Source organism: Vitis riparia, chromosome 14, assembly GCF_004353265.1.
Source record: "Vitis riparia cultivar Riparia Gloire de Montpellier isolate 1030 chromosome 14, EGFV_Vit.rip_1.0, whole genome shotgun sequence".
Taxonomy (NCBI): Eukaryota; Viridiplantae; Streptophyta; class Magnoliopsida; order Vitales; family Vitaceae; genus Vitis; species Vitis riparia.
The window spans coordinates 19,927,350-20,068,565 of record NC_048444.1 but is presented as its reverse complement, the minus strand read 5'-3'; the positions used below and the strand labels follow the sequence as shown (position 1 = coordinate 20,068,565).

Genomic DNA, 141,216 nt, shown 5'->3' with positions numbered 1-141,216 from the left:
GTAAGTAGATAAATTGTCCTCAATCAATTCATAGATTTGGGAAATCTAGTAGAAATTATAGTGCAGTGCCTCACAATTTGAGGGATGACTTATCTTGGTCATCAGAATAGGTTTTCCATAATGAGTGCACTAGTGTGTATGGTTACGCATTGGATAGTACCTATGGTGAATCATGACACAAGGCTATCACCTATCATGATTCACCAAGCTACTATACTGCATGGACTCTAAACCTTAAGAGGATATTGAACATGTGTCCAATTTAATAAGAGACTTTAACATATGGGTGAGATCCCAAGATGGTCATATATCCTTATGGATTTGGTCACTGCTAATAGATGTCGATGGAAATAGGTATTCTCAAAATAGGCACCCTGATATATCATAAGTTTGAGACTGTTTGTCCCCTTGGGTGATCTAAAGGACATGTGATTTAGAAGACTATGGTCATAGCATTTCCTTTAGTAGAAATTTGACATATACTCTTTGTAGGTGGAGTATGTCAATTCACCACATAATAAGTGAGGTATATAATTCAAAGATTGGAGAATTAATCTTGATAGGTAATAGCACTACCTTGTTAGATTATGATACCAATTCATAGAAGGTCTGCATGTAGTGGATAAGTAGGTTATAGACTCAAACTTCGTCTCATTGTTATTTACATATGGTATTGGTGTATAGTTGATTCTCTATAGTGGAATGTTGAATTAATTTCCAAATTGGATTCTAAGAAAGTTAATACTCTTATGGGTTCAGTGGTCCTAATTCAAGCTCATATAGATTGATGGCATAGTTTACAAGGGTAGGATTGACACTAGGTTCACTTTTATGCAAAATAGTGTTTTGGTAATTATGTGAATTTGCATAAAGGATAGTGAACAAGGTCTTTGGATTGATTTAATTGAATAATTAGATCATCCTATGAGGTTAATTAATCAATTAGAAAAATAAAAATATTTCATGGTAGGTAGGAGGAGGAAAGGGTAATTTTAGAATTTTGACGAATATAACTATTTTAAGTGTAAATTTATAGGATTAGTTTTTGTAAGTGAGAAGTCAAGTCAAACATCTCAAAAAAAAAAAAAATTTAATGTGCACATGATTATATGATTCTTCCTATCTCAAGGCTGGGGCCCATGCTGAAATAATATGTCAACAACCCTCCTTAACGCAGAGTTGTAAAAGCTACTTCCCTTCTATGTCTCTGATATTTCAGTCTAGTGTGGCTGCTTTTAACGCTTCATCTACCTCATCCTTTTACGTTGAGCGTGGAGGAGAAATGGTAGAATCCACCGTCATCTCTAGCCTCAGCATATGATTTGAACTTAGGAGTACCCACACTGACTTTTCAAGTTTTGTCCAGTTGAGGAAACGTTGAAAATTATTAGTAGAAGACTGATAATGCAACCTTCTTCATATGATGGGTGATTTTTGAACACTACTCTACTCTAACCAAATACCATTTGTGCTTATATACGTACGTGTAAGTTATAACAAGACCAATCAAGCAAAATTATCATTTTGGTGGATAAGGGTGTTTTGAGCAGCATAAGTACAAAAGAATCAATTCTTTTCCCAAAGAACAGACGAAGCTCTTGTCCAAAAGTGGGGTGGAGGCAGACTGGAAGAGCGGTCTTTGTTAAAAGCCGATAGCCTTTTCTCTCATTCCAAAGCATATGATGGACCCTCTATGTCCCCTCATAGGTTATTAAAAACATACAAAATGGGAGGGCCATCTTGTTGGAGCACCACATATTTGACCAAATATCTAAAGACCTTCACTGAATAATCCGAATCTGGATTTGGCTGCCTCCTTATCAGTCTTTCTTTATAGCCCCAATTATTTCCACGTTATGGGAAAGTGGTAGTGAGTAGATAAGATGGCTGTCAAGATGGGATTCACACTATTGGTGGAGTGGTAGTTGTTGAACGTCTGGTAAAAGGAGCCATCTCCACTGTGATAGAGTGGATGGAATATCTTCTCTCCTTGATTACACAAATACTTGTTTAATTAGTTCTTATTCTCCTGCGAGTAACTTACGGTTGATTGTTTGAACAGGTATGAGGGGAAAAAAAAAAAAAAAAAAAAAAGACAGCTGGAATTACAAAATAAAAGAAATAAAATAAAATAAAAATAATGATGGCTTCGAATGAGATCACACCTTTCATCACCGACCCAACGCATGCAGAGGAGTCAGAGGCGTAGACAACGCCACATGGAGGCAGTGGAGACATGGTCAGTAGGATAATTAATATCCATGTGGGGATAACAGAGTGGGTCAAAACAACGCCATTCCCATCATGAATGAACACTCGTGTTAACTTCTGCGTTTACTTGACTTTTGGGAGATTTGCAAAACATGTACAGAGATATCACTGGAAGAATTCTCTTCTCATTAATCATGTTATAAAACTGATGATTGAGATAAGGCTGGTCTATAATTTCCAGCAGTGGTAATAAAATAACAAGTAGCACAAGTATGCAGCTGTTTAGAAAGAAAGATGACCATGGGTGGTTGCAACGCGCGACAAAAGGTCTCATCAGACTTCTCATCCCTGGGAATCTTGCACTCGCTAGGTAGACTAATCAAATCAGGACCACTCAGTACTTAAGGAATCACTTCCTAGCCACTACAATCATAAACTAATCAAAGCCCAACCTGGTACAGGCTGCTTTTTCAAATACTCAGGGAATCACTTCCTAGTCACTAAGAACATAAACTAATCAAACCCAACCTGGCACAGGCTACTTTGTCGACTAGTTAGTACTCCAGGGATCACTTCCTACTCACCAAGATCGCTAATTTAGAAAATCTTCACTGAAAAATGACCTATTCATCTGCATGAGCACATGCCTTTCAGATCCCACTGAATATAATCTTAACATCTGTTTCATTAGTATGATTCTCTTAAGCTATTGACTTCAATATTTACTTGGAAACGATATCAAATGGAAAAAGATTACCGATTCAGAAAAATGTAAAGCAAGGTACAAAATACTAGATGGAGATATCTCAAAGAAAGAAGTTCTGTTCCTATAGCTAAACTAATGCACACGATCAAATCTAACACTGACATTTGTTCTTGGAGCCAGACAGAAAGCCAAGTACAGATACAGAGTGTTTTCAAGATGGGATTATTTGGTGTTTTTAACTATTTAAGTTGAATGATGAAAACACATGACTTCAACAATGACAAACCAAATTGGTAAGTATCCTGCTTAATAACCATAGTTTGCTCCATACACCGGACCATAGCCTCCAGTGTGGCTTGCATGTGCTGGGTTGGATGCAGGAGATGCATACATCGAACCATGAGCTGCATAAGAATTATAGCCTTGGTCAGCAGATCCACCAGCTTGGGCCTGTGCTGGTGCAGCAGCTTCAGCCATAAAATTCTGCAACACAAACAATCATTATAAGCAGACAAGTCCAATTTGATTAGATGTGCATAATGAAGCATTGACAAAGAACAAACAAAATTTTAATGGAAAAATCAATATTTTTGGTTGAGTAAGATCCCAATAAAACAATAATTAAACAATTCTATATTATCAGTAATAATCAATGATGAAGCTAAATGGAAAAGAATGAAGCCCAACTGTCTGAATTGCTGACCACACTTAACATTTCAATAATATATATCCTATTAAAAAAAAATCTTTAATTCTTTAATTCTAGTACTAAAGTCGGTCCCACCATACCTACCCCCACACGCACCCAAACACCACATACAAGGAGACATCAGAAACAATGATCTAATGTTAAGCAATGTCATTATGCAAATGGAAATTGCAATATTAGCAAAGACAAACCAACAACTTGGTATCAAAAACAGGGAGGAAGAGTGCCTGTATCAGTTGCTGAGCTGCTTGGACTTGGGAAGCAGTTCCATTGATCTCAACAGTCATTTCCCCAGGAACACCCCTTGTTTCCTGTATGGTAACAGTTGCCCCACTAGCACGCCTAATGTAACTTATACTTGCACCAGCTGTTCCAATAACGGCATCAGCATAAGACAGAGGAATCTGCATTTGTTGTGTTACCTGCAAAAAATGAGATTATTTCAGAGTTCAAACACTTTTTAGAAGGAACAGGACTCAGGAAGTGAGAGTGAGCAAAAACTGCTTGTTCAACCAAAATTCGCACAACAAATCTGGGGCTATTCAGACTGGCTGAGATGAACTCAAGTTTCAAGCTCAATAGAAAGTTTAGGCCAATCACGGACTGGTAGCTCAATGTCTCAACTATACTCTCATGCAACCCCTCAGGAAATTGGGGGAGCAAGTAAACTCAATCCAGCTTGAGATCTATTCATGAATCACACCAACTCTACTATGCTCAAGGCAGAAAGAGAACAGAACATAATGCAGTAGTTCTCTGACAGCTATCTACACCCTTCCAATAACTAGCTAAAGGAAAATACCCAAAGTATTCCTTAATGTTGTGTAGGATCACTCCCTCTTGGCGCCTCAGTCCACCACATAACCCCAGGATATAATCAGCAAACCAATGCCGTTGGGCTTCACATAACATGACAACATCATGAGCTGAGCACTACTCCAGCCCAAGGGCACCATAAGACAATTGCAACCAAGAGTATCTCAAATAAAACATGAAGAAGACCAGAGTACACAAGTTCTATCAACACCATATTGTCATGACCTACTCAAATGACCCTCCCCATAAGCTTATATAGAGGGCAGAAAGCTTCTGAAGACTCCTAGAACCACCTACACTTAACCATTGGTGGGAAGAGTGTGGAAGGTTCTAGAAAAGGCTAGAGATACCCACACTTCTCTACATCAAGGGTGGAAGACAAGGGAAACCTATGGGATGTTCTAGAGACTTCTAGACATGCTTTGTAAATACTTGCACATAACTTTTGTATAGAGTCTACTAGAGAATTCTAGAATAGGGGCGAAACTTTTGTGGGTTTCAGAGAGTTCCATTGGTGCCTATAAATAGGTGAGGACTTCATTTGACCAAGGCACCGCCCTAAGAACCTAACCAACCAAGCAAGTGAGCTTCCAAGCACTTGTAAGCATCCTTTGAGAGCAATAAAGCTTCCTATTCTTTAAGTATTGCCTACGGTTCTCTTAGCTTCCAAATCGTGTCTAACTTAGCTTGGCTAACTAAGTACGAGGGAAAGGCTAACTTAGCAACTTCAAGCGAGATGAGTTGCCTAAGTGCCACACGTGAGCTTAGGAAAGGACTAAGTCCATGACAATATGCTCAGATAATTTCATAACTTAAAAACTTCAGAATCATTCACAGCAAATATATCATTGTTTGAATTATAGATTGGCCCATACAATATTGACATTTATAAAGCACATCAATTTATGTTTCCTTATTTCCAATTTTCTAATTACTAATGCCACATGACATCTTTAATTACTGCAAATTTTGAACTGTTTCATCAACCATCAATCAGATATCGTAGTCTCCATTTCCAATTACATTTTTTCCCTAGTACTCTAAATGATTTAATAAATAAAAAATTAAAAAGTAAACAAAAAATTAAAATAAACCACCAAAAACGAAACAGGAAAATGACCTGTGTGATCATTGATGGTGCAGGTTGGGCGCTTGATGGTGCATGACCACCCATTGGCACTTCTCTGCCGTATGCAGATATACCCTGATGAGGCTGTTTTTCCACTGGAGGGGGTAATTCAGGAGGGGGATAATAACTGTCAAGTTGCCTTGGAGGGGGCATGTATGGAGGATTAGGTCCAAAACCAGGGCCTCCACTAGCATTTGGAGGAAGACCTTGAGGTGGACCCCAGGGCTGGTGGGGAGGCATGTGCTCAATCGGAGGATTCGACATTTGCATCTGAGAGAAAAGTTATAAAAATTTAGTACAAAGATATTGTTTATTTAAATGTTAAACGTAGGTTCTAATGATTCACTTCAACATTAAGAAAAGAGCAGACTTACTTGCATTTCAAATAATGGAATTACACTGCGGTCAACTAAAAATTTCCTGAGGTGAGATGCAATTAGCTCCACTGCTTTATGCACTCCAATGGGTTCCCCTACTACTTCAACAACCCTATCATCTTGGAGAGCAAAAATGGGTAGGTCTTCTGCAACAATTCATTTTAAAATTGGAGTTAAGACCTATGCAAATTATACTGCAGCTACAAGCAGAATTAACAAAAGCACAAGATTTAAGAAATGAATCTATTCTGGCAAAATGATTGTACAAGTTTGTTAAAGCAAGATTTTTTAGCTTAAAATGATACGAAAATTAAGACTCTTCTACAGATTCTGGATTTAAAAAAAAAAAAAAAGGTATTAATGATAAAGAATTGTTAAGACAGGAATATTTCAATAGAATTCAGAAAGTTACCAAAGGGGTAAATGGTACATTGGTTTTCAATCAAACTTAAGGTAAACAGTGCATTGGTTATGTGGAACTACGATATGCTTATTCAAAAGCAACTCTCAATTTCTAATTTTAGCAAGGTTAAATCAAATGTCAGGAAAAAAATGCTTGAATTCAGAGACAAGCAATTTTTAATTGTGAAAAAATGAACAAGTTTTTAAGAGCGCCGCATACAAGAACAATCAGATTTGAATGAATATGCACCTCAATAAACACAATGTGAGTTTTTCAAAAACCATATTACATTAAAGGTTAAATGCTTAAGTAAATTTTTCATTACGTCTTTATTAGTAATAGTCACAACGGTGCAAAATTAGAGCTAAAATTTCAACTCAAAGAAAGCACCAATGAGAAAGATGACAATAGAATGTTTACTCAACTAGCAAAATGGAACAATAGCATAAGAAATAAAATGTAATGAACAACACCTGCTCCAAGAACTCTGACAATACAATTAGATGCCTCTTGAATGGATTTTACTGTTCCTCCTTGTTTACCGATTAGGCTTCCTGCTTGTGAAGCTGCCACGAGCAGACGCGTTGAAACCTTCCCTCCTGGGGGCATGTGAGAAGAATCACCTTCTAACCCATCAACAATTCGTTTATGAACCTTCAGAAGGCCATCCATGGCCGGTGGAAGAGAAGAATCAGGCTCCTCCTTTGCAGATACCATTACCTGTTCAAAAAGAAACAAACCACAATATCAGCAGTCAGCACAGGCATTGGATGAATAAATCCTTTCATTCAGATTCATGGGCACCTATATATCATGTAGTACAACAAGTAGATACAAATCTTCTCTTGCAAATATGAGGCAACAACACAGCTTTGAAGTTCATGGAAGTTGGCCACAAATCATTTGACAAGTCTTGTCAATCAAAAATCAGAACCATATTGAACACTAAATATTCAGTAAAAAAGATAGGACTTCCAAATCAAATTTACAGCCACCAAACTGAAACAATATATCCCAGCTACACAGACTTGGCTACAGAAAATCCATTTCCGTGTTCAAGAAATCCAAATAGCAAAGTGTGATATTGATGAGCGATGACTCCACATAAAGTATCCTTATGAGTGTTGATTCTAAAACTTGATACCTCACCAATGACAATTGGTATAAATTTGAGATCATACGACTTGTCTTCCTTAGTGGAGGAGAAAAAGACAGTATTGACCCACAAACTAGGATGGGAAAACCTAGTATAGCCTTACTTCAGAACCTTCCACTATGCTTGAAAAGCGTCTGGACTTATGATCATTCTACTAAAGGATATCCACTGTCACCACCATGAACAGCAAAGAGGGCGAAGAATCTCCTATGTCCTCTTGAAGCATTTACAACTCCTCAGCTTTCCTATTAAGCAAAACTGAATAGCTTGCCAAGGATAGGTGACTCTGGTCACTGATACCTCAAAACACAAAGATTCCCTACTCAGGAAATGATCTAGGACATCAAAGTCAACATGCTTGTCAGCTTTCTTAGAACCCACTTCACAAAGCAACCACTCTTCCCTTAAACCACACATTTAAAGGAAGCCCCTTAATCTAGAGATATCATTTGTCTAAGAAACTCAAGTCATCCAAAAGGACCTTGATAATAACCTTTGTGAAGGTAGTAACCAGGCAAATAGGTATAAAAAAACTTAACCAAATAGGATCTCTTAGGGAAGAAAGCCAATGAAGGTAAACTTAATCACCCCCATCAGCACGAAATCCAATGAAGACTTTTAAAATATCTTTCCTTAAAGCTTACCTGACAGCTTTGAAAAATAGATCATGGAAAATGACCGGGGCCATGAAGCCATTTCACAAAAGGCCTTTCTGATCACCTAGCACTACTCTCCTTAGAGATCTGGAAACCGATCCAAAACCAAAGCCTAAATTAACACCCTTGTTACAACGAGAGAAAAACTTCTTAATTTCCCTAACAATCAAGACCTAATCATCTATAGAACAACCTTCATTTGGTTGGATAGACAAACTCTTTCCACATTTTGCCAATCAAAAATGACGTTTCCCATATTCTACCATTTATGACTCTATATCATTTCACCCTAGACTTTCGTAGCCAAACGATTTTTCCTGTGGCAAAATATCCTCAAATTCTACTCTGCGCCGAATTTTAAGGGATATCACATCCTCTATCATTTGACCCAAATCTTCAATACCAATTTCTCTATGACCAACAAGGATTTTAAGGAACTTTTTCCTTTTCTTCAATGAAAGAAATTCAAAAGAATAAGGCATGAAGAAGTTTGAGGCTATGGAAGTAGCATTAGTAGTTGTTAAATAATTCCAAAGGCAATTAATCCAAAACATACGCTAAAATCCCACTTAAACAATTTGCAACCATAAAATAAGAATTCAACTAAATCTTAGGATAAAGCATGAGTAATGCGACTGAATTGAGAGTTGACAAATTCATCATCTACAAGCAAAGAACAAGGCATACATTTCCTCTTTCGTCTTTCAAAATTTTCCAAAGATAATTTTTTTATTTTAAGTTATGACATCTCTCAAGGGATTAAGGATTTTCTATTTTCTCTAAACTAGAAATAGAACAGAATTTTACTTTTCCAATATTATATGTTTCGCATTCAAGAGGGATCATTTTCTTGTAACAAATGATGTTAGTTATAATACTACTGATTTAATGTTGCTCTTAACAAATGAGATTCTTTTATGTTCTTCATAATGCGCGGCAAGACATCAATCATCTAAGTTCTGAAGTTACCCGATAGAACGCAGAGCTTCTTGATACGGATGATCGTACAAGATGTGTCTGTGTTTATTCAGAACAACTTTTCAGCACTTCTAATGCTCAATGATGATCCCTGCAATCTGGATCTTTGATTCTTCAAATTTTGGATCATAAAGATGATTGATTTGGGCCTTAAAATTTGCGGACAGAACCTGCACAGATTCATTCTTGTTATTTCAATAAAAGGGACCTTTACTCATTTTATGTGTTGCTTGTATTGGCGTTCCTTTTCTTTTTGTTTTTTTTTTTTTTTCTTATTGAATATTCTTAAGCATAATACATGTCGGGTATTAATCATGTCTTAATACATGTTTGTACCCAATCCCATCTCTTCTTATTTCTCTTCGACTATTTTCATGCTCAACAATCATAGACTTTAAACTTTACAAAGTAGTAACGGAAACCAAGTGACAACATGTGCCTATATAAGGAATTACTTAAGCTTGGCATAGAAGGGTTTCCGTCCTCTTCGTGTTTAACAGATATATCATGCCTCCTCTCCAAGTATGTATAAATGAATTCCTAGAATTTCAGACAGAAAAAGGAGCTAAAATTCTGTCAATTGAAAAGATTGTTTGGTTGGACAAATCAACACTTTTGAGTTTGTTGATGTAACCTCTGTTTATTATAACTAACCTATGATCCCTTTCCTCCATTCTTTGGCTATAGCAAATGAGTAAAGGGTAATAAAGAAATATGACCTGATTATAGAACCTCATAAACCCAACCATGCAAGACACACTTGTTCATATCAGGCCTCAGTTTTGCTATGCAATGGACTACTATTGTTTACTTCGGTTATAATGCCTATGAGTTTACTTGTAAATGATATTTCTTTAATTCCTCTTTTATCAAGCTTTCAAGTAAATTTATAATTAAGGACATTCTAGTTAAAGTTTAAGAAGCTTCCTAGCTCATCATGAACACAGTTATCTTTACATCCTGACATCACCATGAAGCTGAAATTATCAATCAATAAAGAAATAAGGATCACATGGGGATCTAGAGAAAGTGAGTGTTACAAAATTTCAAAAATTAACAAACAATGAAATCCAATCGAAGTTAATATCTTATTTGCTTTCTTATGTAAATTTTGGTTAAGAAAGTAGCAAAGTAAGAAGAAATTGAAATGATCTTCCCAGAAATTGCACTATCTGGCCTAAACTGTAATTTGAAGACAGTAAAAAAGGAGAAGCACCATGTAAACACTTGGTAAAGTAGCGATCTGATGTACAAAAAGACCCATCATGGTGGCTCAACCAAATAACCAATGAAAAGTGAAAATTAACCAGTACTGCCCTTTCAGTGCATCCATAGTGTAGAAGCTGAAGTGAGAGTAAAAAACTAACTTACAGCTCTTTCTGCTGTCCCTGGAGGACCATCAAGTATCTTAATGCGAGCTCTAGTCTCCTCAACAATTTTCTTAATGAACTCTCCTTTGCGTCCTATGATACTGCCAACCTTTTGTGCAGGAACCAACATCCGGAAAACACTCTCTCCAGGCCATCCAGGCCACCTCTTCTCACCACCTCCAATTGCTGAATCATCATCACGTCCTCGTTTTTGTTGAGGCTGCGAATCCTCAGGCAGTTGATCCATGTCAGGTTCACCAAAATTTTCCTCAACTTCAGCCATAACCGCCGTACTGGATGATATGAAGCAATTGAAACTATTAGTCATATCAACTAAAAAGCACATGCAATACTAGTCAATACAAAAAAAAATTAATATTATTATTTTAACTAAAATCATACTATTGTTATGATTTATGACAAGAGGCCATCAGTTTTTTCATCAGATAGAAATGATGCCATGATATCCCAACAGAAAATCACTTAGGGAAAGACAACCAGAAAACCAGTCCTTGGCTGAGCCAAGAAAAACTATCTATGCACTATCACATGGCTTGCTAACCATCAGAGGCAATGATTGAAAGCAATTATGACATCAATGCTATTCACATTTCAAGAAAATATCAATCGCAACAAGAAACAAGCAAAGACAAGGAAATTTTTAGAAATCTCTTTTCATTTGTTGAATGAGGAAAGCAAAGAACAAAAGTGAGTGCACAACAGAAATAAGATTCCGCCGCAGAATGGAGACATTTGGAGAGAACTTCAGTTGGATGTTTGTCGACAAGAAGGAAGAAGCAACTTTACTAAGAGCATGCATATTTTCCCATCTTAATTTTTTCACCACTATTTATGTATAGACAGAAAAGAAAATGAACTAATTTTCTTGCTTCCCTTTTTGTTTTCCCTTGTCTTATCATTTCTACAATCAAGTAAACAAGATCACTGTCAAGGAAACTGATGGATCAATAGGCGGCTTGAATTACTTCAATTTCTAAAAAAGTCTTCATTGTTAACCCATCAAAAAAGTATACATTGACTTAGGACTTCTATGATTTAAGTGAATAGCAGAATTAACAACCAAGTTGAGAATCCATATGATGTGAACCAGCAGACAAATCCAAAATATAAATAAAAAGGGAAACAAAATAATAAAAATAATAATAAATTAAAAAAACCTTGACTGCATTCAATACCAAGTTAATCTTTTTCCCATCAACCCAGAGCATATTGTAGAAGCAAAGGTCAGTATGATACAGAACTATATTCTCATCAAAAGTGACAATTATTTTTTATAAGAAAATAATAAATTTTATAAACAAGTGCCAAAAAAGAAAAAAAAGTGCACCAAGGCACACAAGACGTATACAAGCACTAAAGGCACAGCCTAAAGAGAGAACACAAAAAGCTATTCCCTCCCTTAACAAGAACCCAACCAATCAACAAAATCAATTAAAAGCATTAAGACTTGCACCATGTACAAAAAACTTTTCAAAACATGGTCAGATTGCCCCTCATTTTCAAAGACCTTCAATTCCTTCGTTTCCAAATTGTCCAAAAAGTGTACAAAGGAGCAGCTCTCTAAACCTTGTTATGTCTACTTCCTACAAATCGTAGATAGCACCTAAGGAACTGCAAACAACAAAAAGAGCAACTGCCAACCCTTGTCCTGGCATAGTGAAAAAGAATGTGATCAATGGATTTTTCTTGACTTCACATAAAAAGCTTCTACTAGTCAAAAGTTGATCTAACGTCAATGCTTTTTTCCCTAGCAAGCTTCTCACACAAAGAAACTTGCTTTAGATGAATGGTATGTCAACATTTTAGTCAAATGGTCACATCAGTGTCCTTGGCAGGCCATTGCATAAGTTTTCCAAGATTTTTCTCCACATATCTGTTTTGTGGTGGGCGATGAGGAAAGAATTCGCTTTTGGGAATTTGTGGTGGGGAAACCAACCTTTATGTTCACAATTTGCAGATCTTTATAGAGTTATCACTTCAAGAACCTCACCATCTCAACAATCATGGGCAACTCTTCTTCTTTATCTTGGAACATGAACTTTCACCGCAACCTCACATATTTGGAAATTGAGAGCCTTGAAAGACTTATGTCTTCACTCATCCTAGTGCACTTGTCTCCTTCTGTCCTAGATACAAGGGCTTGGTCTCTTTCCTCTTTAGTTTTACTCTCGATAATCTTTTTAGTGTTGTCCAATTTATCAATTCCAAGTCCTTTGTCTTTTAACCGGATTTGTATGGAAATCGGAAGTCTCATTAAAGGTCAAGGCTTTTGCATGGTTAGTGGCTCACAAAAAGGCAAACACCAATGACATGCTATAGTTGAGAAGACCTTACAAATCCTTTAGCCTTGATTTATGCATCTTATGTATAGGGTGTGAAGAGTCGATTGATCATCTTTTTCTACGTTGCCTAGTAAATTTGGGGATATGGCACAAGTTATTAAGTCTAGCCAATATGGACTAGGTTCCACCCAAGAGCATTTGTGACATGTTGTCCACCTCTTTTAGAGGATTAGGGAGCTCCATTAGAAGCAAGACCCTTTGGCAAATCGCTTGCCTCACTTTGCCTTGGATAGTATGGTAAGGGAGAAATACTAGGATTTTTTAGGAAAAGTAGAAGACGTTAGAGACATTGTGAGATTTACATCACTTATATTCCTCCTTATGGGTTCTTCTACTACTACATTTAAAGGCATTCCTCTCAATTTTATTCAACTTAATTGGTCTTTGGTTTGCAATTCAAAAAGGGTGAATAACAATGAGAAGAGCTTTGTTCAGTCTTGATATATACCCATAATTAGACTAATTTTTTTAATAGGTTTCCTTGTATAGTAGAGGAGTTTTAAGTCATATTCTGATCAGATCTTGTATTTTGTGGGGAGGATCCCTCATCATTCTCTTGATTTATTTATCAATATATAAAAATAAATAAAATAAAATAAATTAACACCTATCGGAAAAGGAATTGAACTCCCCAACTCTAAGGCAGCATATAGAGACTTACAAAAAAAGTATCATTCTCAAAAGTAACAGAATTATAATATGACCAACAACTGGATAGCAAGGACAAAACACTGAACAAAACTCCACAAAACTAAAACACTTTGAACCAACTGTCAGATTCTGCAGAAACAGAATGCAACCTGATAACATACAAATTTAAACCAACAAGCACATTTTCAGTCCTATCCAAAGTATCTGATCTCCATGGGACACTATATAAGTTTTTCTCTTCTAACAGGATTCAAGCTAAAGAACTACATTGAGCAGCTTGAAACCATATGTCAGTGCACAGAATATTATAGACAGTTCTCTACCAATAAAGAGAGACCTTATGTTACAAAAGACCAAATATGCAACAGCTCATACCAAAGGAAAACACTTCTTTATCCTTTCTACCATTTTTTTCCCATTGGATGGGCTATATTTCTTATAATCTATTCCACCAGATTAGAGTATACACATCAAACGCCAAAGGTTTTGCGATTTTGCATCCCCAAAGAAACCAAATATCACAAAGTAAAAAAATTAAGGAAAAAAATGTCATTTCCACCACATCATATAATCTAAATCTTGATTGGCTCTCTTTCATACCATTTTAGCAGATAATAATGATAACAACAACAAAAACAATAAGCTATCAACACCAAATGGGGCAATTCTCAAAATGAACCTTGTACAGAGGGCTCAAGGTAATGGTTTGGCATGGCACTGTTCTTAGAGCTGAATTATACATCTATTTAAAAGAACATATCTAACTGAAAGCTAACATACTACACATAACTGTCTGCTAAGTGTACACATACAACAACACTAAAGCACAATAGGTTTGATTCATTAAGCAGCCAGTATCAACCTTAGTCTTGTGACCTATAAATGTCTTAATAGTTTCACATGCCCCTAGACTTATCAAGAGTCTTTTGATAGGCCCACAAAAGATATTATAAACAGCACCTAATGAAGATGTTCCAAAAATAAATCCAGTTTCAAAGTATTAAAGTAATCCAAAGACAATATTTGATTTCAGATTCCCAAGGACTTAACCCATTGGCAGAGTAACCAAAGCTCCAACCAAGTTTAAAATTTTATTTTGTGAGAAATAGGAAAAACTAAAAAAGTCTTTTATGATAAAATTAGGGGTGGCAAAAGGTTTTGCTCATGTTGAATTCACCTCATACTAAGAGTATTTTAAAATATGCTCAATCTAAACACAACACACTTAATAGTCAGGTCAGAATCCTTTCACATGAATTTGAAAATGGCATTTCACTCAACTCCGAATAACATTTTTAATAGCCTACACATATAGAGTGCAATTTAAACTTTTTGTCAATGAATTTATTCAAACCATAGAAAAATCAATGTAATTTAGTAATAACAATGGTTGATTTTTCAAATTCTAAAAATATACAAGGTCATATTAGTTAAACAAATTGCATCTAAGTACAGCCATAATCATGTAAACAAGACAAGACAATAAATGGGTCATATAAAGGTTTACTTTATCATGCCAATACAACATGATTAATTAAACAGGTCAAAACAATTGAACCCCCAAACCTAAACATGACCCATTTAATAAATGGGTATTATAATTGACATGATTATGACATAAACAAATATATTTTAACAAAAACAAGCTAACTTTGTGTCATTTTCAACTCATGCCATTCAATCATGTCAAGAATTGTTAAGCCTAGATAAAATAAAAGATCAAAGGAAAATGTAAAGCAGCATATGTAGCCATCCTTATATATTCTCTTTTTTTTCTTTTTTCTTTTCTTATAGGTAAACAAGGCAAATATATTAAAAGCGCTTGAAAAAGGCGCACAAAGTACACACAGAGTATGCAAGTAGCAACCAAATACAAGCAAAGGGAAAGAGAGACAACAAACCAACATCTGTGACTACTTATATAATCTTTTTTTTTTTTTTTTTTTTTTTTTGATAGGTAAACAAGGCAAATATATCAAAAGCGCTTGAAAAAAGCACATAAAGTATGCAAGTAGCAACTGAATACAAGCAAAGGGAAAGAGAGACAACAAACCAACATCCAAAACAAAAGACATCACCCCAAAGCCCTAGAACTACGAAGAAACCAGACTTAAGAAACGCTTGCATGAGTCCTACCTGAAAACACCCCACTACTGCCTGAAACACTCTTCCTTACCAGGAAATGAACATCTACCCTCTAAGACAACCATCAACAACCCCAAAACCAGAACCTAAAGGTCACTTATATAGTCACTAAATTCATTTAGAAATATCAAACCTAAGTAGCAAAAGACACACAAATCCAATTTTTAATCAAATTCTCCACTAACACAAGCTAGAGAAAATTAATCCTGACATATAGTCAGCAATTCTAACAAAGGAACAATGGATACATAGGTCACTAAGAAACTCCTGCTCACCTAATAAAGACAACTTTTATTTTTGGAAATAGAGGATATCAAAAAGGGGGGCACACTCCATGCACATAAGAGATATACAAAGGGTGCAACAATAATAACAAGAAAAAAGGAAGATGTAGATGAAAACACACATCCAACCTAGGCCCTCCCCATGCAATCAACAAAACCAAACAAGGAAATATCCTCAAACCTACTCCTTAATTAAGATATACTTTGTTGTTTCTTATCAAAAATAAATAAATAAACCTCAAACCCACACAACATCAACCAAACAACAAATTCAAAAAAGGCTTTTCCAATGACTGATTAAAGCTTTCAAGGTCTTCAAAATTCTTCTATTGCACCCTTCTAAATGCACCTTAACAAGCAAAGCAGAGCTAGCCTCCAAACTTTAGATGGTTTTTGGTACAAACATTAACAATAAGAACCTTGTATGACCATATGCTAGCTAGAAGGGAAGAAGACATTACACCATGTTGCTTTAGTGCACCCTTTTGTTAGGCGCTGTTAATATAATGAATACTTGCCTATTAAACAAACAAACAAACAAATAGGAAGACACTATAGAAGGAAAATGCCATCTTCATATTTTACATTTATCGGTTATAGACCATTTTTTTAAAGCCTAAAGGCAATTTTGAGGCATTTTGCTCAAGGAAGCAACACATAAGCCTCAAGGCAGGAGAAGGCATAAGCATCAACTTAAAAATAATAAAAAATCTCAAAAAAACATAAAAGTGCCAATAAAATTACATGAAAATTTACTAATAAAAAAACCATACAATTCATAATAACCAAAATAATTATTCGGCATTGTTAAAACTTTCTAAGTCAGTTCCTCTTTCTCATGTTAACCTCCAACTCCCTTATGATTTCATCAAATAATCTTCATGACTATCATCAGTATCACCGATAGGATCCTTCGAAGAATGATAATCATATCCAATTGCTTCATTATCCCCCCAATAGGGATTAATGTCAACTCATTTATCTTCTTCATCCACCAATTATAGTGCTATTCTTCCTTATCCATCAATCATATGAAATTAATTAGATATTAGTTTTAGCCAATACAGTGGGTAGCAACTCATTATTTCTTACTCCTTTTTTTCCTTCTTCATTTAAAGGGTTAATTAGTAATCAACTAAGTCCTTGCCTTGGAAAAGGTTTAACCCTAATATTGATCCCAAGAGAAAACTTACAAATCAATACCGTTGAATATTGAGGCTTAAACCTCCTATAAAATAAATACATATATAAAAAAAAAGCCCATTAAGGCCTTCAACCCATAAAAACCTTTTGAATATTTGAGGCTTAATCCCCAATAACCTTGAGGCTATAGCTTCAAGGTTATGAGCCTCAATTACCCTATATTGAGGCTATAACCTCACAAGTAATTTGCATAGCCTCACCCTGAGACGTGCCTCGAGGTGTAAGCCTCAATAACCTTTTAAAACATTGGATATATAAACGGAACTGAACTGAACTTAAAGATATACTTGAGAATAACTTCAATGTAAAACAGCCTTTCGATTCCTAATTCCATATTCTTGCACTCTTCATAACCCAATATGCCCAAAAATTCCATCTCTGAGTCATAACATCTCAATATGATCGACCAGGATCAACCATAACTTAGAATTACAACCAGAGATGAAGTTCAAACAACAATGATGAAATATGAGTTAAAGAATAATCTATTTATAAAGGCCTATACATGTATAACACACACAAAAAAAATGTACTTAATCAGAATTACACGTATACAACATCAAAAAGCTAATGTTCTTCACATTTCCCATCTCAATATAACTCTTTTGAGAAATTTAACAATCTGCAGGTATATGTAAAAGTTAAAAGCATGGGTATTAACAAAAATAAGTAACGGAATGCCAAAAATTATTGTTTTTGGAAAAATTATTATCTCAACTAAATCTTGACAAAACCACCAAACCATAGCATAAACCGTTTGTCAGAAACTAAGTACCAAAAAAGGATACTAAACTAAATTGAAAAAACGTAACTAAGATAATGAACATGCATGCAAACCAAAAAAAATAAAAAATCATACATCTAGAAAGTATATATATATATAAAAGCAGAAAAAAAAATGATAAAGCATTCAACACTAAATCTTCAATTAAAACAAAAACAAAAAAAAAACCCCCAAAACCCTAGTTACCAATTTCACCGAACCCATTCGATCATGCCACAACCCCCCCTTGGGGACAAAAATCCACACAACAGCCAAAGCAGGTAAAACCCAGTTCTAGGTCACCAAGAGAGATCGAAAGAGAATCAAAAAGAACGGGGGGAAATGCAGAGAGTGATTGAAGCACCAAAATCAACAAAACCCTAAACAATTAACAGTACCCACACAGTAAGAAGAAACGAACTTACTCAAGTATTGATGAGAAGAAGCAATACCAGAAGAGCAAGGCTGCAAAAGGGAGAATCAGAGAAGGGGAGTGAGCTAGGTTTTCAGGACACAGCTCTAAGGCAGACCAACGATTTTGCTTGTGTTTGTGGTTATATATATCTCTATCGTTTTCAATTTTGCTGATTTTTCCTTATATTTGCTGTGAGGTCCCTATAAAGTCTTGGAATTGTAGATTAGTCTGGTTGCTTTTTTATGACGAAACTACCCTTTTGAGTGAAAGATCGTACTACAAACTACCAAACAGTATTTCTTTAGCTATCATCTTCCAATCAAACTTTTGGTTCAATTGAGTAGAAAGTTGTTCTATTGAAATATAAAAATTAAAAAAAAAAAAAAAAACTAATGTTACGTTTGATTATTAGATAATTTGATTGAAAATAAAAGGTAAAGAAAATGGAGGGAATATAAAAATAAATAAATAAAAAATTTAAAAACAAATTTAAAGTTAATAAATTCTTTTTATTTTTCTAAAGATTAAAAAAATTAAAGTATATGGATTTTTTTATTAATTTTAATTATATTTAATTTTGTTTGTAGATTTTCTATTACATTTTTATAATAAATCAAATGAGAGAGAATTATTTTTATTTAGATATTTCTTTGTTTAATATCTTTATAGAAACAAACATCATATTTTTTATTATTAGAACGCTCTTATAATTAAAAGTGTTTTGGGGTCTATTTAGGAATACTTTCTTTAATGGTTCTTAAAAGATAGTTTTTTTTACGATAATTTAATGTTTTTTTACAGCAAAAATCTATTTAAAATTTTGGAATGTTCTCAACCTATATTTTTAAATATTTTTTAAAATAATTTTATTCATAATAACTTATTTTAATCAATCTTTATTTTTATACAATTTTTTTTTAACATGCCCCAAAAAACACCTAGAAAATACCTTATTTTCATAACAATTCTTAAAAACCTATTTTGTGAACAATTAATAATGAAACATATTTTTCTACTTTTTTGTTCTTATAAACAAAAAACCATTTTTGAAAATGGTTCCAAACATAACATCTATCATTCATATATTTTCTAACCTATGAAGCTTCTTGAGCGCTTAAAGGTAGTTATTTCAAATATCTGTATGGATGAAATGAGAAGTGGTTTTATTGAGAGGGACAAAGGATTACGATACCTAAAATTGAAGATAGTTATTTAAAATGTTTTGACACTTATATAACCTTTTGAAGGTGGTTATTTAGTTGGTTATAGTAAGTTATTTGAGCATGTTTACCATTGAAAAGCAACTTGGACACCTACATTAATATAGTTTATATAAATTATTGAAAATAAAACGATACTATACAAAAGTGTGATCAATCGTATCGTATCATGTCTCATGTGCATTAAGGTATCATTGATTGGTGCTAGTTATTTTATAGTTTAGTATCATTTATTTATATTTTAGTTTCATTCTTTATCCAATGACCTAAATTTTGCTGGTACTTTCAACTATAAAGATTAGGAGTTTGATAGGTAGGTACTTCAACATTTTGATAAAAGCATTTACAAACACTTTTCACTTATACTTTATTTTGATCTTTATCATTCTATTGTAACAAGCTATCTGTACCTTTCAAGATAATAATAATAATAAATAAATCCCAAGTTAACTTCATTGAGGAGTTCTAATGTAATCAAAATAATTCCTTTTTTGTCATATATATTTTTTTAAAAAAAGATAAAAGTATATTATATTAGGTAGATTGTTTTTCAACTTTTTTTAACCTTCAAACCTCTTTTTTTCTTCTTTTTTAGACAAATAAGATATCTAAAATTAGTCTAAAGTTTGAACAATGGATTAATCCAAAGCGTTTCAATGAGCCACTCCAATGCTGCATAAGGGCCACTTGAGCATTGCATGCAATTTCCTTGCATACTACCATGGTTTTTTGCTTCGAGTTTTGATGAAAAATTGTTCCTCCTTTCTACACCATGAACATGTTTGAATGATCAACAACTGATGGATCTTGTAGAGCTTCCTCAAAACTTTATTTTTCTTACGTTAGGTTATCATAGATGAATGACAACAAGAAGATTTTTTTTACAAGTGAAAAATTGTGCTCCTTTAAGGGAGCTTACAACCATATGTGAAACAAAAAAAATAAACAAAATTACATGGAAAACCAAAAAATCCTATGCTCTTTAAGTAGAGCTCACAACCCAATCTAAGAGGAAAATAAATATTCATTCATGGAAATAAAAATCATACATCCATCCCTTTAGTCATGAGATAATTTAAAGCTTTGCAAAATAAAGTTAGCATACCCTAGAAAATGGTCTAATATAATTTTTCTAACCTAGCTTTGTTACCAATTGTTAGTATCATGATTCAATAAGGAACATGCATTTAAGATCCCTAGGCACACTCGAATATGTCTCTTTAAAAAAATTATATTGTTCTAGGTTGTTCATAATATACATACCTAGATTTGGATTTCCCAAATCCTTTCCAAATTGATGTAGAAACGTTATTGATAACCTATCGCCTTATGCTCATGGGCTTTGTCTATGGATCGAGGCATAAGAAAAATATGTTTTTTCCAATATTTTTAGAACCAGATCGGCCATTGAACCAGAAAAAGTTACTGGTTCACTGGTCAGACCGATAGTCAAACCGATGACATCATAAATATATATTTTATATATTATTAGAATTAAAAAATTAAAAATAATAAATTATATCTAAATTTTGACAATATCTATTTTGTTTGTTAAGTTTTTTCACAAAAATTTTTACCTGTAGAAATCATCAATCATCATATATCATATCTATAACACAATATAAGATGTTATACATTCATAATGTCTATAAACCCAATATTTATCAAATAATCAAACCATTATTATCTTGAATCCAAATATAAGCAATAAACCAATAATGACCAAATTATCAAAGAGTTGTTAACTTAACACATTATCCATAATAGATAATACAAATGTCAACCACAACACTTAAATAGTTACTCAAAATATAACATGTCAATGTTTAAGTATCTATGAAGATTTTTTCATACTAATAAATATAAAATTCATGTCTTCATTCATTTTGGAAATTGGAATATGGAGATTGAAAATGAGCATTTGGAAAACCAAAATTCTCCACATCAAGCCCTTCTACAACCACGCCACCACCATCCTCATCATCTACAAAAATATTGAATACACTACAAAAAAAAAAGTGTTTTAATGACGAACCTTTAGTCACGACCACAAATATTGTGACCAAAGGTATTATTTTGTCACGACCACGATAAAATTGTGACTACATGTGTTAATAAATTTAGGGTGGGAAAAAAAACATGTTTAATCACAGTTATTTTACCAACTGTCACCAAAAGCATTGATGAGAGGGTATTTTAGTGACGGATTTGTTTGAAACCGTGACTATTTGTAAATTTAGGAAAGGAAATTTTGGCGCCAATAATTTTAGTCACGGTAATTTTATCATTCGTGACAAAAAGTGTAACAAATGATGTTTTAGTCACAGTTTTTTGTGAAACCGTCACTAAATATATATATATATATATATATATATATTGTGACTTTTAGTCACGTCATTGATTGACCGTGACTGTATGAAAACTTATGGTCACAAATTTCACATTGACCGTGAGCAAATGCATAGAGGTTTATTTTAAATATTTTGAACCTATGGTCACCGGGTTCACACAATCGGGACCAAAGTCTATTATTTATTTTAAACCTTTTTGGGTACCTATTATAATTTTTTAGAAAATATTGTATATCATAGAAATTATCATTAATAGTTAATAATAGTTCTTATTAATTATAAAAAGTTTAAAGTTATATTATTATTAGTATTATTATTATTTTAAGTTAAGAAATAAATTAGTATGTTACCTATTTTTCTTTAGTTAAAATTATTTAATTTCCTTGTTATGATTAATGTTTTGATAAGAAGTAAAATAAAATTTAATATATTAGTTTAAAAATATGATGGTTCAATTTGATATTATTTGATAAAAAGTTTAAATGCAAGTGAGTTAGCAAATTCAAAAATAATTTTGATTTTATATATGATAAAAAAAATTTATTGTATTTAAAGTATCAATAAAAGTGATAACTAAATTTTACTATTAACAATTAAGATCAATAGATAAGTGAAAGAAAATGTAATCAGTTAATCAATATAAGGTAAATATATAAGTAAATAAAGAGTTGAAGGGAATTTGAAAAGTCAACCCATGACAATCACGATTGAATGCTGATTATTATATTAGGAAACCAATGTAATATAAAATTTTAAAATATAAAACTTGATAAATTTCTCATATATAATTATAAAATTTAAAAATTTAAAACTTGATAAAAAAATTTAAAATAAAAATTTTAAAATATAAAACTTGATAAATTTCTAATATAAAATTTTTAAATTTTAAACTTGATAATTTTAAAACTTCAAAAACTTAATAAAATTTAAATTTTAAAACTTCAAAAACTTGATAAAACTTAATAAATTTTTTAAAATAACGCTTTGAGTAAAACATTGAACTTTCAAAATTAATTTTAAATTTTAAATAAATGAGTTAAATAATTTTTAAATAATTAAATGAGCTTAAATAATTTTTATATTTTTAACAATTAGATTTTTTTTGTTAACTTTTATGTCATCAATTATCTTTGTAATTTAAAAATAATTAATTAAATTTTATATGGTATAATCATGAGCTTAAATTTTATGTATTTATTCTCCCACTAATTGATGGGTTATACAGACGACAAATTTGCCTTGAATGGTGCACTAGATATCAACGTATATTTTTATTTTAAAATTAAATATAATTATTTTTACATTTAATAAATATAATTAAAATTAAATAAATTATTTAATTAATATAACCCAAAATGATAGTTAATAAATATAATTAAAATTAAATAAATTATTTTTACAAATAATTATTTTAAATAAATAAATAGACAATTCATAATAATTTTTACAAATTTTTATTCTTTCTTTATTTCCGTCACGATTTGTTCCTCAAATTTCCCAATTACGAACTTTTTAGTAACTTGAAATCGCCCTCTCTTCCTCTTAAAAAAACCCTAGTTTTCTGAAACCCTAAATCCAACCATAAAATCAAGGGGCCTCTATATTTCTTACGCTGCATCTTCCACAAATAAAGAATTGGTAAGTTCCTCTCATATTAAATCCTAGTTTTTATTTTTAACATTTTTAATAGTGGTGGTTACATTTAAAATAAACATAATTCATAAGGAATATATACATATATACATACATACATACATACATACATACATACACACACACACACACACACACACACACACACACACACACACATATATATATATATATATATATTATAAATTTTTATAATTTATTTTTTAAAATACAAATTAAATTTATATATATATGGGAAATGGTAAGAGGAGAAGATACCCTAATTTTTTAAAATCCTAATCTTTTGTCTTCTTTTCCTTAACAAACAAGCCAACAAAAGAGAGAGAAAAAAAAAAGAAAAAAATCCAATTAAAAAACAAACCAAAAGGAAAAAAAGAAACAAAAATCTCCCTCATCTTTTGTCCGCTATTTGAAGCTTCCATTGTCAGACCACCTCTTCGAGAACCTCATTGCCACTGTCGCCGTCGTTGTCGCCGTCGACTATAGCTGCCACTGTAGTCAACACTGTGTCTGCGACACTTGAGACTCGACCCTAAGGTAATGACTCTCACCGACCTAAGTATGATCCGGATCTGAACCCTAATCGATCTGGTTTTTTTATCTGCTTATTATTTATTGGTCCATGTTGTTTCTCTTTTGTGATTTCTGGTTCGGTGAAGGTTGTGTTGAAGTAGTGTTGATCTTATTGAATTGATTTACTGTCGTGTTGTTTTTTGGGCAATCAAATATGGAAACGATTGTGAATTTAGGTGATTATTAAGTTGTACTCAAATTGAGTTCGAGTAGAGGTGGTAGCTAATTTAAAGAGAATTCAAATGGTTGTTTCAGTATTTGATGTTTTGAAATTCAAGTGATTGATTTCAGAGTGTGGTGTTTTGCTAATATGTTGTTGGCTCATCAAATATGAAAAAAATGGTAGATTTAGGTAATTAATGAGTTGAGGGTTGAATTGAGTTCAGAGGAAATTCGGACCATTATTTCGTATTGTCATTATCTTTTATGAAAGCATAGCAACTTTAGATTGATTTTGATTGTTTCAAGGTGAAATTTTAGAAACTTTATGTGTTTTAGGGTTTTTTTTTCTTAGTTTCAGTCATGTTGTTCAATTACAATTTCCATTTGGGGTTTTGATTTTTGTTGTTTTGTTTTTGAAATATTTTCCTCCTGTTGTTTCAGGGTGGAGGTTCTTTTCATTTGGCATTGAGGATTGGAAAAATCTGGTCTTTTGCTATTATAACTTGATTAACAGAGCAGTGAAGTATCTGGTAATTTTTTATACTTTCTAATGGATTAAGGTTTTGATGTCCTTTTTACTTGTTTTGATGCATTGTTATTAGTCAACTGCATCCATTAAAATATTTGATACATTTGAGTGATCAACATGGTTGAATGGTTGAATAATAATATACTATGATATTGATTTTCTAAATTGGAAAAATAAATCATTTTCTAAATCCATGTATTGCAGCCGGTTTGAGAATTTTTAGTTATATTATATCATGGATCATTACTATAAATAAAAAATGTTAAGAAAAATGATTTTCTCATTTTTAATTTCATTATAGAAAATAAAAAATAAATAAATCAAATATAATTAAAATTCATTTCAAATTTATATATTTGAAGAAACGTATAAAAATACTTTATTAAATTTAAATTTAATTTTTATTTTTTTAATTTTATTTTTCCTCTCCATTTTCTTTCCTTCACATTCTCTTTCAAATTTTCTAGGTACCAAACATAACCTAACCTTATTTTTGTTTTTCTTTCTAATTTATCATTCTTTTTTTTTTTTTTTTTTTTTTAGAAAAAAATATTTGTGTAATTTTTTTTAAAGAAATTATTAAATAAAATAAAATAAAATAAAACACATTTCTTGCTCCAAAAGAGTGGAGATTTTTTTTTTTCCAAATATGAGATTATTTGGTGAAATCCAGCTTTTTTTCTTGAGACTTTCTTAAAAATAATTTTGGTAAGAATTTTTTTGGCATCTAGAGTTTTTGAGATAATATTTCTACTAGAAACATATATTACCAAAAATAAATTAATATTTAACTATAAATAACTTTGGATAGTGTTTTTATCCACAAAAAAAAAATCATTTTTGATCAAAATATTAATCTAGCATCATCTAATTTTTTTAATTTTTAAAATTTTACCATATAAATTTAAATGCATTATTTTCTAGAAAGTGGAAAATATAGGTAAAAATTTATTTTTTCCGATTTAAAAATTTTAACTGCATAAGGTAAATTAATTTATATTGCTTAATAAGAGTTCATACATTCCATATAGAAGTTTCTATATTTTAAAAATAAAATATATTTAACTGTTTGGTAATTATTGTATGCGTGCAGCTATATTATGGACCATTAATGATTTTCCTGCATATGCAAATCTTTCAGGTTGGAGTACTAAAGGGAAATTTGTTTGTCCTATTTGTAATAAGGATTGTTCTTCATTTCGATTACAAAACAGATGGAAATGATGTTACATGGGTCATCGTCGATTTTTGCCGATTGATCATAGATTTCGACGTGATAAAAAATCCTTTGATGGAAATGAAAAGCATAGAGCAGCACCTAAACAATTGTCTGGGGAAGATGTTCTACATCAATTAGATGGAATGAAACATATTACTTTAGGGAAGACATAACAAAATAAGATGTCAGCAAAAAGAAAAAGAGAACATGTTGAACTTGAGCACAATTAGAAAAAAAAAAAAACATTTTTTTCCAATTGCCATATTGGAAAACCCTCATTTTGCGTCACAATTTGGATGTAATGCATATTGAAAAGAATATACGTGATAGTATAGTTGGCACCTTGTTGAGTATCGATGGTAAATTGAAGGATAACTTCAATAGTCGTCTTGACTTGCAAGCTATGGGTATCAGAGATCAACTTCATCCCATACAAAGAGGGAATAGGGTTATATTGCATGCTGCATGCTATTCACTAATTTCAAATGAAAAAAAGGAATTCTGTAAATTTTTTAAATAAGTAAACGTTTCAGATGGTTATGCTTCTAACATCTCTCGGTGTGTACAAGTGAATGAAAGAAAGATATTTGGGTTGAAGTCTCATGATTGCCATGTTCTCATGCAACAACTTCTTCCGCTTGCAATTCGAGGAGTTCTATATAAGAATGTTTGTGATGTTATAGTTGAACTATGTAGTTTCTTCAAATAGTTGTGTTCTAAAGTGTTAAAGACTGATCAATTAGAGCACCTTGAGAATGACATAATAGTCACACTTTGCAAATTAGAAAGAATATTTCCTCTATCATTCTTTGATGTTATGGTGCATTTACCTATTCATCTTGCAAGTGAGGCAAAGGTCGCTGGACCAGTGCAATATTGATGGATGTATCCTATCGAGCGGTATGTTCTCATTCAATTAATCTTATGTATATGAGGTTTCGTATAGTTCATGAAACAAATCTATCATGTTGTGGAATGACATGTATTTACGTATAGTATAGTCTTATGTTCGTAATAAGAGTCGTCCAGAAGGTTCTATTGTAGAGAGGTACATAGTAGAAGAATGTACAACCTTTTGTTCAAGATATTTGCATGATGTTGAAACGAAGCATAACCGTAAAGAAAGAAATTATGTCATTGAAAATAACATAACAAATGGTGGATGGTTAACCATTTTCAAATGCATGGGACGTACAATAGGAAAATTGGCACACCGTTGTAGAGATACAAACTCGAGGGGTTTATGATATGAATCAGAAAGTATCTACTAATGATCCAGAGCCATATCAACAACTTATAACACGTCATAATCAACGTGATGTGCATGAGTTGGTTGAGAATGATTTAATCAATTGGGATAGAAATGATATTGCATGAGAAACTATCCAAACAGATGTTCTATTATCACGACAAGAAAACATTGTTGAAAGAGATAATGAATTCATTCATGATGATGATATAGATGATGTGTAGCTAATAATATTGGTAAGTACATAAATATATACTTACCAGATATACAAATTGTAATTTATTTCATATTATTTATGTAACTTATTTTGTATTACTTTTTCTAATTTACTTTATTATGTAGGAAATGTCATATCGAAGAGGAAGAGTACATGAACAGTTCTTTCAAAAAATGCATATATCTTATTCAAGAAAATGAGTTGGACAATCTACAACAACTCTCAGACATACAATCTGCTGCAATTACTACTCCTAGTAATACTGATCCTTCTGATTCTTCAGATCCTTCTGTTGTTGGTATGATTAAGAAGATTATGTTTAACTTTACATATGATAAATGTGTTTACATATGTTTAATTTCTTGAATGATAGGTTTTTAATGTTTAATTTTATATAAGATAAATAAATTATGTTTCTTTTAATTTCATTATTACTCTTAATAGGTTCATCCTCTAGCAAAAAGAGGACACGTGGCTCAACACGTAACTTAGATTTACTTAGTATGAAACCTGGGGGAAAAAAAACTACACGATTGAATACTAGAGGGCAAGTTGTTTATGATGGAAAATAGGAAAGATTGTCAAGCTATATGGGAACATTGGTGCGATCTCAACACAATGTACCCATCCAAGTTCAAGATTGGAATCATGTTAGTGAAGATGTGAAGGAAAAAATTTGGGCCTTAGTATTGGTATATGCTAGTTACTATTCAATCTAAATTGTAATGTTATTGTTTAAAAATGATACCTCTTATTTATACATGACATTTTAATGCAATATAGGAAAAATATGAACTAGAAGAAACATATAAGAGCTACATTCTTCAATGTTGTGGAAATTTGTTTAGAAACTATAGAAATAAAATGAAGGCCAAGTATTATAACCCTTATAATACAGATGAGGAGAGATTGTGCCATCGACTTCCACACTTATCGGATGATGATTGGAGGTGGCTCATCCACTTTTGGGGTACACCTGAGGCCAAGGTAAAGATAATGATCTTTTCTTGATAATGTATCTTATGATACTCATATTCACATAAAATGATATTTATTAGTTATCTAACCTAATACTTCATGTATATAACTTTTATTATGTTTCTATTACCTATATAGGTGACTTGCTATTTTTTAATTGATGTAGGATATCTCAGAAAAAAAACAAGGCAAATAGGGCAAAGCAAGTGATAAAGCATACACCGGGATCAAAAAGTTATGCTCAAATTTGATATGAATAGGTTGGAAATTTATTATTAATATGATTTGTTTGTACATAAATAATTCATCATAAATAATTCAATTGTCTTATTTGTAAGAATAGGCACAAAATAAGGAGGATCGAAGTGAGCCCAATAGAATTGAGATGTTTGCCCTGACACACACAAGAAAATATGGGACGCCTGTTGATGATCATTCTAAGGAGATTATGGTAATGAAGTAAATAAATTTTATATACTTGTATTTCAATCATAGCCTCATACTAAATTATTTTAAAAGTCTAACAATTTTTTTTTTTTTTTGGTTTTTTATAATTCTAAGATCAATTTCAGCAATTACTATCCCAACCTGAGGGGACATCTTCTTCTACTTCTGCAACATCTGGAGCATCTACATATGTAGATGAGATATATACTCAAGTCATGGGTCCAGAGAGGCATGGTCGTGTTCGAGGGTATGGATTTGGTCCTACTCCTACCTCAGTCTTTGGTTCTACTAGTAGAAGGCGATAAGGAGCTATTCTTTCAACACAACTTGAAAACGACCAAGAGAGGCTAATAGCTGCAAAACAAAAGTTTACAACTGCAACTGAAGAACTCTCAAATGTGAAATATGAACTCTCACATGTGAAAGAAACATTTGAAGAGAGGTTGATAGAAGTTCAAAGGAAGACACGAGAAGAAGTGAAAGAAGAGTTTGAAGAAAAAAAATGATGGAAATGCAAAGAAAAATGCAAGCACAAATTCAAGAACAGATGATGCAAATGATGCAACAATTTCAACAAAAGTATTAGAAATTTGAAGATTTTGCTACATCTTTATATGATAGATTCTCTTAACTTTTTTGAAGATTATGCTACTTATTTATATGATAGATTCTCCTAACTTTTTTTTTTTTTTGTTTTCTATGACTATTATGTGATGTTTGGTTGGTTGATTTGTTATATTATGTTAGAATGTGAAACTAATTTTGAATCTCTTTGTTCTTTGTTTGTTTGGGTTTTTTTTTTCGTTATATTATATTTTTTTATTTAATGACTTATTTTGATATATAAGTTTTTAACTAGCTTGGAATAATTGATTATAATATATTGAAATTGTTTTAATTGCTTAATTGCATATACAGGGCTAAAATGGGTTTGTTTGGGTTTATAACAGGTTTGGGAAATTTAAATTTATAAAAAACCAATGTCTAAATATAACAAATTTTAGTCACAACCACTAAAATATAGTGACCATAAGTGTACTTTTAGTCATGATCAATAATGAACCGTCACCAAAATTTGGGGATAGGGTGGCCATCATATGATTAATTTAATCACAATCATTAATAGTCGTGACCATAAGCATACATTTTGTCATAATAGACCTAATGATTAGTCACGGTCACTTAATTACCGTGACCATACGATCCATTTAGTCACGGTTAGGGCATTGACCATGACCATAAGATTACATTTAGTCACAATCATTTTATTAACCTTGACTATAGACATACATTTAGTCATGGTTAGGGCATGGATCGTGACCATAAGATTACATTTAGTCACAGTCATTTTATTAACCGTGACTATAGACATACATTTAGTCACGGTTAGGGCATTGACCGTGACCATAAGATTACATTTAGTCACAGTCATTTTATTAACTATGACTATAGACATACATTTTGTCACAGTTAGGGCATTGACCGTGACCATAAGTTTACATTTAGTCACGATAACTTACTTGACCATAAGCTTACATATAGTCACGATTGATAACTTTACCCGTGACTATAAGTGTACATTTAATCACGATTTATTATTTGACCATGACTACAGGTTAAACATATAGTCACGGTTTATTACCTAATAGTGACTAAATCAACTTAATAAATAGCAAAGTATTCTTAACTTTTTTGTCATAGTTTTTGTATGGCCATCACAAAAAAAGAAATCATATGGTCACGATCACTTAGGAAACCGTGACCAATACCTTTAGCTACTCCTCATACTGTGACGTTTGGTCACTGTTTCAAAAGACCGCGACAATAGGTTTTGGTCACGGATATATAAGATTTGGTGACGGTTGGGGACCATCACCAAAAATCCTATTTCTTGTTGTGATATATATCAATAAGAAATCATTTTTGAAGAAAAAAATTATAATTATTGAACTTTTATAAGTTTAAATATTGCTACTAACCAATGTGAGAACTTGAACCTTCCATTTCCTTTGTTGGAATTGACAATTCTTTATATAGAAGATTTTCCAATTCTTCAACATCTAGCTTTGCTGGTTGATCCTCATTAACTATCCAAAAATCGGTCTCATCAATGTATGTATAGTCAATGGGATCATATGTTCTTTTCTTGTTATAGAACCTCAAAAAAAGAAAAGAAAATAATTATTCATAATTGTGAATGAAATAATTTAAATTCAAAACAACTAAGAAAACATTTACATATATCGATTTTTTAGCTGCAAATTGTAATGAACGTATACAAGATCATTAAGCCTTTGACGTTCCAATCTATTCCTTCTTTTGGTATGTATACGTTCAAAGACACTCCAATTCCTCTCACATCCAGAAGACGATGCAGTTTGGTTCAATATTTGAAATGTGGTGCACTATATTCATGTAGCCTCCACCATTCATCTACTTACCATTTTCACATTAAAAATAAGAAAAAAAAAACATTAGCAAGTTTAAATTATTAAATAGTAAGTAGGTAACTAATGAAAAAGAACAAACACACTTATAAATTAAAATTATCTTGTACCAAGTTGAAGTACTTCACGTGAAGAATAAGTAAAGTCTCTTCCAAAACTTCCCAGTCAATCACAAAACAACTTCATTTCATTCATTGTATCAAGCTTGCCTTTCAAAACTTTTTGATCAATAACATCCATGACACCTCCAATAATAGTTGGCTTATTACAAAAAATTTCTTGATCATATTGGAACTATGGATTCAACCAATAAGCTGCTGAATGAATGCTTTTTTTTTAGTTGTTGATGCCAAAGTTGCTTTATGATCTTTGTATAAGGCTTGCATAGTCTTTTATTGTGGTTAAATAATTTTTTGATGCCCAAACAAGCCCTATACATGCCTTCATACACATATCCCATCGAAGGCCTCTCATCACAATCAACAATACATAATAAGCGCATTATTGAAGACATAAGATTCACAACTATCAAACAATCATTCCAAAATCTATTATCCAAGATGATAGAAACTGCAACTCTACTTTTATTATCCCTTGAATATCTAGAGTCCACAAAGAACTTGCTAGTCACCAAAGCTTGCAAGTCATGTTTATGATCATGAAAACTCTTGAATGTAATGAATGTAGTAGCAAAGTGAGTTGTATCAGGTCGGAGAATCCTTGCCCATCATTCTCTTTTTCTCAACCAACTTAACAAAGAAACATGATTATACACAAAAATTGTCACATTTGATGCACGTCTTATAAGTTCAACAACATGGTCCATCTTACCAATATCCTTAAAGATCAAATTAAGACAATGAGCTGCACAAGGTGACCAATTGATGTGTTTATTCTTCTGAGAAATCAATCTCCTTACAACCACATAATTTGTTGCATTATCAGTCACTACATGAACTACATTGAGTAGACCTACCCATTCAATCACCGCATCAAATAACTGAAACAAATTAGTTGCATCTTTGACAATTTCTGAAGCATAAATAGATTTCACAAACGATATTCCTTCAGGACAATATACAAGGAAGCTGATGAGTTGTAGACCCTCAATTTTGTCATCTTAGCACATGTTCTATTAGGTGTTCATTCGGTACTTTACAACAATTCCCTCGTGGCCCATTACCACTCATACAACCTATCTTTTCTAAGCCATCTTGGAGACTTTAGTTAAGGAATTTATTTAGCCCCTCATTGTGACCTTAGCTGCCCTTCGAGTTTAGGTTAGGCTTCACTTAGGTGTACTTTAGGTTAGATACCACTTATTTCACCCTAGGTCACTTAGACACTTTTAGATTCACTTTTTTTTTTGCATGGTTTGCATTGTTGCATGGCTTGTATGACTTGTGGCTTACATGACTTACTTTTTATTTTTTTTATTTTATTTTATGTTATTATATTATAAGGTTTCTCCCTCATATTTCTTTGATTTTTTGCATGAGGAAACGTGTTGTCGTCTATTTGAAAAGATGATCACTATAATTTTTGAGAAAGGAAAGTGACAAATGCATTTTATTTTATAAAGATACCTCCAACATGCATATAAGGAAAGGACACTAAGCTGTCAATTCTGGAGATGGTAGAATACCGAGGATAATAAGAAAAGGACAGGGAAAGAAAGACGGTGGTATGAAAAATAAAGAAGCGTTTTGGTAAGTAAGGATTCAACATGGTGGGTTTTGGAAAAAACTGAAGATTCAGTCCACGTTTTGAAAAGGAATATCTGAATAGAGGCAACAGAAAAAGGAAAAAGTGGAGATTTTGTCTTGGCTCCTGGGGGGAATTTCGGATGGGAGAGAAGAGGTTTTTAAAGCAATAACGGAGGAGAATAGAGATAAGGGCCTTTTGATTGTTTCTTTTAAGAGATGAAGGTTTTTATTGTCTTCGTGGGAAGGAAAACAGGTGATCACTGGTCCTTTTGAAAGGTTTGAGAGAAAACACAACTGACGGAAGACCAAACGATATTTCTTGAGAAGAGGTCATTCCTAGAACAATCACATGAAACTTATATATTCTCATATTTTTATGATTTTGCATCATTTTTTCTGCAAATCTCTCTGTTAATCTATTGTTTGTTGTGGACATCTAGGGTTGTTTGTTCATGTTACTGAATATGTTTATATATATGCATGTCATATTTTTGGTTTCACTTCGGTCCTTTTAATCTCTTTTGTAAATGGTTGATGCATGGGTTCGTATTTGATATTGGTGTTTGAGAATCATGCTTTTGTTCTCTGATATCCCCACCTGCTCCAAGCCAATGGAGAATGCATGAAATGAGGCTTCGTATACTTAATTTTTTGTTTGATTCTCTGTTGTTTTCCCTCTTGTTTTTTACTTTATTTTTATATTTATCCCTTTTTATACTTTCTCGTGAGTCTTCTGTTGAAGTAACGCGAGGTTTGAGATGAAAGAATATGTGGGGTTGTTAAATGTCCCCGTGAAGCTGCCTTTGAATTGAGTAGGTGATATCATCATATCTCTGAGATACTTGTGGGGAAAGGCTTAAAGAAGATGCATGATTGGGTCCAATAGGATGATGAGCAGTGGCGAGCCTACAGTTTAGAAATATTGATATCAAGGTCTGAGTTATGGCAGATGCTCAAGGATCTGACGACTATGTACCCTAACTTTTCATCCTAATGATTTAATCCTAGGATCGGAAACAAAAGGAACGAGAATACAGGAAATGCAATATAATATTTTGGTATATAGCTAGTCAAGGGCTCTATACCTCAGTAGCGTTCGATGCTTTGAAGTTTGTGAATGCTCAGACAGGAACCCATCTCATTAAGGAATGCTTGCTGAGTCTCTTGGGTTCAAATACAATGATTTATATTATGCATCAAGTGGAGCTCTTACCCGCTGTAAATCCAATACTAGCCATGTACAAGCTTAGATCACAGAAATGTTTGCATTTATCTAGGTTTTGGATTAAAAAAAAACACTTTTGTCACGGTTGGATTTGAAGCTACATACTGATAAAAATAGACCCATCTTTGATGTACCTCGCCCAGACACGGTTGAGGTTGTTCCATGTTCCCTTGGATCCTGATCTAACATCTTGCTGCAAAATTCCTTTGATATTTGCTGAACTAGAATGAATTTCCTAATTTGATAAAGTTGAGTATCTTTCCCAGCATCTTATTAACAAGGGTTTTGCTAATTTGGGACTCATAAACCGTATTAACTATGAACAAGACCCTCATCTTGTGGAGGAAATCTGAAGCACTTTCTTGTGGTCATAATAAGCTCGCAGGCTGCTGCTTTGATAAAGAGTTAACGCAACTTTCTAACTGTTCTGTATATTGGTTTCATTGCTGCTTACACATACTTGAAATGTCAGAATCAACTCATGCATTGTTTGATTCCGATGAGTCACGACAAGATGCATTGGGGCCTTCTTCATCCAACTTTAAATTGAATCTCAAGTTGCTTTTCTTTATTATCAGTAGAGTTTCGAGACTTTCGAATCACCTACTATCATTGTCTAGAATTAGGTGGATCAAGGGTTTGTGATGTTATTGATGAGAATGAGCAGTTCAAGGAAGACAAATTTTTTGAAATTCAAGACTACATAATTTTGAAGGGAGATGCAATCCTCTTGTTTTCCCAAGAATGCATTCGACTACGATTTGGTTATTATTTGAGTTGGCATTAACAACCATTGAGCTACTCTGCATGCTGTGTGGAAAGGTGTATTGGTTGGTACTAGCGACTCTTACAAAAGAGCAGCAAGCAATCCACTAGAAAAGGAAGTCATAAGTGTATCAATGGAGAAAACCAACCATGTTTCTTAAAGGAAGGAGATTAGACCCGCATCAAAACTAGAGTCAAAACCTACCTCAGTTTTGGATACAAGAAAGAGAAACTAATGATATGGATAGGAAGGTCCCTGCATCTATGGCAATCAATAACCTAGATTCTAATCTTCATGATTTTGATATAAACTGATTTGAAGGTTTCCTTAGAGGCAATCTGGCTTGGTCCGCACATGATGATGATGATGGGAATAACACAATTAAATGAAGAAAATCATTATGATACCACATTCATTCTTATCAAATACCGAAAGAGGACCCTCTCTAGGTAAGAATTCTACTGGTATGGAGAAAATGGAAAGCCATGATGTAAAGCTGCCCCATTACTCACGTCAATGACATGCATGACGGCTTGAGATTAATACCTGATTTTCAAATGAAGACGTCATTGCAATCTCGTTGGGTCAACCATTTACTTATCGTCCAGGTCAATACTGAATTGGATCTCACTCTAATTGCCCACCCAAACACCAACAGAGCATATGCAACCTGAAATTTTAACTGCATACATGGGTCTTTTCTTTGGTTTATTAAGGGGGAGAAGGCCTCAATGATCACAACATTGTTCACAATCTTGCCTCTCATTTCCCTTGGTTGTGTAAAGGATTTCAGCTTGAAGAGCATGCCATGAATGTAGTTCGAGCTGTCCCGTTCACGTGATGGCAAGTCAGTGACACACCCAATGATTTTCTATGAAAGTGGCCAAGCTTTAGCTTCTCACCATTCGATTTCTGTATCTAAGACTGGTTCAACAAGTGTACAAGATTCAGTTGTTGTTTCAATTAGTTTACAATGTTTTGTAGGACTTTTTGAAGAAATCTTTGTTGATTTCTGAAATTCCCCCACTACTACTAGGCGCTCAATTTATGATACATCTTATGAATTGATGGGATTACTAGATCCAATTCTAGCCAAAGTATAACATGTAATCAACCTCTGATAATCATCAACCTAAAGATCTGGTATATCTACAAGGGGCGAGTCTCCACACATGGTTTGGGCATTTACGAAGTTACTCTAATTAGCTCTAAAGTATACGCATGGATGCTTTCAAGTCTAGAAAAGAGCTTTTCAAGGCAGAGTAAATATTGGAAAGAAATAATGGATGGATATCATCATGCATCGAAATGGAAGAAGTTCAACTTAAGAAACACGTTGAATATGAGATAGAATCAGTTGGAATTGTGGGCCATCTGGTGCAGTCCATGGCATTGTTGAAACACGGAGTTTAGGTCCTTTAGCAGTAGTAGCAACAACAGAATGGTCGTGCTTTCAGTTTATAGGTGATGTATCGGGCCTTGTCATCTAAGTTGCATCATATGTTAGCAACTCTCAGCCTAACGAAAAACTCTTACAGCTTGGTTTCTCCAGTAGGACAATTTAATGGTTGATATGGGCAAAGAAATACTCTGAGATCCGCATGGCTATGACTTCTATGAGCACATATGTGGACGGTATGCCTAAGATGAATGCATGTCCTCATCTGCGAGGACGCTAATGGGAGTAGTAGATCTAGAAAGAGAGGAATTCCCACAAGCTCTAGAAAATGAGAAGCTGATTCTCATAATGATACAACAATAGAAAATGAGTTTAGTATGGAACTCACCATAGATAGGGGAGTACAAGAGTTGGGATGCAAGAATCCAAAGATGAATTATGAGAAAATGGATGATCTAGTTATAGTTTTAAAGGCCAGAAGCTGGAGAATGAGTAATAACATAGTTAATATGGGCTCTAAAATGAATATGGTCAGTTCTTTCCCGGTGATGCCAACAATCTATAGAGGTCATCTCATGCAAGCACCAACAACTGCAATCATCAACACCTTTGCACTCCTGGACTCTACTTCCGACATGGCCACCTTGGTGCACACTACCCTCCTCCTGTTGTCTTTTTCTTTTCTTTTTGATCTTACATGTCTTAAATCAAGTCTTTAAAATCTTTTTCACTGAAATAATCCTCAGTTTTTTTTTTTTTTTATTTAAAAAACTTCATCCTTAGACTTGTTAGGCATTAAAATCCTTATTTTCAACATACCATTTGCTACCATTTTCAAATAATTTTCTTGATTTTCTTGTTTTTTTAAATAAGCATGAATAAACTTCATGGCTCCAAACAATGGAATTCATAGAGTCAACTCATGCAAAATTAACTTGGGCCTTGGTAGGAACCCAACATCCTTGATTTCTTTTTTGATTTCGATTCAAATGAGGTGTTTGTTTGATATTTGATTGATATTGATCCTCTTTGTGATACATGAGAATTGTTTTACACTTGTTATTAAGCTAACCTTGTTTCTAAGGAAGTGTTGATGTTTGCTACTTAGGTGCGCTCTCTATCACTCACTTTCCACAATCCATGAATATGTAGAGTATTTTGAGTTATGCTCTTGTTTGATGTCATGCTTGATGCCTTTACATTTGATTGTTTGATTATCATTGATATAAATGCATATTGCGTGCCATATTTTTGAACTAACTTTGATGTCTTGTGATAACACTTAAGATGCAGCCTAGGTACACACCCTAACTCTCATTTACAATTGTGATTTGATTTCTAATTTGGCATGCTAGTATTAATAGAATCTCGAAATCACCTTAGTCATCTAGGTATCTTCAATTAATTGATTAATTACCACATTTCCCTCGACTTAGCCAGTAGAGACCTCTTTAGGGCTTAAAAGGGTGCTACCTCTTTGAGGTACCTTCCCAATAAGTATAAACTCGGGTTTTTCAAAGACACACTTTTCCAAAACTATGGAGTCACTTCTTTAGGGTTTTCTTTCTTTTTTTATTTTTCCTTTTAAAATAAAATAAAATAAAAGGCGTCTCCGACTTCTCCAAAAATAATTTTTCACCAATAAAAAGTGAGTCTTGCCGACAAGTGGGGACGCATGTGAGAAATTTTAGTCAAAATGAGTGTTCTTTGTCTATTGTCTATCCAACCATCACCCATTATTGTACAACCAACTTTTGCCCAAATTGTATGATAAGAGTCCACAAGTAACTGAACTTTCTTCTTGGCACCCTTTAAAAGATTAACTTGCAATTGATGGTAATTTGGACCTTTATATCTAGGACCAATTGCAGATATAATATCCAACATTGGCTTGAAATAGAAGGAATTCACAACATTAGTAGGACTGCATGCATCATAAAAGAATCTTCCAACTGCCATATCTGCTCTCCAAACAACTTCTTTCCCAATTAATAGACTCCTCTTTGAAGGTTGAGCTCCTTGAGAATTTCTTGGTGCAAAATACTTATCCACTGTTGATTTTTTTTCTTTTTCCACTACTAGTTGCCATAGGATTTTGCATTTCTTGAACCTCATCTTCACCTTCTACTATATCCCTTTCAAATTGTGACACATTAGAACCATAAGGATTTCTATATTCATATGCTTCTTAGGTTGCTTTCTTGGAATTCACAAACTCCTGCAAAGAATTTTCCATTTGAAATCTAACAACAGGAGGAACCAATTTACATGAACCAATATCCTTATTCACTCCAACAAGGTGTTGCTTCATTCTATGAATACCCCCACCTTTTACAACATTTTTACAATACAAATAAACAAGAGTTTTCCTTCCATTTGTATACCTTTTTTCAGAAACATGCTCCCATACAGGATCGATATTGCTTTTAGTTGTTTGTGAATTGGCAGTTGAATCTTAACCAAATGATGGGGTCAAGTTTGATTCCATTTTTTATTTCTCTATCAAATTGAAAACAAAAATAACAATTTTAATCATAAAATTAAATAATCAAGTAATCAACAAAAAAAATTTTAAACATAGAAATTAAATTAAAAACCTAAAAAATAGAACCATACCTTCTAGAGCTCCGGCTACCGCCGGTGGAGACATCAGGGAAAAATAGGGTTGGCTTTGCTAGCTGTCGATGAGGAAGTGACGACTGATCGACCAATGGCTAGTGATAGTAGCTCAATGTCGACGATAGGGAGGTAGTAGTTAGGGTAGCCGCACGAGGGGTTGCTAGGGGGGGGGGAGAGAGAGAGAGAGAGAGAGAGAGAGAGAAAGAGAGAGAGAGAGAGAGAGAGAGAGAGAGAGAGAGAGAGAGAAAGAGAGAGAGAGGGAGAGAGAAAGAAAGAAAGAAAGAAAGAGAGAAAGAAAGAAAAAAGCCTTTATACTCATCAAAACGACATCTTTGATGCTAAAAAAAATTGGTTGAACTGGACGGTTTGTCTAGTTCGTCGATCAGTTCATCCGGTTCGCCAATTGGACCACTGGTTCAACTGATCCAATTCCAGTTCAATCACTTTCTGACCCAATTCACCTAATTGGTTGGTAGTTAGACCGGTTGGACTGGCCGATCCAGTCCAGTTTTTAAAACCATGGTTTTTTCTTCCTTGAAGGATAAAGGTGCCTAGGATTTCTTACCAAAAAATGGAAGATCATGGAATTTTCTAAGCTAAACCATAAGAGGGTTTAACCATAAGAGGGTTTAACCCTAAAAGGGTTTACATGGACTGCTAACTAGAGTTAAGTCCATCTCAAAGGATTAGGTCACTGAATCTAACCCTAATGAGTCTTATTTAATTACCTAGCCCAATAGGATCTAATAACTAAATAGCATAAATAAAAACCATAAATGTTTAGTATAAGCTCTTCTACAACTTTGTGCTTATGCAAAAGCCCTCATTTGCTTATCTTTATGCATCATTATGTATTATAATCAAATAGAAATTTTCCTCAAACCATATGCAAACAAATAATGTGAACTTGATTGAAGACCATTAGAATCCATAAGTAAATACTAGCTTCCTCAAAATCAATTCCAAAATTGACTTAACTTTTCATTAAAAAAAAAGTAAATTAATGTTTATAATTGTACAATGTAGTAACTATTGACCTCTCAAATCATTAAGTGTTCAATCTACCTGTATCATGATCAACCGATGTACTTTTTCCACAAAGAATGTATGTCAAACCCCACATAAGCAATTACTATGACCATAGATTCCTAATCACAAATGCTTAGGATCTCCCAAGAGGGCATATTGTCATGAAATATCATGGTGCCTTTATTGAAAATATTTATTGTCACATGCCTAAACTAGTAATGACCCAATCCATAAGGAATATATGATCATTCTAGGATCACCTGTTCGTCAAAGTCATTGATGACCTCAATGCTAACATAATTTTTTCTTAAGGTTGAGAATTCATGCAACATAGCAACTTTGAGTAATCATTACAACCTAGAAACCATTCAGTCATGGCTCTTTCAAATCTTATTTAATGTATAACATGCATACTAGTATACTCACCTCAGGAAAACCACCCCGATGACCAAGATGAGTCATCCTACCAATTAAGAGGTAGCGCACTACTACTTCTAATGGATTGGTTAAGTCCATAAACCAATCATGAAGAAACTTATCAACTTGTAAGGAATTTATGACTTGAATCTTCCATGAAATTCTTAATACATTCAAGTCATGTACAATATAAATGATCTTGCATGAATAAACAAATATACTGTAACGCAAATAGGATAGAAGAAAGAAAAATTATATCATATACATAATGAAATCGACTGTTACATCATATCACTATTTTATGGGCTTTATCCTAACAATTAGTTCTATAATTTATAGCTATAAGCATATACTAGAAAAGCTCCTAGATTTCTCCTTTGTGTTATATCATACAACCATTAGGCTGATTACTACTCAAAAAGTGCTCTTTTGTAGCTTCTTATAAACTCTTTTAAATACTTTTGAGTAGTATTTATTACTTTTTAACTCAATTGGCACATTAAGGACCCTTGCAAGTGTTACTAATAAGTTTTTGGCAAATTTTGATGTTTTTGATAGCTTTTTGATCATTAAAACAAGCCAAGAATGAGAGAGAACTTGGTATAATCCATGGCAAAGCAAGAATGAAGCTAAATTACATGAAGAATCCAAGTTTGGAGAGCTTTGAAGCCTTTGCCAAATCAATCAAGTATGCAAGGAAGAGAATCAGAGAAGGAATCTAACACTGAAGAATTTTGCAACCTCTTGCAAAATTTTCGCAAGCCAGAAGAAATTTTCACAACTCCTTTTCAGCCTTGCAAAATTTTCGCAACCCCATATCTGACTTGCGAAATCTTCCTTTAATCTTTAGATATTTTTGCACTGACTCCGTTAGATTTTTACCTCAAGATATTTTGTGTAATTATCTATTCTCTCCTTGTAATCAGTTAAAGATCTTTTTAGATATTTAGGATATCTAATTGAGAGGTTAAAAATATCTCTCTATATATGTCTTAACATATCTTAGAAGAAATTCTTGGTGATCACTTGTACATTTTTAGTAAGAAATATACAGAGCTTTGGTTTGCGTTACCTACTCACTTTGATTGTATTTTTCTTTCTAGCCAAACAATCTCTGAGGATATTTTCTCAGAGGATGAGTGGCTAGACTTTTTGTTTTTTGGACTAAAGGAAGCTAGGTAAAGGACCCAGATACAAAAGTGGGAGTTTTCCTTGTTTCAGTTTTTAATGAAGAGGAAGTTGTGACCAGGTAATGGTTTGTATATTTTTAGTTAACTTAAAATCCCTTATAATCACCTGGGCCAACACTTGGTAAGCTTTTCGGACTCAATCCATAGAGATCCATTAGTTATCTCTTGCGAGCCTCTGGGAGGTGGATTAAAGGTAGGATTACCTAGGATAGCCAACACTTGGTAAGCTTTTGGACTCCTTGGAGACATCCATTAATTATCTTCTGCGAGCTTTTGAAGGGTAATCCAAGGTTAAGAATCACCTTGAATGGAAAATGCTAGGTGAGAGGTACGAGGGATTTAGCGTTGAAACCATTAATGAGAAGCAACTATAACACACCGGTTGGGAGGATAACTATAGGTTAAATCCCCAATGCGAGGAAAAGATTCGGAATCTCCCTTTTTGTATAAGGAATCTGAGCCTAGTGACTTGAAACTCCAAGAAACCTTTTCTTTATAATTAAAATCAGTTACTATTTTTGGTTAGCTTAAAACCAAACCTTTTTCAGCCATCATTATGTTTTCTTTTAAAGCTTACTTATAAAAAAAAACACCAATTCCATTCTTTAAACTAATATCATGTGTGAAATGAAAACTCATCCCTATGGACGATCCTAGAACCACTATGCCATGTTAGCTATGCTACCCTAGTATACGGTGAATTAGGTTTATAAATTTTGTTGATAACTTCCGTTTGAGGACTAAATCAAAGGTACACCAATTGGGGACGAATCATAGGCCCATTGAATCATATGTTGCTATGAACTAGAAGTTTATTAACCCAAAGATTTTTATGCTTGACATAACATGCTTGGTCACTCAAGGTCCTTAATGATACCTCGAATAATAAAACACTTATACAAGTATCCATTAAAGAACTAAAAGATTTTTTTGCCTAATGGATATTGATGTGTTCATTACTATTGGGATACCCTTGTATAATAGGCGCATGCTTTCTAGCAACCTAAGGATACTAGATCCAAGTGTAGAAAAAGACAAGAAATAAATAATTTATCTAGGTGCTTAAAATTTTACCTTTGATCTAGATGTTCTTAGATCAAAATCTACTTGATGAAGAATATCTCAACCACCTCACATTCTTTCATTTGATTACTCATTTTTTGAACCTTAGCACTAACGTAAAGTGGCTATTCAACTTTCTTGAGAGAGAGAGAGGGAGAGAGAAATAGAGGCTCTCTAGAAGATAATTATAAAGTGAATCTAACCTTGAACCCTTAAGAGGGTTAATATAGAATTCTTATGAGCTCAAGTGATTTTGAATCAATTTTGGCTTGGGCCACGTAATTTAGTCTACTAAGTCTTAATTAATTAATTAGCTCAATCCAAAAAAAACTTTGCGCTTTTACAAAAACTCTCTTATGCACATAAATGATTTATTCTCCAAAAAATCCTCAAGACTTTATGTTAACAAAGAATATGAGCTTGAACAAGGACTACTGAGACTCATAGGAAAATAGTGGCTCCCTTATAATCAAATTCTGAAGTTGACTTAACTCTCCACTAAAGTGAGTCAACTACACTCTAATATCTTATGAAATTAAATAATGATGAAAATTGATTGAATCTAATTTAATCAATTTCTCGGGTCTATGACCTACTATTTGCTCCATGCAAACTCCTTATGAACTAGTATCTATAATGAGGCAAATGTTATAAACTTCTCAAGATTGCATCTACGACCTTTGAGCCTTAAATCCTCCTATTTTGTGATCAACTAACATACTATAATCCACAAAGGATATATATCAAATTTCAATCAAGGAACTACTACAACACAAATTATATTATCACAAGTCCTTAGGATCACCTAAAAGGACTCATTTCTCAATCCCATAAGATATCTTATGGGAAAAACTTGGATCTTTTTGTTTCCTAAGCCCGGATCAGGTTAAGAACATGCTTGATTATCTTAGGCTTTTTCTAAATCTTGTGCACAACAAAAAAAAATTTGCATTTTTAAACTTAAAACAGATTCAGAAAGTGCTAAATAAAAACATACCTTAGATTCAAACGTTCCTAAATTAAATCCACACAGTGAAGATGAAAAATAAAGTCATAGAAGTCTTGTAAATCCAGAGACTTCTGCCTATTAACTCGAACTGTAATCTTGACACACTTTTGGTGATAATGAAAGAAATGGTAGTGGCTATGACTTTCTCTTTCTCTAGAGGTGGAATATGGCTCTTTAGAAAAAGTTATGGAAATCTTAATCCCTAAAGGGGTGTTTATAAGGTTCTCATGGGCTTAAGTGATTTGAGTCCATTAAGGGCTTGAGTCACTTAATCTATCCCAAAATGGGTCCTAATTGATTAATTAACCTAATAAAACCTACTAATTAATAAATTAGCTCAATCCAAATACCTTTCACTTACCCTTATGCAACCTTGTGTAATTACCAAAATGTTCTCATGCACAAATCATAACCCATGCGAACAAGGTATATCAGCTTAGAGTAGGGACTACTAGAACGCGCAGGAGTATTAGTTCCCTCATAATCCAATTATGAAGTTGATTCAATATCTCACTACAGAGAATCAACTAAACTATAGTATCCTATGTAAATAACAACAAGACACTATGTGTTTGGGTTCTTAACTTGCTATCCATTACATTGAGTCTCCCCATGAACTAGTGTCCATAGTCTAACAAAGTGAAAGCTATCGACCTTTTAAGACTACCTTTACTATCCTTGAGTCACAAATCCTCTTATTATATGTTCAATTGATATGTCTTAACTCTCTTTGTCAAGTTCCACTTAAGGAACTACTATGATCATAGTTTTCATGAACACACCTCCTTAGGATCATCCAAGGGGACACTCTGTCTCAATTCCATGAGATATCGCGGTATCTCTATTGAAAATACCTATTACTACCGGTTTTCATCAATAGTGACTCAATCCACACGGAATATATGATCTGCTTATGATCTCACCCATAAGTCAAAATCACTGCTATCTTTAGCACAAGTTCAATATTTTCTCAATGTTAAGAGATAACACAATGAAGCAGCTTGATGAAATAATGACTACTTGATAACCTTAAGTCATGATTCACTATAGGTTCTATTGAATGTGTAACCATACACACTAGTGCACTCACCATGAGAAACTGATCCCGATAGCCAAGACCAATATTCCCTCTAATTATGAGGTAATGCACTATAACCTCTAATGGATTGTCTAAGTCCATGAACCGATTGTAAACAAGTCATCTATTTACAAGGAACCTATGACTTGGATCTTCCGTGTAACTCCTAATGCACCCAAGTCACGTACAATGCAAAAAAATGTAGGTTAGAGTGCTTATAAGATATAATGCATGGAAATAGGATAGATAAAAGTGAACTAGAACCAATGATTAAAATATCGTGTATTGACGGGCCTCAAAATGATATATCCCATGGATATATCGGCGGTCAATGGTTGGTCAACGTGGGTGGTCAACACGGTCAAAGCTCAAAATTGAGCTATTATCCTGCTACCATTGGGGGGATTCAAACCCCCAACAAAAGGTTCATCCTATATCATAGGCACCACTAGGGCAAGTTTGCCCTTTATTAAATAATATGCACCAAACATATCTATATATATATATATATATATAAAGTTAAGATATAAACAAAATATTAAAAAAAATACTTTAGAGAACAAATTAATTATAACTATTTTATAATTAAATGAAAAATTTTCATTTAATTGATTAGCAAAAATATAAAAATGATCATGATAATTTTCTTCATAGTGCTTTTAATATTATTAATACATTAATTAAATATTAAAAAAATTGTGCTTTATCATCATTTATTTTATATTGTATCATAATTTTAATATTAAATATATTTTAAAATTAAATATATTATAATCAAATATCACAATATTATCATAAAATAATACTTGATATAATTTAATAATCACTGTACACTTATCAAATTTATATTTTTTATTGACACTTACAATATTATATATATGTATATATCAATTTATTCAACAAAACAACTTTAAAATGTCTATTATATTTCTAATTTCATTTCTAAGAGTTTTATTTTATATTTTTATAAGTTTTGATCATTTTAAGTCTACTAATATTTTGTGTCAAAATATCCGCCAATACATCTCCAATATATCCGATATATGCATAAAATCAAAATACCGATATATCTGTGTTTACCGATATTTTCATCATTGACTGGAACTTTATTAAATAAATAATCAAAATCCACATGTTTATTATATCATGTCATGTTTTTAAGGGCTTTATCATAACAATATTATGGTGTCTATCTTGAAAATACCTATTGTTACTTATTTTAATCAATAGTAACTCAATATGTGATGAATATATGACCACCTTAGGGTCTTACCCATAGGTTAAAGACATTGAAAACTTTAGCACTAGCTCAATAATCTCTCAAGGTTGAAAGCTCACATAACATATCCATGTGTTTTTATTAAGAATTCAAAAATATGATTTACAATTATTACATTATATGTTAATGACTTACATCTTGTTAGGACTCTTGAAAGAGATAAAAAGAAGAATAAATTATTTGAAAAACAAACTTGAGATGAAAGATCAAAGAAAAACAAAATTTTATCTTGGTTTGTAAATTGAGCATGTTCTGAATAGAGTTTTAGTACATCAATTAATAGATATTAAGAAAATATTGAAGTGTTTTCATATGAATCATTTAATCTATCTAATGGTTGTTAGATCTCTTGAATTGAAAAAGGGTTCATTTCATCGTTGCAAAAATGATGAAGAATTACTTGGTCCCAATGTACCATATCTTAGTGTTATAGACTCACTTGTGTATTTTATCAATTGTACATGCTCAAATATTGTTTTTTCTATCAATCTATTAGCAAGATGTAGTTCTGTACACCTAAAGATTTGGAACAATATTAAACATATTTTATGTTATTTTCCCAAAACAACTTATATAGATTTATTTTATTAAAGAAAAAAAATTAAAGCAACAATTGCTTGGGTATTTGAATACAAGACACCTTTTTTAACCTTGTAAAACTCGATCACAAATGGGGTATATGTTTACCTATAATGGTACTATTATTTCATGGCAATCTATCAAGCAAACAATGGTTCAAAGTTGAGTAAAGCCAAAAAGGACAAGGCATGGACATAAGAGTTGAGAGACAAAGTTTATGGACATGTTGGGAGAGAATGAAATCATGTGGCAAATGAGTTGAAGCAAAAATCAATTGAAGATGCAAGATGGATGAAGCTGAAAAAACTTAGTTCTAACTTGCTCATGGGAATTATGAGGTAAATTATATTGGTTTTGAAGCTCGACAAGTCAGGAATTCAATGCTTCAAATGGTTTATGAATTGGAGTTGAAACAAACAAGATATACCCAAATAAGATAAGTTATGTAGGAAGTTTAATAACAGTCATTTCAAAAATATGCAAAATTTCAAAATGGTCTACTGCACCTTTTGGGAACCACTTTTCGATTTCAAAATCCCATTGTGAAAATGTGCCTAAATTTGAAATAGGCTACTAGACATTTGGAAACATATCTTATTATTGCAAATTTGTTTTGAAATGGACCACTGTCATTTCAAAATCAAGCTTCTCCACTTCGAATTTTGCAATTTCAGCATCCTTTCACTCTAATATGGGCCTTTATCATTTGAAAATCATATTTTTTTTTTATTCTTTTAAATATTTTTATGTAATTTTTAGGAATAAGTGATCAATAGAAGTATGTCATGTGTTAGGGATTTATTTTACCATAAAAACTCAATGTTTTTAGGGTTAGGGTGCAAAGATTCTAAAGAAAGAATACAACATTGAAGATTTTTTCATCTATTTTCCCTATGTTACTAAATTAATCAAGTGTTTCCAATTTATTTTTATTCAAGAATGGTTCTTTCATCTTCTTTTATGATACTAAAAAGCCATCTTGGGGAGTGAAACATGAAAATATAAAGTTAGAGATTAGGAAAAGTAATGGGTAAAGACAAGACTTAAAATGGATTTAATGATAGGGCTAAGGCATAAAGATTTTATATCAAGATACTTTCCAAGGTTAGTTCAAATTATGAGATGATACAGTAGCATATTACCTAATACTAGTGATTCTTAGTAAATCTTAATCACTAATTATCTTGGTTCTTGCTATTGTTATCTATCCTTAGACAAATCCATAAAGAGTAATAAAGACCTAAAGCCTAGAACTAAACCCTGATTAAAATCCATTCATCAGATGTTAAATAAAATAAGAAAATTAAAGATCAAGCAACTTTGAGTTATGGACATCCGATTGATCTCAATTGACCTAAGACTTTAAAAAACCTAAGATCTTCCCAAATTGAATACCTTTGTTTTGTCCAAAGCTTTATACATAAAGTTGAATTGTGGAACCCTAATCTTGAAAAAAATGAATTAGAAATCAATAACTTTTTTTGCAAATAATTGAGTTTATTATAGTATTCTCATATTCATTCAAGTCAATTGTTAACATTCTCATTTTAGGAAATTAGGTAGAAGTCAATCACTTTAATTTAGTTGGACAAATTTCTACATGTCAATCCTTGAGGACTATACTTAAAGTACTACAAAAGACATAGTTATTCTTTCTCTAGTTCTTGACTAGGGTTGCTACATATTTAGTAGTATTTTGGTGTAACAAAGAACTAGGGTCAATTATACTAAAGAGACAAAATTAAACATATTTCCCCCTTTTTTTTTATACACAAACTCTAGAGAGTGTAATGAAATTGATGCCCAACAAATACGTTTAAGTGATAATCTAACATATTTAGCTACAAAGACATTGTCAACTTGAACCTTCAAGAAGCTAATACGCAAAATTGGAATGCGCTAGCTCAAGGATCTTTCATGACAAATTAGTGGGAAACTCATGTTCATATTAGTATGAGGAGGAACATGTTTATTAAAGGATGTTATTAGATTGTACTCTTTATCCTTTTTGCCAGGTTTTATCTAATTTGGTTTTATTAGTAAGGTTTTTAACAAAGCAATCCAAACAATTTAAGATTATTGTAAAGAATTCCAAGAATATTGTATAATTTTTTTAGTTAGATTTTAACGAGGTATATTCTTTTACTATGACAAATATCCAAAAAGGTGTGTTGTAAATGTAAAAGATGGATGTCACCGCATTAAGTCCTCTGATATTAAGTCTTGTAAATGCAAGTCTAACATTTCATCTTTCATTAATACTCACCATTATGATGAATAAGCAAAGGTATTTAGTTCCAACCTTTGTAAGCCTATAAAAGGCTTTGGGAATAAAAAGAGAACACATATATAAGGAAGAAAAAGTTCTCTAAAGTTCCTTTTTTGTTTCTCTCAATTCTCTTTTATATACTTCATTTTATTTTTAATTATTTCTCTCCTTTTTTCTAATTTTATAACATACCTAACTATATAAATTGAAATAAAAAAATAAAAAATTAACTGGATTTAACGCTCTAAGTTTAATACAATATTTACTTTGTCAACATACAACATTGATATTACATTGTATTAGAATATTATTTTAATAATATAGACCTTTAATTTTCTAAAATAAAATAATTAACACCATATATAAAAGAAATAATGCATTTTTAATATTATATAAAATAATATTTCTATATGGTTTTTTTAAACTCCTAAAATAGAAAAAATTCAGGAAAAATAGTCACTATGTATTGTTTGTTTGTTGTTGTTTTCCTTTTCTTTCTTTTTTTTCTTTTTTGTATTAAATCTGAATAGACCTAAGTTTAACTTAAATTTGAAAAAAATTGAATATCTAATTGTTTAGACAATTTTCCTTTTTATTTTAATTAAAAAAAATAGTAATTTAATATAATTCCAAATATCCCTACATGTTATATTTTATTAAGATAATAAATATTTTATAATAATTAATTATGTAATTGTTAGGAAATTGATAATTGAATAAGCTAGTGTTTATGTTTGATTGTTAAGAAAATGTTGGAAAGGTTTTTAAGATAACATTTGTTTCTTAGGAAAGAGTATCTACTCTCAACTTTTTATTTTTAAAAGTTGGTTGGAATTTTTTATTCAATTTAGATAACGTGAATTATATTTTTGAGTTTTGATAAAAACATTTCATTAAAATTGACGATATTTTTATTTAAGTTTTATTGTACATAAAGAGGTAGCATTTTGAAAATTTGTAGTAAATTTATTTCTTATCCAAATTTTATGGTTTTAATGCTGACATTTTCATTTTTGAAGGATGAATCTATATAAATTTCTAGAATTTAATTTTGTTAAGAATTTAATGAATTATGAGGCATAAAGAGCAACATATAAGAAAATTTTATATTTATGTATTTATTTATTTTATTTTTTTTTTGAGAAACAAGAGGGAAAATGAACAAAAACAAATCATTAGATTTTTTGTTAAGAATAACTTTGCCCATATATAGAAATTCATTTCTCATCCAAATTGCATGAAATTGGGGTATTTTTGAAACAAGAGTTATCTACAATTTGCAAAAGAGGAATTGATTTTATTTTATATGAAAAGTTGGGCTTAAATCTCATAATAAAGAGAAGAAAAAAGTAACTTTTTTTATTAAGATAAAAGTTAAAAATTTTCACCCTTTCTATTAAAGTAAAATTATTATTATTATTTTTTAAAAAGTGATAACTTCATAAACAAATGGCTCTAAAATGATCTTTTCTAAGTCTTAAAACAAACAACTAGGAACCTCCTAGATAACTATTCTATGGAAACAAACAACTAAGAACATGTTTTGATTACTATTGAAACCATTAATTTTTTTTTAATAAATATCTTCAAAAAAACCTATTTTTAAATTTTTAAAAAACAGTTACTACGCGCACCTAATCCTCCCCTCAATTTTTTTTATTGTTATCTTCACATTTTTCAAAAAGTGTGAACCCCAAATGATGAGTTTGATATTGGTATGTTTTTTCCAATGTTTTAAAAACCGGACCGAACCAATCGATCCAACCGGTTCAACCATCGACCGGTTGCATTTCCGGTCCGATTTGCTCTATTAAAATGTTTGGGTATTGGACCGGTATCGAACCGCCTAAACCAGCGGTCAGACCAGTGATCCGGTGGAACCGGATGGTTCTAAAGGAACCTAACAGTTCAAATTAACCCCCTTATTTTGCAAACATGGAAGGGTTCCATTGGGTTTAAATGTTTTGGGCTAAGGCCCATGCTGGGCCTTATCTTATTATGAAAAAGCCCACACCCACCCCCACAATTTTATGGGCTAAGTCTTGAGCCCAGGTGATGCCTTTGCCTTAAGTGAGGATGGCTTTTATAGGCATCCTTTGCATCCTGTTTCCTCTTTCCGATGTTATCAGCCTAAGACACCACTCGGTTGCATGCATTTTGTTATATAATATGCCAAACAAAACAATATATATTATATTTTAACATTTTTTATAATATTAAATAAAAATAATATAATAGTTTTAAAAATTATAAAATTAGTTTAAATTTTCATTTTTAATATATACACATTTAAATATTATACATATTTCATTTAATAAAATTTAAAATATTAATATGATTTAATTTGATAATATCCAAGATATAAAATAATATTATTGATTTTTAATTTATTCATATGTATTTTAAATTTTTTATAATTATTTTTAATTTTAATAATTTACATATTTATGACGTCACCAGTTCAACCACCAGTCCAACCAGTGAACCGTGAACCGATAACTTTTCCGATTCAATGACCGGTCTAATTCTAAAAACATTGGTTTTTTCAAAAGAAAAACAAACTTTAACCGATTTCAAAATTATTTTTAATAACTTTATATAAATTGTTAAGTAAATTAAGAATGTTTGGTAAAAGGACTTTAGACTTAAATAAAAAACAATTTTAATAATAAACAAAAATAATTAATTTATTTTTAAATTTACATTTTAATTTTATCTTTTTACCTACCTCCCTGATCTCCTTTGCTACTTTATGATTTTTAATGTTACTCAGTCTCCTTCGTCCTAGTTATAATTTATGAAGATTATGAAGATAAATATGTCAATTTAATAATTTAGAATAAATTTTAAATTAATTTTATGAAACAACTTTTATACTTTGGAAAAAAAAAAAAAACAACAACAAACCAAGTTGTAGATAAATTTTCATATAAAAAAATAAATAAAATTTAAACAAATTGTTCAATTAAGATAATAAAAATGGGAATTAAAAAAACAAAAAATAAAAAAGAGGCCTCATCTTATTGATTTTAAGATATAATTGTAATATCACGTGTTTAATATAGAATATGAGAGGCATATTAGTAATTAAACATCATTACAAATCTAATTGCTATACAGAATTTGCGGTGCCATAAAATTCATGTACAACTGAAAACTATTTCTAGTAATGGAGTCCAAAGCAGAGAAGAAAAGAGAATTTGGGTAATGAAGAATGAAGATGATTATTGATTTAGGTTCTGTGGATCTTCCCTTCTCCAATGATCCATCTTGTCAAGTGGGTGGGATCTTCAGCCAAAGACTTGCAGGTGGTAGGGACAATCCCAAGATCAGAACCGATTTGATTATACTCATCAAGAGCCGCAGCCATCTCTGCTTCAATGCTTGCATCATCCACACCATCAATGGTTCCCATACCAAGAGCTTCAGCATAGTGCTTCTCCCTCTCTGGATCGTGTTGGAAGGGTTCCATGGCAGGGCCCTGCTGCTTCCAACAGTTAGAAAGATTCAAGCATAGTGTCCATCACCTATGTGCTCATCATGCCCAACAGAATATGTGAAATTATTCTTCCAATCTTTTTCCCATCCTTTTTCTTTCACAAGGAGGTTCTAGGAAAAAGTTTCCATCAAAAAAACTTATGAAGAATACTCAGGCCTCGTTTGGCATAGTTTCCGTTTTTAATTTTAACTAGAATAAAACTGAAACCAAAGTCACAATTTTTACAGGGCAACATTGGTATTGTAAAAGTATTACTAAATATGAAAAATCTTTTTGTGCAAGTCAAAATAGAGCTTCTATAAGAACCAATATTCTCATAGTGTGCATATTAAGGCTATGTTTGGTTCCATAAAAATTTGAGAGGAAATACAAACAAAAAAAATAGAGATGAAAAGTAAAGGGAAAGAAAAAGTGAAGAAAAATAAAAAATAGATTTAAAGTTAATAATTATTTTTATATGCAACTTCAAACTCATTTCATTTATTTAATTATTCAGTATAAAAAGAAAATGTATAAGTTTCTAACTAATTTTAATTATATTTTATTTTCTTTTATATTTTCCATAGTATAATCAAACATAAAAAAATCATTTTTCTTAGTTTTTTTTTCGTAGTACTTTCCATGAACTAAACATAACCTAAGCTATTTTTTAAGTCATAAGATCTTTCAACAAAATTAACTAGACAGGTATTAAAGCTCTTATTGAGCTCAAAAAGAAGCTTTTGACTTTATAGAAGTTGATCCAAAAAGGACACTAGTTTCAGTAGAAAAGCACAACTAGAAAACTGATTGTCCACTAACAAATGACTTTCAGAGAGAAACAGAGATGTTTATTTGTTAAAAAACAACCTGCTTGAATGTTATTAGAGAGTGGAAAGGTACACTTTACCTGACATAGTTCAGCATAGAACTTGTAAATCTCACTGCTTTCATCCTGATCACCAAGCAAAGTTCCACCATACCAACCATTAGCTTCATCTACTAAGGTCATTGCAAGGTACCTTGAAATTGGAGACAATTATCAATGCATTAATGCACCCTCTTAGTGGACAACACCATAGATTTTCTAAGAAAATTGCAGGTAAGAAAGTTTTACTATAGCAAGAGGATAATATAAGCACTCTTTTGTCCTGTCCACAGGAAACAAAAATAGTAGAAAAAGGAAAGTGTTGGAAGTGCTTTTCATTTTGAAGTGCATTCTATCATAATCACTAGGACTTGAGTTTGAGAAGTGTTATTGCTGGTCTTGTTTTAGTGAATATTTGGAATTTGTGTTTGATGGATTTGGGTGGATTATTTCAGTAGGCTTAACATTTGCCTTAGATCACCAAGAATCCACAGAAATTGATAAAACTAATATAATATGTGCATCTTAATGGTAGAAAAAGAAAAACACCTTTGGTTTATTCTAGACACTAGAATACTCCCTGATATATCAACAAGAAATATCAAACTATTTGTTACTTGTTGAAAAAGGCAGTTAACATGTTTATATACTAATCACAGATTAAATGCATATTATAAATAAATATGACATTGAAGAAACTCAATGTCAAGAGAAACATGCTCAACCTGAGGCTCTGGCTCGACGTACAAGCCAGTTGCTCAAGCTTCTCTTGTAAATAGCCTGTTTGCAGGCCAACAGAACTTGTGAGACACTGAGTTGGCTCAGCTACTTGACAAACCCAGTTGACAGAAAGAAATAGAATGCCAAAGTTGACAAAAATATAAGGTTAAAAAAAAAGGAGACTTGGTTGAGATATATATGTAAATATCAACCCAAAATGTAGTCTGACATATCTTAAGCATCTTAAGATGGAAATATCAATCCAAACTATTTGTCAATAGTCCTAGATACTGGAGACATCAATATATTGACAAATTTAATAACAGGTTAGAGAGAAAGGAGGCCTCCCCCTCATGTTAAAATGTGGATGTTTTTACTAGGGAAATACCTCTGGAAGATATCCTCTTCATCCATATTTTCAACAAAAGAAAGCCAGTTCACATCACAGAAACCATCGAGCTTTGTCTCATTATGAGATCCTTCATTTGCAATTTCACGGGATCCCACTTTGAGGGCAGAGCCACTATCTTCAAATTTTCTCTGGCCAAATAGCCAGTTTGGGCTTTTGAGCTGTATTTCACTGCAAAGAAGTAGTACAAGTTTAATGATTGTTATGCATATGTCTCCCTAATTTACAAGAATTTCTTAGAGAGTAACCACTAACAAACCCATTTCAGTTCTTGCAAAATGAATGTTGAAGTCACACTTTTTTACAATAAGAAATAATTTTTTGAAGCAATGAATCTCAATTGGTTTGGAGATCAAAAGTGGAAACTACAAGAAGCAAAGAAGAGAAATGTTATTACACTAGAAGTGTTCTAAAATACAGTACCCTAGAGAGACATGCCAAAAAAACCATGATTCCTAGGCATTTGATGGATGAAAAATACATCATGGCTGCAAGGAAAGAAATTAAATCCTACAAATGGAAACGAATATGCTAGAAAGATGATAAGTAAGAGACCTCTTACACTCTTCCTAATAAATCTACCAAGATAACCCCCTTAAAAACATCAATTTCTTTTCCTGGTATCAATCAAAAAACCCAAAATGCCACAACAAGAAGGGAGACCTACTCTGGGCAACCATGAAATAAAGAAGCAAGGGGCCAACTGTTTCTTCATCCTTCTTGCACATCTAACACCAAATTAAGGAGCCTCATACCAGTCCTTACAAGATTGACAATGCTCAAAATCCTGCCACAAACTACATTTCAAACCAATAACAAGCAATAGAAAGTGGCCCTCTACACCAAGCATCCTTCTGATGGAAATCACCCTCATGAACCCCTACCAATGTGTTGCATGGGACTTAACAGGGAACTTACCACCCTTAGCCCTAACCAATGTCATCTGAACACCACCCATTCCCACCCCACCCCACCCCATATATGTCCGATATTGCCAAGAAAGGCATCAGCAGCATTAAGCTCCCAATCCTGAAAAGATTCAAAGATGAATTGATTGGCAAGGGTTGATCTCCAAGCACCAACCTTCCTCAATAATCCACCGCCTTCCTTTCTTCCAACATGAGAAAACTGATCAAGAAATATCCTTCAGGCATCACACAGTGAGCTAGTATCCTTCCAGAATATGATCCTCATCCAATCACCCTCATTTAAGCTACATTGTTGTAGTCATTGCCATTATGACCATGTCCATTGTTGCTAAAATCAGTTCAGAATTATGTCTTTACAAGAAACTTTTCTTTTATGTATATCTTGTTTGAACATGGCTCCAATTTTTATTGTTTCAATTGTTTTTCCTAAAAGTTTTCACATCATAAAAAACTTCTCAGCAAACATTCCCTGTATCTAACATGTTAACCCTTAGTGCAGTATGAGAAGTGAAGTGCAGCCAAGATAACATGATACATGAATAAGGAAATAGAAACAATAAGTAATTACCAGTGTTTGTTTAGAGTATAGAAACTACATGACTTCAGAGGTAAAAAGTAGCACAACTACACTATATGCAGAGCACCAATGCAGTCCATAAGTGCATTTGCATGTGTTTGTGAATGAGACGAAATTTAAATAAGCTGAGAAGCAAAGATGGAATGCAAAAGCACAAAAGCAAACTGCAGAGGCTAAGGGAGAGATTACGCTGCATCAGGTGCCACTCCAGAGGTTCCTGTACTGCCACCTTGTTTTTGATCTGGCTCGCTGCAAAGTCTTACATTCTTTATTGAACTACATGTCCTTTCTATCAATTTATCAAATGATGTCATCTTTATCCTCAAGAAGTCTTCTTTCCAAGCTGGAATAGGAGCGAGAGGGATGCCTGATGCTCCTCCAGGTTTAGCATCAGCTAGTGAACTGCAAAGTAAAAAAATAATAAAATAATGAAAGAAAACATAGATAAATGAACCAAACACTAAAACATGGAACCTGAAAACATGACTACAAGAATGAATTACTAAATTAGCAAAAATATCCAAAACAGATCACACATATAAAAGCATGAAGGTATACATGTGCTTTATGGACTGGCATCAGTGCATTAAGTAGTTCTTCATAGTTTGCAAAACACAAATGGAAATTTTACCTCTTATAAGGGAAGAGCTCATCTCCAATTCCAGACACATGAAGATAATAATCAGAATCCAACTCCCACAAAGCAGGCTTCCCTTCCTGTGGTTGGAAGTAACCTAGAAATCTGTTAAAATCATCAAATGAAGATAATTTGAGAGAGAGAGAGAGAAATAAAATATTTTAACCAAGAAGTATCTATGCTAACATAAGGATAGCTAAAGCATCTAGCTTGTGAAAAGGATATCTATTCACTGCCAAGCTACAGATGGAAGATTCAAATGCAAGAAAATTCTGTTCTAGAATTTTGAGTAATAGTTTTGTTAAAGCTTTAGCATAAGTGTGCTTTGTATACATTGTTAGCATGTTACCTAATAGCTTAAGCTTTTGGATTAAACCAGTAATTTAAAATTATACCAAAGCCTTGATTTTTGGGAGTTATAAATCCAAACCTCACTACTTTTCTATTTCCCCATTTATTGAACCCACGCGCAAATGATATTAGGCAACACATGAAGCAAGGTATTAAAGCTTTGACCTTTGTTGGCTTGATATATATTGTCGGTATGTTACCCAATAGATAGGATTTTGTGACAAGTGGTAGTCTAACTCTATAGAAGCAAATAAACGATATTAGAAGAGAGGAGTACAAGTTTATTGCATCTTGCTTTTCACCATCAGTGTAAGCATTGCTGTAATATCTCTTGATGGACTTCAGAAACTCTCTAGATTGGGTTGTAGCTTTCCACTTTCCCTGCCTCTCCGGAAACACCTGAAACTCATGCCAAAGCATTGGTAAAGCAATATCCCAGTACTTACAAAATCAACTATTAATGAATTTAATACAAAAGCAAATTCACCGATCATTAATCATAAGTAATAGACAAACATTATTGTATATAATTAACATACAGTGTTGTGTGCTGCCGAGCCTCCATATTGCTGAGCGAGAGCATCTCCCATGCTTATGTACATATCCATTAAAGCAGCAGCAATGGTGCTATCAGGATCCACTTTGGGCATGTCTGTCAAACCCATTGCATGGAGTTGGCGGCCTAAAGCTGCTAGACCATAAGCATATTGGGCAACATTAGTACGATCCAAACAGTCGATACAGTTGGTGCGCAGAACTCCACTTTGGAAGCATGGTGCTGCCCCGTTATAATTGCTATTTCTAATTTGTTGACTAGAATCAGACTCTCTATCCCGATTAATCAGAGAATTTAGGGTTTCATTGCTACTTCCAATCCTTGCAACATCTCCTGAACCAGCTCTCAGATCTCTAATAGAAGCATCCCTGTAACATCCAAAATGAGCTATATGAGAGCCAAACAATTAGTTGACTGATGAGTGGAATTGCGTTTAAATAGCATAATAACAAGTTTAAGTTGAACTATTTGTTTTATCACTTAGAAACAAAAAGCAAGAACAAGGAAGTGCAATCTCTTTGTCATGACAACCTCTCCAAATTTCAGTAACTCCATGGATTAAAAAATATTCAGTAACTGTACATATAGATGTAACAAAATGTTATCACACATAAATCAACAATTTAGAAGAACTATTAACAATCCATGAATACTCTAATCATTGCAAATAGATCCCACAAGTATTTGTTAAATTCAGAAATTCTAAAGCCCCTGTGGAAAATATTAGGATTCTAGAGATTATGTCCGACCTGATTTTGTTTCTAATTTTTAGGCTATTGTTTCTCTGTATAGTTTTTCTCTTTTTCTTCTGTACAATAGCTGTAATCCTATATATAGCCTTGTAAACCTAATTCTGATTATGAATGAGAAATACAATTTTTGTCTCAACCTGCAATCATGGTGTCAAAGCAAGGTGAGAAATTCATATGCACAAATTTTCCTTTAATAAGAAAATTGTGAACAAAATAGGAATTTTGATTAATTAAGAAATTGGGAACAATGAGACATATTGTCCTATGATTCTTCTTACAAAAGACAAAAGCACCTCCAAGCATTTTTAATGCTTAACTTTGGATCAAAACGGTCTTCTAAATAAACACTAGATCTCTTTGTTTGAAATCTTCAAATCTTTATAAGAAATCTTCAAGTCTTCAAGAAAACTTCAACTCTTCAAGAAATCTCTCCAAGTCTTCAAGAAATTTAGATGAACGGCATCAGTCGCTGACCAGCCAACTATCCAATTCAAGTCAGCTCATTGACTCACTTTGCTATTAAAATGGCATCAGACTAACCAAATTGGCAGTAAAAGTGCCAAATTGGATGAACTAGATAGTTCTTATTGAATCAGACAATTTTTAGTTAGCCCAAAATATAGATGAGTTGGTGCAGCTTTGTGCCCAACATAAACCTTAGCAATGATGGAAGAATATAATGAAAAAGGCTATTGCTATTGGAAGACTCAAGCCCTGACACTAAGGGCTCAAACATTAGAAAATGACCACTGGTTGTTCTTTCATTTGTAAACTGATGCTACAAATTAATATATAATATATTGTTCATTTTTTAAAATTCCACTTATTTAATAAATTAAAAACCTTTATATAATATATACTGCTAAGTTTTTTAAATCATGGTCCAACCATGGTTGAACCACCAGTCCAACCTATTAACTATGCCCCAATAACTTTTCAAGTTTAATGATTAGTCCGATTCTGAAAACGTTGATATGCAATTGACTTTTGGTGGGATTGAGAATTTTCATAACTTGATTGAACCAATTCAAGAAATACATTAAATCAATGAGGTGGTTGGCCTTTAATCTCCAAATATTCCTCTCTTTTTTCCCTTGATTATAGGGCAGAATCCAAGTTAGTGGCAAACTGCTTTATTTTCCAAAGAAAAATTCATCCAATTCAAACTACACAACTTACCCTTTTGATGTTAATTTGACAAGAATGGATATGTCGTGTGATGGCTAATATATTATTAATATATATATATATATATATATATATATATATATATATATATATTGAATTGTTGTTCATCCAAAACTCCAACATATCCTACATGCCACCATGTTGAATTTGGCAACTTGGATTCATATTTATAATTTACGAAAGAGGAATAATAAAGAATATATATAATTTTTAATATTTTTTTATATTCCTTCATGAATTAAAAAAATATTATTTCTTTTATTCCTTCTCTATTAATGATGATTAAATAGAAATGATATTCCTTCTTGTTCGAGACCATTAAAGAGGAAGAGAATTTCTATCTCTAGTTGTATTCCTTCTTTATTAATGATGCTTTAAGGGAAACTATATTACTTCTTGTTTAAGATCATCGAAAACATAGAGAATTTTTATCTCCATTTGTATTATTTCTTTATTAATGATGCTTAAAAAAGAAATTATATTCATTCTAGTTCGAGATCATTGAAGAAAAAGAGAATATATGCATATATATATCCTCCCTATCATACTTTAAAAAATGATTGTCTTATTTGACTTATCATTTCTTTGCATTTCTTCAATTTTGGTTTCAAGATGGTTTTATTCAAGGATTCTTCTAATAATGGTAAAAGAAGATGTCTCACTATTGTGAAAGAAACAAGTAACAATCTTTCAAAAGAAACTTCATTACCGGTATACCCATCTCTAATTGGATCATTTGTTGTGAATCCTTCATGTATATTTTAAACTTCTCTCCTATGTTGGAGTTAGAAACTTCCTCAAAAAATATTGTGCAAAATCTATAAGCATTACCACTACAACAACATTTTTATTACATTCTTCTCTTCACACTAAGGAAGACTCCCTAAATTTTTTTCCTTTCATGCTTCATTGAATATACAATAAAGTTCATTGGGGACCATATCTTGTGAGTTGGGGTGAATTTTCTTTTGTAGAAGGCTATTGGGAGTGACTAGAAAATATTCTAAGCTAAGTCGGCCCCAAAGTATACCCAAACCTATGATGCAACTTTGCTTCACTTTTTACATGCCACCATAATAAGTACATCATTCGAGCTTTCTATGAGTTTGTGATATTCTACCACCAATACACTCCACACTATTCAAGGGAAGCTTTCTATTTCTCTTTGGGACTTGAAGCAAATAGGTGGTCTCCAAATATATGGACTCTTTGATGACAAGATTATTCCTTTTGCTAAGGAATTGAATGCGGTTAGAGAATATAATAATCCAAATCTCCCTCAGAGTCATTAGTTTCTCTTCCATGCATTTCATTGAGAACATAGTAAGGTTGAAGGCCACTACCAACTGAAAATAGCAAATTGGATAAAGTTTCAGTTTAAAGGGCTTAGTAAGTATGCAAAACCACATTCGTAGTTAATAAGAACAGAATAGGGGCTCCAATAATGACTTATAATCCTACTAGATTGATTAATAAGCCTCGACAAAGAACTTAAAAGGAGATTGCACCATTTGTTGAGCTAGGGATTGAAGATCTTCTTGTGGAAAAGGTTTATTTTTCTGCATTTTTATCTTGCTGGCTATGTAAGTTTGTCTTATTAGCCAAAGAGGATCTTATTCGGCCTAGCGTTTTTCAAGTTGTTAGTATGATGGCTAGTGGTAGTTCTTTTTCTTTGGTTGTCCCAATATTAGCCAATATTTACATTGGATTGAAGGAAGTTTTGTTTTCTTCTTCCTTGATTAAATGTGATGCAAGTTTCCCAATCCATTATGTTTATGTATGGCTTGCAGAGTATTTTAGCATTCATCATTTGAATATGCTTAAGTTGACAAATGCTCAAATGATTCAATTTGGGGGGGAAAAATAGCCAAGTACTATAATGAGTTCGATGTTGTGACTTGCTTTGAAAAGCTAGACCATGTTCATTAGACATGTTGGCTCAGCTAGAAGCTAAGACACTTTTTTTGGTTGACAACAAAAAGCTCTCTTTTTTGGGTAGAACACTTCATTAGTAATTGCTTTGCTTACTTGCCCTCAAGTTGTAATGGGTTATGTATCGTACAACTTTGTATCTTTAATAAGAAGATTGTGGACAAAATAGTAATATTAATTAATTTAAGAAATTAGGAACAATCTCAATATTATCCTCTACTTCTTATAAATGATAGAAAAACCCTCTTAGCAATTTAATGCTTAACTTTAGATCAAAAGGGTCATCTAAATAAACAAATGATCTCTTTATTTAAGTCTTCAAATCTTCATAAGAAATCTTTAAGTCTTCAATTAATCTCTAAAAAATCTTCAACTCTTCAAGAAATCTCTCCAAGCCTTATTTAGTCTTCCAAGTGGTGTCATTTGAGAAGGGAGGAACCCCTAATTATGGGGTTGGAAAATTTATTTTGATATTATCTCTTAATTTTTTAGAGGTAATTATTTTTATGGTTATAATTATCTTTATTTTTCTTATCACAAATTAATTAATTATAATAATCATATGATATGTTTTATTATCATGTTGATAACATGTAACATCGTCTTATTGAAGCCATTAACATCACATGACTTCCTTTCATTCATCACATGATTAATTCTCATTTAAATATTTAAGGCATGTGTCTCTATCAAATTTTGACACATGGCTTCTTTTTATTTGTCATATAATAAATCCTCATTTGGCTATTTTAAGATACATGTCAACTTATGATTAGTTATCCATTAACTAGTGGTTACCACTAGTAATTGGACAAAATGTGTCTCTAATATGACAAAAAAAAAAAAAGTCATGTGGTACTGATGACTTGAGATAAGACCGTGACACATGTTACTAATATGATAATAATAATTAATTTTGATAATTAAAAAATAATATAATTATCATAGTTAATTAAATTTGCAATAAATAAAATAAAGATAATTATAACTATATAATTAAGAAATAATATCAAAATAAAATTTTCAACCCTATAAATAAGGGTTCCTCCCTTTTCAAATGACACACTTGAAAATACTAAAGAAAACTTGGAGAGATTTCTTGAAGATCAATGACAAGTTGAAGATTTGAAAACTTCAATAGAAGATATATAGTGTTTATTTAGAAGACCCTTTTTTATCCAAAATTAAGCAATAAAAATGTTGGGAGAGTGTTGTCTTTTGTAAGAAGAAATAGAGGACAATATTGAAATTGTTCCATACTACTATTTTGTCCACAACTTTCTTATTTAAGAAAATTTTTTATGTATAAGGCTCTATGATACATTGCCTATTATAGCACGAGAACAAGTAAGCAGAGCAAAACAATTACTAATAAAGTACTCCGCTTAAGAAATTGAGTTTTTTGTGGTGTACCAAAACACTTGGATCGTCATCCATCTTAACCAAAATGTCTAAAGAATGTGGTCTAGCTTTTTGAAATAAGTCAAAAGCATTGGACTCATTAAAGTAATTCACCCTTTTTTCCCCTCTAAATTGACTCATTCGAACATTAGTCGACTTGAGCATACTCAAATGATGAAAATGTATATTGAAATATTCTGCAAGTCATACAAAAAATACAATGGACTGGGAAAGTCACATAACATTTGCTCAAGGAAGAAGAAAACAAAATTTCATTCAATTCAATGTAAATACCCAACCCACAAGAGAAGGTCCCTAACAAACTTTCTAATTGCAAACCTGATGAAGGATCAAAAGAAAACGATCTAGGGAGGCTTCCTCGGTGTCAAGAACGTAACAAAATGTTGTTGCAATAGTAATGCTCATAGATTTTATACAAAATATTTGTTTAGGAAATTTTAACTCCACCAACAAAGAAGAAAGTATCTTTAAATACCATGAAAGATTCACAACAAATGACACAATTAGAGATGAGTATAATAATACTGAAATTTGTTTTGAAAAATTGTCATTTGTTTATTTAACTATAGTGAGACATCTTCCTTTACAATTATTAGAAGTCCTTGAATAAGACCATCTTCAAGCTAAAATTAAACAAATATAAAAAAAAAAATTGAAAGGTCAAATAAGACAATCATTTTTAAAGTATAATTCCACTTTAGAGAGAAATATATATATGCATATATATTCTCTTTCTTTATACTATCTCGAACAAGAATGAATATGATTCCCCTTCAAGCAACACTAATGAAAAAGGAAGACATATAGAAATAAAATTTTCTTCCTCTTCAATGATCTTGAACAAGAAGGAATATAATTCCTTTTAAGCATCATGAATAAATAAGGAATACAAATAAAGATATATATATATATATATTCTTCCTCTTCAATGATCTCGAACAAGAAGAATATGATTCCCCTGTAAGCATCATTATTGAAAAATGAATTGTTATTATTTTTTTTAATTCTTGAAGGACTATAAAAAGATATTAAATCTTTTATATATATATTCTTTATAATTCCTTTTTCGTAATTTTTTTTTTGATAAATAAGAGAATGTATTTGTTAGATAATGTATAGTTATTTAGGTTATTTACTTTTCCTTTTCCTTTTCTTTCCTTACTGTATTGTGGGTCCCACTAGCATGTATATATATACCCAAGTCCAATGTGTATTCTTTACAGTTTTTCAATAACAATAATTAGGGATTCTCCCTTTTCTCTCTTCACATGGTATCAGAACCAAGGGAGAAAAAAACCCTAATTATTTCCGATTTATCTGTGAATCCATTCTGGGAAATCTTTCAGTGACCGTGTTTCATTTCGGTCACCCTTCCCATCTCTTAAAGCTTCCGATCAACCCTCACCGCCGTCGGAAAATCCTCACTGCCAGCAAATTTTCCGGCAACTTTTCCGACAAAGTCCTTTTCCGACACCGACCATACCATCAGGTGCGCAAGGAGGAGATCTTCAACTTTTCTCAAAGCACCGGAGGAAGAATCCCAACCACGCGCCGGCCATGCGCGTCTCTTCTCCGGCGGCCTGAATCTCACGCGCCGGCGCGTGGAGCATTTTCCGGCCACGCGCTTCCACCTCCAGCCTCGCCTGACACCGTCTAGCCACCCTCCATCTGCGCTCGTGTCATCTGAGCCCTAAAAGTGCATTTTTTAGGGTTTTTTTTTGTCTCCGCCGGCCCTCTAGACCGCCTTTCCGGCGACCTCTAGTGACTTCCTTTCCACCCCGAGCCCTGCACGTGTCTTAGGAAGTCCGCGATAAGCCGTATTAGGGCTCTCTTCGATCCAAACGTATTTCATTCACCAGATAAGTAGATATAGCTACTAAAAGTTCCCCTTTTTCCTCTGTCATATCTGGATCTCCTATGATTACTTCGGAGAAATTGGTTGGCAGTGAAAATTATTTGTCCTGGTCTGCCTCTGTGGAGCTTTGGTTTATGGGTCAAGGTTATGAGGATCACCTTGTTTCGCAGGAGGCGGATATCCCTGAGGTTGACAAAGTACAATGGAGGAAGATAGATGCACAGTTATGTAGTGTGTTATGGCAATCAGCATCATCTTCGGGCCTACAAAACATGCTTTAAATTTTGGAATCAGGCGAAAGGGCTATACACGAATGATATCCAACGTCTTTATAAGGTGGCTTCTTCTATTGTCAATGTCAGACAACAAGACATGGATTTATCTACTTATATTGGCCAGATTGCCTCTCTTAAGGAGGAATTCTTGACCGTGATGCCTCTTACTACTGATGTTGGGGATCAACGCATACAGATTAACAAGTTCTTCATGGTTCTTACGCTTATTGGCCTCCGTCCCGATCTCGAGACCGTCCGCGATCAGATTCTTAGCAGTTCCTCCGTTCCATCCTTGGATGATGTGTTTACTCGCCTCCTCCATATCTCCTCCACTCAGACTTTGTCATCTGATAACACTTCAGATTCTTCTGTGTTAGTTTCTCAAACTAACTCTCGAGGAGGACGCAGTGGTAACCGAGGTAGAGGCCAACGTCCTCATTGCACCTATTGCAATAAGCTTGGCCACACTCGTGATCGGTGTTATCAGTTACATGGGTGGCCTCCCAGCACTGCCCACGTGGCCCAGTCCTCTGATCCTCAATCGCCTCAGCTTCCCAGTTCCTCCACATCTCAGGGTATTTTCCTCACTAACAGTGAGTATGACGACTATCTCCGCTATCAGGCCACCAAGTCAGCTTCTGTTGCTTCTGTTGCCCAGACTGGTAATGCTTCTGCTTGTCTTACCCACACATCTTCTCTTGGACCTTGGATTCTAGATTCTAGCGCTTCTGATCACATATCTAGTAATAAGGATCTTTTCTCTTCTATTACTACTACCTCTCCCTTACCTACTGTTACTTTAGCTAATGGTTCCCAAACTATGGCTAAAGGTTTTGGTTTCGCTCATCCTCTCCCTTCCCTACCTCTCCATTCTGTCCTTTATGCCCCTGAGTGTCCTTTTAATCTTATTTCCATCAGCAAAATAACTCGCACTCTTAACTGTTCTATCACTTTTTCTGATAAATTTGTGACCTTGCAGGACCGGAGTACGGGAAAGACGATTGGCATAGGACGTGAGTCTCAAGGCCTCTATCACCTCACCTCGCCTTCACCTGCAGTTTGCATTTCCACTGATGCTCCCCTCCTCATTCATTGTCGCCTGGGCCACCCTAGTCTATCCAAGTTCCAGAAAATGGTCCCTAGTTTTTCATCTTTGTCGTCGCTTGCGTGTGAGTCCTGTCAGCTTGGGAAACATACTCGTGTCTCGTTCCCAAAGCGTTTGAATAATCGGGCAAAGTCTCCTTTTGAACTTGTCCACACTGATGTTTGGGGTCCTTGTCGGACCACGTCTACTTTAGGATTTCAGTATTTTGTCACTTTCATTGATAACTATTCTCGATGTACTTGGTTATTTTTAATGAAAAATCGAGCTGAGTTATTCTTTATTTTTCAGACATTTTATGCTGAAATCCAAACCTAGTTCAATATTTCTATTCGTGTGTTGCGCAGTGACAATGCCAGGGAATATTTTTCTATACCATTTACTTCATTTATGTCCCAACATGGGATCATTCATCAGTCTTCTTATGCTCATACTCCTCAACAAAATGGGGTAGCTGAACGTAAGAATCGACATCTTGTTAAGACGGCTCGTACTCTCCTTCTCCATAGTCATGTTCCTTTTCGTTTTTGGGGGGACGTTGTTCTTACAGCATGTTATTTGATTAATCGTATGCCATCATCTGTATTACACGATCAGATTCCTCATTCCCTTCTTTTCCCTGACCAACAACTTTATTTCCTTCCTCCTCGTGTTTTTGGTTGTACTTGCTTTGTTCATATTCTCACTCCTGGATAGGACAAACTTTCTGCCATAGCCACAAAATGCATCTTCTTGGGATATTCCAGACTTCAAAAGGGTTATCGTTGTTATTCCTCTGAGACTCATCGCTACTTTCTCTCCGCTGATGTCACTTTCTTTGAGGACTCACTGTTTTTCTCTACCTCTGAGTCTCTTCCTGTTTCTGAAGTCTTACCCCTTCCCATTATCTCCCCACCTGATGCAGTGCCTTCTTGCCCACTTCAGGTTTATCATCGCCGTCATCATGTCTTGTTCCTCCTTCTTTAGCCGCGGTACCTGCTGACTCACCTCCTATCCCTTCGGCTTCTCCTGCCCCGGCTCTGCCTCCTTCTGCTGACTCACCCATTGCTCTTCGGAAAGGTAATCGATCTACTCGTAATCCTCATCCCATTTACAATATTTTGAGTTACCATCGATTATCTTCACCCTATTCTGCATTTGTTTCTGTTATATCTTCTGTTTCTCTTCCTAAGAACACCCCTGAGGCTCTTTCCCATCCAGGCTAGCGACAGGCAATGGTAGATGAAATGGCTGCTTTACACTCCAATGGCACTTGGGATCTTGTTGTTTTACCCTCTGGTAAATCTACAATTGGTTGTCGTTGGGTCTACACAGTTAAGGTTGGCCCTGATGGTCAAGTTGATCGCCTTAAGGCCCGCTTAGTTGCTAAAGGCTATACTCAGGTTTATGGTTCTGATTATGGTGACACTTTCTCTCCTGTTGCCAAGATAGCTTCTGTTCGTCTATTGCTCTCCATGGCTGCTATGCGTTCTTGGCCTCTTTATCAGTTAGATATTAAAAATGCTTTCCTTCATGGGGATCTTGCTGAGGAAGTTTATATGGAGCAACCACCTGGTTTTATTGCTCAGGGGGAGTCTGGTTTAGTGTGCAGGTTACGCCGTTCTCTATATGGCTTGAAACAATCTCCTCGAGCTTGGTTTAGCCGTTTTAGTTCTGTTGTTCAGGAGTTTGACATGTTCCGCAGTACAGTAGACCATTCCGTTTTCTATCATCATAACTCTTCGGGCAGTGTATTTATCTGGTAGTTTATATGGACGACATCGTCATTACAGGCAGTGATCAGAATGGTATTCAGAAACTAAAGCAACACCTTTTCACCCACTTTCAGACTAAAGACTTGGGGAAACTCAAGTATTTCTTAGGGATTGGGATAGCTCAATCCAGTTCCGATGTGGTTCTTTCCCAAAGGAAGTATGCTTTAGACATCTTGGAAGAAACCGGTATGTTAGACTGTAAACCAGTAAACACTCTTATGGATCCAAATGTCAAACTTATACCAGGACAGGGGGAGCCTTTAGGAGATCCTGGGAGATATCGGCGACTTGTAGGTAAACTGAACTACCTCACCATTACTCGTGCAGACATTTCTTTTCCTGTAAGTGTTGTTAGTCAATTCCTACAGTCACCATGTGATAGCCATTGGGATGCTGTAATCCGCATTCTTCGATATATCAAAAGCACACCAGGCCAAGGTGTGTTGTACGAGAACAGAGGTCATACCCAAGTTGTTGGTTACACAGATGCAGATTGGGTTGGCTCACCCACAGATAGACGTTCCACTTCCGGGTATTGTGTTTTAATTGGAGGTAACCTAATATCTTGGAAGAGTAAGAAACAAGATCTAGTGGCCAGATCTAGTGCTGAAGCCGAGTATCGAGCTATGGCTCTGGCAACATGTGAACTCATATGGCTGAAACATCTTCTTCGGGAGTTGAGATTTGGAAAGGATGAACAGATGAAGTTCATCTGTGACAACCAAGCCGCTTTGCATATTGCATCCAATCTAGTCTTCCATGAAAGGACCAAACACATTGAAGTTGACTGTCACTTCATTAGAGAGAAGATCACATCAGGATGTGTGGAGACTAGTTTTGTCAATTCAAATGATCAACTAGCAGATATTTTTACTAAATCTCTCAGAGCTCCTAGAATTAAATACATTTGTAACAAGCTTGGTGCATATAACATATATGCTCCAGCTTGAGGGGAAGTGTTAGATAATGTATAGTTATTTAGGTTATTTATTTTTCCTTTTCCTTTTCTTTCCTTACTGTATTGTGGGTCCCACTAGCATGTATATATATACCCAAGTCCAATGTGTATTCTTTACAATTTTTCAATAACAATAATTAGGGATTCTCCCTTTTCTCTCTTCACAGTATTAAAGAGTGCACAAGAGTATATAGGGACATATACAATGAGCACCAAAAGGCTAAAAAAGGGGGGAACAAAAAAAAGCCCCCTCCAACAAAAATCAACCAATCTATAATTCCTCTTTCATAAATTATAAATCCAAACCCAAGTTATCAAATCCAACATGGTGTCATGAAGGATATATTGGAATTTTGGACATATATAAAGAGCACCAAAAGGCTTTAAAAAAAAAAAGGAAACAAAAAAATACTCCCTCAACAAAAATCAACCAATCTATAATTCCTCTTTCGTAAATCATAAATCCAAATCTAAGTTACCAAATCCAACATAGTATCATAATAATAATTATCAAATCCAACATGGTTCAATATGGTGTGATAATAATAATAATGATATCAACATATCCATTCTCACCAAATTAACTTCAAAAAGGAAATTCATGTGGTTGGAATTGGATGGGTTTTTCTTTGGAAGTCATTAACTTTGATTTTGCCACCTTATCAAAACAAAAAGAAAAATAAAAAATAAAAAATAAAATTTAATCTTGACATTGTTGTATGCCATAAACTATTGAGAACCATTGTAACATAACCTCCTAGAAAAGCACTTTAAAATCTTCAAGGCTAAAAGGCCAAACAACTCATTGATTTAATGTATTTTGAGAATGTGGTCAATCAAGTTATGCCAATTCTCCATCCCACCAAAAGTCTACTACATATATATATATAAGCATGTGTGATTGTGATAGGTATCTAATGGAGAATTATTATTGAATTTCAAGAATTTCCAGAACAAGAGTCCCATCTGGTCCTCAAATCCCTACCAGATCCACAATATTTCCCCCCTCTGTAATTCCCCCTCCTTTCCTATTTAAACCTTCCCCTCAGCTCGTATCCAACTGTGACCTAACCTCCACTAAAGCTGTTACAACTAACTGCCAGCTGGCAGTATATTCCTCTTCCCTTTTCTATTATACACATAACGTATAGGAGGCCTATCATTACCCCCCTCAATGAGAGACACCTTGTCCTCAAGGTGGAAGTCAGGAAAGTGCTCTTTAATTGTGTCAACTGATTCCCATGAAGCTTCAAACTGAGGAAGTCCTTTCCACTGAATAAGTACTTCAATACCAAGCTGATTGTTATTGGGAGATTGGCGAATATCTAAGACCTGATCATACTCCACAAGCCATTCTAAATCCTCAGCAAGAATAGGGGAGAGTGGCTGACACAAATCAGCTGAACTAAGAGCCCGCTTGAGCTGGGAAACATGAAACACTGGATGAATAGTTGTTGAAAAAGGAAGCTCTAACCTGTACGCCACTGGACCAATTTGCTGCACTACTTTGTAAGGGCCAAAATATCGTGGGGAGAGCTTCTCATTTGGTCGCTTGGCAAGGGAACGAAGACGATACGAACGAAGCTTTATATAGACAAAATCCCCAACTTCAAATTGGATTGCACGACGATGAGCATCTGCAGATGACTTCATTTTGGATTGGGCACAGCAGAGATGATCCTTTAATTCATTTAAAATTAGATCACGCTCTTGCAATAACTGATCCACTGCCAGAACAGAGGTGGAATCTGATCCAAAACGTATCAACGGTTGTGGGTCTCGCCCGTAAACTGCTCGAAATGGTGTTGTATTAGTGGAGGAGTGGAATGTGGTATTATACCAGTATTCTGCCCATGAAAGCCATGTAGACCAACGTTTAGGCTTGTTATATGAAAAACATCGAAAGTATGTCTCCACACAACAGTTGACCACTTCCGTTTGTCCATCCGTTTGCGGATGATATGCGGTACTATGGCGGAGAGAAGTACCCTGCAACCGAAATAGCTCCATCCAAAATCGGCTAAGAAATACTTTGTCACGATCACTAATAATGGAACGGGGAAATCCATGTAATTTGACAACATCCCGAACAAAGATAGCAGCCACCGTTTGAGCTGTGAAAGGATGCTTGACCAGTGAGAAGTGAGCATATTTGCTCAATCGATCCACAACAACTAAATTGGAGTTATAACCCTCAGACTTAGGAAGCCCCTCAATAAAGTCCATCGTCACATCGTCCCATATTTTGTCTGGAATAGGCAGTGGTTGTAGTAACCCAACAGGCGACAAAGTTAGGGTCTTATTTTGTTGACATACTAGACACTTCTCCATAAACTCTTTGATATCATTTTTCATGCCAACCCAAAAGAAATCTCTTGTGAGTCGTTTGTAAGCCCGCAAGAACCCGGAATGCCCTCCAACCACGCTAGCATGGCCCTCTTGAAGAAGTGCTGGAACAAGGGGTGAGGCCTTGGGAAGGACTAGGCGCCTCTTGTAAAGGAGAATGAATGGTCCAAGGAATACCTAGGATAAGCATCCGGATCATCCAACAGCCTCTGTTTAATCTTAGCAAGGTGCGGGTCAGCTTCAACTTGTAAACTGATCAACGAAGTGTCTATGCGACTGGGAACCATGAGGGCAGCTAACTCCATAGAAATGGGGATGCGAGATAAGGCATCAGCTGCTTTATTCTCCATTCCCGGCCGAAACTGAATTTCAAAATCATACCCAAACAACTTTGCAACCCACTTTTGGTACGACTCATTCACTATTCTTTGTAAGCATCCGGATCATCCAGCAGCCTCTGTTTAATCTTAGCAAGGTGCGGGTCAGCTTCAACTTGTAAATTGATCAACGAAGTGTCTATGCGATTGGGAACCATGAGGGCAGCTAACTCCATAGAAATGGGGATGCGAGATAAGGCATCAGCTGCTTTATTCTCCATTCCCGGCCGAAACTGAATTTCAAAATCATACCCAAACAGCTTTGCAACCCACTTTTGGTACGACTCATTCACTATTCTTTGCTCTAGTAGAAACTTCAAGCTACTTTGATCCGTTCGCACAATAAAGTGGCGACCAAGCAGGTAATGACGCCACTTCTGAACTGCTAACACAATAGCCATTAACTCTCTTTCATATATGGACTTTTGTCGTTCCCTTGCTGTGAGGACTTGGCTAAAATAAGCTACTGGTCTATGACTTTGCATCAAAACGGCACCCAAACCATACCCCAAGGCATCCGTCTCTACAATGAAGAGTTGACTGAAGTTGGGCAAAGCCAAAACAGGTATTGTTGTCATAGCTGTTTTCAATTTTTGGAAGGCTACCTCAGCCTCTAGGTTCCAATTAAAAGCATCTTTTTTGAGTTGCTGAGTGAGAGGCCAAGAAATAGCTCCATATCCCTCTACAAATCGACGGTAGTATCCAGTCAATCCAAGAAATCCTCGTAATTCTTTAAGGGATTTGGGTGTGGGCCACTCTACCATGGCTGAAATCTTGTTGGGATCAGCAGCAACCCCCTTGGCAGAAACCAAATGGCCCAGGAATTCCAATTGCGGTTTAACAAAGAGACATTTCTTTCCATTGACGTGCAGTTGGTGGTTCGCCAGAATGGACAGCACACTTTGCAAATGGTCACAATGCTCCTTCAAGTCTTTGCTGTAGACCAATATGTCATCAAAAAATACGAGCACAAATTTCCGAAGGTGTGGCCGAAATATACGGTTCATTAGCGATTGGAAAGTCGCTGGTGCATTGGTTAGCCCAAAAGGCATCACCAAGAACTCGTAGTGACCTTCATGGGTGCAAAATGCCGTTTTGGGGATGTCTTGTTGCCGGACTCTAATCTGGTGGTAGCCCGATTTGAGATCTAGTTTGGAAAAAATGGTCGCGCCATGAAGTTCGTCAAGTAACTCATCAATCACCGGAATGGGGAACCGATCCAGGACTGTAACTTTGTTGAGGGCGCGGTAATCTATACAAAACCTCCATTTTTTTTTTTCACCAACAACACTGGACTAGAAAATGGGCTTAAGCTAGGCCGAACAATTCCTGCCTCAAGCATCTCTTGCACCAATCTCTCTATTTCATTCTTTAGAATATGTGGATACCGGTAGGATCGGACATTAACCGGAGATGCTCCCAAAATTAATTGAATGGCATGATCAATATCACAACTTGGTGGTAACCCTATTATTGGCCCAAAAATTTGCTGATGTTGAGCTAATACTTCTTTAACTGTTTTCGGGACCTCTTGTGCTCCTTCACTCAAATCCGAAGTGGTGGAAGTCTGACAGAGTTCCACCCAAACCCCTTGGCTATGGTGCTGCAGTGCTTTAGCCATTGCTTTAAGAGATACCTCAGTCCGACTAAGGCTCGAGTCTCCCTTTAACACTATCACTGCCTTTCCCATTTTGATCTTCATTGTTAGCATCTTCCAGTTTACCTTCACGTCTCCTAAGGTCCCCAACCAAGGCATTCCTAGAATCACATCAGTGTTGCCTAATTTAAGTGGAAGAAAATCTTCCACTACGGTGTACCCCTACATTGAAATACAAACTCCTCTACAAATGCCCTTCCCTTTCACGGATATCCCGGTTCCCATCATCACCCCGTAACTCATTGTTGTAGTTAATGGAAGTGCTAATTGTTGAACCAATTCAAGGGATAAAAAATTGTGGGTAGCCCCACTGTCTACAAGGATGATTACCTCTTTTGACCCGATCGTTCCCTTGATCTTCATAGTTCCCGGCGTAGTTAAACCGACCACGGAATTTAGAGATAATTCCACAGAGTCTTTCAGCTCGATGAGTGCAGGTTCTTCGGTTGCTCTGTCGTCAAACTGGTTATCGTCTTCCTCCTCATCTTCGTGCACCAATAAAACCCGTAATTCTTTCTTACAGCGATGACCAAGGGAGAACTTTTCTTCACACTTAAAACAGAGCCCCTTCTCTTTACAGGCTTGAAGCTCCGATTCCGTCAGTCTCTTTATCGGAATCTCACGTCGCTGGCTCATCGTCTTCTCGCCGACAGCCACTCCCCAGTCTGAAAATTTTCACCAATCTTCCACTCACCTCGATTTGCAGATGACAACATTTTGGTGCTCTTTGGGCCATTTGAGCCATTTGGTTCACGGGCTGCTCTCATGGCTAAATTCCTGTCTTCAACTCATTGGGCCATTTCCATCAAGTGGCCCAGCCCATATGGTTGCAGTAGACGTAGCTCAGCCCGGATCTCAGGAAGCAGCCCATTCATAAACGTGCTTTCCATTACCTCCTCCGAAATCCCTTTCAATGGAGTAGCCAGAATCTCGAATTCCCGCTGGTATGCTGCCACTGTCCCTTGTTGTCGCACCGCCAGAAACTGCTCACAAAGGCTCCCTTCTTGAGTCGGACGAAAGCGAAGCAACAGCCGCCTCTTCAAATTTTCCCAACTCCCAAACACCTCCCTCGAATCAGTCCACTGGTGCCAAGAGAGTGCGTCCCCATCTAAACTCATCGCGGCGGCAACTAATTTCTCTTCTTCCGTGAGTCCGTACGTTGCGAAGTATCAATCAGTCCGGAAGATCCAGCCGTCCGGGTTCTCTCCTGTAAATACAGGCATCTCCACCAGTCGACTGTCGCGCCATTCTCCATTTCCACCTCGCCTCATCTCATCCGACGCCATCCCCCCCCACTGGGTTCCCCAACTCCAAGGATCCATCCTGCCCGATCTTCTCGTTGAGCAGCAGTCGTCGTGTTCCGCCCTAATGACAATGCCGCCACTGCCTTCTGTGTCTCTTCCAGGGACTGCAGAACTCGCATTACGTTCGGAGCAAGGTCCATCACTGTCTTTTCCATTCCTGGTAAGCGCTGCATCTCCTCTCTGATTTCTCCAACTTCCTTCTCTAGACAATCCACGCGACCTTCATTCCTTTTCTGAGCCATCTGGATCGATGCTCTGATACCAAATTGATAGGTATCTAATGGAGAATTATTATTGAATTTCAAGAATTTCCAGAACAAGAGTCCCAACTGGTCCTCAAATCCCTACCAGATCCACAATATTTCCCCCCTTTGTAATTCCCCCTCCTTTCCTATTTAAACCTTCCCCTCAGCCCGTATCCAACTGTGACCAAACCTCCACTAAAGCTGTTACAACTAACTGCCAGCTAGCAGTATATTCCTCTTCCCTTTTCTATTATACACATAACGTATAGGAGGCCTATCAGATTGTTGATACCAAACCCTACATTGAACTTCTCACTAGTAAAATAAATAAATAAAAGTTAAGAAAGTATTGATTTGTTACTTTTCACTAGTAAAAAAATAGAAGTTAAGAAAGTATTGATTTGTTTCTTGTCACAACTATGGATCTCCCTTAACTACCACCTACCATATGTTTTCCTGGTGTAGTAGGCATTGGATATTAGCAAATATGGCCTGGTATAAATTTGATGCTTGATGCAGCAAGTCTTTAGTGAAGGGTAAATTTGATATATCAATTAGAAATTTAGAAACACCATTACAATTCTTGGTGTTTAACTAATTTCAAAATCAAACATAGATTTTCAAATCTATAAAAAGAAAAAAATCACATCATGGAGCACTTTGCTCAGGGACTCAAACCATTTGAGAAATTGTCAACAAATATAAGTGTCTAATTGTCCTCTGATTGAACTCTCTCAAATCGTATTTTGGATTTTAAAATTTGAAACTTAAACCAATAGAAGAAAACTTTTATAATACTTGGAATTTAAAAGAGTCAATTAAAACTGTTAGTTTGCTCTATGCAAATTTTTAAGTTCAAATTAAATTATGACTGCTGATTCAAATTGGCAAAGACCTTTAAAAAAAATTATAAGTGCAAAATTAAAATTCTATAGTTTTCAAAACACCAATCAAATTGATTGTTTTAAAAAGACTAGTTTGTGACATTTAAATTTTTAAGTATCCAATTAAATTTATTGGCTTCAATTTTTTTTGCCAATAAAAAATTTTTCCATTCAAATCCTTTTGGCATTAGGATTTGTAATTGTTAATAGAAGAAAAAAAATCAAAACTCAAAAGAAACTAAATAAAAAAATAAAAAATAAAAAAATTCTTTTGTTTAAGATGTTCTAAAAATTGTTCACTCATTAATAGTTTTTAAATTATATAAATGAACAAATTTTTGAAAGGGGCATTTGTAGAGAAGCAAATTTTATCCAATTATTAATTGTCATGTCTCAATGGATAGCTAATCATAAATTGACAAGTATCTTAAAATAGTCAAATGAGGATTTATTATATGATAAATAAAAAGAAACCATGTGACATGAATTGCTTCAAACAAAATAATGTCATGTGTCAAAATTTGATAGAGACACATCTCATACATCTAAATGTGAATTAATCATATGATAAATAAAACAAATCCATGTGGCATTAATGGTTTTAAGTAAGATCATATCACATATTATCAATATGATAATAAGAAATATCAAATTCTGACACATGTCATATATGTCCTTAATGGTGACACATGTTACATGGTCCCATAGGAAATAATCTTATGATAAATTAAAAATGATATAATAAATAAATCAATTTTGATAATTAAAAATAATAAATAATAAATAATATGATTATCATAATTAATTAATTTGTGATAATTAAAACAAAGATAACCATCACCATAAAAATTATCATCTCTAAAAAATTAAGAGAACTGTCAAGCTGTAAATAGGTTGTAATTGAGTTGTAAATAGAATAGGAGAATTATTTTCCTATTATGTTAGTTTCCTATTTCCGTAAATAGATAATTTTATAATTTAGGAATAAGTTAGTTTTTTATTTCTGTAAATAGATAGTTTTATAATTTAGGAATAAGTTAGTTTCCTATTATGTCTCTTATTTCATATTTCTTCTCTTGTAATCTCCTGTACAAACTGTGTGTATAGTCAATCTAAAAAATAGAACTTATTTTTTTACATCCCATATTTCGTGTCATGGTATCAGAGCAGTAAGTTTTTAAAACCTGGGCATCATTCTGGCCTTCATCACCATTTTTTCTAGCCTTCATAGCTGGATTTTTTTTCACGTGTTCTTTTACTAGCCTTCATTGCTGTTGGGTTTTTTTTTTTTCTCAATTTGCCTTAATTCCCAAGAGAACAAGTTTTTTTCGTGGAAGATGTTGGAGGTTGCAGAGACGACTACTACAACACAATCGAAGGAGATTGTTTGATCTCAACAACCCGGGGAATTGCAAAACATTCAAGCTGCATATAGGTTGGATGGAAAAAATTACCTTAAATGGTCTCAACTTGTTCGCACTGTGCTGAAAGGGAAAGGGAAGATCGGCCATCTTATGGGTACAGGGCCGAAACTAAGAGATCCCCATTTTGAAGCATGGGATGAAGAAGATTCTATGATTATGGCGTGGTTGTGGAATTCTATGACTTCTAAGATTAGCAACACATGTATGTTCTTGGCTACAGCTAAGGATATTTGGGACGCAATCCAACAGACGTATTCAAAAGCTAGAGATGCAAAACAGGGAAGTAACAGTTACTGAATATGCCAATCAATTGAAAGCTTTGTGGCAAGAACTTGATCATTATAGGGTGATAAAAACCAAATGTCCTGAGGATGCCGTTGTTCTAAAGGATTTCATTGAACAAGATAAGAGTCTATGATTTTCTTGTTGGGCTTAACCCAGAATTTGATCAAGTGAGAATCTATATTCTTGGCAAGCAGGAGGTTCCATGCTTTAATGAGGTGGTGGCACTAATTCGAGGCGAGGAAAGCCGAAGGAGTGTTATGCTTGAACCACAAACCTTGGATGGATCAACCCTAGTTGCAAAAACAGAAGATTCAAAGCAAGGAAAGAATGATCTGCCTAAACACTTAGGTAGAGACAATCAGTGGAAGGAGAACAATGACAATCTCTAGTGCACCTTTTGCAAGAAACCAAGGCACACAAAAGAGAAGTGTTGGAAGCTGAATGGTAAACCACCAAGTTGTGAATGGGGAAACCGTGGAGGGCAACAAAGGCCTCAAGCACACATGGTAAAGCAACCGAAAACTAAGGAAAATTCAGCAACAGGCGGGTTCAACAGGTGAAGAAATGGAAAAGTTGAGAAGCTTGTTGGGATCCCTTAACAAACCTACTAGAACTTGTTTTTTGGCTCTTTCAAGTACACCTCCACTCTCTTTTTGCATAAATGCCTCACACAGGGTTTATGCTAACTCTTGGATAATAGACTCCAGTGCTACAGACCATATGACCTCCAAATCTCAACTTTTCCATACCTATACCCCAAGCCCAAGTAACAAGAAAATTGCAGTGGCCAATGGCTCTTTAGCTACTGTTGCAGGTTTCGAAGACATATACATCACCTCTACCCTTATTCTTAAAAATGTCCTCCATGTACCAAAATTGTTGGCCAACCTTGTTTCCATTCAAAAGCTTACCCATGATCTTAAATGTTATGCTATTTTTTTTCCCTTCTTATTGTGTTTTTCAGGAACAAGGCTCGGGGAGGAGGATTGGACTTGCTAAGGAAAGGAGCGGTCTTTACCACCTTGAATCATCTAAGCAAACTAGTAATAATTTGTCATCATCTTTTCTCAGTTCCTCAAATAAAGATACCATTTGGTTGTATCACCTACGTCTAGGTCATCCATCTTTTAGGGTTTTAAAGGTCATGTTTCCTCATTTGTTCCAAAGATTAGATATTTCTGAGTTTCATTGTGAAACTTGTAAATTGGCAAAACATACTCGTGTATCTTTTCCTATTAGCAATAAAAGAAGTTCTCATCCTTTTCATTTGATTCATAGTGACATATGGGGTCCTTCGACTATACCTAATGTTTATAGGGCTCGTTGGTTTGTATCCTTAATTGATGACTACACTCGGGTTACATGGATCTTTCTTCTTAAACAAAAATCTGATGTTAGCATTGTTATACCTAATTTCCACTCAATGGTTCAAAACCAATTTGGGGTTAAAATAAAAAGTTTTAGGACAGACAATGCTAGAGATTACTTCAACCAAATTTTGTCACCCTATTTTCAATCACGGGGCATTCTCCATGACTCATCATGTGTTAACACACCCCAACAAAATGGGGTAGCCGAGAGGAAAAATGGGCATTTACTCAACACAACCCGAGTCTTACTCTTTCAAGGGAATGTTCCTAAGTCCTATTGGGGGGAAGTTGTTCTTATTGCCACATACATGATAAATAAAATTCCTTCACGGGTGTTAGACAACAAAAGCCCCGTAGAGATACTTAAGAGTTTCTATCCACACTTCAAAACCTCAAATGGGCTCACTCCTAGGGTATTTGGGTGCACTACATTTGTTCATGTCCACGGCCAACATAGAGACAAGCTAGACCCCCGAGCCATAAAATGTGTCTTCCTTGGTTACTCATCCACTCAAAAAGGATACAATTGTTACAATCCCTCAACCATAAAATTTTACATCTTTGCAAATGTCACCTTCACAGAAAATAAACTTTTTTTCCCCAAGTCCTCTCTTCAGGGGGAGAATTCAATGATGGAAGATAGTCCTTTGAACCTCTTGACTTCCTCATGTCTCAACCCATGGTGATAAAGAATCCGAGTCATCCCCTATTCCAACCAGTGTCACTCGCAATTTTCCATAGCTTCTTAAGGTGTATTCAAGGGAAAAGGCCATTCCAAAACAAAAGCAAGTCCAAGAATCCAACTCAGACCCTGGGAATGAAATCACGGTAAGATCAGACCCACCTTTACATACACAACTTGGTAAAACTTCCACTAACTCAACAGACAACCTAGACCTAAACCTTCCCATTGTTGTCAGAAAAGGCACCAGAAAATGCATTAACTGACCACTCTATCCACTATCACACTATGTGTTTCTTAAGCACCTATCACCAGCCCACAAGAATTTCATTATGAGTCTAAACACCACTATCATCCCTAACACTGTTTCTGAGGCATTGAAAAAAAGGGAATGGAAGGATGCTATGAGAAAGGAGATGAGTGTATTAGAAAAGAATAAAACATGAGAGATTGTTGAAAGACCGAAAAAGAAAAACATTGTTAATTGCAAGTGAATTTTCACACTGAAATATAAGGCTAATGGATCTCTTGAGAGACATAAAGTAAGATTGGTAGCCAAAGGGTACACTCAAACTTATAGAGTTTATTATCAAGAGACTTTTGCTCCAGTTATAAAAATGAATACTATAAGAATCCTGTTGTCACTGGTTGCCGACTACAATTGGCAACTCCTACAATATAATGTTAAGAATGCATTTCTTCATGGTGATTTAGATGAAGAGATTTACATGAACATCCCACCGGGATTTGAGGGAAACACAAGTAACAAGGTGTGCAAGCTAAAAAAGGCCCTTTATGGGCTAAAACAATCTCCTAGGGCTTGGTTTGGGAGATTTGCAAAAGTCATGAAAGAGTCCGGGTACAAACAAAGCCAAGGTGACCACACTCTCTTCATTAAGCACTCGGCTGTAGGAGGAGTAACTACTCTTCTAGTCTATGTTGACGACATCATGGTGACTGGAAATGATGAGAGAGAAAAGCATGAAGTGAAGCAGAGATTAGCAACAGAGTTTGAGATAAAGGAACTAGGGAAACTGAAGTACTTCCTCAGTATTGAGGTGGCATATTCCGCACAAGGGATCTTCATCTCTCAACAAAAGTATGTGACTGATTTATTGGCAGAAACAGGGAAGATTGGGTGTAAACCAGTCTCTACCCTAATGGATCCAAACCACAAGTTGGGAGAAGCTAAAGAAGAACCAGTGGTGGATAAAAGAATGTACCAGAGGCTGGTTGGTAGGCTCATATACCTTGCTCACACTTGGCCAGACATCGCCTACTCGATGAGCGTGATCAGTCAATTCATGCATGATCCAAGAGAACCTCATCTTCAAATTGCTTACAAGGGTGCTGCATTACTTGAAAGGCAACCCCAGGAAAGGAATTTTGTTCAAGAAGAACAATACTCTTACTCTAAAAGTATACACCGACGCTGACTATGTAGGTTCCCTAGTGGATCGAAGATCAACTACAAGGTATTGTACTTTTCTTGGAGGTACTCTGGTAACATGGAGAAGTAAAAAGCAAAATGTGGTAGCAAGGTCGTCTGCAGAATCAGAGTTTAGGATCATTGCTCAAGGGTTGTGTGAACTACTTTGGCTGAAGATTATTCTAGATGATTTGAGAATCAAGTGGAATGGTCCTATGAAGCTCTATTGTGACAAGAAGTCAACTATCAATATTACTCATAACCCTATACAACACGATAGGACAAAACATAATGAGATTGATAGGCATTTCATCAAAGAAAAATTGGAGGAAGGAGTAGTGTGTATGTCCTATGTTCCATCAGAACATCAATTAGTTGATATCCTAACAAAAGGGCAGAACAATTCAATGTTCCACGATTTTGTATTCAAGCTAGGAATGGAAGACATTCCTCAGCTTGAGGGGGAGTGTTGAGTCGTAAGTAGGCTGTAATTGAGCTATAAATAGAATAAGAGAATTATTTTCCTATTATGTTAGTTTCATATTTCTGTAAATAGATAGTTTTATGATTTAGGAATAAGTTAGTTTCCTATTATGTCTCTTGTTTCCTATTTTTTCTCTTGTAATCTCCTATATAAACTGTGTATAGTCAATCTAAAAAATAGAACTTATTTTTTTACATCCCATATTTAGTGTCAAGAACATATTAATATAAAATTTTCAACCCTATAAAAAGGGCTCCTTTTTCAAAAGACACGCTTGTAATACTAAAGAAGACTTGAAGAGATTCCAAGAAAACTTGAACACTTTTGAAGATTTCTAATGAAGATTTGATGACTTCAATCAAAGAAATCTAGTGTTTATTTAGAACTTTCTATATTTTGTAACAAGAATCAAAAGACAATATTAAGATTGTTCCCAATTTCTAGTATTACTCAAAATTACTATTTTTTTCCACAATTTTCTTATTTAAAAAATAAAAATAAAAAAATAAAATAAATAAAAACTTGTGCATGCACAAGGTTTTCCATTTGAATCGGTAAAAATTCTATCCATACTCCTAAATTGCTAAAGATTATTTCTTTAGTCCTAGGCACCATTGTTGGTAGGATTTGATATTAGGAGTTATTGAGGAATCGTTTGGTGGCTAGTCCCATCAAAAACCAACACACTTGCCACCACTAAATGCCTCGCCTCATGGCATTGCAGACATTCCTTCATTGCAGATCACTATGAATAAGCTAAACGGATTGAATTTTCTCAAATGGTTGGAGTCCATAAAGCTTTTTTTTTTTTTTTTTTTCTGATAGGCCAATTCATAAAGCTCCTCGTCCATGGAAAAGGGAAACTAGGGTATTTGACAAACACAATCAAGGTTCCAAAGAAAGATGATCCAGGTTTCTGATCATGGCATGGCTCGTGAATTCAAAGGAGCCAGAGATTGGACAGATTCACATGTTTCTTTCAACAACCAAAGAACTAAGGGATGCAGTCATTGAAACTTACTCTGATCCAGGTAATTCTGCTCAAGTCTATGAATTAAAGACAAAAATCTGAGAACCAAAGCAAGGTAATCATAGTGTAATTAAGTATCACAACATCTGAAAGGCCTGTTGCATGAATTAGACTTGTTTTATCAATTGGAGTGGGCTTGTGTTGCAGAGCATGCCTATTTCAAGAAGATGATGGAGAAGGAACATGAGCTTGAATTCTTGGTTGGACTAAATAAGGAATTAGATGGTGAGGATGAATTCTTGACAAGGTCTATGTTTTAAAATTATATCAGGTGGTACAATGAAGAGTTCCATTTTGTAAATATACTGCATAATTGCTGAAATACGATGTAATGAGAAGAGAAATGTCATACCTTCCAGTGCTTGTTCGACTGAGTTGAGTGGCTCTCCTTTTAACAGTAATAGGCTTACCACTATAGTAAAAACCAGTCAAATCAAGTGCTTCACTTGCTACGGCACCTAAAACTGCCAAAACATTGGCAGATTTGCTTTGGAAACAGCAAAGAAACAAAACAGTAAGTTCAAACAAAAGAGATAGGTGAGGGGACATTGCATGAAAGTTTTTACATCTTTACCTCTTTGCAAACTTGTGAAAGTCCCAGTGAATAAATTTGAGATGATTTTCTTCTGAGAGAATCTGGTTTAGATAACCAACTGCATTTGCAAACTCGCGCCTTAGCATCATTTCTCGAGGTCGTTTCTCAACAGTCTGCACTTTTAACGTTAAAATGAGCTTCATGGCAAAAACAGAAATAAAAAATTAAACTCAATAAGTTGTGCTGCAGTAATCTTTAGAATTCCATCAGTTAGAACCTGGAGATGAAACACTTTACAAAGGATATTTCAGTAATATTCTGCAGTTCAACAACATGATGAAACTCAAAAAAAAAAAAAAGGCACATACTCCCACTCATGCATAAGTACACACGACATCATTCTTAAAAGCTAGGAATGGTGGGGAAAAGGAATATTATGGAAAGATAGTTTATCTCAAAATCTGCAAGAAACTTTCCTATAGAAAAGGAAAAGGAACGAGAATATACAAGCCAACTTTGTTCATTACCTCCTGCTCAAATGCTGAAGCAAAATACCAGCAATCAATATTTTTTTGATAGGAAACGACAAAGGGATATATTGATAGAAAAAATAAGTACAAGAGAAGGATGAGGAATCCTCCCACCAAAGAAAACTAAACTACAAGAATACAAAAACAAGAAGATACATAGTAAAAACATACAAACTCTCTAGAGTAGACCAACCCATTGGAATTGCACACTGCTATCCAATCAGGTTGTAACACATTAAGGGGAGTCCCCTTAAAAACCTTGGAACAGAAAGCCCAAAGAGAAGCAAGGAAATGAATAGAATCCCAAAAATACTCTGAATTCCTTGCTTTATCCTCAAAAATCCTCGCATTTCTTTCCCGCCACACAACTCAAATTAAAGCGATGCTCACAACTTGCCACAAAACTATCCCTCTCTTAGATAATCCAAAACCATTATAATTGATGGACAGCATGTTGGAAATGCTCCTCGGGGGAACCTAATCCGTCTTAGCTAACTGAAATAATCTATGCCACAACCCCATCGTCAAAGAGCAATGTATGAAAAGACGATCAGTTGATTCTCCATGCTTCATGCACAGTTTACAAATATCAGGACTAAGAGCTTTGTAGGGTCTTCTCAATTGTAGCAAGTCATTAGTATTTACCTTCTTGTGTACCACTAACCAGACAAAGGACTTGACTTTGAAAGGGACTTGAGAATTCCAAATAAACTTAGTGGGAAAACTGGAGGAGAGAACCAGAAAATTAGGATAAGGTAAGAAATAAATATTTGACTGTAAAAAGCCCTGAAGAAGATAAAGACCAGGATCTCGCATATGAAACCGAAGGTGAAAGATGCAAACCATCAAGTGACCGCATAAGGCCTTCTAAATCTTCTATCTCAGAATCGAAAAGGTTACGACGGGAATTAAAGTTCCAAGAGAAAGGACGAGTAGAACCGAGAATTCAAGAAATAGAAATATTTTTATTTGAGACTACTCTAAATAGTCTTGGATATTGGGATATCAAAGGTTGGTCCCCTCACCAAAAGTATTCCCATAACCGAATTCTTTGCCCATCTCCTACCACAAACCAAGTAAACTTGGAAAACTCCTAAAAGACTTGTGCAATAGTCTTCCAAGGACAACGATGTGACCATTTGACTAAAGTGTTAAGAGTCTCAACCCCTGACCATAAAAAATTTCTTTTCAATCTCTCAATTTTTGCAGCCACTAAAGCAGGTATCATAAACAAGGAAAGGAAGTAGCAGGGAAGTAGCAGGGCATGTGGGTGAGGCAAGATTGGATAAGAGTTATCCTACCTCCAAAAGATAAATAAGTCTTTTGCCACCGATATAATCTTCTCGAGATCCTCTCAATCACTGGATCCCATAAAACCACAAGCCTTAGGATTCCCTCCCAAAGGAAGACCCAAGTAGAGTATAAGCCAACCAGAAGCCTTGCAATCAAGCAACTTGGCTAACCTAGAAAAAATATTCTAATGGCAGTTTTTGTTGAAGGCCTTACAAAAAATGGGATTTGGATCAAAGTGGTTGGGTTGGATGTGGAGTTGTTTATCTTCAGCCAAGTTCTCAGTCCTAGTTAATGGGGTGCCAGCTGGCTTTTTCCCGAGTACTAAGGGGCTACGCCAAGGAGATCCTCTATCTCCTTACCTCTTTGTTTTGGGAATGGAAGTGCTAGATGCTCTTATTAGGAGGGCTGTTGCTGGGGGTTTCCTTACAGGGTGTAGTATTCGAGGTGGTAGAAGGCCCGCCCTGAACATTTCCCATTTATTTTTTGCTAATGACACAGTTGTGTTCTGTGAGGCTAATAAAGAGCACCTAACTCACTTAAGCTGGATTTTATTATGGTTTGAAGCTGCTTCAGGTCTAAGGATTAATTTGGCCAAAAGTGAAATCATCCCAGTTGATGTAGAGGAGGAGATTGATGAGCTAGCAGCGGAGTTAGGGTGTAGGGTGGGTTCTTTGCCTTCTCAGTATCTGGGTCTGCCTTTAGGGGCTCCTAACAAGGCTCATTCTGTGTGGGATGGGGTGGAAGAGAGAATGAGGAGGAGACTTGCGCTGCGGAAACGGCAATATATTTCCAAAGGTAGGAGAATCACTCTCATAAAGAGTACTTTGGTTAGCATGTCAATTTATCATATGTCTCTCTTCCGGATGCCTAAAACCGTTGCTAGAAGGTTAGAAAAAGTACAAAGAGATTTTCTTTGGGGAGGAGGAAACTAGGAAAGGAAAGCTCATCTAGTTAATTGGGAGGTGGTTTGTACGGACAAGAATAAGGGTGGGCTAGGCTTAAGGAAGCTAGCGCTCTTGAACAAAGCCTTGCTTGGTAAATGGATTTGGAGGTTTGCTTTTGATACAGACAATCTTTGGAAACAAGTGATAATGGCAAAATATGGGCAAGAAGGTCATGATTGGAGGACAAAGAAGGCTAATGGGGCATTCGGAGTAGGGGTTTAAAAGGAAATTTTGAAGGAAACTGATTGGTGTTGGGATAACATGGTGCTCATCTCTAGGAAGGGTACCAAAATCAGATTCTGGACTGATGTTTGGTGCACTGGTACAGCGCTGCCCCAAAACTTCCCTCATCTATTTGCTCTGGCTTCCCATAGGAATGCTACGATGGAGGAGATGTGGGATCAGAATTTTGGTCAAGGGGGTTGGAATCTAAGATTTTTTAGGGATTTTAATGATTGGAGGTGGATATGGTAGGGGACTTGCTCTATGTTTTGAGAGGTCACAGGCCCTCTTTGGAGGAAGACTCAGTTTTTTGGAAGGGAGGAAGAAACGGATAGTTTAGGGTCAAAGATGCTTACAGCTTGTTGGCCAATCCCAATGACATTGCTTTTCCGTCAAGTTGTATTTGGGTGGATAAAGTTCCAACCAAGGTTGCGTTCTTTGCTTGGGAGGCTACGTGGGGGAGGGTGCTTACTCTTGATAGGCTTCAAAAAAGAGGATGGCAGCTCCCTAATTGTTGTTTTTTGTGTGAGTGTGAAGAAGAAACTGCAAATCATATTCTTATACACTGTATAGTGGTCAGAGTCTTGTGGAATATCGTCCTTAGGTTATCAGGTGTGCAGTGGGTCTTTCCAGAAACTGTAAAGGAGGTCTTAACTAGCTGGAGGGGCCCTTTTGTGGGAAAGAAAAGGAAAAAGATATGGAAATGCATACCGTTGTGTATTTTTTGGACGATTTGGAATGAGAGCAATAGATTAGCTTTTAGGGGGGAGGGGGGTGTTAGATATTCAGAAACTTAAGAATTTTTTTGTTTGTGAATTATGGAGCTAGGCTAGATTGTATATTGGAAAGGAGTCTCTATCCCTTATAGGTTTCTTGGAGTGGTTAGCTTCCAATTAAGGGGTGGTGAGGCTCTGTTGGCTTTCTTTTTTGTTTGAGAGGTGTTAGTTGCTTCCCCTGTATGCTTTGTGGCTTTTCACCTCTGTTTTAATACAATTATGATTTACTTGTCAAAAAAAAAAAAGATTGATGTCATAAATATTACTCTTGTCAAGGTTAACTTTAAGCCCAGAAATATGCCCAAACACTAGCAATAAACTCTTGAGAGTCTGCAATTCTTCCTCCCTAGTGTTAGAAAAGAAAAATGATATCATCTGCAAATTGCAAATGGGACACCCTTATTCTGTTCCTACCCACCCTAAAACCCTCCAACAAATTTCTTTCATCTGCTCTCAATAACATCCTACTCAATACATCAGCGACTAAAATAAACAAAAAAGGGGATAAAGAGTCGTCCTGTATGCCTTAACCCACCCTTTAGCGTTTCCATTCACTAAGACTGCATAAGATACCCTGGACAAACAACCTCTCATCCATTTCCTCCAACTAGGACTAAACCCCTTCTTCTCCAACACATGATCCAAAAAAATCCCAACTCACATGGTCGTAAGCCTTTTCAAAGTCAATTTTGAAGACGACTCCTTCCTCCCCTGATCGTCTTCATTGGCTATGAGAATTGCATCCAATATTTGTCTTCCTTGAACAAAAGCGCCTTAAGTAGAATGGATAGTTTCATGTAATACCCCTCTTAGACGCCCTAATAGCACTTTGGCTATTATCTTATAAAGACTAGTGATCAAGCTAATAGGTCTAAAGTATGAGATTTTCTTTGTCATGCTTTTTTTAGGCAACAGAACTATGAAGAAGGCATTAGTGCTTTGATTGATAATCCCGCTTCTGTGAAACTCTGCAAACACTCTCACTAAATCCTCCTTGATCACATCCCAACAATCTTGAAACACTGCAATGGTAAAGCCATTAGGCCCCAGCGCCTTATCCCTATCCAACTGAAAAATGGCCTTAGAAATCTCTTCTACAGTGAAAGGGGAGTCCAACCTAGACGCACTCTCTTCAAATATAGGGGATCAATCTAAGCCTTCAACACTCCAAGACTCTCCAGTAGGACTCACGTAGAGCTTTTCAAAGTTAAGTAAAATTTCATCTGTGATGCTCTCGGAATTATTCAACACGAAGCCTCTTTCATTCTCCAATGCCTTGATAAATTTCCTATTTCACCTGTCATTAGCCACTTTATGAAAAAACTTTGAGTTACAATCCCCTTCCTTAACCCATTTCACCCTAACTTTTTGTCTCCAATGAATTTTTTCCCTCAAAATTAATTCCTCTAACTCCCCTTTTCTTAAAGCTTTTTGAACTAAAAGTTCAGAAGTGAGACCCCCTACTTGCTCAATGGCATCAAAGTTAGCTATTTCATTCAGGATGCTTTTTTTCCTTTCGTTTAGCTCTCCAAAAGAAAGCTTATTCCACTCTTTTAATTTGTCCTTAACATATTGTAATTTGACAATCAATATTAATAAGCTTTGTGCAGTCAATTAAAATATATAAACATGGAATTATATTGTAGTTTGTTGTTATTGAAATGAGAAATCTGAATGTTGTATTGGTTTCTTAAACCCACATTTTTACACCATTTTAGACAATTGTAAGCCTCAAGCAAGCTTCACATGCGTTAAACTATTCTGTTAAATGCAAAAATAAGTCACCAAAAGACATCTTTCTTAGTACAAATCAAGAACATCAATATGTGCAACAAAGCAAGTTAGTAACAATGTGGTACCCTGGTAGGAAAGCCCCAACTGTTAGATTTCCCATCAACAATGCTTAAGAGCATAAAGGCAAAAAATTGTTGAACAACAATTAAAGCAACAAACTCCAATAGAAAATACATTTAATGTCAACCAAAATCTCTAAGAATAGTTTGCAAGAAATACACCCAAAATAAAGATCCTAAATATCTCTAGCTTTGTTGGATCCAACATGAAAAATAAACAATTCCAGCATAAAAAAATTCCCACAAAAATAAAATAATTGAACAACCTTAAAATAGAAATTATATTATTATCAGAAAACCAAAGCTAGTGAATTTGAAACAATACCTTGATTAGATTAAGCACAATAATTGGATTTCCATATCTCTTTGCCAGGTCTTCAAAATGCAACTTTGTTGCCTCATATGTTGGATCATACCTCTGTACTGAAGCCAAGAATGAAAAATAAAATAAAGAAAAAAAAAGCATCACAAGTCATGTTATGTGAAACCAGATATAATAGTGTACCTGGGATTGAATGGAGGCTCGAGAATTTATTTATTTATTAAGAAAAAAAAAAACAAATTGGAATGGTTTGATATTCTTACAAATTATATCAGGTTTAGGACTAAATCTTGAAGCTTCTTGCGACCAGAAAAGGGGAATTGAACCCCGCATCTGCACAACAGAACTCATTTTTCCTTTGCGTGACCCAGCTTCTTCATCAAGAACAATTTGCTCTGTCTCAACATCATTAGCCACTCTTCCCCGATCATTCACTCCCCTTTTCAAGTACCTGAAATAAATTGAAAACGAACAAAATATTGAAACCATTACCGAGCAATTATTAAATTATTTGTACATATAAACACCCTGTATTTTACTATTGACTAGAGAATTCATGGTGTTCAGACAGTACTCAAAAGTGAAATTAGTGGAAACTTTTTCTACAGAAAACATGAAAACTTTAGAGAACAAATGCAGTGTAATAGAGAAAGATCCCATCCGGTCTATTTTCTTATAAGCAAAATCAATATACATAGATTAAAGGTGCCACAAAGGGTGCAACCCCCAGTACGCAGGAAGTACGAAAGACAAGAAGAAAAAATTCCCAAAATGAAGGCCACAATAGAAGGCCAATCCCATTCTACTAATGATTTCTAGAAACAAACTCCATTCCCCAAGAGGATCTCTAGACCATGAAAATGAAGAATTAGGAAGAATGTCTTTCAAATTTAATAACAGCTCAAACCCTTTAGTGATTTTCCACTTTCATGCTTTCAAATGCACCAAACCTATCAAAAAAAAAAAAAATGCACCAAATAGACTTAGAAATGAGGTCTTCCAAACTTTCCTTCTCCTCTTCCCAATAAAATTGCATTCAGGTGAACAAACTCCTTAACAGAACAAGCCAGAATCCATGACACTTCTTAAGGATGGACCATGACATGAATACCCAAAGCTACAGAAAGCTGATTGGCTTCCTCAAAATCTCTCCCTAAATGGCAGATATTGAAAATGAAACACTTGTAATAAAAATATTTTGTTTTCCCTTAACAATAGAGAGAGAATGGTAAGGACGTTGAAGGTCTCTGTGGAGAGGAAGACCTTCTCGGTTAGGTTCAAAGGTGAAATTGGTGGAAAATGGTGCTCGCTGACAGAGCACTATAGAGGCTCTGTTTTTGCCTTAGGCTTTGAGAAGGAAGAGGTTGGTTGGTTGATTGAACATTTGAGGAAGGCCATCAAGTTGAAGAGTAACATGGGTTTCAATAGAAAATACAGAGGAAAATCCAGAGTCCATTTAATGGAGGTTTGCTTCAACAACCATGGCAGGTTTATAAGGCTTTCAGAGTTCGCTCCCAACAAAAAGTCAACTTTCCTGGTAATAACTGAGGGAGAGAAGGGCAGGGGATGGGAGCAAATAAAGAATGTGATGTCTTCAATGTTGGTGGTCCCCTCCTCTAGTATAGTTGAAAAGGGAAGGCAGTGCAGGGAAGAAAGGACTTTTCACAAACATGTGGGTCCTTTGTACCGGTCCTTCGCGAATGTAGTTAGAGAAGAAGGACCAAGGAGAGGAGGTCTTGTTCCAGTTGGGAGATGGGCGAGAGCTGTGGTGTGCGAATGTCATGCTAATTTTGTTAACTGGGCTGAGGTTGGCCGTGCTCTGGCGAAATGATTAGGGCATAAGGGTGTGGTGACTATCGTCCCCTTCTCCGGCAGAAAAGGATTATTTTTTGTAGAAACCATAGAGGAAGCTTTCTCACTCCACGATTTAAGGTTTATCAGGATTAAGGGTGGGCTTACAGTCCTGTTGAGAATGTGGTCGCCAAAGGAAAATTCAGAAGTCGTGCAGAAATTCAGAGGAGGTTGGATAGAATTATGGGGATTGCCCTTTCATTTATGGTATGAGGAACATCTGAAGAAAATAGTGGAGCAATGGGAGACGGTGACAGAGATCGATTGGCAAACATTGAAATTGTATGATCTTTGCAAGGCAAGGGTGAGAATTTTAATGAAGGAACGGTCAGTTCTCCCAGCTTTGATCGAGGTGTTAGATGGGGGCTGGGAGTTCACAATTTCAGTTGCAGTGGTTGGAGTGGAAGACGTTAGGCGAGGCAAAGAAATGGGTGAGTCAACTCGGGAGGAGTATGAGCCTCACTCGTGGACAGGTGGCAGAAGGAGGGTTGAGGATGCTAGATCAACGGTTGAAGGAAGGTCTTTTGTTGGGGCAGTTGGCAGATTGAAGGAGGGAGGAGATAGTCAAAAGGTTGAAGTTGTTTCCGTGGGGACACTTGGCAAGAGAAGACCGAAAGTGGGGAATAGCTGGTTCCAACCTTATCGTCTTTCAATTTTAATTCAAATATTCAAAGAACGAGGTCTAATGGGCCAAAGCAAGATGGAGAAGTTTAGGATGGAGGGGACAAAGCCCACTCAACTGTTGAGGAAGCATCAAGCCTCTAAGCAAGTGAGAAGGGCCCAATCTCCTCTTAAGCCCAATCCACTGGTTGAAGCGGACTTGGGCTGGAAGAGGGATGATATTTTAAAAGGTCCGCTTTCGAAGTTGGGCCAACAAATGGGAGGTAAGCAACCCATTTCTGAGAAGGGCTCTTCATGCAAAGAAGACTTGTCTGCAAAGGGAAAGGGGAAGTTAGGTTTAGAGGTTTCTAAAACTCAAATGAGGGGCTCCGCGTTGAAGTTTGGTTCAAAGAAGTTGTGAAATGCTCTATTCCCTCCAAGTTCTGGATGCCGACAAGGGGTTCAAAGTCGAAGCAAGCCTTTATTGCTTGAGAAGCCATCGTTAGATTGCAATGCTCTTCCAAAGGAAGTTGCTTTCGAAGAGGGAACACAGTTGGAACGAAGTTTCAGTGCGAATCCAATCAATTTTAGTCGCTCGTCAGGGTTCCGAAAAAGGTGTTTCAGGGAAGGAACTTCGTCAACAAGAGAAGACGCGGATAATCATCAAAGGTTTCATCTTAACGCTTCTATTCTATCAAAGGGAAAGGAGAAATTGCGCAAATTCTCTAAAGATGAAGACAGAGTAGATTCTAAGGGTTTCGAGGGTTTTGTTCATCGTGGCTCATCAGTCACGGTTTTTCCTACTAATCCAGTAACCAGAGAAAAAGGGTTCAACTTTGTGGGGACTTGTGAAATGAGGGTAGTGGAAAACTTTGAGGTATCTTCTACTCCACATTCTCAGTCATCTTTGTCATCTTTTCCCCCTTCTTCTGGCTTGGCACTTCCACCTCTGAGTCCTTTTGTTCCCGTTCTTCCCAGTTCAGTCATTCAGTCATTCAGTCTCAGTATCCTACGAATCCTCGAGTTATACCTGAAATATTTTCCAAAAAAAATGACGATGGGGCTTTATGTCTTGAGTTTGTTGGCAATCCTAACCGAGAAGTTGTGGAGTCCTAGTCAGCTAGTCTGAACCAAATGTCCGACGGTTTTAACTCTTTTAAGACCAAGCCCAACACGCCTTTTGAGGCTCCCAATCTGGTTACAAGTAGCCAGGGTGAAGCGGAGTTCTCCTCGATGGGCGAGTTCCAAATAAAAGGTCTTTCCCCCCAGCAAAATGACTAAAATCTGTAAGGTCTTAAGTTCCCTAGATATTAAGGTGTATTCTAGGCAGAAGAATAGATTTTCCACAAATAATTGAGACCTGTTGGTTTTGGTTTGGAGGTTTAGGGTCAGTGAGGTGTGTTCATGAAAATCATCAGTTGAAATACTAGGGGTTTGGGATCTAGGAAAAAACGAAGGGTGGTTAAGGATTTTTTGCGGTTTAAGAATCTAGATGTTGTGATGTTTCAGGAAACAAAAAGGGAGATGTGTGACAGAAGGTTTGTAGGTAGTGTTTAGTCGATTAGAAATAAGAAGTAGGCTGCTCTTTTGGCATGCGGGGCTTCAAGAGGGATTTTGATTATTTAGGACTCAAAGAAACTGTGTAGTGAGGAGGTGGTAATAGACTCATTTTCTATCTCAATCAAGTTTTTGTTGGATGGATGCAAACCCCTGTGGCTGTCCGCAATTTATGGCCCAAACAGTTCCTTACTTAAGAAGGATTTTTGGGTGGAGCTGCTAGACATTTTTGGCCTTTCTTTTCCTTTATGGTATGTGGGCAGTGACTTTAATGTTATAAGGAGAAGTTAAAAACAAATGGGTGGCTCTAGTTTAACTTTTAGCATGAGGGACTTACTTTGATGGTTTTATAAGTGATTGTGAGTTACTTGACCCCCCTTTACGAAACACCCCATTCACTTGATCAAACATGCAAGAGTCACCCGTGTGTAAGAGATTGGATCGGTTTCTTTACTCAAATGAGTGGGAGCATTTCTTCCCTCAAAGCCTTCAAGAAGTTCTTCCTAGATGGACATCGGATCATTGGCCGATCGTTTTGGATACCAATCCTTTCAAGTGGGGCCCAACACCTTTTAGGTTTGAGAATATATGGTTGCAACATCCAAGTTTCAAAGAGTGCTTTAGTAGTTGGTGGAGAGGTTTTGAAGGAAATGGTTGAGAAGGTCACAAGTTTATGAGGAAGTTACAATTTGTTAAGGCAAAATTGAAAGATTGGAATAAGAATTCTTTTGGAATGCTAAAGGAAAGGAAAAAAGGCATCCTAGATGAAATAGCTAACATTGATGCCATTGAGCAAGAAGGGGTTCTTTCTTCTGATCTTTTAGCTCAAAGAGTTTTAAGAAAAAGGGAGCTAGAGTAATTAATTTTGAGAGAAGAAATTCATTGGAGACAAAAAGTTAAGGTGAAATGGGTTAAAGAAGGGGATTGCAATTCAAAGTTTTTTCACAAAGTGGCTAACGACAGACGAAATAAGAAATTCATCAAGTTTTTGGAGAATGAAAAGGTTTAGTGTTAGATAATTCTGAGAGCATCACAGAAGAGATCTTACTGTATTTTGAAAAGCTCTACTCGAGTCCTCTTGGAGAGTAGAAGGCTTAGATTGGTCCCCTATCTCAGAAGAGAGTGCTTCTAGGTTGGATTCCCCTTTTGTCGAAGAAGAGATCTTTAAAGCCATTTTTCAGTTAGATAGGGATAAGGCGTCAGGGCCTAATGGTTTTACCATTGCAGTGTTTCAGGATTGTTGAGATGTGATCAGGAAGGACTTAGTGAGGGTGTTTGCAGAGTTTCACAAAAGCGGGATTCTTAATCAAAGCACCAATGCCTCCTTCATAGTTCTTTTGCCCAAAAAATGTCAGACAAAGAAAATCTCAGATTTTAGACTTATTAGCTTGATCACTTGTCTCTATAAGATAATAGTCAAAGTTCTATCAGGGCGATTAAAAGGAGTACTACACGAAACTATCCATTCTACTCAAGGCGCTTTTGTTCAAGGGAGACAAATTTTGAACGCGGTTCCTATAACCAATGAGATAGCGGATGAGAAAAGACAATCAGGGGAGGAAGGACTTGTCTTCACACTTGACTTTGAAAAGGCTTATGATCATGTGAATTGGGATTTTTTAGACCATGTGCTGGAGAAAAAGGGGTTTAGTCCTAAATGGAGGACCTGGATGAGAAGATGTCTGTCTTCAGTCTCTTATCCAATTCTAGTGAATGGAAATGTTAAAGGGTGGGTCAAGGTCTCTAGAGGATTAAGGCAAGGTGACCCTCTATCCCCTTTTCTGTTTACTATTGTCGCAGATGTATTGAGTAGGATGTTGTTGAGAGCTGAGGAAAGAAGTATGTTGGAGGGTTTCAAGGTAGGTAGGAATAAAACAAGGGTGTCCCATTTGCAATTCGCAGATGATACCATCTTCTTTTCTAACTCTTGTGCATAAGAACTACAAACTCTCAAGAGCTTATTGTTAGTGTTTGGACAAATTTCTGGGCTTAAGGTCAATCTTGACAAGAGTAACCTTTTTGGCATCAACCTTGATCAAAATCATCTCTCTAGGTTGGCCTTGATGCTTGATTGCAAGGCTTGTGATTGGCCCATACTCTACTTGGGTCTTCCTTTGGGAGGGAATCCAATTGCTTGTGGATTCTGGGATCCAGTGATTAAGAGAATCTCGTGGAGATTAGACGGGTGGCAAAAGGCTTACTTATCTTTCAATGGTAGGATAACTCTTATCCATTCATACCTTTCCCACATTCTTAGCTACTTTCTATCCCTGTTTAAGATTCCCGCTTCAGTGGCTGCAAAAATTGAGAGATTGTAAAGGGATTTCTTTTGGTCAGGGGTTGGGAAAGGTAAAAGAGATCATCTTGTTAGTTGGGATGTAGTGTGTAAACCGAGGGTAAAAGGGGGATTGGGGTTTGGGAAGATTTATTTAAGGAATTTCGCTCTTTTAGGGAAGTGGTTATGGAGGTTTCCTAGGGAGAGTACAACTCTGTGGCATCAGGTCATTCTTAGCATTTATGAGACACATTCCAATGGTTGGGGATGCCAACACTTTAGTCAGATGGTCACTTCGTTGTCCTTGGAAGGTTATTGCACAAGTCTTTTAGGATTTTTCCAAGTATACTCGGTTTGTGGTAGGAGATGGGGAAATAATTCGCTTTTGGGAAGATTTGTGGTGGGGGACCAACCTTTGAGATCCCAATATCCAAGACTATTTAGAATAGTCACGGAAAAAAATATTCCTATATCTTCAATTCTCAGTTCTGCTTATCCCTTCTCTTGGAACTTTAATTTTCGTTGTAATCTTTCCAATTCTGAGATAGAAGATCTAGAATGCCTCATGTGTTCTCTTGATTGTATACATTTATCTTCTTCGGCTTCAGATGCAAGATCTTGGTCTTTATCTTTTTCAAAATTGTTTACAGTCAAGTCTTTCTTTATAGCCTTGTTCCAACTAACCGATTTATCTCCATTTTTCCCTTCTAAGTTTGTATGGAATTCTCAAGTCCCTTTTAAAGTCAAGTCCTTTGTCTGGTTAATGGCACACAAGAAGGTAAATACTAATGACTTGCTACAATTGAGAAGACCCTACAAAGCTCTTAGTCCTGACATTTGCGAGTTGTGTATGAAGCAAGGAGAATCAATAGATCATCTTTTCCTACATTGTTCTTTGACGATGGGGTTGTGGCACAAATTATTTCAGCTAGCCAAGATAGATTAGGTTCCCTTGAGAAGCATTTCCAACATGATGTTCATCAATTATAAAGGTTTTGGCATTTCCAAGAGAGGGATAGTTTTGTGGCAAAATGCGTGCGTTGCTTTAATTTGGGTTGTGTGGCGGGAAAAAAATGCTAGGATATTTGAGGATAAAGCTAGGAATTCAAATAATCTATAGGATTCCATTCACTTCCTTGCTTCTCTTTGGGCTTTTTGTTATGTGGTTTTTAAGGGCAGTCCCCTTAATGTGTTACAACTAGATTGGCTAACAGTGTGTACTTTGCCAAGAGAGCTCGTTCGTAGTTTTCACTTTGTAGCGTCTTGTTCTTTTATTGTTGTTGTTTAGTTTTTTCTTTGGTGGAAGGATTCTTCATCCTTCTTTTGTACTTCTTTTTTCTATCAATATATCTATTTATTGTTTCCTATCAAAAAAAAAAAATCTCTCCCTAAATCTCCTTTAGAATATCAGTTTTTGCCTCAATGAAATCCTGGATTTATTCTAATAGAAGGCTTAGCACTCCCACGAACAAGGTTTACCCAACCCTTAACAAAAATTTTCCCTTGAGGTAATGATGTGTTAACTACATTCTCACACATTAGTAAACCAGTCTCCACCAAATGTTTATCCCTGAAATAAAGGACAATGATCCAAAACAAGCCTAGGTAGGTCCCTTGAATGAAACACTAGAGAAAGAATCTTTCTAATTATTGGAAAATAGAAATCTACATATTAACTCCTAGAGCTTGGACAAAGTGAACAGAACATCTCAGAGAAGAATCAATAAGATCAGAATTAGATATATTTTACTAAAATCCCTCATGATTATAGTCTGTGTATGACGCCTTGATATCTCATGAGCAAATTTCTGGACATTAAATTTGCCTTGTAAATACCATCTTAGGTGACAAAGTCAACCTTAGTCTAGGGTTATTGAGCCCACAGATCATGCTACACCAAAAAAAAAGCCTTATGGTTCTCCACACCTACATAATTCTAAAATAAAAAATTATAATAATGCTTCTTGATGCATCAATACATCACTATTGATCATATATTTCCCTTCTAGCCTTTTTGGAAAGGTTTTTATAAATGAAAACTCTAGGCCTCTCCAATCTCCTAGTAAAAGGAGATTCTACCATTATCATATCACGGGTGACTAAGAAAAAAAGAGGACCCTAGAAGTTTGATGAATTATTACTCCAAATTATTAATATATCCTCAAAGTTGGGAAGTTCTTTCTCTTGGGCTCCTCGCTTAGGCAATGGAAAATGCATTAACAAAGCTTGGAGCTAGACATGTGGTTTCTTTTATAGAAGATTTTATATCTCCATGAATTGTAGCTAGCATTGTCCCAATCATTTTCATATGTGCAGATAGATTTCTCTTTTCAAACTGGTATACACTTATTTGCCTTTTTATCAAACATTGTACAGAAGATTTTGTATTTCTTAAAAGGATTTCTCATTCTTCATTGAAGTTACATTTCAATGCAATAAAATTGTTGTTTTTTATCACAATAAATAAATAAATTTAATGTTACATTTTTTATAGGAAAAATAAATTTCATATTTCATAATCACACACCAACAAAAGAAACCAAAAAAAGAAAAGAAGCTCATATAACATGATATTTCAAGAGAATATATACAAGGCAAGTAGAGAAATTTTCCAGAGAAGCTACAAGATCAACTCAAGTAACTTTCACATATTAATAAAGAAGTTCAAACAAGTGCATACCGAGTCCCTGCAAAATGCCGAGAACGTCTAGAAATCAAAGAAACACCAAAGTCCCTTCCAAAGATTGAGAGCCTAATCTGCCATCATCAAGTACAACAGAATCTGCTTGAGCACTAAGCATTCAATATAACATGCTCAATTGGAATAAATCATACATTTATTATCTGCAATCATATGATAACATAGAGTTATAGATTGAGGAAAGACATATTGTAGCATGTTGATTTTGATTTCCTGGACCATACTAGGAATGGGAACTGCTTTAGCATAAGATGGTGTTGGTTGATCAGGGTTTTTCTAGTCCTTGATGATCTAGCTGATGTACATGACAGGATAGCTAAGTTAACTCAAAGATGATTCGAAATCAGTCGTTTGAAGTGGAGAGAAAAGCTTTCCAGGTAAAGTTTGAAGGCTTCAATGGGGGAACGTGGATTTCAATAACAGAGAGAAGTCGAGGTTTTGTGGTTTCCTTAAGTTTTGGAGAGGAGGATTCGGGTTTGTTGTTGGAGCATTTGAAGAAAGTTGTGGATTTGGAGGCTTCCAGGGGTTTCATTCGAAAGATGAGGGGCAAGACTAGGACTCATCCGATGGAGATATGTTTTAATAGCAGAGGGAGATATATGAAAATCACAGAATTCGTTGCAAAGAGAAAACCTTTAGTTTTAGTTGTTCCTGAAGGTGTTAAAGGCTATGGGTGGGAAAATCTTAGGAAGACAATTGTTTCAGTCCAAGACTTGTCTATTCAAGCTGAAAGAGCCTCAAAGGAGAAGCTAAAAAAGCCTCAAGTGAGCAAAGGAATGTACAAAGGTGAGTGGTCCTATGCTGATGTGGTTGCAGCGAAAGGACCTAGGAATGGTGCAGTGATGCCAGTTGGAAAATGGGCAAGAGCTATAGTTTGTGAAAGCAAAGGAAAAATACGAGACTGGTGTGATGTTGGAAAAGCTATAGCGAGAAGGGTGGGTATGAAAGGAATGGTGTCTGTAACCCCCATTTCTGCTTACAAGGGGTGTTTTTTTGTGGATTCTGCAAGGAGAGCTCAGTGGATTCAAGATCAAGGGAGCTTAATAGCGAGAGGAGAGGTTATTGCTCTGAGGAGATGGTCGCCAAAAGAGAACTCAGTCGTTAATGGAAAAGGTAGACAGGGGTGGTTGGAACTAAAAGGCCTTCCCTTCCATCTGTGGGATGAGGCGCAGCTGAGATACATTTTGCAGAAGTGGGGGAAGGTAACAAAGGTGGCGAGGGAATCTCTGAAGCTTGTTGATTTGACAAAGGTAGAATTGTGGGTGGAGATGCTTCCAAATGTCGTGCTTCCAGCGCTACTAGAGGTAGAAGATGGAGATTGGACATACACGGTTGTAGTTACAGTCACCGGAGAAGATGACGGAGAAGACTCTATCAGGCCTGAGTCAAATCGCAGCAAGGACGAGCTGAGGCAGCGGGGGGTTGCGTCTTCCAAAAGCCACAGATCGCTGAGGGGCTACGAGCTACTGCTAGGGACAATGAGTGCCATAGCTGGAGTCCTCGTCATCGTTCCCATTCTCGTTCTCCATATTCAAAATCGTCCAAGGGGGAGAAAGGAAAAGGAAGATGTATGTTGGGCCCAATGGCAGGAAGCAACGTCGGGCCAACAAAACCAGACGCCTTTAAAGCCCATTCTGATTAAGCCCAATTTGGCGCGAAAGATTTTAGGCCCCTAGCGGGTCCAGCCCACGAAGGTTCTTCTAATGGTGGCCCAGCAGCGCCTTCGTCTTCAAAGCTCCTACGCCCAGGGTCCTCTGCAAAGAAGATAATGCCGAAAGTTCATCCTCAAGAATCGTCAATGCTAAAAGGCTCCTCAGTCTCCGTAAGGCGCAAAGTAAGAAGCTGGCCGCCGAGATTAGAGGAGGCGTCTTCTACCCCGAAGCGTAACCTAGAAAGAGGTGGCTCATTGAAGGCAAATCGAGACACTTTTCGGGGCAAATCTCTCTCCAGTAAGAGTGATCTTTCTCCTGGTTCAGAACATCCAAAGTTTTTACCGGCGAGACAGAGGGAAACGAGGGGATTTCGCAATGCAAATTGGTCGATAAGGTGCGTCCTCCTTTCTTAGCTTTATCCGAGCAGGATCTTCCTTTGGTTAGGGCTTTTGAGCCAAAATTTCTTCCCGAATCCTCTGTTTCTTTGGTTCATCCTTCTCGTTGTCAGCCTTTTTCTTTGTTTCCGTTAGAGTCAAGCTTTTCCGTTCAGCGTGGTTTCTTTTTTATCTCTCCTGTTGTGGATCTCAGCCGTCATGGTGGTGCATCCTGTTCTAAAGGTGTGGCGTTTCCCCTAGAAACTTATAACCGAAAATTTAAAGACCGGCCTTTCCTTAGGGAAACACTCAGTAACCCAAAGGAGCGTGGTGTCTCAAGCGAGGCTTCGACCCCAGAGCTAGAACCTTCCACCCTCCCGTTGGAAGGTTTTCAGGTTGAGGGACTCACGCCTAGGAAGATGGTCAAGGTTCAGTCATTTTTGGAGAGTTTGAGGATTAGAATTGTCAGGGATAATGGAAAAGGTGTGGAAGGAGAGAACAAGAGTACTCTCTCTTTGGATAAGGTTTATTCCAGAAGAAAGAGGGAAAATGACTCTGGAACCCGAGGAGAGGATTAGTTCTGGGTGCTGGTTGTGTCGGGTTGTTTTTGGTTTACATGAAGATCTTAAGTTGGAATACAAGAGGATTAGGTTCCAGGAAGAAAAGGAGGACTGTGAGAAGGTTTTTAAGTACTCAAAACCCAGATGTTGTGATGCTTCAGGAAACAAAGAGAGTAATTTGGGGCAGGAGGTTTGTGAGCAGTGTTTGGAAAGGCAGAAGTTTAGAGTGGGCTGCTCTTCCTGCTTGTGGGGCTTCGGGGGGGATTGTGATTTTGTGGGATTCAATTAAGGTCAAGTGTACAGAGAAGGTGTTAGGATCCTTCTCTGTAACTGTAAAGTTGAACTCTGATGAGGAAGGGTCTTTTTGGTTAACCTCGGTGTATGGCCCGAATAAGCCTTTGTGGAGGAAGGACTTTTGGTTGGAGCTTCAAGACCTGTATGGTCTGACTTTCCCAAGGTGGTGTGTAGGAGGGGATTTTAATGTCATCAGGAGGATATCTGAGAAGATGGGTGACTCTAGGTTAACAATCAACATGAGGTGTTTTGACGAGTTTATAAGGGAGAGTGGTTTGTTGGATCCCCCTCTAAGGAATGCGGCTTTTACTTGGTCAAACATGCAAGTGGATCCTATTTGCAAGAGATTGGATAGGTTTTTGTTCTCTTCTGAGTGGGATTCTTTTTTCTCTCAAAGTTTTCAAGAGGCCCTTCCTAGATGGACCTCTGATCATAGCCCAATTTGTTTGGAAACTAATCCTTTAAAATGGGGACCGACTCCTTTTAGGTTTGAGAATATGTGGTTGCTCCATCCTGAGTTTAAAGAGAAGTTTAGAGATTGGTGGCAAGAGTGTACGGTTGAAGGTTGGGAAGGTCACAAGTTCATGAGGAAACAAAAGTTTATTAAATCAAAGTTGAAAGAGTGGAATATAGTGGCCTTTGGAGATTTAAGAGAGAGGAAAAAGCACATTCTTTCGGACTTAGGCAGAATTGATCTAATTGAACAAGAAGGGAATTTAAATCTTGATCTGGTATCAGAAAGGACCTTAAGAAGGAAGGATCTAGAGGATTTGTTATTAAAGGAAGAGGTTCAATGGAAACAAAAATCTAGGGTTAAGTGGATTAAAGAAGGGGACTGCAACTCTAAGTTCTTTCACAGAGTGGCCACTAGAAGAAGAAGCAGGAAGTTCATTAAGTCTCTGATTTCTGAGAAGGGGGAGACTTTAAGTAATATTGAGGTTATTTCTGAGGAGATTGTAAATTTCTTTGGGAAACTCTATTCCAAACCTGAAGGTGACTCTTGGAGGATTGAAGGGATTGATTGGGCCCCTATTTCTGGAGAGAGTGCAGTTTGGTTGGATAGACCGTTTTCTGAAGAGGAGGTTCGAATGGCAGTTTTCCAATTGAATAAGGAAAAGGCCCTTGGCCCTGATGGCTTTACTATAGCAGTTTATCAAGAGTGTTGGGATGTGATAAAAGAGGATCTTATGAGGGTGTTTCTTGAGTTCCACACTAAGGGGGTAATAAATCAAAGTACAAATGCGACATTCATTGCTATGGTGCCTAAGAAAAGCCAAACTTTTAAAATCTCATATTATAGACCTATTAGCTTGGTTACAAGTTTATATAAAATAATTGCTAAGGTCTTATCAGGGCGTTTACGCAAAGTTCTTCATGAAACAATCTTTAGCTCTCAAGGAGCCTTTGTGGAAGGGAGACACAATTTGGATGCTGTATTGATAGCCAATGAAGTTGTGGATGAGAAAAGAAGGTCAGGGGAGGAAGGGGTAGTCTTCAAAATTGATTTTGAGAAGGCCTATGATCATGTGGATTAGGGCTTTTTAGATCATGTGCTACAAAGGAAAGGGTTCAGCCAGAAATGGAGATCTTGGATGAGGGGTTGTTTGTCTTCATCTAGTTTTGCAATCCTAGTTAATGGGAATGCAAAGGGTTGGGTTAAGGCCTCTAGAGGTTTGAGACAAGGAGACCCTCTTTCTCCTTTCCTTTTTACTCTAGTAGCAGATGTTCTAAGTAGGTTGATGATCAGAGCAGAGGAAACTGGGATAACTGAGGGTTTCTTTGTGAGGAGGGATAGGACTAGAGTGTCTTTGTTTCAGTTTGCTGATGATACCATCTTTTTCTCTAAAACCTCTATGGAATATCTTCAAAACCTCAAGATTATCCTTTTGGTTTTTGGGCAAGTATCTGGTTTAAAAATCAACTTAGAAAAAAGCACCATTTCAGGTATTAACACTAGGCAGGAGTTATTGTCTAGTTTGGCTTCGGTTTTGGATTGCAGAGTGTCAGAGTGGCCTTTGTCTTATTTAGGCCTTCCTTTGGGAGGGAACCCAAAGACAATAGGCTTTTGAAATCCAGTGGTTGAGAGAATTTCGAGGAGGCTAGATGGGTGGAAAAAGACCTATTTGTCTTTGGGAGGGAGGATTACTTTAATTCAGTCTTGTCTGTCTCACATCCCTAGCTACTTCCTCTCCCTCTTTAGAATCCCAGTATCAATAACTTCAAAGATTGAGAAGATGCAAAGGGATTTTCTTTGGTCTGGGGCGGGGAAAGGGAAGAAAGATCACCTTATCAAATGGGAGGTTGTTAGTAGACCAAAGGAGTTAGGAGGTTTGGGCTTTGGGAAGACCTCTATGAGAAATATTGCTCTCTTAGGGAAATGGCTTTGGAGGTTCCCTAGAGAAAGGAGTGGTATTTGGCATAAGGTTATTGCGAGTATATATGGGACACATCCTAATGGATGGGACGCCAACACGGTGGTTAAATGGTCACACAGATGTCCTTGGAAAGCTATTGCTTAAGTTTTCCAGGAGTTTTCCCATTTTGTCCGCCTAGTGGTAGGCAATGGGGAGAGAATTCGGTTCTGGGATCTTTGGTGGGGTAACCAAACTTTGTGCTCTCAATTTGCTGATCTTTACAGAGTTATTTCTGTGAAAAACCTCATTGTCTCAAATGTCCTTGGCAATTCCTTACCAATGTCTTGGAATTTTAACTTTCACCGCAATCTAACGGATACAGAAATTGATATCCTTCAGAGATTAATGTCCTCCCTTAGTTCTGTGCTTTTCTCTCCTTCTTCATCAGATTCAAGAGCGTGGTCTTTGTCTTCGTCAAGTTTGTTTTCAGTGAAATCTTTTTTCTTGGCCTTGTCAAAAGTCTCAAATCCTTTAATGTTCCTTCCGACCAAGTTTTTATGGAGTTCAAAAGTCCCTTCAAAGGTTAAGGCCCTCGCTTGGTTAGTAGCACATGGGAAGGTAAACACTAATGACAAGTTGCAATTGAGAAGACCCTACAAAGCCCTCTGTCCTCAATGGTGCATTCTTTGCAAAGGAAATGGAGAGTCAATTGACCACCTTTTTCTTCATTGTCCCGTTACCATTGGACTTTGGCATAGGTTGTTCAATCTAGTAGGGTTGGTTTGGGTCCCTCCAAGGAGCCTTGAGGACATGTTGGTCATTACTTTTAAAGGTTTGGGGAACTCATTAAGAGGCAAGACACTTTGGCAAATTGCTTGCCTTACTTTGATTTGGATGGTGTGGCAAGAGAGAAACAATAGGATCTTTGAGGATAAAGGGAGAACGGAAGAGATGGTATGGAATTTGATCCGGTTTTATTCTTCTCTATGGGCTTCTTGTACTGAAGCTTTTAGAGGAGTTCCTCTAAACATTCTACAACTCAATTGGATTGGGGTTTGCGTTTCAAAAGTTTGAAGATTGATGGGGTTTCTCTTTGTTTTTAGAGTTCTATTGTTGGGAGTTTTATCCTTTGTTCAATTTGTGTAGGAAGGACCTCTCATCCTTCCCTTGGTGTTTTTCTCTTTCTCTTGTCTCTTTTATCTCTCCTGTTTTGTTCTTATATTAATATAATCTTCTTCGTTTCTGATCAAAAAAAAAAAAAAATATTGTAGCAGAACATGGTATATCCATGGCTATAAATATGCTTGGATCCTACTCCATTTCTGGGATTCAAAGATGTCTCCTTACAGTTAAAAGATCTAGTGTAATCAGTTGCATATGAAAAGCAATATCACAGTGAACAGTTGCTGGCTCTGAGCAGAAGGAAATAGCACTTGAGAGCTTACTACTCTTCCAAGTAGTAGGCAATCAATTCATGTCAAATGGGTGTATAAAATTAATTACAGATCAAGTGACTGATATATCATTTTAGAACAAGGGTTGTAGCCAAAGGTTACAAGAAAAGGGCAGTATTGATAATTTTGTAGTGGCACCAATCATTAGCATTGATACTGTTCACATGATAAGCTCTCTTGCCACACAACATGAATGAAAAAAATTTCCTTGCTATAGTTGATGCTGTTCAAACGATGAACTCTCTTGCTGCACAACATGAATGAAAAAATTTTCCTTGCTACAGTTGATAATGTCCAAATGCTAAACTCTCTTGCTGCACGACATCAAAGAAATATTTTCAAATGAATCTAAAACCCGTCCTCTTGAATTGTGTGCATGAAGAGTCTATCTTAAGCAGCCCAATGCCATGGAAGGGCAAGAATACAGTCTATAAAATAAATAAAAATTAAAAAGAGAAAAAAAGAAAAAAAAAGAAAAGAAAAAGAAAAAGAAAATCCTAGTATGGGTTAAAGCAAACATTTAGGATGTGTTACATACAAACTGGTTCATACTTCCTGGACCATAGATTCCAAGATGTCCATATAGGAAGATGCCATTTTTTTTTTTTAATGAGAAACAACAGTATAGTATAATGAAGTAAGTAAAAATAAGTATAAGGATGAGAAATCCTCCGAAAAGTACACAAAAGAAAGAAAGAACCTCCAAGTTCAAGAATTTATACAACTATAAGGTTCCATAAGCTATGTACCCAAGTGGGAATATACAAAGGTAATCTATCCTCTTGCTAGCCCACACCCTTGGAAATAGACACCAACATCCAATCAAGTTAGATCAAATTAAGGGGAACACCCTTAAAAGTTGTGGTGCATGATGCCCAAAAGGAAGCTAAGAAATGAATTATGTCCCAGAGACCCTCTAAAGTTCTCACCTTGTCCTCAAAAATCCTACCATTTCTCTCCTACCACACAACCCACATTCAAGCAAGACAACCAAACTACCACAACACCTTGCCTCTACTAGAATTTCCCAATCCTTTATATGAAATAATCATCATGTCACATATACTCCTAGGAGGAACCTAATCCATATGAGCCAAACTGAATAGTCTGTACCAAAGCCCCAAACTCAATGGGTAATGTAAGAAGATATGATCTACCGTTTCACCACTCTCCATACACAACAAACGAACATCAGGACTGAGGGCTTGGTAGGATCTTCTCAATTGTAACATGGCATTGGTGTTTACCTTCTTGAGTGCCACTAACCAAGCAAAGGATTTGACCTTAAACGGGGCTTGGGATTTCCGAACAAAATCAATAGGGAATGATGGAGTTGGATTGATATGGTTGGCCAGGACTGAAAAGAGCGACTTTACTATGAATAAACCAGAAGAAGACAGGGACCAAGCTCTCGAGTCATGACCAAATGGAGATAAGACACCACATGTTAACTAGCATGATTATATTCTTTTTGCATTCTCCCTCTTGACAGAAAACAAATAATAGAATCAAGAGAGAAGAATTCAAAATAAAGGATGATGGATTATGCTAGCCAATCCTAAGTTATCTAACTAGAAAGGAGTGCTTGGAACAATGTTCCAAGGACATTGTTGACTTTTTATGGATTTTGTATTGGAACTCACATCACTTTGGTCATTGGATAATAACAGGTCCCCCATCAGTAAGACTTTGCCTAAATAAAGGGAGGCTTGTGGCTTTTATGGAATGTGTTAAGTGATTAAGGTCAGGCTGCCCCTTCCAAGAGAGACTTAAAACTCAATTTTGATTCAAGATCCTGGGGAAATCCAGACCATATAGGGATTGGGTGGAGTGTTGAGAAGACCATAGGAGCAGTATGGTCATAGCCTTTTCTAAGCAAGCTAGAGTGAGTTTAGCTATTGAGGTGGAGCCCCAAAATACAAAACACCGTGTGAGCAACCTCCAAATTTTATAGCAGCAATCATAATGTTTGAAATGGTCTTTGATTGGAAGCTTAGGATGGCCAACCAAAGAGCAGATCAATTGGCTAAATGACAAACTACTTTGTTACAGGTGCTTGTTAGGGACTCCATCCCTAATGGAGGGCCTAGCTCTAGATAGGTCTCCAATTGATGTTTATTAGGCATCAGTGGCTTGGGGTGTGGCTGTTGTATTGATTAGTAGCCTTTTTATTATTTCTTTGGTAGTTGCATTGGTTTGTAGCCTTTTTATTATTTCTTTGTGTTGCTTGGAAGATAATCCATCCTCATATTATATATATATATATATATATATATATTTTAATTTTAATAAGATGTTGTTGCTTCCTGTCAAAAGAGACAAGAAATCTTTCCAACTCATAGAAATTACAAGAAGAAAACTAAAGGAGTGGACAGAATGGAAGGGGAGAACCCCAAGCACATGTTGTTTCCAGTCACAAGGCACAAGAAATCCTTCCAACTAAAAGAAATTACAAGAAGAAAGCTAAATGAGTGAACAGCATAGGAGGCAGCAAAAACCCCAAGATGTAACCCCAAATTGACATACCCTGTTTTAGAGCTATAACCCAACACAAGGTGATGATGGTGCAGGACAGGAACAGATTTTTTGTGAGAGGTGAATGATCTCCCACAAAGCCAAAAGAGGATATGGTTCCACTTTTGGCTATAGCCTATTAGCTTCATGTATGCCAATCTAGACTTCCCAATGAAAAGGCATCTTGCATCTCTAAAGCTCCACTAACATCCACTATCAAGGTCATATTTCCATGGCCCTCTCCTACCCTGACTCATTCAAGTAACCATTATTAGGTCCCCCTCTGCCATATGTTAAAGATATTGAGTGACTTCACCTCTTTTAAGCCCTCCAGTGGTGATATATTTGCCTCAATGGCCCACCCAAAACTAACTGGTTCCAAGAAAGACTTGACTATAACACCCTTATATTCTCTAAAGAAGCCACCCATCCAATCTGAATTAACTTACCCAATGGTCCCCATTAAATTTGAGCTTAAAGCTTCCATCTGGCTGCAAAACCCTACTCTCCTCTGATATCCACCCCTCCAATGAGGGCAATTGACAGATTTCAAGTGCAGAAAGATAAGTCTGAAGGGTATAGCAATGAGCTCCTTAATGACAGGCACCTGCAGAGTTGTACAGTAAGTCTTATTGTTTACATGTGGATGATTTGTTTTTCATGACTCAAAATTTGAAAACAAAATTCATGGAGGCCACTACTAGTCACACTGGGGATGACCCTCTAACATCAAATCCCATTTCAAGCAGCAAAACATATATTGATCTATATATAAGATAGTTACATATATGGGGCAGAAGATGTTTGAAAGAAGATAGGCAGGGATATTACATCTTGCTGCACAAAAAAAATACTCCTACAAAGAATTTGTAACAGCAACTTGGTGATTCAATAAAGAAGTTGGTGTTTCACAAGAGAAGCAAGCACAGCAGCATCAAATCACTAAATCAGTGATCTCACGAAGGAAAAGGAGATTCTACTCATGTTCTGTTAGTCTGAAGCTCAATGTGCAGACTTCTTCACGATGATGCTCAGAGGCAACATGTCTATCAGGCTTAAGCAGATCAGGGGCAATGTTAGATTTGAAGAGTTTGATTACATCAGTTCCTTATTTTTACGTCCGTTCTAAATATTTCCATCAGACACTATTTAGTTCCCAGTACGTTCTTACACTGCATCTCAGCTTATACTTAAGGTTGACATCAGGGTTCAAAGTCACAGTATCGGTCATTGACTCAGAGGGTCCCAAGGCATATCGGTCTCGGTATATTGGATCGATATCAGCCGATATGCAAAATATGTTACACTAAGAACTCCAAAAATTTTAAGAGAATTGTTAAAATTATCACAAAAATAAATATAATCACACAGACCAAAAAAATTAATAAATATATAGAGAGAACATTATTCATACAATGATATAAGTATACTGAAATAGATTTAAAACTTTTTATTTATCACCTCATGCTAAATATTAGATAAAACTAATAAAAAACAATTATTTTTATAATATATTTGTTTAAATTCAAAATTTTGAAAATGTTAAAAAATAATCATGAATCACCTTTAAAAATATAAATATAAATTTTCCTATCAAATATATTCTAAATAAAACTACTATTAAAAAAAAAGATTTTTTATTAATTTTATATTCATTTAAATAAATAAGTTTTAAAATAAATATATTTTTTAATACTTCCATCCATTAATTTAGAATTTTTGTGTTAATATTTATATTCTATTTATTTCATATAAATCTACATATTTATAATGATTTTAGATAATCCCAAATTTCCGATCAAAGACGTCCTCTCTCTCTCTCTCTCTCTCTCTCTCTCTCTCTCTCACACACACACACACACACACACACTCTTGTTTCTCTACAACACATCCAAAATACCTCTTTCATCTCTCATTTCTCTGCAACAGCCAACAAACCCATTTTTACGAAGTACCCCTTTCATCTTCTATCCATAATACCCATTCAACTCTCAGACAACTTATCACAACATTTCTTCACAATACCCATTTCTTTGTTCGCATATCCATTACTCTAAAACTACTCATTTCACCTCTCAACTCAATGACAGCTTCTCACATCATTTTGAGGTTTGAAGCCATTACATCAATGAAAAATACCCATACGAGGATGCAAAAGCTTAGGTTTGAAGGATGAAGATGCATATCGGCTTTGAACTTTCCTTATTTTTTATTTTCTCCACTGATTTTGACTCGGATATCAGTCCGGTACCCACCTCGGCCAAGTCATACCAATCTCGACCGAGATTTTGAACCCTAGTTGACATATAACATGGCATAACTACAACTACTGTATTTTCTAGGAGATTGAAGGAATCACCTACCATAAGCAAATCATAATATATTGAAGGTGTCAAAAACAAAAACAAAAAAAAAAAAAAAAAAGTACACCTATGGTACACAGGAAGTATATATCTAAAAAGAAAAAAGAAACAACCAATGATTACAATCCCAATCTATGACTTAGTGCACAACCAGTCAATGAAATCTATCAAGGATGAGGAACCATCTTGAAGAGACCCATGAGACCACATAAATAGATTAGAAATAAGTGAATCCTTAAGAGATTAGTTTGTGTGTAGCACCCCTTCAAAAGTTCTTCCATTACATTCCTTCCAAATCGTCCATAATAGGCAAACAGGAGCTATTCTCCATGCCTTTCTTTTCGTTTTTCTTTTTTATCTTTTTTTTTAGCATAAAGCCTTTCTTTTCTTCTTGCCCACAAAACTCTCATTCCAACACATTTATAAGTCTTACACTAAAAAAGGGAGAACCCACGAAATGCCAAATAAGGAGAACGAGAAGCATCATAACCTCCTAGCTTGCCCACAATGGATTAGTAGATGGTCTATTGATTCTTCTGCATTGTTACACATAGAACAGTAACTCGCCAAAAATCAACCTCTTCTTTTAAGTTGGTTCATGGTTAGAATCCTTCCCCAAGTCTCTTCCAATGCAAACAAACCTACCTTGGTGGGAGCCCAAGAGCCCCACACTATCTTGAGGGGAAAGACACTACTCCATCCAAACATAAACAAAAATGCCCAACTCTTACTACCCTTCCATACCATTATATCCTCCTCTCCACTACTCCTTCCATACCATTCTTCCTCCAACTCTAAGGCACAAAAAAAAATTCAAAACTAAAACAGAGGTCATACTTCCTTCAGGTCTTTCACAGACATTATGCAGTAAAAGAACTTACAAAATCAGGTTCACTTAAAATGAACCACGAAAATACAAACAAACAAAAGAGGTTTAAAATACAATCAAAAAATCATATTATATGTGGAGATATCAGATTGACATGGACATAAATGTTCCACTCTGACACAGTCATGAGCTGTTAGATTTGCCAACTCCTTAAAAACTAGCCACAGGCAGACAGACATTTCTATGTTCATGAATTTAAGAGGCATACACTTTCCTAGACTAGAGTTCAAGGCGACACCTAATTAGGCATACTGGTCTTTATCCACATAGTTGCACCAATATGGCATCTAAAGATGCAATAACAAAGCTAGGACCAAAGGCAAAACTACATTGTAAACAATATAAGATGGATTGGATGAAGCATGACAAATAAAATTCATGATAAGCATTTAGTTAACTAGTCTGATGATGGGTTCTTTGACACTGTAAAGTGGGGACATCCTCCTCAAAGTTTACCATGTTCTTTAGAGTCAGCCTTGGTTAAATTCCTGATTTGGTGATTAAGGAATTTACAGCCTCCACTTTTGAGATTATTTTAACCATCCTAAATTTTGTTCAAATTGAGCCTAATTTGGTATTGCATTTAGCCACTCCATATATCTGGATTTTGTTCCATAAAGTTAACTTTTTAACATTAAAGGGCAAGCATCCTCAATCCCTTTTTTAATGGGACCCACCAAATATAGTAGCACATATTACTTTTTAGTATTGATGTAAAGGAGCAAGCAACTGGTTTCCTACCAATTTATACCTATAAAGGAGTGAGCAAGGAAATACTAGCTTGCAAGAAGCAAAGGTACAAATATCAGCATCTCAGTCAAAAGAAAATGATTGGGGCTAAACAATGCATAATTTGCACATATTATCTGTCAAATCCACATAAGATGAGACAAAAACAAACATAACAAAGAGAACAAGAGAATGAATCACTTACTTGCTTAAAATGGCCATGAACCAATGCAATTGTCCAAATGGTGTTATTGCATCTCGATCGAATAGCCTGAGTTAGAAATGCATTCCACACAAATATGTTCTCATATGGCATCCCTTCCTCGCCCATTGACAACACATTTTTTTGCAAACTTTGCATTATAGGATATGTGTAACTATAAAAAAAATCTTTTGTCAAATCTACACTTGATAATAACTTCTTGTACCTGCAATTGAAGCAAATATGTAGGGATGCTTAAGTGTTATGTATGACTAAAAAAACATCTATTGTCAAATCTACACATGAAAAAAGCTTCTTGACCAGCAATTAAAGCACATATATAGAAAGCACTATTAAAATGCTATAAATGGTAAATCAAAAAACCTCCTAGCAGATCTGAAGGATGAGGCACATTTATACAAAGTACATTGAGGTACATCACCATACATTTGTTCAAAGCTAATATAACCTTGAGCAATCAAATTCAGCATTCTCATTCAACTTTCTGCTATGATAATTATCCAAAGTTTGCATAAGAGGAGGACCGATGCTGATAGAATAAACTCCAGCCAAAATCCCAACCACTACCTCTCCTCTCCATGTTCAATATTCCCTGATATGTTTATCAATGGGATTTGACAAGGCTGGGATAAGAATGAGGAAAAGAGGAACTACAGCCATACTTGAAGGAACTAATGAGGCTGTGTCTTTGGGACTCAAAAACCTAATTATGGAGGGAGATTCCTTGGAGGTCATTAATTGGATTTCTGTGGGAAAGGGGTCTTTTTTGTCCACTGGATGAGGAGATTCACATTTCCAGAACATGGCCTCTTTCTAGGAAATTTAGATTGGCAAACCAGGAGGTAGATTTGTTGGCTAAAAAGGGAGTTATGTCTCTTAATTTTTTGTAGGATACTCATTAACCCCTTGATCTTTGTGTAGCCGTGTTCTTTGTCTTCTGTGTTCAATTAGAAAAACGTTTTTTGTTTTTTCTCAAGTCCATGGTCAATTCACATCAAATTTATGTTGGGACTTCAATGTCAAATGCATTCATAATGTCAGGTTAAGAAATTATCCAACCTTCCCCTTCAATCAATGATATATGCATACCACCTTCGAATTTGAAAGAAAGCAACTCAGTGCTAATCCTAATTTATTACCATCAATCCCATTTTAGTATATAATTTTTTGTTAAATTTTAAAAGACTCCCATAAATGACTCCCTTCTCACATAAACTTGTGTGATGTTCCATGGTTACCCAAAAGTAAAAGCCCTAACATGGCTAAACACCTATTCTTTATGTGAAAAGTCAATAACGAGACAGCAAATAGTAGTGTCATTCTTTCTCATGATAGTGTTATATTAATTATGTTTTACCAGGCATATCATATTCATACCCTTAGAGCTCTCTAGACTTTTCAAGTTTCAGATGCATTAGAGATAGGGTTTCCAAGGATGTTGCTATCATGGCAAGCATTTAGATTATCTAAGGGAAAGAAAAGGAAACAAGGAATCTTTGCCAAGGTGCATGGATCATTTAACTCCATATGAGATAGAATCAAATTACTTCTGTTTACGTCTCTACTCTTTGGGAGCCTATTTGATCAAGTAAAACAAATTTGATCAATCTAACATCCTAGAGGTGTTTACATTTCCTGTCATATACTTAGAGTTGGTGCTGTGCAGCCCATTCTTTTAGTTAAAATTGAATGTCAATTGATGCCCCGAGGCAAATTCAGGCCACATCGGCCTGGCAGTCATTTCCAAAGATCATATGGACAGTCTTGTATTCCCTCCATTTAGATGTTGGAGATCAGGAGTCTTGAAAGAAAGGCACTAGCTGTTTCCCTCTTCCTAAAAGTTACACAAAATAAACAGATGCCTCATATATGTTGAAGGAGGGGACTGTGTTAATGTGCTTGCTTGTGCTAGCAATGGCTCCAAAGAGCATTGGAGATTAAGTTACCTCTACACTGGGTTTGCTTAGTTTGATTATAAATAAACTAGGTAGCCAGTATTAGAAGTTTCCAGCAAGCTTTAGCACATTGTGCTTGGCAAGATACTGTAGTTATACTGCAAGAAGTTAAGCTTTAGCTCATTGTGCTTAGCAAGATACCGTAGTTATACAGCAAGAAGTTACGGTATCTGATATTGCTTCACACCATTATAGCAAGTTACAGTTGCTCAATCCTGTTCACATAGATTTCATTTTTTATTTCTTCTTTTTCCTTGTCAGACAAATAAAAGAGAGATTCATTAAAATGCACCTATACAACCGTAGTACATGACACATACAAGGCACACCAAGGCCAAAAGAAGAACAGGAAAAAAGCCTCACCCCAACCAGTCTCTCCAACCACATACCCCCACCCTGTGTGAAGGAGAATATGGGCAGCTAACTCTTCCTGTAGTTTTCATAGAAAATACCTAATTATCCTCTAGCCTCTTCTCATTGGGTGAAAATTACCCCAAATTGTCTCCCAAGCAAAAAAGTTACCTTCATACTAAACCTAAAACAAAGAGGCCCACATATCTTGGGCCAGAAAAGACGAGGCTCCTTCTGGATATAAATACCAGTAGGATTTTGCTGAAAACACACCCTTCTTGGATGCCTTCCACACCAGCTTATCATCATAATTTTAAAAGTTGAAAAAAATCTGCCACCCTCTCCATCTCCAAATCAAAAAGGTCCTTAGTTGTAAATCTACCAATTTGGAATACACAGAAACCCCCTTTTTTTTGAGAAATTTGTGTCATGTTCAGATATTAGTTAGATTTGATTTTTTAAGTTTTTTATATATCTAACCTCACATATCTCTTCTTCAAGCTCTTGTTTGCCTCTCTTAAATCCACACCTCTTGTTTTTAAAATAACTCTCCACCCTCATTTACAAGAGTGCCACTAGACTAAATACTTAGAATGCCAACCCACATCAAACAATGATGTTGATTTCTCAGCCAAAGGAGTGCTGCCACTTAGGAGAATTTCTATAGGGTACTTAATTTCCTTATTTTTGCAACCAGTTAAGAACTCATTCTTTATTTTGCTTATCCATTGTTAGTTGCTTACCTTAGTCAGTCATGATTAGTTGTGTGCTACAGGAGGTATCCTCCTCCCATATTTCTCCTGTGATTTTTTACATATGAAACAACAAAATATATTTGATGTTGTAATTTATGTTCTTATTGTATTTTGAAATTGAGACTTTTGCTTATGAGAACAGCTAAGGTCCATGTGTCTGAGACTCTTGAGGACCATTATTTACATCCCATAGCAAGGACCAAAATAGTTAGCATGCGAGTCAATAGAAACAATTTGGTCCGTATTTGGGAAGAAAAGCAATTGATAACTAGAAAAATGTAATATTTTTGTTAAACTGATTTTGCACAAATGCCAATTCAAGTTCCCAGCAAAGTCATTATTACTTGCTATATGACAAAAAAAAAATTAAAAGGTAAAAGAATGGGGCAGTTATCCCCTTAGCCTGGCCAGGAACTCTAACATAACACACTCAGCTAAAGTTTATGGGCATTGAGCAGGCACACAGATCATATAGAAGTACCAATTGGGCAAGCCATTGGACATGTTGAGAACATAATTAGGTGTTGAATACTGATATTTTTGTTTATCCCTAAAAATATGGATGAAAACCCAAGTGGATTGTGCTAACTTATTGTTGAACACTGAATACCCTTATAAGCAGGATCTAAAATATCAAATTGAAGTCATAATTTGCCTTCATTCCATTAGGCCATTGAGAAATTTACCTTGTCAGCAGCTTGAACCTTTTAGTGCTACAGATTTAACATTAATGATTTTCAATACCAAATTTCAGTTTTATCCCACACTGCCTTGTTGAAGATACTTACAGTATAAATAATCATCAACTATTTTGGCAAACAATAAGACCAGAATTTCCTCAATACTTCGAATTGAAAACAAAAATGAAATTATATAGAAACAAACAAACACCATGAAATCATAAAGCCAGTGAAGGGAAGGAATCACCTTAGCTCATTTTTAGAATGCGCCAAGTCACTTTGAATTGTGACATGAGGAATCGGGATTAATTGACTCTCATCTATACCATAAATTGCATGACCACATATACATCCAATTTGCCGACGCCTTGTGACTAAAATTAGATAATATGACTCCAGAAACTTAATACAACCTACAAAACCAAAACATTAGAAACTTGTAAGCCACTACAAGAATAAAATAAATATTAAAATATTAAAATTAAAAAATAAATGAATAAATAAAATAAAATAGCACTGCTTTGACTAGGGCATTAGACTAACCTGCAATTCCAAAAACCTTAGCAACAAAGGTTAGTCCTCCAGTGGCACGATTTCCTTCAGCAATCCTCTGAAGCAAGCTCTTGATTTCATGTGGGGAATAAACCACAGGGTCTTCACTGATATTGAGATCAGATGGTTCAGAGCGATCAATCTTCAACACCCGGAAGAACCTCTTGTTGCGATCACTCCCAATAAGATAAAACCTCTGCTTAAACAAATACAAAAGGACCAATTTGATTTCTAAAAATACAAAAAGAAAACAAACTTGATCTGACATTTCACTAGCCCATTCATTTGATTGACAGAACAAAGAAAGGGAAAAAATGTCAGAAAAAATTAGGTTTCTAAAAAAATTGAAAAATTCATCATATACCAACCTTATAGGATTTACCACAGGGTCAAAAATAAAGGCCACCTTCTCATAATTTTGAATCTCTTTCATTTTCCTATACTTTCTCAGGAACCAAATATAAAAAAAACTTCACCTATCATTTCATTAATCCCTAGATCCAGTTGATCAAAACGAAAGGAAGGACAGAAAAATTTAGGTTTGTACTACACAGGAAAACTCACCCCCATTACTAACGTATAAAATTTTTGCTTTCTAAATCACAAATAAAAAGAACCCTTATAATAATTTTGGATTTTTTTTAATTTTTTCTACATTTCCTCCGGACCCCAACCAAAATTTGGCTTCGACATAAAAATTGATGGTTTCTAATAGATACGAAGAACTCATCTGATACAAGCTCAATAAAGTTTTGAATTTGGATCATAAACGAAAAGAACCCTTACGATGATTATGGATATTCTTTCAATTTTTCTCCTACATTCTGACAGAACCAAGAAAAGAATTTGCTTACCGCTCTGGTTTCATAGAGTCTGAACTTCTCAAGGGAGTAGGAGTTGGGATCGGAATCAGGGTCGTTGGACGGGTGGACCTTAGCAGAGGGGTGAATGAAATTGGACTTGGAATTTTCAGATTTTGCCATAGAAATTAGGAAGAATTTAGAGGTCTGAAACCACCTACAACGATCCTTGGTTTCAACTCAACATGGCGCATGAGAGAGAGAAAATATGCAATATAGATGATGACAGAGAAACAGCGAGGGTTTATATAGGCTTGCCTGCCAAGGCTTCGACTCTTAACTCACCGAGTCACCCCTAGTCTGACCCACTTGGTGGTTTGCAGTTTTTCCGCTTTATTTTATCCGATTTGCTGCCTGCTTCTTATTATTATTTTTTTTTCAAATTATATTATTATTTATCATTTATAAAAATGGATATTATTTTACATTAAATTGAATCAAGATTTAAAAAAAATGGTTCCAATAAATCTTGAAAATTATTTTATTTTAATTAATTTTAAAAATAAGAAATTAGTTTTTTTTATATTTTTTTACCAAGAAATTACTTTTAATTTTAAAGTTTATTTGATAAAATTAATTAAAAATTTTTAAAAATAAACATTTTTATTTAAAAAATAATTTAGTGCACTCCAAATAAAAATATATTTTTTTTTAATGCTTCATCCTTTGAATAAAAATTAAAACCCTAATGAATAAAAATAAAAATTAGTAAAAAGGGTTAATACTACTTCAAAAATTATTGAATGCATAATAAATAATGTGAGAAAGATGAAAACCGAAGAGCGAAAATATCATAGATAAATTCAAAATTATTTTACATGTATATTTAATTCTTTATTACTTTTAGCTCTACTCAAAATGTATTTATTTGATTAAAATTATAACATTTCTATATCAAATGAAAAGGATGTAAATCTAATTTCATTGAACATCTAGGAGGTTAATGTTCTCCAATTGTGAGATGAAGTCTTTTACATGATTATATATAATGCAATCACACCTTGTAGAAGACATTCAAGGAAATATACTAAATACACAAATGATGATTTGGTAAGTCATTTACACATTAATATCCACCTATAATATTGCCAATATAATAATCATGTGAATATTAATTTTATTTCTATTTGTTTAATATGTAGTTATACATCTACCATGGTTAGTTTTTCGAGTACATCACGCGATGCTATAATGCAATTGAGAGGTTTTGCATCAAGGTATGTAAAATCCAAGTACATGTCATTGAAATCGAATCAATATATGATACAATACTAATTATGGACCATGCATTTAAAAATATAGAGGAGTTTCATTATGCAATATACTTGATGTCATTAGGTGAAAGGTTTCAATACAGGTATGTTAAGAATTCGGAAAAATATATGTTGATAAAGTGTTCAATTAAGAGTTGTCCTTAGAAGATGATAACTCACATTGTAACAAAAAATAAATTTTTTTTAGTATATACAAAGTTATTCATAATCACTCTACTCAAGATGAGTATTTATCCTAGTTAGAGCTTCGTTCAAAGAGAGGTGTTATTGTTGTTAAAGAAATATTTAGAACAACTCTAAATTATCTTTCTCGTCAAAGATACAAGGATTTTATCTATGAACATGGAATAGTATTAACATATAACCAAGCATCGCACTCTAAAGAGAAGGCGAATGAGTGTATCTATGGTGCTCCACGAGACTCGTACATGTTATTGCCTTAATTGTACCAAAGGTTATAGGAAATTAACCTTGGGACTATAGTAGAATATACTTTATTTTAAAGGCACTTTATGCAATTGTTTAATTCTTATAAATTTTTAGTCTAGGGTTTTTAAAAAAGTCATCTTCCATCTCTAGAGAGAAAAGAGTCATAACCTCATCTTTCTGAAGACCCACCTTTGAAGTACAGAGATCGAGTTAGAGCCATCAGGTGAAAGATCTTGGGTGTATTAGACCTTCGCATATTTCAGACTTCAACTTTACCACTTAGATTTGATTTGAGAACATTCAAATCCAAGGTAATGTTTTTCATTACACATTTTAAATCATGTTATTATTTTAAAATGCAATTGTTTCATTGTGTGTAGGATTTAGAAAAGTCTAGGAAAGTTTTCATGCTCCTAATTTGATCCTGATATGGGGAACAAAGAGATTCGGGTTTCTCTACAATCAAAGTTCCATAAAAAAAACCTTGGGATAAAATGACCACCAACATTGTAGAGTCCTTCAATGCATGTTAAGAGAGGAGCTGTACCAAACAATTTGTACACTATTGTTGTTACACATGATAAACTTATGATCATGTTTAAGAACCATATTAGGGTTATAAAAAAAGTGAAAAGGCTTAGTTCGACTGAAAATAGAGGAGAATATAATGCCAAATATTATAAGATCTGATTTGATTGATGTTACACCCTATTTGGGAGGAACATTTAAGGTATTTAGCGGGGAGACTTATTTAGTTATGGACATGAAACAACATTCTTATACTTGTATAGCATTTCAAATGTTTAGATTGTCATGTGCACATGCATAAGTTGTTATTCACACAATAAGACAAACTGTGTATAAGTGTGTTGAAACATGTTATAAGTTGTCCACTGAGAACTTGATTTACTCGGATCAATTTTAACCATTACCAACATACAATATGATTAAAGTTAATGCAGATGGGAGCATGCATGATAGAAAAGCAATTCATTTTCTTCTCTCAAACCCCTTAAAGTGAAACACCCACCTAGAAAACCTAAATAATGCTATATCAAGTCACAATTTAGCCATAAGATAGTTATTCATTGCTCTCGATGCAATGACATAAGATACAATGACTCCATATCCACTAATCTATTGCCTTGAGTAATCCCTTTGACTTTATGTCATTCGAAAGAAGATTATCTACAAATAAATATAAAAATTCTATGCAATGAAATACTAATATTCATCTAATAATAAAAGGTAGAACCGTTTAACAAATGAATACAAATATATATTTTGATGTGAATAATGATGTATATAAATTCCTTTGCTCCAAAATATCTCAAGTGAAACGTAATGAAACAAAACCTCAATATGGGTTGTTCCATTCTCATTTATCACACAATAACAAGATGTTTTTTTAAAAATCACCTATCACTAATAAAGAAACACTAAATTTAATAAATAATTTAATATTACAAAAGAATTTTAAAATTAATAATTGGTGCATTCCAAATACGCTTGGAAAAAAATTGGCCACATAAGAAGCTTTAATTATTAATGTCAACTTATCACTAACTAAAAATAAATAAACAACATATCAAAAACCAAAAAATTGTTTCATTGTTTTTCTTCGATGACATTCTAAAAACTTCATCTCCTTCTTAAGTGTATACCTAAGTTAGTTAATTAGAACTTATGAAAGAGTTTTTAACACTTCAGAAATCAATCTAAAGTTGTAGTGTCTCGTTAACATTTTAGCATTCTAAAAATTATTCAAAATCTAGAACTTACAAAAAATAAAAGAACTATTTTGTTCAAAGATATATTCTTCCTTTTAGCAAGACCATTTTGTGAAGAAGAATAAAGAATAATAATTTCATATCTACATCCATGAATTTGATCTAATTTTAAAAATCATAATAAAATAATCATCGTAATGATTTCTTATTTTTTATTTCTCAACTTTTGCATCAAAGATTTTGAACTTACCAAATATTTATCTTTGAAATAATAAATAAAAACTTGCATGTTTTAAGAAGTCATTAATAAAAATTAGAAAATATTTTTTTCCTCGATAAGAGATTACCATCTCAAGATCATTTACATCTTAATGTATCAGATTTATCAATCATGAAGTATGTTTTACCATGTGAAATGGTTCTCAAGTTACTTTTTATTGAGCTCAAACTTCAACAGATATACCATTACAATTACACTTTGAGATTAAACTTAAATGAGACACATTTAAAATATTTTGGTAATTTAAGTGTTAAGCCAATTATGCCACAAACATGAAAAAGTCAATCATATTGTAAAAGAAACTATTTATTATAACATTGAGCAAACCCAAAGATTAAAGCATATAAATAGAATGAATTATTTTAATTATGACATTTAGCTTGATTAAACCTGAAAAAAATTGTAATATAATCATTTATATATATATTTTTTCTTATATTAGTTTTTTTTTTCCTTAATAAAATTTTTTGTTTACAAATTGGAAGCTAGAATCTTCTAGTCCTTAACCCAACCTCCTATTGAGTTGCAAGAGATAATAAAGTTGCAAGCCTATATAGTGATTGACCCAAAAAAAAAAAAAAAAATTGAGAGGACGATAAAGAACAACCTAAGAAGCCACTAAAAACAATAATTGAAATGGTCGACCCAAACAAAATGAGCTCATGATGAGAGTTCTTGTAATGTCTCAAAGCATCAAATGCGAAATGATTCATATTTAATGTTAAGTGATCCAAGACATAATTACAATATGCAAAGAGTTATATCCAAAAATCAATAAAAAAAAAAATTAATTATTACCTAAAGGACATTAAGCAACCATGATAAAGTGTAATGGTCAATCACCTAACCAGCATGGTACCTCAAATTAGCTTATTAACACTCCCCACAAATACCGTAGGAAACACTCTTACAAGAAAAGTGACACCCCAAACTTAATATGTGAGATAAAATTGTAGTTTAGAAACAAATGAATAATTAAAAGGGATAAAAATATCTTTTGGTATTAGAAACTTTATGTGTAAACAATACGATATTTTTAATTCTGTGTAGACCTAGAGATATTAAAGAATGCGAGGTTGAAGATTTGGGAGTATAGAGTTTGTAGAAAATTTTTTTAGATAAGATTCTAACTATTTGGTTAATTTTAAATAATTTAAATATTCTTTTGAAAATCTAAATATAAAGTATACTTTGATTTATTTATATAAAAAATATTAGAAATATATAAACATGGGTCAATTTATTCATGGAAATAGGAAAATTATAAATCTTCGGATGAGTAGATAAAAAAATAATAAAAAAAATTGAAATTGAAATAGAAATAGAATATATAATAATAATAATAATAATAGTTTAATAAATATGATTAACACAATTATATTTATACAATGCTTATAAAACAATACTCATAAAACAATGCTTGGAAGTGAAAATAATAATATTATTACCAATAATGGAATAATAATATTATTAATAAAAAATTTAATTTAATTCAAACAGATAAAAAAAATTTGGATTAAAGTTTGAAAGGAACACAAATTTTACAAGTTTCAATTAAGTTTTTTAGGATTAAATTCTTCAAGAATTTAAGTTCTTCTTTTGAGGTAAGGAAAATTAATAAAACAAAAAATTAATTTATTTTCATATGTTATTTTGAAATTATATGTTATTTTTGTTTCCCTACATGAATCAAATGACTTTTGCATGAAAAATATATTTAGATCATTTTTTATTTTATATCACAAAAAATTAGAGACATTATATTTTTTATGTATGATCAAATAGAATGAATCAAATTGTTGGACTTTAATTTGCTTGGCCGAAGTCAATAAGGAAATTACCATCTACATTTACACTCTTTTAGTGGGAATGTAACAACACTAAACTCTAGCCTATAAGGATTTGGTTAGAGGTTACTACTATTAGTATAATTTGGTTTTATCTACTTTAAAAATGAATAATTTTTTAGATTAGCCACCCATTTGTAATTTTATTTGATTGGGTACCATTTGTTATTTAATGGTCAAATTAAAAAAAATGAAATAATTTGATTTTGATTTGATATGAATTTTTTATTAACATAAATAATCTTGATTGAAAATTTTGAGTACTTAACATGCTCTAACTTTAAAGAGTTTTATGAAAAATGATTGATAAATTGTATATCTCTTTATTTATATTCCTATTTAAAAAAATTTATCCATGAAATTCTATCAATTATTCTTTCTCATTGAGCTATAAGATTATTTCCTTTTATTAACTATTTTTTCATGTATTCCTAGTTTAGGCTAGAAGTGATGGTTAAAATGATATTTTTGTTCCCTACTGTGATTTTTCTTTAAATTTTTATTTTGAAATATTATTTAAATGTTAGAAAATAGTGACTATTTGGATTATTTAAGTTTTAAGTTTCTTTTAGTAATAGCAAAGTGTTTGATATTTTTAGTTTTAATAATACTTTTGAGGTAGAGATTTCAAGGAAAGTGGTCATTTTTTACTTACTCCAAATAAGAATTTGGTAATAGATAACTTTCTTGTCACAAGATACTTATTTAAGTTATTTGCATTTTAGGTATTCAGGCTTGATTAATAAAATAATTATCATGCCCTTTGAGTGGCTCTTAGGGTGTGAAATGAAATGTACATGGAACAACTTCTTACATACTTAAATTCTTGTCTATTGATCCACTTCCTTTTGCTATCATATCTAATTTAGGAGTCAAAGTGGTGGGGGCACCTCAATTCCTCCATGTTGACCATATATCGTTTTCCTTGTTCGTCTATAGCTATACTACTAATTGATGGGTTTTTACTTGTCACATCAAAATCAAATGTATAATCTAATTCAATTATTCTAAAGTAATTTTTGCTCAATTAAAAAAGTTTTTTTAACAAAAATTATTGTGATATAGCAAATTTAAGTGTTGTCCACGAGGGTGTCAAGCTTTTGGTAAATGAAAATAGATTAACATTTCATGATACAATGAAACTGGTGACAAGTTTGGATTGGGAAAAACAATTCAATCCAAAACAATTAAATTTTGAAGGAAGATTAATATGAAAAAACTCTCGGAGTTAGGATTCTCTAGAAAACAATCTTTATGGTGAATAAGTGTTGAGATCTACTCTTCATCAAGTTAGATTGAAAACACAAATTTTCATCAAAATCGATTTTTGATTTAGCTTTAAATCCTCATCTAATTTTTTCTTCAAATTAGGTAATTTAATCCAAATGATTAATTTAAACCATATATTCAATTCATCTTACATCATCTTCCAAAGATTCAAACTAGGCAATTGTTCAAGCTCATTAAATCTAGCTTTAGGAATATAATGAATTCATTTAGTTGATATTATAGTAATTATTCAAGACAATTTGAAAAAAAAAATTCCTAAAACTCAATCAATCAATCAATTGTATCAAAATACCTTGTCAAATCTTCATTTACATAAATCACCATATATCTCGCATGTAAATCCTCCTTCTTCCAAGAAAAATAAGATATTGTAACTCATGTTTGGAGATTTGATCTCACAAGACATGTTTGGCTAGTAACAAAATGGAAATTTCTATTTAAAAAGAGAGAAAAATATCCAAAATTCTCCAAGTTGCAAAAATTCTTTTTACAAGATTTCAATCTATATTTATAGTTCAAACAAATGAAGGACACTTAACATCATTTCATTAGACTTTCAAAATCTTCCAATTTAAAAAATATGATATTTGGCACCAAGAACAACAATTTTGCACAAATATTAGCATTTTCACATGAACATGCGAAAATTGAAGTTAACTGGTAGTTGATGAATACACTCTATGGACCATTTGGCATATATGTGTGAAATTTTTCATGTTCACGAGAGATCAATTCTTCAATCCACCTGCAACTTCTAGCAAATTAACCTCCTTTAATTCATTTAGCACATCATGCTAAATTTCGCTTGACTGTACGAAATTTATAATCCTTGATTTTCAGGTTCTCTTCAACACTCCTTCAAACTCCTTCATTCAATACCAAGTCCAAAATTTGATCCAAAAGAATTTGCATTGTTGGAAATATGAATCAAATACCCTCAATTTTCATTCTCTATGTATCAACTTCATTCATTTTCAATGGTCTCTAAATTCTAACAAATACAACCACCACTTTTACATCACAAATTTGGATCATCATTATAATTTACCTTCTTCAAGTAGATTCATCTCTCTTGCCACTCAATTTATCATCAATTAAATCTTGAGATCACTCCACAAGTCATAAAAATTGTTAGTAACATTTGCAAAGGCAACAACATGTTCATTGATATTTTAGGCATAATTACTAAAAAGATGGAAAATATACATCAATCAATACCAATAACATACACTTTTTGAGTAGTAATCATTTGCATTTGCTAACTTAACTTTGTTCATTTACAAAGTTACTTGATTGACAAAGTGAAATGCAATATGAGTTAATTTAATGAACTTTCTAGAAGTATATTTTTTTTTTTAATATTTTAATTTATTTTCATAGTTATTATGTACAAAAGATAATTTGAATCCAATAGTTATAACTTAGAATTCCATTTTGTCTTAGTACCACTAATAAAATAATCATTAACAAAAAATTGAAGTTCATATAATGAGCAAGTATTGATGTTCCAATATTTTTCATTCAAAAATAAATATGATTTTTAATAATAATAATAATAATAACAAATTGTATGTTCTCCAATCTTATATGAGCCTTTTCTGCGTACGTATATTGTAGTTCAATGATTATTGTAAAGAGAATTTAATAATGTTTATTGAAAAAAATTAAAACCATCCTCTTTCATTCATAACTTCATTGCATTCATTATTTAATTCTTTTAGTGAATATTATAAGTTATTACTCAAAATATAGGTAAGTTTCAATGTTCTTAAGAAAGAATAACATTTTTTTTTGTTAATACATAAAAACTTACCATCAAAACAAACTAAACAAACTAGATATTGGTTCATCAAAGTGAATGAAATAAAGATGTGAACGTCTTCATTTGTTAAATTGGTCTTGGAATTGTAAGAAATGATGCAAATGAACATTTTATATAGGCATGAAGACAAGATGCTATTGGAGATAACAATAGTGTCATAAACGTGTGTGTAAAAAAATTGATGGATGTCATCATGTTTCATGTTAAACCATTCAAATATCCACACAACCTTTACAATTATTGTAAAAAATATTTATTATAATAATTATTGTTAAAACCCTATCAATAATATTACAATTACTATTGAAATAAGATAATTTCATAGTTTATCGTGTTTTTTATTTATTTCTTTATCTGAATTCTCCTTTTTATAGTATCTTCTTTTGCAACATGTTATTAGCAAGATTGTTGGGAGAGAAAAGAGCATGATTTTTTATGCAGAAAAAAAAATTTGAACTTAAGAAAAAGTTTTTTATTTCACCTCCTTTAGAGATTTTAAGCCTTATTTAGAAGAACTTTTCAAATACTAAAAGTAGAGTTTGAAAGTCAAATACAATTTTTGATGGTGATAGAGTATAAGGACAACTAGTATTCATGCAGAAAATCAGCATCAGAATTCGTAACTGCATTTGATCAGCTAGTTTAGGAAATCTATCCAGCTCATTCTTTCCTTTATTTTCACATATGTTGTTATACGTTAGCACAAGTTTAGGAGTAATTTTAGTTTCTCAAATCTGTATTTATACCTCTTCTTCTAATAAGAATTGTGTGAATCATTTTGTCTAAACCTCTATACGGTATCAGTGCAACACCTCAAAATTCCAACGAGTATTTACTGTCTTTCTTGCTTCTGCTATGGCCACTTCTTCCTCTGATAGTTTTCCAATAGCCATCAATGCCACCCAGCAAATTACTGCACGTCTCACACCAACCAACTTCCCTTCATGGCATGCTCAATTTGAGTCTCTCCTCCTCGGCTATAACCTCTTTGGCTATGTCGATGGCACTCATACCTGCCCACCCCTGCCGACGTCAACTGATGCAGCTGCCACTACAGCTCATCACCTTTGGTTCCGTTAGGACAAACTTATTCTAAGTGCAATTCTGACTTCAGTGTCCCCAACTGTGATACAACTCATAGCAACCTCCTAGACGTCATATCAAGCCTGGACTAAATTGACAAAACTGTATGCTAGTCGATCCAAGACTCATGTCATGCAGCTTAAAGAGGATCTCACCCTCATGCAACGTGGCAATCGCAGCATTACAGAGTACCTACACTCTATAAAAACCATTGCCGATGAGCTTGCTCTCATCGATGCCCCATTATCTCAAGATGACATCACCCTATATGTTCTTCATGGCTTAAGATCAGATTTTCGTGACATTGTTGCCCCGATTCGAGCCCGAGAGTCTTCACTCTCATTTGAAGAATTACATGATCTGCTACTTGGTCATGAGGCATATCTTCGAAGGCTTGACTCCACTGCTCAATCCTTGGTAGTTACTGCCAATACCACTCAACGCAGGGACTCACACTCCTCAAAGAATCAGTCTTCATCAACTTATCAACAATCCAAGAATGACTCCAAATCAAAGTCTCGGCAGTCGAAACAATACAAGTACCCTCCAAGGTGTCAATATTGTGATCAACAAGGCCACATTGCAAAATACTGTCCGAAATTGAAACCCTCTGAAGCCACTGTGAACTGCACAACTACTACTTCCAGTCCAAACAAACGTTGGCTCATTGATTCTGCAGCTTCCCATAATATCACTTCTCAGGTTTCAAATTTACAATTTCACTTTGAATATGATGGTACTGATGAAGTTATTATTGGAGATGGATTAGGTTTGCCCATTACTCATTCCGGTTCTCTTACCCTTTCTTTTCCAAACAGAAAATTTCAAGTTGAAGATACTCTATGTGTTCCTACCATTAACAAAAACTTGATATATGTTCACCACTTCACAAAGCAAAACAATGTTATCTTGGAATTTCACCCAACTTATTTTCTTGTGAAGGATCAGAGAACGGGGGAGATTCTTCTTCAAGGACCGTGTGAAAATGGAGTCTACCCTCTGCCCTCATCGCCTGCTGCTACTCCAATTGCTTTTGTCCATGAACGCACATCAGTAGTTGGTTGGCATCAGCACCTTGGTCATCCATCATCCAAAGTTGTCACTCGCCTCATTAGTTCTTTCTCCCTTCCCACCACTTCATGTCTTTCTGGTTCTAATAATTGTCATTCGTGTTCTATCAATAAAGCTCATCAGTTACCCTTTCATAAACATGGTCTAACTAGCACAACACCATTTGATTTAATTTACACTGATGTATGGGGACCTTTTCCCACTCCTAGTCTCAATGGCCACAGATATTATGTTATTTTTGTTGATCACTTTACCAAATATGTGTGGTTCTTTCCATTGCATCAAAAATTAGATGTTAAAACCATATTTCCTCATTTCTACAAAATGATTGAAACTCGTTTTAACATAAAAATTAAAGGAGTTTATTCCAATAATGGGGAAGAGTCCACTGTTCTTCGACCCTTTTTCACAACCCATGGCATTAGTCATTATACGACAGCCCCTTATACACCCCAACAAAATGGAGTGTCTTAGCGTCGTCATCGCCATATTGTGGAGACAGGTCAAACCCTTCTAAGTCATGCCTCTCTTCCATCAGAATATTGGGTTTATGCTTTTACAACAGCCACATATCTAATCAATCTACTTCCATCACCTGTTCTTCATCATAAATCACCTCTTCAAGCTCTATTCAAGCAACAACCTCGGTATGAAAAATTGCGTTCCTTTGGATGTCTCTGCTTTCCCTTGATGAAGTCGTATAACACAAACAAATTTCAAACGAAATCTGTTCCTTGTATCTTTGTTGGCTACTCTACTAGCCAAAGTGCATATCTATGTCTTCATCTACAAAGTCAGCGCATATACACCTCCAAACACGTAACCTTTGATGAATATGTTTACCCCTTCAAACAGGTTTCCATGCAATCACCCACCGACTCATCCCCACCAGAAACCTCTTCTTTTTTAGGACCAATTTTGCAACTTGCTTCCAGGGAGCTTCCAACAATCACACGGGCTCAAGGAGATATCCCCTCTGCTTCTTCGACTCCAAGTGAAGATCCAGCTCTTGTGCAACCTCAAGAGGCACCACTCTCCACTTCAGATCAGGTAACTCTTAGACCTTTTACTTCTGTTTCTCAACCAGAAAATTAAATACCATCCTCTCCACCACCATGTCCACGAACCATCATCACTCACTCCATGAATAATATCTTTCGGCCAAAACAACTCCACACCACCACCAAGCACCCCTTACCTGAACCACCCGAACCAAGTTGTGTAAGTTAAGCTCTTAAAGACCCTCACTGGCGCAAGGCTATGTCAGAAGAAGTGACAGCCCTCCTTCAACATGGGACGTGGGAACTGGTTCCTCCCACTTTTGCCCAGAATCTTGTTGGGTGTAAATTTGTGTTTCGGAAGAAACGAAATCCAGATGGAACAATCAGTCGATATAAAGCTCGACTTGTCGCTAAAGGATTTCATCAACGGCCAGGTATTGACTACTCTCAAACCTTAAGCCCCGTCGTAAAGCCAGCAACAATTAGGCTTCTTTTAACCATTGCTATCATGCATGGCTGGCCCCTTTGTCAGTTAGACATCAATAATGCATTCTTGCATGGTAATCTTGAAGAAACAGTCTTCATGCATCAACCTCCAGGATTTGAAGATCCATCTCAACCTCAGCATGTTTGCAAGCTAAAACAGAGTATCTATGGTCTTAAACAAGCCCCACGACAGTGGTACAAGGCCCTTCGGGATGCACTCCTCAGCTTTGGTTTTATTCACTCGGCCACTGACAACTCTTTGTTCATCTATAAGTCTCATGATATCTTGTGCTACTGCCTTGTTTATGTTGATGACATAATTGTCACAAGCCACACACTCAGCATTGTGAATAACATAATAAACAAGCTTGGTTCTACATTCTCAGTCAAAGACATGGGCTCCTTGCATTATTTCTTGGGAATAGAAGTGATTCCAACACCACAGGGGCTCTTTCTATCTCAACATCAGTATATACGGGATCTCCTTTCACGAACCGCCATGGAAAATGCTAAAGAAACACTCACTCCAATGTCCACTACAGCCAAGCTTACAGTTCAAGATAATTCTGAATGTGTTGACAACACTGAGTATCGCAAGATCATTGGAGCACTTCAGTATTTGGGACTCATTGGTCCCGATATTGCCGTTGCAGTCAACAGATTATCTCAGTTCTTGCAGAAGCCGACAACAAACCATTGGGCCGCAGCAAAAAGACTACTCGGATATCTTAAACAGACCATGTTTCATGGTATCCTTCTCCAAAAGCATGATCAATTCCAACTCAAGACCTATAGTGATGCGGACTGGGCATCAAATACAAACACTTGTGTTTCAACCACTGCTTTCATCACATTCATTGGTCCTAATCCAATCTCATGGTCTGCACGCAAGCAAAGGGCAGTCTCAAGATCATCTACAGAAGCAGAGTTTCGGGCACTAGCTACTGCCACATCAGAAACAATTTGGCTTCATTCTCTTATCAAGGAACTTGGTCTCACTCTCAGAGAAACACCTCAAATGTTTTGTGATAATATTGGCGCCAACCATTTCAGTTTAAATCCAGTCCAGCACACACGGATGAAACACATTGAAATTGATCTCCTCTTTGTACGAGATCTTGTCAAAAAGGGAACTATTCGTGTTCAGCACATTCATGCCATTAATCAACTAGCTGATCTCCTTACAAAATCACTCTCACGTCAACGCTTTCAACTATTAAGATCCAAGATTGGTGTTGCAGATGGCACCTCCATCTTGAGGGGGCATATAAGGACAGCTAGTATTCATGCAGAAAATCAGCATCAGAATTCGTAACTACATTTGATCAGCTAGTTTAGGAAATCTGTACAACTCATTCTTTCTTTTATTTTCACATATGTTGTTATACGTTAGCACAAGTTTAGGAGTAATTTTAGTTTCTCAAATCTGTATTTATACCTCTTCTTCTAATAAGAATTGTGTGAATCATTTTGTCTAAACCTCTATATAGAGCTCTTAAATGTGAGTCTCACTTTTCTAAAAGTGATTTATTAATGTTTCGAAGAAGCATGAAAACTCATGCTTTTTCAAAATGAGACACAAGACAAAGATTTTTAATCTGGTAAAACTTTTAAAATGAAAAAGTTATTCATTTTGTGCGATAGAATATATATATATATATATATATATATATATATATATATCTTCCATTATGCTTCTTCATGAGAGGGTTGATTTTCTTTTCTTTTTTCTTTTTTTTATCACATTTTAACTTGTTTTATGAAAGTTATTTCCTCTACTCTCCTTTTTTTTTTTCTTCATTAACTTTTTACTGTCTTTCATCTTTCTATGAAGAGATTTGTGGTATGTCCGGCAATGTGTTTAAAGATAGTTTTTACTTGTCTTTAAGTACAAAATATTGTTTACAAACTCGATCATAAAAAAACATTTTTTGACTTATTTTCTATAAAGGTTTTGTGTGTTTATGTAATGCAAAATTTTCAAAATATTCATTTTTAAGTTGTTGTTCAAGATACTCTAAAAAATCAAATGAAAATAACATTTTTTTTTCTTAAAAATTATGATTTAAGAAAATTTTCTCAAAAATTGTTCTCTATCAAAAATTTATTAAATGAATTTTTTAAGTCAAACTATTTTTTATTAATCGAATACTATTTTTAAGAACAATTAATAAATGAGAATTCATTTTCCTCTTTTAATTAGACAAACACAAAACATAAAAGAAAAAAAAAAACCTCTTTTTTTTTTTCCACTAGAACTTTTGTTTTGTTTTTTTTTATGAGTTTTATTTACTTTATAAACATTAAATAAAATTTCTTAATTTTATCTTCTAATGGTTATATTTTGTTGAGTTATTTTTAATTCTATTTTTTTTTTTCACTCTTGTCTGTTTTTTTATCATATATGATTATTTAACTTTTGCGTGATGATTTGAGATAAGAAAATAAAGATATATATATATATATATATATATATATATATATATATATATATATATATATATATCTTTATTTTCAATTACTTTTTCTACTTAATAATTATTGAACATTAAAAATTTTGGGGATTTGTACATCTAAGTTTTTTGGGGTGGTGACTTGAAATCTAAAAACAAATATAAATAATAAATCATAACAAAATATCATGACTTAAGTATTAAAAAAAAAGTGTAAATTAGAAGATGTTTTAGATTTGTGACTTATACCAATTAAACCAATAATAGTAATACACAATTGTAATAAAATTATGATTGAATCATTGAAAAGAGACATTTGTAATTTTGAGTTTTATTAATTAATAATTCAACTTGTAATGATCATATATAATTGTAATAAATCATAACTAAAATATTAAATTTAGGAAATGTCTTTTATTTTTTAATTAGCAATTCAACCAATAATCATATTCACATTTTAGGATGGACTCGGGGAAGAAATCTAAACAATAAAATTATGTACTTTCATATATTTTTTATATTATATTATAAATAATGTTGTAATATTATTTCATATTAAATACTTAAAAGGTATTATTGATTGTCTCCAATTTTGATTATCATATATTTGATTTCATATTTATCTTCACTAAGGCCTAAGAGAGGCACATGCCCTAAAAGGGAAAATCATAATAGGTTTTGAACTCAAATTTAGGGTTAATTTGACTCACATTCATTGAATTTTGTGCACCTATTTGAATTTATTTATTTATAAAATCTTTTCTTTTTTTCTTTTTTTCTTTTTTTCTTTTTTTCTTTTTTCTTTTTTTTGTACTCCCCAACCCCCATAAACAATATGTTTTCCATTGAACTATATACATTGTCTCTCCATATTTTTGCCCCCCTCAAATAATTCTTTTATTTGTGCCCCTCCTAGAGCACAATGCTAACTCTGCCACTATTCATCTTCAATATATGGCAACTAAGGTCATATGGGATTCAAGATACATTGCGTCGGAGAGAAGGCAATGAGATACATTCTGTTATATGGAAGTTTAACAAGACAACGAAGAAAGATTATGACAAAAAGTGACGACAAAATCATTGGGATTGGACTTGAATAGGATTAAGCAAACTATTTAAGCTCTAATTGAATGGTAGGAAGTAAAATTACAACTCAATGGTTTCAAATTTATTGTTAATTATAATTATAAAAGCAATATGATTGTGTAACTCTTTCTATTTTTTTTATTTTTTTATTTTACTATTCATAAGTTTCTTAAAGCTACAAATATTGTAACTCAATTCCTTATAAAAAAAAAGTAATAAGCAATGAAAGATGGATTCAAGTATTAGATAAAGAAATTCAATTAGTAGAGAAATATAATACATGAAAGCTAACTCTATCAATTGAAAAAAAAAAAAGGAAAAAAAAGTCAATTGGTGTTACATAGGATATTAGATGAAGTATTAACCTAATCGTAAAATTGACCAATTTAAGGCAAGACTAATGATAAAGTAGATCAATTTTGCATTAATTGGTAAACTAGACATCATCTATATGATAATTACACTTGTAGCTCAAAACTGTCGAATGGATGTTAAGTTATTGTCGAATAACTACTAGGATGTATTACAAAGACATTATATGAATTGAAGCAAACGCTTCAATCTTGGTATACATGAATTGATGTGTATTTATTGCAACATGACTTTCAAAGTATCTTTTTTGGTGCAAACTTCACATCAAAGTTGAATATTAATGATGATGTATTATTCTATGCATCTACATAAATTATTTATCTTTATAAGAAACTATCCTTAGATGTATGAATATTTCAAGAAGGAATGACACAAGAATGTGATAAAATTGATATAAAATCGATGTCCTATTTCTTATCATTAAGGTTCAATAAATAGGTGATGGTATTTTTATCTCACAAAAAAAACATCCAACACAATGTAAAGTGTTTATTTAAAGGCATAGTCATAGTTATTTAAAAGAAACCATTTTTATTAATAGTGACTAGCTCATATTCATTCATCATAAGTCACATTTTCATAAAAATGATGTGACTATTGCAATACTTCGTTAGGGTTTATAAAAACAAAACTCATAAACTATTGAATTATATATAATTTAAATTTGTTATTATTTGTGGGGAGTCGGACTCCTTCCATAAATGGGCACTGAACCTCATACACACAAAACCTAACCGGGCAGGATCATTCCATAAGTACGCATTCGTTATGCTCACTCTGCTATCATGCAATATCAATGAGATGTTATCACACCATTAAAAGGAAAGTTTAAAAAGAATATTAGTTATGAAAGGGGATTACAAAATTCATGATTTAATGTAATGAAATAACGAGAATCAAAGGTAAGTGGTTTTTCTGCATTTCTTTCTTCCTAAGGCTAAAAGGCTTCAACTAATTCAACCATTGGAGAAGTCTGCTCGAAACCCATCCGAACACCCTTTTGCAGGGTGTTCAAGGAGGAGAAGCTGGAGCAACTACTCGAGGAGGTCACACAAAAGAAGGGCCCAACACTATTGTAATTGAAATAGATTTGAGTTACCATTATTTTGTGTATATATATTTTTCTGCTAGTAAGACCTACATAAAACTCCTTGGATGTGTATGGTTAGTGATCTTACAACAACTATGATGTGACAAAGTGTGTTGGGCGGCCCACCTCCAAGCCCAGTCCACAGAAGGAGTGGCCAAACCCGTGTGCTGGACTGATATGGCCTGGTAGGCTGGGCTAAGGTGGGCACACTTGGTGGCCTGCCATGTGGTATGCTTGGGCTAGCCCAGACGGGCTTCAAATTTCTTTGTGGTTTCGAGTTGATATGTTTTCTTATTATTTATTTTTAAATTTTAATAATATAATTTATTTTTCCAAAAATAAGAAAGAAAAAATATTAAAGAAAATAATTTTCCTATATATTTAATTTTATTGTAAAATTATGGAAAATATGAAAGAAAATAAAATATAATAAAAAATTTACGCAACTTTAAATTTACTACTTATGTAGAAAAGAAATTCAATTTAAATAGGTAAAAACTAAAATTGAATGTTTTTTCAAATCACCTCTTCCAAGTAAGTTTCGAAATTTACCCAATAAATTTTTTTTTTTTTTTTTTTAACATTTGGAGGAGATGGGGGGAGCTCAAAGATAAGGAAAATGACACCACAAAAGCAATGTAAATAATTAATATATACGACGCACACGGCACAACTACTGAAGATTTGGGTCTAGATAAGGAGGAAAGAAGATATCCGCTCAGGCCTCCAAAATCAAAAATTCAAAATACAATCTCATGGTTGTCATTTACTGACAGATATTTTTTTAAAAGGGATATTATTTTTGAAAAATACTATTAGAAAGGATTTTTTTAAAAATAAATATCAACTATGCTACTTTTTATTAAGTTCAACTCTATCAATTATGTTTTTATTAAGGTTGTAATTTGGACAAATTGATCAAATTGATGACTAAATTAAATCAAATTAAGAAATAATAAACCTAAACTCAACTCAACTCAATCTTTAATGCTACGTACTCAATCTAAATTTAACTTAACTCAATCTCATTTTTCTAAATTTGGATCGGATTGGTTGAGTTAAATTTAGGTTCGTCGTTGCAAAATTCAAAATTTATCCATAATAACTTTTAGAAAAGCTTTTTATTTTCTATATATTTATACCAAAATTCAAATAATAAATAACACAAAATTTGAAGACATGGATAAAAAAAAAACTTATATATCTTTTAGAAAAAATTAAAAAGTATATAATATAATTATAAATGTGATTTTTTTTCTTTAACATTTAAAAAGAAAATAAATATTATCATATAAGATAATAAATATTATAAAAATATTAAATTGGATTTGGTTAGACTGAATTTTTCTATCCCAATCCAAATTGAGTTCAAGTTAAAAAGACTTAACCCAAATTTTTATTTTTTATATATTTATATCAAAATTCAAATAATAAATAATACAAAATTTGAAGACGTCTATAAAAAAAAAAGTAAAAATAAACTTATATATCTTTTTAAAAAATTAAAAAGTATATAATATAATTATAAATTCATTTTTTTTAAATCTAAAATATTAAATTGGATTTGATCTAAGTTTGTTTGAACCTTAATTCAATCTCAACCCAAATTAAGCTCAAGTTAAAAAGACTTAATTCAAATAATAAAAATATTTATCTTTCAACGGTTTGGGTAAAACCATTTTATCATAATTATACCCCTAATTTTTAAATTAAACTCATTTTCTCAATAATAATAATAATAATAATAATTTACTCTGAAAAGAATTTTATCTCTTCAAAAGTCAAGTTCACTTTTATATTAAAAATGAGTTTAATATATAAAAATAGAGCTATATTTGGTCAGACGTGAAATTCCTTAAAATCATTTTTTTTTTAATTATTATATTTATAGAAAAAACCTCTTTGCCGGTCAACGTTAACAAAGAACCCAAAAATAAAATAAAATAAAATAAATAAGATAATGAGGGAAGACCTTTACTTTCAACCTTTGCTCCTTTCACGACCTCTCCTTCAACCCTTTCGTCCTTCGGGATGCCCAAAACTTTGAGGTGACAGGAGCCTCCACCATTTAAGGCAAAACAACTGAATTGGGACCATTTCATTCATTAATTGGTATGCAAATCCGACGGCTCACCGTCATTTTGATGATGATTGGGACTTGGGAGAGATTCATGGGGGCGGTGTACTCTAGTGAAGCCGGATTAAAAAAAAAAAAAAGATGAAAGTCAAAATAATTTAAAAGGAGAGGTGGACACTTTTTTTGACTTTTATGAGGCTTGAGAGCCAAGGAACATTCATGGCAATTCCCTCAATTTTCGTTTGAAGTGGGCCTCAACTCATTTTGAATTCTTTCACCTCCCCACTAAACTTATTTGAAAAGTCACAAGTGGGAAAATTTTGGTTTTCTTCAAATCTTCTCGAACCGAAAGAAATATGAAAAAAAAAAAAAAAGTTTATATATATATAGGGGTTTCCTATGACTTTGGGTTTGATAATTGCACCCAACACACTAATTATGTCCCATAATTCAATTATTAGGCTTGATTATATTAGGATGTGTTTGGTGCAAGTTAATTTTTTTTAAGTACATATAGTTGATTTATTGTTTATTAGACAATAACATTCAATTTTTTTTTAAAAAAGCATTTTTAAGCTCTTTATAGCATTATAAACCTCAAAAGTCTGAGTTTAAAATAACCTTTTGTTTTGACTTTCATTAAACATAATACAATTTTTATCATAAATTAAAATGAATTTTATTGGAGAAAAACTTTCTAATGGTTGTCATGTGATCGTGGTATCTTGATTCCATACATGCCGTTATGAAATATAATGTCAATAAAATATGTGCTCATTTTGTCAAAGGACGGGTGAAGAATAAAAACCAAGGGAACTATTTATCTTAATGTGGGACATAACTAACTTTGTCCTAACCACCTAGTTAAAGGGATATTGAGTTCGAAAGAATTAAGAATGGAGTAAGCCTTTTGCCTACAAATAGGTTATTTCGTCCACCCCTTTATGCTCGGAGCCTTGGTGTAAGGACTTGTTGACTAGATGAAATGTTTTATGCTAGAAAACATAAGTCAACAGAGGAGTGGTCAGTTTAGAGGACACAAATAATATCACCGTCCTCTCTTGAGATAATGTTTATGCTGATGACTATGATAACTAAACAACAAATCCATACTATTTTTTCCTTAATACATAACTAACAAAGTTTTAATATAACATGATTTACATAAATGTGATTAATAACTTCTACTATGATTATGGTGTCAAAAGAGTCTCACCTCGTAAGTTGAGCGTCCATGATTGTTCACACGCTAATCAAGCATGGGATTAAGCAAACAATCAACTGATCATGACCTCACAATGTGATAATTAAGGACAAGATTGGGTGACCAATCAATGACAATTGTTGCCCCATAAGACAATTATCAAGGATAAATTTGAAAATCAATTTACTACAAAATAATGCAGACAACTTAATAATTAACACAACTTGACCCACTAAATTGATATGACCCTAATAACATAAAATAAAAAAAGTCACCTAAGGATAGGCCAAGACAAGAGTCTACCATTTCTAATTCCTTCTTTTATCTATTTGAACTCTTTGATTACCTATGATTGACTTGATCATCTAGATAAGAAATGTGACCCTCGCCCACGAGAGGGCACATCAAAGAACAAACCATGGCCTATAGAGCCTTGACCTTAGGGCCTTATCTTTGATAATTTTACTTGAGTGAATTTTTTTGAAAAACAAAATTGGTAAAAGTTGTCAATTTATAATTGGAATTTGCTTTATAGACTATTTTTATTGAATTCAAATGAGGTTATTATGTTATTTTCATAGTAAAATTAAAATAAATAGAGATATATATAAATGACAAAATACTAAATGAGGACATTTGTTTAAATATAATACTATGAGAATATTGTCTTACAATAAATCAAAAAGACCGTGTTGTGGAGGGGGAGGATTGCTCATATTGTATATCCAAATTAGTTTCCAACATTAAATAAAGTATATCTTAATCATGAGTTTAATTCAACCATGAATAACAACTGCAACATTGCAATCACAATCAATTCCATTGCATACGAGCAAAATATTCTCAAAAGCAAATAATTCAATATATCATGATTTTTCTCAACACAAACATAATTCAAGATTTCATTCAAACAATAGTTTAGTTCAAAGAAAAATGAATTCAAAAAATACAATTTTAAAATTGTAAACTTTTTTGTCTATTATGTATGTATTCATCCTTAACTTTCAACCTTTTCTTCTTTGATTTTCCTTTTGAGTGAAGCTTTAAGTTTTGAGAAAAATTTCAATGTTCTTCCATTTATACGCTAAAGACTACCCATTGAAAATATATCTTTAGGCTAGCAACTACCTCATCCCCAACTACAACCATATGTCACATTATACATCTTTAAGTGTTTCACTCTAATTCTCTATTTACACTTGTTTTAGCCCCTTCTTGATTGAACCTTGAGCTAATGAATTTTATAGTAGAAGAAAGTTGGTTGAATTTTTAGCCATAAAAAAATTAAGCAATTGATTAAGTTGTCAACCTCATGTGTTGCTAACATTATAAAGAAATTCCACCATTCTAAGTCCACTTTTAAGTTACTCCAAAATTGGTTAAGCATGTTAGTTACTCAATTAATCATTTTCTTTAATTAAATAACTAATTGATTGACCAATTGAGTCATTAATCTTCACTAAGTTTTTAATAATTTATTTATTTTTAATATTTTCTTGTACAATTTTATTTTATTTTTTCCCTATTTCCCTCCAAACTCTTCAACAACCAAAAATGTCACTTAAATGACATAGATGTATGCTAAGCCAAGGCCCAAGGCTGCTCTTCAAAGCTTTAAGTTGTAGTATCCATTATATCATATCATTAAAAATCAATCTACCTAAAATCTAAAAAGTACGACTTTATGCCTTATTAAATAATGAGTACAAAATAATATAACTTCATTCATTTTCAACTTTACACATGAACCTATACTACAATCAATCAATGTATATGAGTATGCTCCCTTTAAAGAGAGAAAAAAATAAGTGGATCCAATTAAAAAGGAATGACTTCCCATTAATTCCAATATTACGGGGTGTTTGGTAAAACTGAATATTTATTACTAATAACTTAAATTGATTTTAAGTTAAATTATTGACTTAAAACTTATTACTTAATTCTTACTTCAAGTATTAAGATTGTTTGATAAATTTAATTTAAATCATTAAATTGATATATTTGTCTTTATAAATTATAATTATGACAAAAGAGATTGAGTAACAATGAAGGTTGTAAAGTAGTAAAAGAAATCGTAAAGGTAATTGGTGTAAACGAGGATAAAAAGGTAAAATGAAAATGTCAACTTAAAAATAAATTAATTGTTTTTACTTATTGCTTAAAATTATTTTTTACTTTAAGTCATACTATTATATTATTTTACCAAATATACTTAATTTATTTAGTAACTTAAATTAAATTATTAAGTTATTTTAAGTTATTAAGTTAATTTATCAAACACCCACTACGATAAAAAAGAAAATAGAAAACAAGGAAAAGAAAAAAGACCCTTAAATAATTATTCTAGTAGGGCACAAGTTTACTCTTCCCATGTGCCAATCATAAGGCAACTTGTAGTGGCTCTTCAAATGGAACTGATGCCTTTTCAGCCAAGTTAAACTCTCTTTCCCTCATTTCCATCTCAACTCCATTCAGTTTTCTTATAGCTTACCCTATACATGTATGAGGCCAACATAAACATAGCCAGAAGTACTTTTCTCCACCCATTTTTATTCACTCATTAGTCATTACTTGCCTCTTCGTCCTCATGAAATTTGTATTAACTTAGGGTTTCCGAAATGTGACCCACACTGTCACGTTCGAGACCCAAATTAATTTATAATCATCATGAGAAATTAAATTATAGTTTAGGTGTCATGTCATCTTCTTCTGGCGAGACAAAAGTGGTGGGATCGACACGTTCACATACATATTCTTCTTGCAAACGGATAGAGACCGACTAAAGTGAGACGGTCGGTTTGATCAGCTTCTCTTCAATGGTCAAGTCAAATGTGAATGTTTGAAGAAGAGAATACATACATTACTTAAAATGTATGTGTGTGAACTTACTTTTACTTCAATGGTTGTGGATTTTATTGGGGTTGGTTTGGTGTGGAAGATCATAAGCATAAGGTTATGAAGCATGGTTATAGTGGCAATTTGTTATAGAATAAAATATCATGACCATAATTATATATAGAAATATCTGATTAAAATGAATGAGATAATACTCATATGAAAAAAATAAAAATAAAAATAAAAATTCCGTGCATTAAAAATTGTATATACAACCTCATTTTGACGTTTTTGCTCTTAAACTTTTTATCAAAAAAATGCTCGATGTACAATGGCATTAAAAAAAATTTATTGAAACATAGTTTTGTCTAAAGAAGGTTATATTTATATTTACATTTTTAATATCTTTTTTAATCAAATAATCTTTCTATATAATTCTAAGTGAACATGTGAAATTATCATTGTTTTTTTTTTTTTTTTTTTTTTGTGGTATGAAAGATAATTTTTTCTTTATAAAATATATATATGATCATAGGTTACTAATAGCCCATTTCATAGTGATTTTAGAAAATATTTTTAACATTTTTAACACTTGAAAATTTTTATCATTCAAATTTTAGAAATATTAGAAACGTTTTTTAAAATCATTATCAAACACAAGAATCCATTTGATAGTGATTTTAGGAAACACTTTTAATCTTTTTAATATTTGAAAATTTTTATTTTTCAAATATTAGAAATACTTCCTAAAATTAATGCTAAACATACTCTAAGGGTCACTTTAACAGTATTTAAAAAAAAATATTTTTAACGTAAAAAATGTTTTTAAAGAAAAATTAGATATTTAGCAAAATTTAAAAAACATTCTTATATTTGAAAAATCACTTATAGTGTTTTTGAGAAAAACACATTAGAAGTGATTTTCTTAAAAATATTTTTAAAGAAAACATTTTAATTAAAAACATTTCTATAAAAAATACTTCCCAAGTGGTTAAATATACCTTATAAAGCATGATTTTTCTCAAATGAACTTTGCATATCCCTTCACCTGTGTGGACATAAGCAACTTACTCTTAAAATTCGTTTGATAGTAATTCTAAAAAGCTTTTTTAATATTTTTAATACTTGAAATTTTTTATCATTCAAGTGTTAAAAATGCTAAAAACAATTTTTAAAATCACTCCCAAACGCATTTTTAGAGTAAGTTTAACAATAATTTTATGAAACGCTTTTAACTTAAAAAGTGTTTTTAAGAAAATATTAAATGTTTGATAAATTTTAAAAAACGTTTTTCAGAATTTTAAAAATCATTTATAGAATTAAAAAATCACTTATGAGAATACTTTCTAAAAATTACTTCAATTAAAAACACTTCGAGTTGAACACTCAAACCTAGCTTTTAAAATGCAATAACTTGAGATAATGTGTATTCTTTTTCAAAGGAGACCTGCCACCAGATTTAAATTGGTCAATTAGTT

The 141,216-nt window shown here is 34.3% G+C and overlaps 2 protein-coding genes across 3 annotated transcripts; both read right to left on the bottom strand.

Moving 5' to 3' along the window:
* Nucleotides 1-2,937: 2,937 nt before the first annotated feature.
* On the bottom strand, nt 2,938-18,449 carry LOC117930376 (flowering locus K homology domain-like). The gene is made up of 7 exons (XM_034851000.1): nt 18,346-18,449; nt 10,513-10,804; nt 6,825-7,071; nt 5,946-6,094; nt 5,563-5,841; nt 3,854-4,048; nt 2,938-3,400 (listed from the first exon to the last, which is right to left on the bottom strand). Exons 2-7 carry the CDS (start codon nt 10,792-10,794, stop codon nt 3,224-3,226), a joined length of 1,329 nt encoding a protein of 442 aa, XP_034706891.1. The 5' UTR covers nt 10,795-10,804; nt 18,346-18,449; the 3' UTR covers nt 2,938-3,223.
* Nucleotides 18,450-52,007: 33,558 nt separating this feature from the next.
* LOC117929986 (phosphoinositide phosphatase SAC1) lies at nt 52,008-116,535 on the bottom strand. Of its 2 annotated transcripts, none has more exons than XM_034850434.1 (16): nt 116,300-116,535; nt 115,437-115,641; nt 115,141-115,306; nt 111,135-111,357; nt 97,726-97,802; nt 89,026-89,213; nt 88,766-88,863; nt 82,862-83,019; nt 82,640-82,774; nt 57,516-57,900; nt 57,254-57,375; nt 56,620-56,730; nt 56,178-56,390; nt 54,462-54,653; nt 53,396-53,507; nt 52,008-52,488 (listed from the first exon to the last, which is right to left on the bottom strand). In XM_034850434.1, the coding sequence occupies exons 1-16, from the start codon at nt 116,426-116,428 to the stop codon at nt 52,240-52,242; spliced, it is 2,763 nt and encodes a 920-aa protein (XP_034706325.1). In that variant the 5' UTR covers nt 116,429-116,535; the 3' UTR covers nt 52,008-52,239. The 2 variants fall into 2 exon arrangements, with proteins under 2 accessions (XP_034706325.1, XP_034706326.1); XM_034850435.1 differs by having other exon boundaries at nt 82,862-82,995; nt 116,300-116,534.
* Nucleotides 116,536-141,216: the final 24,681 nt, after the last annotated feature.

Coding starts and splice junctions, on each gene's coding strand:
- LOC117930376 (XM_034851000.1), bottom strand. CDS start 10,794: ATGGCTGAAGTTGAGGAAAATTTTGGTGAACCTGACATGGATCAACTG. Junction 6,095..6,824: donor TGTCAGAGTTCTTGGAGCAG/GTGTTGTTCATT, acceptor GAATTGTTGCAG/AAGACCTACCCATTTTTGCT. Junction 5,842..5,945: donor TTCCATTATTTGAAATGCAA/GTAAGTCTGCTC, acceptor CTTTTCTCTCAG/ATGCAAATGTCGAATCCTCC.
- LOC117929986 (XM_034850434.1), bottom strand. CDS start 116,428: ATGGCAAAATCTGAAAATTCCAAGTCCAATTTCATTCACCCCTCTGCT. Junction 111,358..115,140: donor CATTCTAAAAATGAGCTAAG/GTGATTCCTTCC, acceptor CTTCAATTGCAG/GTACAAGAAGTTATTATCAA. Junction 53,508..54,461: donor GAAGAGGATATCTTCCAGAG/GTATTTCCCTAG, acceptor TCCAATTTCAAG/GTACCTTGCAATGACCTTAG.